Consider the following 124,054-nt stretch of genomic DNA (forward strand, 5'->3'; position numbering starts at 1 on the left):
CAGGGAGTTTCAGGAGTACAGATATGATGAAGGAAATCAAAATTTTATACTGGTATTTTTTTGTAGTACTCAATCATTATATATTTGATATGTGGAGGATTTGAAATGCTTATGAGAACTTGGCATACTAATGTTTAACGGGAACTGTATGATTCTAATTTAAAATTGAATTTAAGCAAGTGATTTTAGGTTGAAATCTTACTAAACTTAAAAATAGTATTAGGATATCTAAGAGAACTTGAGAGTCAACATATTACAAGTTTAATTTATTAGATTTATAAGATATATTTAAGTACTTGGAAGGTTTGTCAGATAAATGATATTCTTAAAAAGGAAATCAAATGTGTTAAATTTGTAAACATAGCTTAACATGTTTCAGAAAATTTAATTATATTGTATGTAAAAAGACTTTAAAGATTATTGTCAAAATTTGCCAGAGTTATAAAAAGAAAAATTAGATTTATAAAGTGAACTTGAAAGCTTGAGGAAAAACAAAGTTTTTCAAATTTGTAAACTTCACAAGTTAAAACAAAGTTTTAAAGTATCATTCCAAATAAACTTTGCAATGCACAAAAGTTGTCTCAGGGCCCACCAGAAAGCTGACATTCCACAGGGTGGGTGTTCCATTTGTGTCCCAAAGGGTTGTGCTAGCATACCCTCCTACCAGCAATACCAGGAGGTAATTTTTGAAAGTGCTATTCAGTGGTCCAGTACTATTATTACTATTATTATGGATGAGGAAACCATGGCCGCTGAGATTCACTGAGGCCATGCTGTAAATGAGTCAGGTGGGCCTCAAGCCCCCAGCTCCCCACCTCAGGTCTGCTCCTTCCACCTTGGACAGCTGCCTCTCTGCCTGCTGTCCCGTGTCCCCTTAATGAATCTGGGGCTGGTGACAGGCCTGTAGAGGATCAGTAATAGTAACTAACAACTGGCCCTGGTAAAGGGGCTTTATGCTTTTCCTCGCAACCCCTCTGTGAGGTTGTTATTGTGCCCATTACAGATGTGGAAACTGAGGCACATGCTACCCCAGGTCTCTCAATTAGTAGGAGGTGTAGCCTGGATCCAGCCTAAACATCCGATCCTGGCTCTGTGCCCCTCGCTGTGTCTGAGCAACTGTTCTCACGTCTGCTTCTTTAGGGATATTTGGCCTCTCCAGGAGCTTCCTGGGGCCTTAGTGGCCTGAGGTTAAGGTCACGGTGTCCACAGAGGAGCCATACCTGCCACCAGAAATGTCCTCCCTCCATGTCTATGTCTGTCTGTCTGAGTCTCTCCCTGAGTATGGTGTGTGTCTCTGAGTAAGGATGTGTCTTGTTCCTGTCACCCCAGTGAACAAGGTTACAGGGGGACCTCCGGCTGGCATCCCAAGGAAGGCAGCCCTTCCGACGAGGACAGGCCTTGCTATAGAGACCTGGATGTGACACTCGCAAGGTCAGTCCACAAAGGACCAGCCCTGTGTGAGCGCTGTCCTGGGAACACTGCTCAGATCACGGTAGGAGATGCAAAAATTAGTTTGACGACAAATTCATAGTCTGAGAATCCTGGCAGGTGTTCAGATGTCCCATGCAGCAGGGGTGACACCTGGAGAGCACAGGGAGAAAAGGGTCACTTGTGGCTGGAGTGGCTCGGGCTACACGGGGAGATGACCCATGAGATAGGCAGGCCTTAGAAGGAAGCACAGCTCAAGTTTAAACCCAGAGCTCCCGAGCCAATGTGTCCAATAGGACGCTTGTTTTTTAAAGGTTTACACCCCTCAGCAGAAAAGCTCCAGTCCTGTCCCCCAACACCTCCTTGTTGAGGGGTAGGGCAGATGTCTCTACACATGACCCTAAGATGCATCTTTTAGAAGACATTGATTTTTCGTCACAAGGTGGCATTTTAGAGTGGGTGAGCCTGTTGATTTCAAAGACAGCCTGCCTGCTCTAAGCCAATCCTGATTAATAATACTTTACTAACCTCCCAGAGAACAAGCTATTCTACATACGCATAAATAACGTGTTCGGTTAAGTGCCCTCTGTATGCCAAGTTTTTCATTTTAACTATTCTGTTAAATTTTAACAACTGGGAAACTTTGAAAATAATTTTACACACTTCCTTGCCCTCTTAAGAAAAAGGGCACAGAATGTTTCATCATGCTTTAGGGTTATCACTGCAGAGGCCTCTTGATTTGTGTGTTGTGATGTGGGGATGACCTCAGGCTACGGGCGGGTGTGGGAGGGATTCTTTGCCCCACACTCTAGAGCCTGGATCATGGGACTGTTGGATTCTTTACTTCTAATTTTGTTCTGTTTGTTTATTCATCCACACTCTCCCTGCTTCCTGTTCTCAGTCAGCATTTCTGCCCTGGCCTCCCTGTGTCCACTTCTAAATCTGCTGAGTGATGGGGGATCAGAGCACAGAGCTCATTGCAGGTATGGTCAGTTATCCCTCCATCAATGGCAGATGAGCGACGGGAGTGCACATTTTTCTTTGTTTGCCAATCTGGTTTGGAAACTACACACACACACACACACACACACACACACACACACGGTGCCAAAGAAATGTATACACATTTTAAGAAAGGAAAAAACTATATTAAAATTACGCTGATGGTAACCACTTTGAGCATCTCTTGTAATCGTAGAAGTCAAATGTGATTTGTACTCATTTTTTGTTATCAGTATATATTATTACAATTTTAGTAGTTTTTTCCTTTCTTAAAATGTGCATACATTTTTTGGCACCCTCTGTGTGTATATATACATATATATGTATGTGTATATATACATATATACACACTTATTACATGTTATATACACATTACATGTAATACATAACATGCATGTATATATAATTGCTGTTTTCATTTTCTTGATAAGCACATTAACGTGTGTTGACCTTTTGCATTTAATGTGTGTCATACTCTTCTGTGACTTGTTCATATGCCCATTTTTCTGTTCTGCACAAATTGTAAAGCTCTTTTGGAAAGTAATTTGTCAGTTTCTAGCAATGCTTCATAAGTATATATTCTTTGACCCAGAATTTGCTTCTAGAAACTTGTCTTACAGAAATGTTTACACATGTGCACAAAGATATCTGTACTAAGATATTTATTGCAGCTATTTAGAATGGGAGAAAACAAGGAATGAGACAAAAGTCCATCAGTAGTGGAATTGGTGGGTTATTTATGATGCGTTCCTACTGTACAATCACTAAAAACTGAAGGTCATCAATGTACACTGACTCCTGCAAACAAACAAAAAATCGCAGAGAAAACATAAGCCAAAGTATCTGAAAAGAAACTGTATGTCTGCCTGAAGCCCCGGATGTTAGCTGCGTCTCCCTCTGGGAGGACCACGCTCTGGAGGGGGCACTGGTAAATGGGAGGAGGTAAACTTGCATGGTTCACTCCGTGCATTTCTGTTAGTTTCAGTCTGCTACGAGAGGAATTACTTGTGAACTACTCGTGTCCTAAAATTTTTATCTCAAGTAAAAATTGTTCTGTCTAAAGTCTTGTACGTCAAGTGTGGTCCAGGGAGCAGCAGCAGCAGCAGCATCTGCTGGGAGCGGGTTAGAAACGCAGAGTCTCAGGAAGCACCAGTCAAGGAGTCGCAAGCCTGGCTGCACAGAATCACCTAGACAGTTTTACACCAATGCTGAGGCCCAGGTCCACCAAAGAGGTTCTGGTGTAGAAGGTCTGGAGGCCCGCGTGCACAGCAGGGCTGAACCTCTGCTCTAAGACGTCGATAAATGCAGGGACGGCAGTGTGAATGTGGGTCGGGGCACTGTCCCACCGTGGGGGCCAGGACAGGCCCTCCAGGCTTCTCTGCAGGTCTTTTTCTTTTTCCCTTTCTGTTGGGCTCTCTGTTGCATGGGATATTTCAAGTGCTAGATCAGGGAGCCCATTTAAGCTAAGAAGTCTTATATACTGAAAAAAACTACATGTTTACACAGGATCAATTAAGAGGTTGATTAATTGCACTTAAAAAAAACCTCACCTAAGCAGTTTGACATTTCTTTCAATAGCAATCTCCCCAGGATATTATTTCTCAGCGTGAGATCATACCTACCATTTCAGCACCTCCACTGGGAATGGGGCAGTTCACCTGGATCCAGTCTGGCCAGGTGGTGCTGCAATATTGGGGTGTAGTTGGTGTTTTTCCTAATCCCAGAAATAGCCAAGCTTGGGTCTCAGGATCTGAAGAAGATGCAATAAACATTTTAGGGCCGGCCCGGTGGCTCAGGCGGTTAGAGCTCCATGCTCCTAACTCTGAAGGCTGCTGGTTCTATTCCCACATGGGCCAGTGGGCTCTCAACCACAAGGTTGCTGGCTCAACTCCTGGAGTCCCGCAAGGGATGGCGGGCTCCGTCCCCTGCAACTAAAATTGAACACAGCACCTTGAGCTGAGCTGCCTCCTGGATGGCTCAGTTGGTTGGAGCACGGGCTCTCAACCACAAGGTTGCCAGTTCGATTCCTCGAGTCCTGCAAGGGATGGTGGGCAGCGCCCCCTGCAACTAAAATTGAACACGGCACCTTGAACTGAGCTGCCGCTAAGCTCCCGGTTGGCTCAGTTGGTTGGAGCGCGTCCTCTCAACCACAGGGTTGCCTGTTCGACTCCCGCAAGGGATGGTGGGCTATGCCCCCTGCAACTAGCAACGGCAACTGGACCTGGAGCTGAGCTGCGCCCTCCACAGCTAAGACTGAAAGGACAACTTGAAGCTGAACGGCACCCTCCACAACTAAGATTGAAAGGACAACAACTTGACTTGGAAAAAAAGGACTGGAAGTACACACTATTCCCCAATAAAGTCCTGTTTCCCTTCCCCAATAAAAAAAAAACCACACACAAAAAAAACATTTTAAACAAAGCTTAGTCCCAGCATGCCCACTCATGCGCACACACACCACATTCTTTGGGAAGCCTCCAGGTTGTCAATTCCAAGAAGGTTATATCTCACAGACAGAAATGTTTTTCTCATATCTGAGGCTGTTGGTTTCAGGGTGTAACTTTGAAAGTCCTCCCTACCCTGTGAGATTCCACCAAGACTGCCGCTTATTATGCTCCAGGACATATCCTATGGGCACTAATGTACGCGCAGGCTGTGGGGTGAGGACGTGGGGGGACACGGAAGAAACGAGTGGTGTACAGTGTGAGTAAGTACGGCATTAAAAGAGCGGGGTATGACATCTAGGGAGCAGATGCTTGAAAGTGAAGCATTCCATGGGCAGGGGAGAATCAGAGATGGCCACAGACACAGGTGGTAATTGAGCTATGTCTCCATCCATCCATCCATCCATCCATTCATCCATCCATTTTTATTCAACAAGTGTTTACTTAGTGAACAGGACAAGAGTCTCAGTCCTATCAGAGTGTGAGATATGGACAAGGAAGGGCTTCAGCACTGCAGGTACTAAAATAGGAGCAATCCCAGGCTGTGGGTAGGGGGAAGAGGGACTCCGAACCCAGATTTGGAGGGAAAGCATCAGGGACAGTTCTTGGAGGGCCTGATAACTGAGCGGGAGCTATTCTCCTGAAGGGAGCCAAGAGATGGGGTGGCCCTGGGTTCCAGGAAAGGGTGCAGTCCATGCAAACATCTGGAGGGGTCTGATTGACCAGTGAAAGCCCACAGGGCTAAATTCATACCAGGTGGAGCAGCTGGACTAAACAAAGGGACAGTACCATGAAAAGGTACAGTTTGGGGACCGGCGGAGACTCCACAAAGCTGAAACAAGGGGTGCCCAGAAGCAGGAAGGGCAGTTGAGGAGGTGGAGAGGAGGCCGGGCACTTCTGCAAGTGCCAGGAATCTAGTCCTAAATCTCAAGCTGAGGAAGGGACCAGGATGATTAGGAAAATGGCATGCAGCAAAAGGGGAAGGAACATCCCCACTCGCTTGGAGGGCGGGAGTTCCAAATCCGGTCTTTAATCAGGGGTACAGGCTCTCATAACACCCCCGCCCCCGCCCCCCCCCACCAACCTATAGAGGAGATGGAGGTGGGCGGGTCCCAAGCAAGCATTGTCCTGGAGGTCCCCACTTTGGACAGCCCCTGGTCAAATACCACCTCTCTCCCACCACCCGCAAATATTTACATCCTGTTTATGCCGAGGCCTCCCAGGGCCTCAGTTTTCATGAATAAAATATGAGTTTTTAGGCCGAGCCAAGAAGGGAAGAAACACAGCCAGCTGCTAGGGACTAGAAGCAGTTTAGTGTTTTGGTTGCTGTCGCCGCCCGCGTGGTATTTGGAAGACATTTCAATTGGCTGGTCAAGGTGACCAGAGCGGGAGAATTGGCGTTTTCTACACTACCGGAGGGGGGGGGGGGGGGGGTTGTCCCTGGAACTAAATTGCTTGCAGCATACATTCACATTCCTTGGGCTGTTTCCTGAGAAACTCAGACTTTCACTCGTTTATCCTTCCAAAATGTTGTTGCAGTAAAGTCAGGGTACCTCATAGCCAGAGGAGGATGTTCAAGCCCAATGCCTCACTTTAAAGATGAGAAAACAAGGTCAGAGGGTAAGGGGCTTGCCCAGGGCCACTCAGCTAATCAGTGATTTTCTGTCAGGGTTCCCATCACCTCGTCCCAAGTTCTTTCCACCCTATCACACTTCCTGCAAGTACACAATTTTTAAATTAATAGACTGTATTTTTCAGAACAGTTTTAGATTTATAGAAAATCAAGCAGATAGCACAGAGAGGTCCTGTATACCCCTTGTCAAGCACACAGTTTCCCCTATTATTATATTCTTGCATTAACGTGGTACATTTATTACAATTAATGAACAGTGACACATTATTATTATTAATTAAAACTCAGAGTTTACATGAAGGTTGTCTGTTTATGTTCATCAATTTTATGGGTTTTCACAGATGTATAATATCAAGTATCTACAATTACAGTATCATACAGAATAGTTTCACCACCCTAAAAATCACCCCTGCTCCACCGATTCAATCCTCCCTACCACCTCTCCCAGCCTCTGGTAACCACTGATCTTTATACTGTCTTCATAGTTCAGCCTTTTCCAGAATGTCACGTACCTGGAATCATACAGTATATGGTCTTTTCAGACTGGCTCCTCTCACTTGGCAATATGCATTACATACATATATTTAAAGTGCCCATAGAAACTTCTTCATGAGTAATGGAGACCTTATGGGTTGGTTGAATACCTGACATTCTTTGTCCAAGTTGTGCTCTTTCCAAAGATGTGGAAATTCTTGGAAAATGACACAAAATTCTTCCTTAATTATAATTGGAGAAGGATTCAGGTTTGTGCCTTGACTTACTTCTTTGAGTTTCAGAGTTTTTTCTCCCTTGTCTCACTGATGCCTTCTTTTAAATTTTTTTTTCAACATAAATTTCTTCTCATGATTTTTTACCTCTCCCTTCGTCTTGTTCTCTGTTCCAACCACCCTATAAAACCTCGATTGGGAGTAAGTTAGGGAGAAGTTTTGTTTCCTTGGACATGGAGTGTTTTTCCCATACCAAGCTCTGTGCTAGAAGCCATTTACTGTGACATTTTATCTAATGTCTACAAGTCTACAGTGAAGAAATTCTGCAGGTACAGGAGAGAACTGATTGAGGCCCTGAGCAATTTGTCCAAAGCCAGGCAGCCAAGTGCCTCAGGGGGGTTTGAACCCAGGCCACCAGGCCAAACCACGGCTTTAAACCTCCACTGTTTCCTTGGGCAGTCCTGCATTTTAATTTTAATCCAAATAAAAAGTGTCCCAAATTTCCTTTGTCTTCAGAGTGAGGCGTCAGTAACCTAAAGAAATATTTTCTATGGGAAAGTTCTGGTTGGGAACTGCTGGTGGAAAACAAAACAGGAAGTCAAGCATTCCAGCTTAAATGGATCATCTGGGAATCACTGGATTAGTCCTGCCATAGGCTAGGACTTCACCTTGGGCTCAGGGGAGAGAGGAGACGGGCTAGAGTCTGCAAAGATCCCTGGGCTGGATCTGCCTTCCTGGGGAGGGGGGGGTCAAAGCTGGGGGCATGAGAGAGAAGAAAGGAAGGCAGGAGCACAGGATGCCACCTCCTAATGGGACGCAGTGTGTGTGGAGGGGGGACAGACACAGGGCTGGCTGGGGTGGATGGATCAATCTCAGGGCATTTGGAGAGTCTGTCTCTCTGTCTGGGCCTGGGAAGGCCCTTCCAATGCGCTGGAGTCATTCTCTCCCAGGGACCCCTGCCCCTGTGTTTCCCTAGTCTCTGGTGCAAACCCTCGCAATCCCTGCTCGGTGAGTGTGTAATCATTTGCTCCCACAGAGTACTTACAGCATACCAGGTGCTGTGTGAAGAGCCCTACAGAAAATGCTGTCTCAGAGAGGGAAACTGAGGCACAGAGCAGTGAAGTTTGTCCTGCAAGGTCACACAGACAGTACGTGACAGGACCAGACTTCTAACGGGGGTGGGGTGGGGGGGGGGTGGAGGCTGATGGTCCCAGAGGATGCATTACCTAGCCCTATAGCCTCTGTGTTTGCAAAGACACCCTCGACCTCCTGTGTTTTCCCAGAAAGTACACCAGGACCTGGGTCTGAGGTGTCATCTCATCTCCTACCTGAGGCAAGAAGGAGGGAACAGGGTTAAGGGGTTCCAGATGTCTGTGGCCTCAGTCTGGTTGGTTGGTGGGAAGGAGCAGGAAGGGGTGTTCCAGAGAACCAGCTGCAACCATGAGAGGGGGTCCTCCTAGGGAAACAGGATTCATGGATCCCATCCCTGGGATCCTTGGGCTGGGGTCTCCAGGCTGAAAAGCTGGGAGGGTCCACGGGGCAGTACCCTCCCCACCCCAGTCCACACCTGGCTGCTGACACCTGGAAGCTGAGCCATCCAACTGGAAGACAAATGGCCGTATCCACATTGTAACAGACAGCCAGGTGGGAAGAAAGTCTAGGTGGAGTTGGCAGGGACCCTTACCTCCCTGCTAAAGGCGGTGCCACTGCAGGCAGGGCTAAAGAGGTGAGGGAGACCAGACCCAAAGGGCACCTTGGTGACCTGTCATGCCAGGCCCAGTGGCAGGGCCCAGGGTGGGCAGGAGGTCAGACACCCCACAGGGACCAGTCCTTGGATGCAGGTCCCAGGCTGAGGTGGCCGCGACCTGTGCCAGCTCACAATCAGTTTCACGTAGGCCACAGGAGGACAAATCGCCATTTAGGTTTGAGGAGCCCGTGTAAGGGGAGAGAATTCCCTTAGTGCCCCCTCTGCTTCCAGGCAGCTCTTCATCTTCCCGGGGCCCGGCTGTGGGATTCTTGCATCTCAAGAGCTCCAGAAAATGGATCTTAGTCTCCTATTTCATAAAATGAGGAAATTCGGTCAAAATGTTCCAGGATCCCATAACATTCCAAAATACCGTGATTTTGTGTCATTTATACATTTGCTGTTTAAAACTAATACTAAGCTTTACTCAGTTACTTTCCCTGGAAACTTGGATTAAACATATACCTATATTTTAAATGCAGAACCAGAGCTTGTTATAACATTTACCAATGTTCTGAAATTATTTCACAAAGCAAAGAATCATTTTGTAAAGTGAATTAATTACTTTTAACTGAAAAAAAAAAAAAGTGACCAAAGAGGAGAGCACCCTGGAGCCTGGCCTGGTTTGTGATCTGAGCCCTGGGTGACCCTGCGCTGCATTTGCAGAACTTCCATTGATTTCTTCTTCTGCTTTTCTGAGTTTCATTGTTGTAGTTGTTGTTGCAATAAAGATTCAAGTATTTAAACACTGAGCATTACATGTTTACTTTGTTAACTATTGAAAAATGTGTAATGTTAGTCTCCATGGCAGGTAGGTCTTTGATTTATGATAGTTTGTCCAGAAAATTTTCTTTAAGGAAAGAACTGGCCCTGTAAGGGGTGGGCATTCTGTGTGGGGATCCATAGGTGGCTTCTTTTGAACAAAGAGCCGTGTTGCTAAAAAGTTAACTGAAAATCTCTGATTTAAACAAGGTCCCAAAAACTTAAACTGTGAGAAAAAAAAGAAGATGGTAAATTTTACTATATTCGTATTAAAAACTTGCCCTTTCATAGACATACAATAAACAAAGTTATATGGCAAGCCACAAATTCTTCCAAGCAATACAGAAAAGTTGTCTAGGATATATAAGTAATCCTACAAATAGTTAAGAAAAAAGGTAAACTACCCAAAAGAAAATGGACAAATGCACAGACAACTATTTCACAGAAGAGGAGACTCGTATGACCTACGAACTTTTGAAAGATGCTCGGCTCCATTTGTAATCAGGTTTTGTTGGTTTGTTTTGCTTTTTCTGTTTTTTACAACAATCAGACCAACAAAAATGAAAAGGTCTGATTATACATAATGTCATCATGGATATTGGACAAAAAGAACTTACATGCTGCTGTGAAAATGTAAATTGGTCCAACTACGTGGAAAAACAATTCGACGTTACCGTGTAAAGGTGAAGGCGCACGTTCCCCAAGACTGTCATTTCCCCCCAGCTGTGCACCTGAGAGACACCTGTGCAATGAGCACCGTGAGGCAGGGGCAAACTGCAAACACAGAACAAAACTAAACAAGACCCCAAACTGGAAACAACCTAAAGCTCGGTCAATAGGAGAATGAGTACATTGCGGGATAGCATACAAGGGGACACGCTGTGGCCACCCTCATCGGTGTGGCCGAATCCCAAACACTTTGCAGCACAAGAGAAACTGCAGGGGAATAGCTACAGCATGCTGCCATTTACGCGTAGGCTGAAAGCATGCAAAACGAACACAGCATTGTTTGAGGGGTATATACGTGCGAAGAAAAACAAAGCAAAGGAGGAACCCAAAATTCAAGAAAGCAGGTACCTTTGGCGAGGGGAAGGGATGGAACTGTGCTTGTAGAGGATTCCAAGTTCCTGGGAAAGTTTTATTTCTTAAGCCAGGTGTTCTTAACATAGGCATTCAGTTTATTATCTATAAGTCATGCCTACAAATGTATTTCATATGATTTTATAAGACCAAAAGCAATTTACCATGTACCTCCCCCATTTTTGAACCAAAGACCATGATGTGGGGAGGAGAAACCTGCCCAAAGTGACACAGTGAGTTGGGGGTGGAGCCCAGGATTCCATCCTGATCTAGAGACCCCCCATCCCACCTGGACCCTGACCCACAGACTCCCCCAGTACAGGAAAACTCCCGGTGTGTCTCCTTACTCACACGATGCTTCACTTCTGACAGCAGATGTGTGGATTTCCCACACCAAGCAATTCTCTGCAACACTAGCCGCGTGTCCTACAATTTCATTCAATTCTGACACCATCTATCTGGAGTTAGTGCAGACCGTGTAGATTAAGGGCTCAATCTCACAAGACTGCCCCTGTCCCCAACCTCAGATGCCAGTCACTGTCCAGTTTGTCACCTCTGCTTCTGATCCACTGGCTGTAAAATCAGAGGTTCCCATGACCTCTTTCTTGGGTTCAATCATTTGCTACAATGGCTCACAGGACTCAGGAAAATATTCACTTATGATAACTGGTTTACTAGGTAATAAAGGATATGATAAAAGATACAGATGAACAGCCAGACAAAGAAATGCAAAGGGTGAGCTCCAGAAGCGTCTAGAACACAGGCATTTCTGTTCTTGTGAAGTTGGGGGTACACCATCCCCCTGTCATGTGGATGTGTTCTCTGAACCCCAAACTTTCGGAGTTTTATGGAGGCTCCATCACATAGGCGTGATCAATCATTAACTCATCTCTAGTCCTCCCTTCCTGGAGGATGGGGGTGGGGGGGTTTAGGGGCTCTGCCACGAACCAGGGTCAAAGACCAAGTATGAGAACAAAAGATGCCCCAGTGCTCTTATCACCTAGGAAATTACAAGAGTTTTAGGGGCTCTGTGCCAGGAACTGGGGACAGAGACTAAACGTATGTTTTCTATTATTTCACACCCACCCATCCCCACCCTGATCTAGAGACTACTCCACCCCCCACCTAAAGCTCCCCTGCTCCATTCCTATCCCCAGCCTGACCTATAGGCCCTGCTGTGACTCTGATCTCCGGTTTCAGGAGGCTCCAGTAAGAAGACCAGGGTCAGCATGCTGATTCCAAACCCAGGGCAAAGATGCCAATCGGTCTTTGGCCGGTGAGCTGTCCCCAATGCACCCTTATTTGTGGGGAGCTGTTCAGACACGACAGTGGGGAAAGGTGGCCCAGAGCAACACACTGGCTTTCTTCTCTGGGCCACAGCAGAGATCCTTGTGGACAAGAAACGTGAGAAGACAGCAGCTGCAGGCTAGGTATGGGCAGGCTGGCGCCCTGTGATTTGGGAGACAGGGGTCCTTTGGTAGACAATGTTGAGTGGCCTTTGGTAGATAGCACCCTCTTAATTTGTGCAGTCCCTCTGACTTCCTCCAGGGCTCTGGGGACTTCAGTTGGGACTCAGGGTTGGCTGGGAGGCTGGAGTTGTAGAGAGGAAAAGGAGAGTGTGGGGGGAGGTGTGGGACCTGGGCTCCACGCCAGCTCTTCCCCTCGGCTGCACAGGCCACCAGCCCCAGGACCTCATGGGGAAGACAGGGTGGAGCTGACTGAAAGAGAAGGAGGGTGGTGGCGTGGTGGGGAAACTGAGGCACATGGCAATTACATGTATTCCGTATGGATCCCCTGGAGGGTTCGTGCAGAGGTTGCTTTCAGCTCCCCAGCCTGAGGGAGGAGAAGAACCAGCTCACTGATGACATTTGCAGACACCCTCCCTGCTGCCAAAGGCAAAAAATGTTCCTCTTGGCCCCATCCTCCTCTCACCCTTGGGAAAGCTTTGACCAGAACGGACCATTCTGGACTAACATCTCTGCTTCTGCCTCTCCTTGCCCCAGCAACACAAAGGGACAGGTGTGGCAATGCTTTGTACAGAAATAGCCCGACTGCCATAAGTCTCCTGGCACACGTGCCGTCTTCTTAGCCTCACCATTGAGAATTAGATGTGGCCCCAAGCACCCCAGCCACGCTCCCATCAGAGTGCTTACGGCTTGGACTGAGTCTCTCTGTCCTTGTGTGTGGAGATAGAGCCTGTCATTCCCATTTACCAGACAAGGAGACTGAGGCTGGGACCTGAGTCCCTTGTCCAGGGGTCACGTAGCTGGGGCATCACATGCATTGAACGAAGCTCAAGGTTTGCAGCTTCCCAAGCCTGTGCCTCCTTTTCCACCACGTACCCCTCCCAGCGCTGCTTCTCCAAAGTGAAAGGCACGTTAGCATCATTGTAACCCCAGCTCCAGAGCGATGGGCAGCCAGGTGCTCCCCACACCTGATCAGGACCCCTTGGAATCAGCCCTGTCTGTGGCATGACTTTTCTTTGGATTCAGCCTCTATTCCTGAGGGTCACAGGGAGCTCTGTCCTCAGAGTGGACACAACAGCCCTTCTGGGGCACGTGGAGGAGGCAAACTTTCACGGTAGGGCAGCAGGCTTGCAAAGCAAGTGTGCTCTTGTCCCTGGCCCTGCTTTCTTAAACAGGTGAGGTGCACCCTTCCCCCCAACCATAGGCAGCAAACCTCCCCTCCGCCTCAGAGGCGGCAGGGGCTGGGCTCCTCCTCTCACCTGGAGGAGCTGGGAGCCCGTGTGGAGGTCCCATCCTCTAGGCTTGCTCTTTCTCAGCCCACACCCGCCAGGCGTTGAGGCTGGTGTGGCTGAGCAGCCATGCTCCTCATCTCTGTCCACAGAGCCCCCTCCCTGACTGCCCTGCTCCTCCAATCTGTCACCACACTGCTCCTGCAGAGCCGAGGGAGCCAGGTTCCAGGTCTAATTTGCATGCCCCTCCCCTGCCTGGAGCCCTCCAGGGCTCCCCACCTCCCATAGAGGAAAGCTCCACTCCACAGCCCAGCCTTTGAGGCCGTCCCTGACTGATGCCTGCTGCCCCTCTGCCTTCACCCTAGCCCCATTCCCTCGTGTCCCGGTCGCCTGAGTTCCTCAAGGTTCCTCCCAACATCACCTTCGGGCACTCACTCTGCCTGCCGCACACTTATCCTTTGAGACACATCTAGGCTATGACTGCCAAGTGACACACATTGGCCCCACACACTGAATTAGATGTGGCCCAAAGCACTCTGCCCATAAGTCCATCAGAGTTCTCATCACTTTATACTGTGTATCTGTCTTTTCAAAGTAATTTTGTAGCCACACACTGGGCAGAAATAGGGCTAAAGGATTTAAAAGCAGTAAAAGGGATTTTGTTGTTGGGACACCAGCAGTTTGAATATGAGCTCTAACTTTTATATAGTATACACACATGTACCACATCTGTGGGATGACGCTACAGGGATAAGCTGTAGAGACAGGATGCTGTGGTTTTTAAGAGGGCTGGTGGCTTTCCTAATGGTGCTTAAATCTAATGGTACTTTATCTTTCCTGCTGAAAAGCAACAGGGATTGGACAAATGACCTCCTAGCTTTTCTCCAAACATCTGGCTCACAGACACTGAAGCCACATCCAAGGCTCGGGGGCCACATGCAGAAGGGGTGTGTGTGGGAGGCGGGGGCGGGGGGGGGGCGATGGAAAGGCATATGGATTCGTCAAAGAAGAGCCAGACCAGGCAGTGCAATTAGGACATTGGTTCCCAAACGTTCCAGGAACAGCTGCCAACCTTGACCAAGAGCTCTTCCATCAGCAGCAAAGTGAAAAAGACTTTTCCAGAAAGCCAGATTTACTTAATTTAAAGAGCTGCCCTGTACTCCAAAATGAGGTTCTTTCCTTTATCTGGTGCTAAAACATCCTTTCTTGTAGGACATGATGGCAACAGAACCGTTATTTTTTCCAGTGTTATTTCTGGTAAAATAACAAACTGGTAACATTCTGTTAGTCTCTAATTTTTGTGTTTTTGGTGGGGTGACTGTTGATTCGTGTGACTTCTCAGAAGGATCCAAAAAGACCCAGAAGAGATGTCCCCGTAGGCCTGTGTTGCAGAGAACGTGTAGCCTGGTGAGGGGCAGGCAGCCTTGGAAGGAGCAGAGGTCAGCGGGCAGTGTCCTGGTGAGAAAGACACTGGCAGTGTCCCCAGGCAAAAGGCTCACAGTAACACAAAACAAACCCGCCTCCAGGGTGAGTCACCACCTCAGCTGAGTGATGCAATATACAGATGGGCAAACTTGGGGGATAAATGAGGAATAACCCTGGAAGGAAGGCCTTGGAGGGACTGAGAGAAGCCCTGCGGCCAGCACCTTCTAGAGACTTTCCTTGTCAAAAGCAGACTTTCCTTGTCAAAAGGGTGCCTGCAGACCAGCTCAGGACCCATGGAGGAAGGAACCCAGGGGCAGGGTAGTGGAGGCCCTGGGGACTGAGGCAGATTTCCACCCCAGTGGCAAAGTCCTTAAACGTGTATCCACCTGACCCTTAGTAACTGAGTATTGTCCACGCAAGCAGGGGGTGGCATCCCCCCATTTCCAGGGCCCCAGTTGAAGCCCATTTAGGAGTTACTCCAAAAGAAGCAACCCATCTTATCAGACCTCAGCTGAGCGTTTATACCACCTGAACTACTGCAGGCGCCCACCTGTTGCCCATTCACAGCCACTGCTTCATCTGAGAGGCAGTTCTGGCCCCAGGCAGCCTGGATTCCACATGGCGCCACTCCCTACCTGCTATGTGAACATGGACGAGTTTCAGACCCGCATCTGTAGATGAGGCAGGTAATGGACCCTCCTCATTGGTGTCCTGAGGAGTTTACAGAAACTCAGGTGCTTAGAACCATCCCTGTAATAAGTCAGCTTAGAAATGCCAGCTTTTGTTCAGCAGCCCTTAGGAAATTGGTGGGGCTGCATGGAAAAAGGCCCCCAAGACTTTGGCAAGTCCCAACAGGAAATGCCCATACCACCCCGTAGCTTAGACCTTCTGCTACTGCTGGGCTCCCTCCACCATAGTCTATATTGATTGAATGGATCAACCCTTAGAAGGTGCCCAGAGAAGGCAGAACAGGACTCTGGAAAAGTCCCCAGGTTTGAGAGTGGGGTGTGGCCTGCAGAGTGATGGCCTCAGCTGATGTCTCCATGGTGATGTTGTTCCCAGCCCCAGGCCACTTACAACATCCAAACAATCATTTTTTGTGCTTTCAACAGAAAGGGGCTTGGGTTTACATTTCTTTTGTTTGTTCTAAAAGTAACACATGCTTGTTTAGGAAAATCCAGAAAGGGGGAGGAAATAAATCCCGTGGGTCCCCACCACCCAAAACCCACCACGGTGATCAGTTTTTACCCTGTATAGTTTACAAGGGTGAGATTCTACCGTATCCACAATTTTATGACATGTGTTTCATTTGACATAAATACAGAAGTGTTTTTCCATTTATTACAAATTCCTTCTAAACAGAGATTCAGAGACTATAAAATAGCCCATCAGATGGGTGTTCTTTCAGTCCTAAAAAATGAAATCAAACAACAGTCTATGAGAGAGGCAGCAACCTTCAGGCCAGGCCTTACCTGTGGCTGCCCCACCACAGGCCTCCGGGACCTCTGCCTTGGCACCCAGTTATTTCCCATAAATCTCCCCTCTTGTAGGGCTGCTGGTCATGGCCAGGGTCAGCTAGAAAATGGCCAAATCAGCACTTTTTGTAGAGACAAAAGCCCTGAGTGAGAGGTCTACTGGGAGACAGCCCTCCCCCAGTCCTCTTCAGCCCCCACCCTCCCATCCCCAGGGCTGACACCCTGGGCATCATGCCCAGCTCCACCTTCCATGTCTATACCATTTGTTCAGCTGCAGGAAGCAGAAAACCCAAATCCAAGCTTCAACAAGCTAGAAGTGTATCTTCTCTCACCTAGAACAAGCCCAACAACAGGAAGGGCAACCGATGCTCCTCTCAAGGTGAGTCATGCCTTTGCCGCTCCACCTACCCAGTCCGGTAAGGGGAAGCTACCCAGTCCACCTAAGTATTCTGAGAGAACTGAGGGCTGTCAGTGAGGGAAGGGGCCGGTGGGTTTTCTGCCCACCTCCTGAGGGCAGGAGGGGTTGGTTGAACCTGCTGGGTGGACACAGGTGAGCTCAGGTGCCTCATGGCAGAATCTGTGTGACCTGAAATCCCTGCTTCTCTTTAGACCTCATTTCCCTACCTATGCAACGACCTATGCAATGAGGGGCCGGGACGAAATAATGGTTTAGTTTCTAACTAGGAAACTTCTTAGTCCATCCCTGATGGGCTGATGTCCTGGGAACTTTGGCTACTTTCCTGGTTCCAGAAGCCTCAGATATGAAAGAAGGGAGAGGTGCCCTTAGGACCCACATGCCATTTGGTCTGGGTCAGGAACCCACCCATTTGGGCAAGTCGCTCTCTCTGCTACATCCCACCTGCCCTGTCTTTTCTGAGCTCTCTCTCCTGCCCTAGAACCTGTGTGTACAGACCAGGTGGGGCTACAAGGGGTCTGAGTACTGCCTGAACCTGTCTGCAAAACTCTGTGTGTGTGTGTGTGTGTGTGTGTGTGTGTGTGTGTGTGTGTGTGCGCATATCACATGTTTCTGGAGAGTCTCCATGGATTTCGGTCTCAAAGGGGTGTATGACCCTAAAATCTGACCTGGACTGGCCTCTCCCTGTTTTCTTTACTGCTCCTGCTCCCTTACAGTGTCCCATCCCCCCACCTTTGGCTGGACCCCCACAGCCTTCCAGCTGGTCTCTCAGGGTCTCAGCCTGCCCCCATGAGTTGCCAGGAGAACTTTCGAAATGGTTTCTGATTGGGCCTCACCTGCTTTCTGTCATCAGGACCCTCATGCCTTTGCGGCCAGCCTGGGCTCCCTTCCCTCCACTAATTTCCAGGAGAGCCACCTGAAAAGTACTGTCCTTCACTCTTTGTGCTTCTTCCTCTCCATGGTGAGAGAAGTCCCTGTTAGAAATCTCCCGCTCACAGGAGAAAACCCAAACTCCTAATATGCACTCAAGCCCTTTGACGACCTTGCACTTTGAAAAGAAGTTCACATTTCTTGAATGCTAACTCCCTACTAGGTGCTCATTGTTCTAAGCCCTTCACATAGATTAATGTGTTCAACCTTGACAACAACCCTAGGAGGCAGTCTAATACCAGCTCCATTTCGTAGATGCAGAAACAGAGGCCCAGAGAATTGCCCATCAGCTAGAGGTGATGGAGCTGGATTCTTACCAGTGCACTATGCCTTGGACCACCCGTCCCAACCACGTGGAAAGATTTTCTCCCTGGCTCCTGAACACAGCTCTTTCCACCTCAAATGCCATCCCTTCCCATGGGGTTGACACATTCTCCAGAAGGCTGCTCTCCTGGGGGCTCACTTTGCACCCTCCTCCCCACATGGTCTCATGTCTGGCACTGCTCACCAGTGGGGGCCAACTAGGGCTGGCCAGTGCCCAGCCTCCATTACACGTTTGCTGTGTGAAGCGAAACACCATCCCCAATTTACAGTTGGGGAAACTAAGTTCCAGAAGTTAATTCATTTCTCAAACATGGATACCAGGGCCGTAGAGGGATGGTTGGTGGCAGCTTAGCAAATTTATTCATTCAACAATCGTCATTGAATGTCTGCCCTTGACCAGGCACTGTGCTGGGTGCCTTAGTAGATATAAACAAGACTGTGCCTGGTACCTGCCCTCTGGAGTGAGTCCCACTCTCACTGTACAGACCATAACCTCCCCCAACATAAGCAATTCCCACGCTCAAGGAAATGGAGGTGAATTGGAGCTGGGCTTTGCAGGGGAAGGCTGATCTGTGAAACAGAAAAGGGAGAGAGCACTACTGGTAGAAGAACCAGCAAGATAGAGGCTCGAAGAACCAGCCAGGGGAAAGAGGACAGAAAGGCAGAGGACAACCACAGCCAGGCACCCATGGGTGTTGGGATTTATTTACTTTTCGTCCCTGGGCTGCCACTTAGCCTCTGTCCCACCACTCAGGGGGGTGGCCCAGGCAGCTGTGTCAGCTCCTCTAATATTGCAGTAGAGAGATTCTGTCCCAGGGAGGAGGGTGCAAGTTTCATCTGTGTCTTGGATACCATGTTTTGCAAAGACATGTTGGGAACAAATCACTAAGAAAACCCTGCCATTTATCCGCAACTCCTTGGCTTTGGGACAGCTTAGTAAGACCTGGAGTTCACACCTCGATCACACCATCCCCTCCTCATCTCTTCCTGTCCAGTCCAACGTCACCTCCTCTGTGAAGCCTTCCGGGAACCTCCCCATTCCTCCCCCTGCCTCACGATTTTCCATCACTTCCAAGGTCTGGGACACCCTTGTGAGCGGAGCAAGGCTGGAGGATGCTCTTTCACCAAACACGACTGAAGCGCCAATAGGTGCCCAGCGCCAAGGTGGGTGTAGGCGCACCCCGGACACCCTCAACTGACGAGGTTACGCCGCGTTTTCCTCCCGCCCGCCCACTGGCGGCTGGGAGCCGCGGCCGGACAACCGCGAGGCCGCGCGCGGCGTGCCCGCCCCCGCCGCGCCAGGCCCCGCCCTCGGGCGCCCGCCCCAGCGCCAGCCCCTTTTGTTCCCTCCCGGAGCCGGGGCGCTCGCTCCGCTCCTCTCCTCTCGCTCTGCTCGGCCGCGGGGCGCGCAGGCGGCGGCCGGTCTTCCTCGGTCAGCGCCTCCTGCTTTCCCACCGGCTGCCGGCCGCACACGCGCGGCCCGAGACCCGAGCCCGGAGCGCGAACGCGGAGTCCCGGCGCCAGGAGGTGCTCCATCGGAGGGCTGCGGGGAGCGGCCGCAGCATCCTCTCCCCCCGCGGCGGCCGGGCCGGCAGAGGAGGAGGCCGGCTCCGGGCTGCCGCCGCCGCTCGGCCTGAAGCTGGAGGGGCGAAGGTAGGAGCAGCGGGGCGACCCCGAGAGAGGGGGCTCGCTGGGCAACAAAGGACCGAGGGATGCGGGAGGCGGCGGTGGCCACGGCCTGGGCAGAAGCGGGCCGGCCCGGGGGCATTGTCGCGCGTGGGAGAGGCCCTAGGGTTGGGACTGGCGGGTGGGCGTGAGCACAGACAGTCCTGGGGTGCACCCCAACTTCCCCCAGCCTGCAGGCGCGGAGGGGACGCTGCTGGCGTTGGGGGGCGCTTCTTGGGCTTCATGTCCCGGTGGTGAGGGCATCCCCAGCACCCCCTGTTCCCCTCCCCACAGACAGGGGTTCAGCACATCTGCTGAGGGCCCGCCCGTCCCCTCTCCCAAGGGCAGTGCCTGGCCGCTGGACACGCCACAGGGCTGTGGGCTCACAGGCCGGGCGGGGGCACAGCCTGGTGGGCGAGGCGCCCCAGCTCCCTTCTCCAGACCCGGGATCTGGGAGAACAGGGATCCCCCGCCCGCAGGCTGGAGTCGCCTGGCCTATGCCCTTTGCAAAACTTGGTTGAAGTGCATGGTGGAGAAATTTGGAGGAGACTGGGGCAGGGGTGCCCCCGCAAGCTGGCGCTGGTGGCTGGTGAGGCAGCAGATTTTCTGCCCTCCCCATAGGGAGGGGCCGCGGCCTTGGAGGATGCTTCGCTGGGCCTCCAGGACCCGCCCGTTTGGGCCCTTCAGGCGGGGCCTGCGCAGGGCGGGTGCCCGTGGGCACTGCCACGCAGACCCCGGCCCCACCCGCACTATGGGAGGATGGGCAGAGGGGCACCTTGAGAGCAGTCTCACATCCCCCTGCGCATCCCCCAGTCTCTAAGACCCTACCTCTCCTTTCTGGGTGAGAAATGGGATTCTAAATAAGGGGTGCAGCCCTCACCCTTGTAAGATGCCCAGGGGAGGCTGGTGGGGTGGGGCTGTCCTAGGGCTGCTGGCAGAGGAGGAGGAGGGTGCAGGGAGCACCACGTGGGGGCCGACTCATGTTGTCTGTGTGTGTGTGTGTGTGTGTGTGTGTGTGTGTGTGGCAGACTCCCCACCAGTTGTAATGTAAACAACGAGCCCTTCATTCATCCAGCTGCTGTCACCTGGGCCAGCACTGCCAGGGGCTGGCAGATACACAGGGCGGGGCACTACTGCCCCCAGGGAGCACTGCTGACCCCAGTGCAGTGGTGGGGGAGGAGGGACACCTGGAGGTCGGGGTGGAGAGGAGGCTTGATGGAGCCCTGTGCAGAAATGTGCTGCCAGTATGCCAAAGGGGCTTCAAGCAGGGAAATAGCATGGGCAGGGGGGCCAGGGCTCAGAGAAGGGGACAGGAGGCCTGGTGGCTGTTGGGTTAGAAGAGCAGCGAAGGATTTAGGTGATGGGGCTTGGGATTTAAAGCAGGGAGTTCTGTTGAGGGAAGGGATTGTCCTGTCCTTCCTACTTTCCCACTTGGGGCCCTGCAAACATCCTCCTCCATGAGTTATGAGCCCAGGATGCATTGAGTCTGCAGCACCTGGCCTGCAAGTGATGTTGGGGTGTAGGCTCTGAGACAGGTGGAGGGGGTTGAGATGGAGAGGAGTTTCACAGGAAGAAGAGCCTGGAAGTTTGGGCCTGGGGGGAGCCTCAGGCCCACGAGTGTGCACCTGTAAGCTCCCAAGTGCACCCGGCAGGCTGCGGAGGTGGTGCCTGGACTTCTGCACCCGGAGCCTGACATCCCAAGTGGGGGATTCACCCTTGGACACCAATCCATTTTCAGCATCTCCTGTCCACTTTGGCGACTGAGAGTTCAGATGCGGGACCCTGACAGCCTGGGTTCAAATCCCAGCTTTGCCACCTACTAGCTGTGTGACCTCAGATAAGTCACTACACGTTTCTCTGTCGCGAATTTCCCATCTGTGAAATGAGGATACTTATGATATCTACCTGTTAGGGTTGTTGAGAGAATGAATGAATGTGTTTGAAGCGTGTGCGCTGTGACGGAGGGAAAGCCTAGGGTTTGTTATTGAGGCTGTGCCAGATGGCCCTCCAGCCTACACCACCCCCCCCCCACACACACACACGAGTGGCTCATCCCCTCCCCAGCTGTTTGTCCACTGTTAGACAGTCCTGCCTATTAGGCCCACCCAAGCCCTGCTGGTCTCTCCCTCACGCTGCGTCCTCCCTCGGCTTCCCCCTCTGCTCTGGCTGCGACCTCTGCCATTGATCAGTCGTGTCACCCTGGGCAAGTGGCTGGACCTCTTCATGCCTCAGTTGCCCTTGGTGATGGGAAAGCCACCATCCCCACAGCCTCAGCCATCCCTGCTCCCTCCACTCTGGCCCATGGTGTGGGGGACAGTTGCCTTGTGGCCTCCCCTCCCTGGCCCTGCCACCCTAAGTATTGACCTTGCCCTCTTGATGCCATCTCCATACCTTTGCTTCCCTGCCCAGAGGGGAGCTGCATTCTGGACCCTCCTGGTTCCCTGCCGTCTTAGGCCAGGCTGTTTTAACAAAATACTGCAGACTTATTATCAATAACAGGAATTTATTTCTCACAGTTCTGGAGGCTGGAGCTCTGAGATCAGGGTGTCAGCATGGTCGGGGGAAGGCCCTCTTTCAGGTTGCAGACATCTCCTTGTTCGGTCACATGGCCGACGGGGCTAGGGAGCTCCGTGGGGGGTCTATTATAAGGGCACCAATCCTTTCGTGAGGTCCCCACCCTCATGACCTGAGCAACTCTCCAGGACCCCACCTCCTGATACCATCACACTGGGGATTAGGTTTCAACATATGAATTTGGGGGGACACATTCAGACCATAGCACCTGCCCAGTGGTTCTTGGGGAGAACATCAGCCTTTGTGTAGTTTAAAAACAACAACACATACTGAGTGCTTACGGTATGCCAGGAACTGTTTTTAGCTCTTTAAATGCATGTGTTAGTTCGTGGATGTCTTAATAACATCCCCTATGTTTTGCAGAGGAGGAAATGAAGGCACAGAGAGATTTCCCTGTTTGCCCTGCATGCATTTGTTAAGCGCCTACTGTGTGCCTGGGGGACACGCCCCCTTCCTACATGCCATCTGACTCACGTACCATATTCATTTCCCTAAAGCACCATTTTGGCCGTGCCTCCCTCAGACACCTGCACCCATTTGTTCACGTACAAAGTCCAAATGCTCTCTGGCTCTAAGGGCACCACTGCCTGTGCCTTGCCTTCCCAGCACTGCTCTCCAGTGCCGGCTCTACCCAGACCCGTCTCACCTTATAAACTGAGTAGTGGGCATGGCTTCATGAGCGGGCCTGCCCTTGAGGGGAAGGGGGAAGGGCTCTGACCATGTATCTGGGATAATTTTGTTGCAGGGGACAGGAACTTCCTCCAATTAGGTTAAGTGAAAGGGGAGTTAAGAGGAGGGAAAGGGAACTTGTGCAGCAAACAATTGCAGGCGGCCGGCTCCCCCAGGACAAGGGAAGCTGGCAGGCAGCCCCTCCTCCAGCTTTCCTCTTTGGACTGTGGTTTCATTTTCTCTGCCTGTCCCAGTGCATCTGTCCCTTCTCTTCTCCCTTCAGACTGGCTCTCTCTGGGTTGTTGGCATGGCTGTCCCAAATGGTGGCTTCAGCTTGAGGCCACAGGACCTCCCAGAGGCGCTCCCCTCCCTCTCAGGGTGCCAACAAGACCAGTGGGCCTGGCCTGGGTGAGGGTGCCCACCCCATCCACTCAGCTGGTCTCTGGGGCTGGGGGTGGGAGACAGTGCTGGGCACAGCTTGTACAATGTCGGCTGCATTTATGATGCATGGTATATGCTGGGGGAGGATGGGAGAATGGGGGCATCACCATCCTTGAGAGCTCTCGATCTGCTGGGAGAGGCAGACCCATGGCCAATTTACCATGGTGCCACAGGATACGGAGTGTGGGTCTCCACCATTCAGCAGGATGATTCATTGGGAGAAACTGGTGCACTGATTTGGCCAGTTTAGGGGAAAGACGGCATGGCTGGAGCTGTGCCCCATGGGCCTCCCCTAGCTCTAGCTCAGGAGCCTACTCTGCTCCTGGAGACTGGGTGTCGCACTGCCAGCATGGGACCTACCTTGTCCCACCATTCCCTTTTCTGGCCTGCACTGCCAGTGTGCACAGAAACAGTAATACAAAACTCATGTTTTCCAAAGAAATGCCTCAAAATGATAGTGAAATATTTCCCTTCTGAATAGAAAGCAGAGCAGGTCAGGTGGTTTTGATTGACAAGGGCCTTGTCCACTTACCTACCAGCTTCCGATTTTGCTGAGCAGCCCTTGCTCCGTTCCTGGAATCAGACCTTTGACTCCAGCTGCAGCTGAAAAGACACCCACTCCCCTTCCACTTCCTTATTTGCCCTTTTGGCCTCTATGCCATGAGAGGGTGGAATTTTAGGCTCACGAGGAGTGCCTGGTGTTCCAACCTCCCTTCCCTAAGGAGGCGATCCCGTGGATGTCCAGGGCCGATCTGCTCCTGCTGCACCTAGCCTGGCCCCAGCTCTTCCCTGGGGAGCCCCAGGCCCTGCTGTCCCAACATTTGACGTTGAGGGTGGCAGTGGGTGATGGCTTCAAAGGAGCACAGTGCACTTGAGTTTCGGAATTGCCTTCGAGAAACTTTTACTGAGTTAGGATGACATCAGCCCCCTTCCTGAAAATATAAACAAGAGCAGTACCTTTGAGAAACATTTTAAGGCCAGAGTAGAAGAGATGCCTCAATGCCCAATGGGGTCATTGCCCTGACAAGGGGTGCAAGTCCTTCTAAGTGTCACTCAGGCAGGCAGGGCCCTAGGTGGGTGGGATGGCCTCAGGGGCTTCCTGGAGGACTAGGTCTGGGGCTGCATCTTGAAGGGTGGGTGAACTTGGGGCGGTTAAGGAGGGCCTTCCTGATGGGCTCAAAGGGAGAAAAATGAGGGAGAACTTTGGGCGCAGGAGGAGAGTGGGTGGGTGGGAGCTCAGCATGGAGCTCCCATTCTTCCAAGTGGAGTGTCTGGTTGTGGAACCCAGTGATGAGGGAAGGAAAGACATTTGGCGTCTTTGGATTTGTTGCTACCTTGTGTCCTGATTCTGCTCGGGTCCTTTCTAACATAGACTGTTCCCTTATAAATTTGTTTGTAGGTTCAGTCACTCAGCTCACATTTAGCTTCTTTCAGAGTAGCGGCAGTGCTGGGCTCAGGGGAAGCAGATGAGAGAAGACATCCGAGGGGGCCTTGTGTGTTCTTTGTATGATTCCAGAAAGGACTTGAGGTGATTTGCAAAGATAAACGCAGTAAAATGAGATGAAAAAGACATGGGAAAATTGCGGTGAGAGGAAACCCAGGGTAGAAAAGTCAGATGAAGCTGGTGGGAGTGCTGCAACTCCGGTGGAGGTAATCTGACTCCGAGCTTTCTAGCAGCCGGGTCGAGAGGGAAACAGGAGTTTAGAGTGGCTTTGTATCATCACATTGTCTCGTGTAAGCCCATGCTGTACGCAACGCAACAGCCTAAGTGAGGGACAGACAGCAGCTCCAGGGAGGAGCCGGTCTGTGTGGTCCTGGGGCAAATGGACATCCCGGATGGGGGGCGGGGGCGGCAGACCCTCTTATCCTTCTCATCCTCCTCGCGGAGGGTCCTGGCCAGCAGCTGATGCTTGCAGCCAGCCCCCTCCACAGGTATGTAATGGGCTGTAGGGGTGGGTGAGACCCGGTGAACCAGGAGCCAGGCTGGTCCCCGCCCCGAGAATCCCTGTCCCTCGAGGACGTGTGGGAGACTGGGATTCAGGCTGTGCAGACAGCTCTGGGCATACCTGCTCAGCTCCAGGAGTTGGCTAAGGGGTAGAAGAAGGGGGTAGGCATTCCTGGCAGGACAAGCGACGGGGTAGGTGTCTCCGTGAGCAATGAGAAGTTCAGGGAGGCTGGGATGCAGGGTGCTGCGGGGAAGGGGGCCCAGGAAACAAGGCCGGGACAGGTGAGGACCGGGTCCCTGGGCAGAGGTGCTGTACACTGGCCTGGGCACCGAGGGCTATGGGGTCCCCTCCAAACTCTTACCTAAATCTCTGTCCTTTCCCCCCCAACCTGGTGCCTGGAGGAGAGTTGGTTCTGAGGAAGTAAAGAGAAGTGGGTAGGCACACAGGCTCTGTGGCCGGAGGGCCCGAGTTCCAATGCCACCTCTGCCATTGATCAGTCAAGTCACCCCGGACCTCTCCGGCCTCGTTGCCCCATTAGTAAGGTGGAGCTCATAGTAGCATCTTCTCCACAGGGCTGATGTGAAGATTAAATGAGTTAATATTTATGAAGCGCTTAGACTGCTGCCTGGAGCAGAACAAATGTTACAGATCTGTGGCCCCTTAGGCTGGAGCAGCTCAGCCGAGGGGGGTCTTGTCCCACTCCTCTCACTAAGTATGCCCACACGGGTTCAGAGCGAAGCACAGTGAAGAAGCACAGAGAGGTGTGGACATGGGGTCGCCCTTCCCCCTGCGGTGGGCCAGCCCTGGGGTGGGGGGCACTCAGCAGCTTCCTGTTGATGTTGTTTTTGACAGTAGTAATAGCTGCACAAGCTCCGGAGAGCTTCTCAAGGCAACTGTGTCAACTGAAGCAGAAACCTGCTCTGAGAGCAGGCCTCAGTTTCTGCTTAATCTCCTCTGGTGATGGGGGCTCACTGCCTGCTTTGCTCAGTGGACCCACAGCCAGTGAGCATCCACTGTGTGCGTGGAGCGTGCTTGGTGCTGGGTTTCCACCAGGATGTGAGTCATTCAGAAGCTGAGCTGCTTCTCTCTGTCTTCCCCAGACATTGCCTGAAGCCAGCCGGGTGAGTGCGTTGATGGGGTGTGAGCAAGCTGCTATGGGCCTCCCACTGGGCTTGGGAAGGATGAGGGTGGCTGAGGAGGGCATTTTCATTCATTCATGTGTTTATTAAACATATTTTGAGCTCCTGAGTGTGCTAGGCGCTGTCCTAGGTACCCAGAGCCCAACAGTGAACAAGATGTGCGAAGAACCTGCCCTCTTAAGCTGCTCTCAGTGAGAGCTGAGGGAGTTTGCCAGCAGCCGAGAGGAAGGGCATTCTAGGCAGAGGGAACAGCATGTGTAAAGGCCTGAAGATGTGCCAGTGTGTATGGGTATGGGTGGGTGTCGGCATTCTGCCAGAATTTGGTGGCTGGGGGCCGTGGGGAGTGGGGGTTGCCTTTCTGAAAGCAGTAAAAGAAACTACTGATTTTGAGGTCTTCTTAGTGACGGCCCTACTCCTGGGGCCACCAAATTCCGCCCTCCTCTACCCTCCAGCAGCCCTAAGTTGCCTTTCAGAGGTGTAGATGGTACCCCTGGCCCCCTGGCTGGTGCATCCTTTTTGCAGGCTGCTGCACTGTGGCCCTGCCCCGTGGGCCCTGGGTTGCATCTGCTCCCCTCTGTCTGGGCCTCTCATGCTGGGGGGGGGCCAGGCCTGGACCTCAGTGGGCTTTGCCTCCTACCTGCCCCCTGCAGGGGACGGGTCAAGTGAGAGGAAGCCCCGGAAGAAGGTTGGTGCCCAGGAAGGTTGTTCTGTGAGCACAGTACCACTGTGTGCCAGACCCTGGGCACTTGAACTCCCTGGGGGCTTGGGCCTTCCTGCCTGGAGCTCCCAGAACCAGGGGAAGACAGAACTCCCGTAGGTCCACATGCTTAGGGGCCACCGGCTGAGGCAGTCTGATGGGTGGGAAGGCCTCAGGGCAGCAGGGACCACCCTTGCTTCTTATTTTTAAACTTGTTTTTTGAAGTATAACATCCATTCAGAAAAGTGCTCATGTCATACGTGTACCACTTGGAGAATTTTCTCAGCGTGAAATGCTGTGCACCAGCACCCAAATCCAGACTCAGAAGCCGCAGCTCCCCACAAGTCCCTCCTGTTTTCACTTCCGGTCAGTACCCCCTGACATAAGGGTGACCGCGTCCCTGATTTCTAACACCATCCATAAATAAGTGTTGCCTGCCCTTGAACTGAATTTTAAATGGAAGCATACAATCATACTCCAGCTTTTATATCCGGCTTCTTTCACTCAAGATTATAATTGCAAGGTTCATACACGTTACTTGTAGTTGTAGTTCTTTCATTCTCGTTGCTGTACTTTATTCCATTGTGTGCATCTATTTACACACATGACTAAATGACAACTTATTTAGTCATTCTAATGGTGACGGGTGTGTGGGTTACTTTCAGTTTGGGAGTCATTTCCCCTCTGTGGCGTGCCCCCCTCCCCCACTCTCAGTGGTATCATTTGATGCACAGACGCTCTTAATCTTACTCTTGTCCAATTTATCCATCTTTTTCCTTGTTTTTAGCACTTTCTGTGTCCTGTTTAAGAAATCTTTGCCTACTCTAATGTTATGAAGATATTCCGTGTCTCCTTCTAAAGACTATTGTTTTACCTTTCATGTTTAGACCTGCTATCAGGAATTGATGATGTGTGATGTGAAATAAGTGTATTAGTTTCCGTTTGCTGCTATAACAAATGACCACACACTTAATGGTTTCAAATAACATAAATGTATCATCTTAGGATCCTGGAGGTCAGAAATCTGAAATGGGTCTCACCAGGCTAAAGTCAGGATGTCAGCAGGTCCATGTTCCTTGTAGAGGCTCCGGGGAAGATTCTGTTTCTTTACCTTTCCCAGTTTCTAGAGACTGCCCACATTCTTTGGCTGGTGGCCCCCGCTTCCATCTTCAAAGCCAGCAATGAGTCCTTTGCACACTGCCTTCTCTGATTCTTTCACTCCTGCCTCCCTCTTCCACTTATAAGGACCGTTGTGGTTACATTGGGCCTGCCTGGATAATCCAGGATACTCTTCCCATTTCAAGGTCAGCTCTTTAGCAACCCTAATTCCATCTGTAACCTTAATTCCCCTTTGCCATGTAAACTAACGTGTTCACTAGTTATATGAGGCCATCAATGGGGGGCATTATTCTGCCAATCACCGGAGGGCATGTGGCTATCCAGTTGAGTCAGCACCACTTACTGTAAAGACTGTCCTTTGCTCAGGGGTAATTTTTAGCTGCTTGTGCAGATTCTGACCCTAGGGAGGAGGCCTGACAGGCTGGGCTGGGGAGGAAAGCCCAGGAGATGGGGTGGCTTTCCTGCAGCTGCCTGGCCTAGATGTGTTGGATGGAGCTGCCACAGAAAGCACAAGTGGAGAAGGCAATAGTGAAAGACGACAGGGTCAGTATCGTGGCCTGGGAGGCAGGATGCTGGAGCCGGTCCTTCCTGTGTGTCCTGCTCGCTGGATGACCGCAGCAAGCCCCTCTTCTCCCTGGACACAGACTCTGTCTGGTCTCGGGGACCCTCTTGCCCAGCACAGGTTTTCTTCATTGGAGCACTTGAATCTTAATATCCTGTTCACTTGCTCTGTGACCTCGGGTGAATCACTTCTCTGACTTGGGCCTTCGTTTTCCATTCTTTCATATGAGAATAAAGGTGGGTCAGAGGACAACTTGAGCCGTGTTGTTCCCAAGCCTCTCTCCCCAGGCCTGGTGGGGGACCCTGTCCCGCAGGGCGTCCTGGGCCAGTGAAGGAGGGTTCCAGTTCTCCCATTGGCAGGGCTATGGGGGCCTCACAGCCAGGGGCAGGCTCTGGCGCATGGCTGTGCCCTGGTTCAAAGCATGCCGTGTGTGTGTGTGTGTGTGTGTGTGTGTACGCACACCTGTGCACATGACAGGAAAATATATTGACATTTCTTTCCCTCCCTCAACCTGACAGCCCTGGCCCACTTTGTTCTTTGCTGGAAGACAGGATCCCTCCAAAACTTAGGGAAGATGGCCGGGCCCTGTGTGTCCAGCTCAGGCAGGACTGACAGGCTGGCCACTCCCAGGGCTCTGCAATCAGCCTCGGTTGTTGGCAGGACAGGGAAGATGCTGACTTTACAAGTAGCCCTGAGCTTGGAGGCTGTGAGGACGGTGGGCGTGCGGGGCTGGACCCAGGCTCTGGGCTCAGGCCCTGCTTGTTTCTCGTCTGCAGTTGCCAGAGAAGGGGGGAGCCAGCCGGGGCTCTTGGATTGGTCTGTCCTTCCCTGCCTAGCACCGTGTGCCCCTGCACTCCCGTCCATGCCGCTGGCACACCGTGCCCTGCCCTGCCCTGCCCACCATTCCCAGCTTCATTCCCCTCCCTTTCCTTGAAGCCTCATCAGCTGGTGGAGACCAGGTTCCAGCCACAGCTCTGCTCTGAGGCGTAGGCGGGTCCCTTCCCCACACTGGTTCTGGATGACTACCAGGCCCGTTTGTACTGCCAGGGCAACTTGGAACCCCAAGTAGGGCCCATCACCACCCCATTCTTCTTGAGGCCTCCTGTCTTCTGCCACTGGCTAGCAGGTGTGCTGAGTGTTGGGCTTGCACAGCCAGGGCTGGCTCCAGCTTTCTGTGGGATCTTGCTGACCCAGTGAGAGCAGAGGGTGGGTGTTGGGACAGGCACAGGCAGACAGTGCCATCTCCCCACCGCTCCCAGGCCAGAGGGGTAGCTGATGTGAGGCTCAGAGCTTTGGCTTCTGCCTCAGGCTGGCAAGACTCAAGGGAAGAGCCTGTCCTGGCCGCCCTGCCGTGCTTTGTGCTGTGCCTGGGGATTCTAGCTTCCCCACTGGGTGTGATTCCCTGAGCCTCTGTCAAATGCAGACAGAATGAACCTCCCTTCCAAGCTGGATGGGACAGGCAGTAGGTGCCAGCTGGGAGTAGACTTACGGGGACAATGGTTACATCTGTCACTGGGACCCCTGCGGATCTGGGGGTTGGGGTAACACTGGGTTTCTGGTGCAGGTGTGTCTTGTGGCACCCAGTGGGGCAGGACTAGCGGATCCCATGCCTCACCCACATAATTCGGGGAGCCATGGCCTGGTGGTCAGCACTGTGGGGGTTCACTCTGGGGACTGTTTCCTCTCCCCTCCCCTATGTCTATCTTTACTTTTTTATCGTTGTTTAAAAAGTGATTATGAAATATTTTAGGCACTCAAATAAAGGGATAGAGAGGATACAATGAACACCCGTGTACATCTTTAAGAAACAAATCTTATAAATAGAAGTGAAGCCCCAGTTATCCTGCCCCAGCCCAGTTCCCAGCCCTAAACCGCTTTCCCAGTTATTGCATGGAGAGCTGCGATAAGCACCCTGAGCGGCCTCCCGCCCTCCCTCCCGGGACACGCAGCCAGCTGCAGTTCCTGGCTGGGTCTCCTGCACCTGCAGTGTTCCCCCAGGCTGGGCCCGCCCCACCCCATCAGCCCTTGCTCCTTGGCCTTTCCAGCACTTGGCATCACCTGGCTTTTTGACTTTCCGCCCATCTGATTGGGTGGGAAATGGGAGCTCCCTGTGGCTTGGACCTGTGTTTCCCTGATGACTGGGAGGCCCTGTGGCTCTCCTGCCGGGCTCCTCTCCTCGAAAGCTGCCCCATTCATGCCCTTTTGTTGTTTGGGTGCCCTCTTCTTCCTCCCCAGCGCCTCGTGTTACATACCAGTGGATGCCCCAGGCCTGTGCCCCTCATTCTCCCCAGCTTCTGCTGTCCCCAGCGACTCTCCCAAGGGCCACGACCCAACACTCTGCCTCCTGTCCCCTGCCCCCCCCCGCCCCCAGGGTCCTTCATTCATTTCACACTTGGTATGTCCCAAACTGAGCTGCCCCTTCCAGCCCCTACCTTTTCCTGGGTCTCTCCTGGTAGGTCCCTCCCAGTATGAGAGATTACCGCCTGCTGGAACCCTGGGCGCCCCCATGCCCTTATCATTTGTCAGCTCCTGCTCTGCACCTTTGCCCCCTCTGTTCCCTCTAGCCCTGCCTCCGTCGAAGTGCAGGCCTCCCTGTTGTGTCCCTCGTCTGTCAGCAGCCTGCCTGCCCCCATCCTTCCCATCGTCCTCAGCAGCTCCAAGAGCGGTTTTGCCAGTGTGCACACCTGGTCTGTCACACCCCTGGCTCACATCCCCCGTGGCTCCTCAGCCCTCGGCCCGCTGCTTGGGCACCACTGGGAGACTCTGAATTCCACCCTCCCCCCCACCCCACACACACTTTAGCCACCAAATCCTCAGCTGTTTGGTTGACTTGGCAGAGTGTGGTCTGTGCCTCGTCGTAGTTTCCCCCACATTGCCCCCAGCCCCCCACCTCCTGTTCTGTTACAGAGCCTATTCCCCATCCCCTCCCCACCCCCCAGTGCCTCCGTCTCACCACCTGTAAAGTGGGGTAAAAGTGTTGCTGCCTCGTGGGGAGCATGGCCAAGTGAGTCAGAGGACACAGCCCACAGGAGTTGTGGGAAGGGCAGCTGCTGCTCCTGTCCGGCGTCTGTTATGATCTCCGAGGGCCCACGGTGCCCACGCCGCTCCCCCACCACCGCCCCCAGGGACTCGGGCCCAAATGAGGGCTTTTGGCGAGTGGGCAGGGGCCATACTGTAAGTTCATCTCTGGGTATCATGTGGACCTACATTCTGGTTTCAGGCTCAGGAGAGGAGTGGGGAGCTCAGGTACCCTGGCTGCCAGGACCCCTGGATGGGGAGGAGGAGGAGAGGCCACTGTGAGGGGGAACAAGTGTCCACGAGGTCTGGGCCATGTGAGGTCCACCACGTGGCCTCAGCCAGCAGCAGTGTCCTGCCACAGCGCTGCCCTCCTCACAGGAGGCCCAGGGGGTGAGGATGGCTGGGTCCCCCAGCAGAGTCTGGCCCGGGAGCCCCCTTCCTGGTGCCACCTCCCTCGCCCTCTAGACATGCTGGCACTCAGAGATGGGTTTTCCACTGCCCTATTTGGCACTGGCTGCCCTTCCGTCGGGGCCGCACCCTGGGCTGCCGATTGGCAGAAAGTTCTTGGTCCTCATCTCCACTGAAACTGTGGCGCGCCACCCCCGGGCAGCTGAAATGGAAACCCTGAAATGCAGCCTGGGTTTGTCTTCAGTAAATGGCAACTGAGGGCAGCACAAAGGGGGCCTGTTAGTCTGAATGCCACCCGCTCTGCCCCGCCTCCCACACCCGCCTCGTCTGGGCCCTAGTCCCTGGGGGGGTATGGGGGGGCGACGTGGGCACTGCAGGCCCTTGGAGATCATAATAGACGTCGGACAGTAGCAACAGCTGCCCTTCTCACAGCTCCTGTGGGCTGTGTCCTTTGACTCGCTTGTCCGTACTCCCCACGAGGCAGCAACACTTTTACCCCACTTTACAGGTGGTGAGACGGAGGCACTGGGCCAAGTTCCATAGCCACTGGTGGAGGGTCTGGGCTTTAGATCTCCACGAGATCTCCACTCCTTCCCCTGTCTCCCGGGCCTCCCCCATCAGCCGCAGTGTGGCCAGAGGCCAATTTATCACCATGTCCCAGCTTTTTCCAAGAAACCCCTTCTCTTCCTCTACCCCATGAGCAGGGCTGAGTCACAAAGGCCAGTTGCCCGAGGCCTCCTCCCCCTTTTCCTGTTCACTGTTTTTCTCTGTCTCCCCTTCCCTATGCTCCAGCTTTGGAGGCCCACGGGGTGGCTGCTATCCTCTTCTCCCAGCTCTTCTTGCACCCTCAGCAGTGGTGGATGGACCTAAGTCAATGCCGCCCTGGTTCTCTCCTGCCAGCAACTCTGGTCTCCTGTGTAAGCAAGAAATGTGGACGCTGTCCTCAGAGGCAGGGGTCTCACAAATGTCATTCCAGGCCTGGGCCAGGCAATGGGGGGAGGTGGACCAGAGGCTAGTCCCAGCTGCTGAGTTGTGTGTGACGTCGGGCGAGGCCCTGAACTTTTCTGAACTTCAGGTGCTCCCCTGTGAGATGGCCACTGCCCTATCAGGGCTTGTTATGGCTAATGAGTCCACATTCCTGCAAGGCCTGGCACACAATAGGTTCTTCGTACTGGAGGCTTCTGGGATCATCGGGGTTAGGGGAGTCGAGAGGGTAACTGTGGGAGCCTCCGGAAGCCTCTCCTGGGAGGAGTGTCTGTGGGGATTTGTGCCCTTGAAGGCTTTTGTCCTCTGGCCATCGCAGGTGTGCTCGCTGCAGTTTCTGGATCACGGGCTCTGGGCCAGGAACCACTCTAGAGCTGAGTTCTCAGGGAGAAGAGACTATGGCTCCACCCGGGGTTGCCCGTGAGCTCTCAGAAGGCAAGATGAAGGTAAACGAGAACAAGGTCCTCCCTCCTGGCTCAGGGTGTGATCCTGAGGTCTCTGTGGGCCAAAATCCTGGCAGACTTCCTGGAGGAGGAAGAGGAAGCACCGGGCTAGGAGTTCCGTAGGTGGTTGGAATAGGTGAAATAAAGCAGGTGGGAGAAAAGGCTCAGGCATAGTCCGGGAGGTGGGAAAGTGTCAGGTAAATCGTGAGGAAACGCAGGGTCAGCAGCAGCAAGGCTGGTGGGGAGCCTCCAGTGCAGGGACATGGTTATGACCCCGGGTCCCTGACTCAAAGGACACATTGACTACATGAAAAGCCATGGCGTTAGACAGCCATCTGGGCTGGTCACCACAAGCCACTCAGTCCTGAGTGCTGGGCCCTGCAGAGGTGAGGGGGTCCTTCTGGGCCTCTTACCCCATGGGCCAGCATCATTCATTCGTTCAACAGTGATTTATTGAGCTCCTGTAGGCACCAGACACCCTTGTCAGGACTAAGGATACCACAGTAAACAAAATAGACCCTAGTCCCTGTCCTCGTACAGTGGAGGACTGGGTAGGGGTTGTAATCTTAGAAGGGCTCACTGGAGCGGATACTTAAAGGAGATAGCGGTACATATGGATATTTGAGGGAAAAGCATTTTAAGCAGAGGGAACAGCATGTGCAAAGGCCCTGAGGCTGGAGTGTGCTTAGTGCTGGAGGCCAGTGTGGCTCGAGTGGAGTTGGTGAGGGGGAGTCGTAGTGGTGAAGTGAGAGATGAGGTGAGGAGGCCCTTGAAGGCGAAGGCTATCGCACTGCTACACCAGCTTCACTAACTTCTATAGGGAGCCTTCAAGGATATTTTTAAAGTTGAGGCTTAATTTACACAACATTAAATTCATCCATTTTAAGTGTTATGATTTGATGACTTTTATTTTATAAATTTTATTGGGGTGTAACAGTGTGTTTCTCCAGAGCCCATCAGCTCCAAGTCGTTGTCCTTCAGTCTAGTTGTGGAGGGTACAGCTCAGCTCCAAGACCAGTCGCCATTTTCAATCTTTAGTTGCAGGGGGTGCAGCCCACCATCCTTTGCGGGAATTGAACCGGCAACCTAATTGTTGAGCATTCATGTGCTAGCTCCTGCGGCAGCTCAGCAGCAGCTCTTGTTTTCAGTCTGGTTGTGGAGGGCGCAGCCCACTGGCCTATGTGGGAATTGAACCGGCAACCCTGTTCAGAGCTCGCGCTCCAACCAACTGAGCCATCCGACCACCCCCGGATTTGATGACTTTTAGTATCCACGTGTGTTGTGCAGCCCTCACCACCATCCAGCTTTAGAACATTTCTACCCTGCCTGAAATGTAGAGAGAAGTTCTCTCACGCCTGTTTTCAGTTCATCCCTGCTCCTACCCTCAGGCAACCACTGACCTGCTGTCTGTGTCTATAGTTTTGAAATTTTATATAACTAAAATCACACAGTATGTAGTCTTTTGTGTTTGTGTCTTTCACTTAGCATAATGTATTTCGAGGTTCGTCCACGTTGTTGCATATGTCAGTAGTTCCTGTTACTGCCGAGGGCTACACTGTGGTGTAGGTGTGCTGTTGTATGTTCCCCAGGTGATGGGCATTGGGGTTGTTACCGTTTGGGGGATATTATGAATAAAGTTGCTATGAACATTTTTTTATAAATCTTTGTATGGATATACATTTTTATTTCTCTTGGGCAGTTGGGTCATATGGTAGGTATGTATTTAACTTTTTAAGAAACTGACAAACTGGCTTCCAAAGCGGTTGTACTGTTTTTCACTTCCACCAACAGTAAGCGTATTCCAGTTGCTCTGCCTCCTCACCGGTACTTGATGTTGTCGGGGTTCCTGTTTTGAGCCCTTCCAGGTGGTGTGAAGTGGTTTCTCCCTGAGGTTTTGATCCTCGTTTCCGAATGACTAGTGAGCTTTTCCTCGGCTTATTTATTGCTGTTTGCATTATCTTCCTTGGTTGTGAAATGGTATTCAAATCTTTTGTTCGTTTTTCGTCAGGTTGTCTTCTCATTAGTGAGTTGTAGGAGTTATTTATATGTTCTGAATACAAGTCCTTTATATATGTATATATGTGATTTGCGGCTTTTTTTTCCCCCCGGGAGGATCTTGGGCAGGGAAGGGGCCATGGGTATGGGGAAGGCTCATTGCACCTCGCTTCAGTCCCAGCAGTCCACTCTCCTCTGCCTCCGTCGTGTGGGGCTCTGAGTGCAGATTTCCCGGGTCAGTCTCTAGGCTAAGCCACAGGAGCAGGAAGCCTGTTTGGCCACCCACAGAGTAGTCACCCATCTGCTGTCACCAGAGACCACTCTCACATGCCTGTTGGCTCAGTGAGTCCCTTTCAGGCTTGGGGATGCCGACACAGCCTAACCAGGCTCACAGAGAGAGACGTCTACGAACCACAGGGCACTTCCCCGGTGAACGAGCTTCCTGGAGTGCTGGGTTCTGGGAGCAGGGGACCAGCCTCGTACCCCAGCCTGACCAATGACCTGGGGTATCAGTCGGGATCGTAGTGTTCAATTTGGCAGGCTCTGGGTGCCAGCTCAGGGTTGGCAGGCTGCCCCATTCTCCTGTTGGCTCACCTGGGCTGGTAGGTGTCACCACTATGTGCCATGGGAAAGCTTATTTTTCTCTGCTATTGTGGCTGACAGCCCCACCTGAGGAGCTGGTCCTTCCGGCTGTACCAGGACAGGTAATAGTGTTGCCAGCTCATCTTGCTGGCTTGAGAGCCATTCTGAGGACACTTTGCATAGTCCTGCTGTGAGCATTGTGGGTTGGCTTCTGGATGAGTCAGAACTTTTTTGGTTTCAAACAACAGTGTTCCTCAAATAGGTTTTGGGCAAAAAGATAAAACAATGCACGTGTGTGTGAGGATTTATTGGCTGATGTAAGTGAGGGGCTCAAGTGACCAGCTGCAGGCTCAGCTGGATCCAGGCCCTCCAAACCCAGTGACTCAGCTCTGCTTTCTCTGTGTTGCCATCATTCCTGGCAGGCTCTCCCATGTGGTAACTGGAATGGCCCTGTAGCTCCCGGCATCCAGCCCACATCCAGGCAGCCCCAGAGCAAAGAGAGAAACTCTTCCTAAAGATTCCAGTGGGTCCAGGCCCTGATGCTTTTTGGGTCACGTGATCTTCCCTCAGCCAATCACAGGGGCTCTGACCAGGCCTGGGTCATGTGTCTACTCCAGGTGTGCATGTGGGGTCAACCCACACAAGTCCTATGTATCAAGAGTGGAGGGTTCTCTAAAAGGGAATAACATTCCATGACAGAGGGTGGCTTAAGGATATGGCAGGATGGGCTGAGGCTGGGCCACCCCTGACTGCATCAGAGTAGAGTGCCCAGAGGGCATTGATATCCCCGGTTCTCAAGGTCCTGAGGCCGTGATGCTTTCGCCCAGAATCCTCCATTCGTCCTGTGGTGCTCTGCGTTTCCTCTCCCCAGGACAGTGTGCTTCTTGAGGCAGAGGCCTGTGGCTCTGGGGCAGGACACGGCCTGGCCCGTGGGGCGCCCTCCACAGACATTGCACAAGGGAGGCAGGGCAGCGGGGAGGAGGCCAAGGGGTGGGAGGCCTGTCCTTTGTGCCTCTCCGCCAGTCCCCTACAGCCAGCCCCATCCTCCTTGCATCTGGTGCCCTTAACGGATCACCTAGGAAACCGGAGGCTTCCCTTCTCAGGAGTCCCCTTTATCAAATGCTAGTGCCCCGTATGTCGTATGCATCACACCCTTCTCTGTTGAGTCCTAAAGTCAGGGAGCTATAATGGTGGAAGGGCAAGCAGCGGGCACGTGAGTCCATCCTGGCACAGGACTGAGGCAGGTGCAGGCCTCTCTGCGTATATGTCCCCACACTGGGTGGAGTGGACAGGTACTAGGATGGTGATCCCTAGAGTTGGAGTGTGGTCTTGGCAAGACAGAGCAATGAGCTGGTTGATGAAACTGGGTGTTGCTTTGTCTGGCCCATATCAGGAGGGATGTGAGTTACTGGCTGGTCCTAGAGAGCCCAGGGACCGATGGAGAGTAACCCAACAGGTTGCCATGTTTGTTAGAATCCACACTAGCCTGTGCTCTGGTGAGAGCCACACACAGCTGTGTGCTGACACTCGTGGTCCTGATAAGGGGCTGCTGCGGCTCAGACGGCACTGCGGCAGACCCCCAGCCAGTTTGCTCCTGATTCTCCCCTGCTGGGCCCAGGAGGCAGACAGAGAGTGCCTGCCCTCTGAGTCCAGTAGACCAGGACACTCGTTCTGGCAACAGCAGCGCCACATGGGGCCCACACTTGCTGCCACTGCTCTGCTCTGTACCTCAGTTTCCCTATATTGAAAAAGGGGGTGGTGATGGTCCCTACTTCACAGGGTTGGCACTGCCGGAATTCCGTTGTGTTGATATCGGGGTGATGTTATGATGTGATCGCTCCTGTTCTCTGTCCACAGGTGAGTGACGATGGCTGAGAGAACGTGACCTGCCCGGGCCCTTCTCTACCCACTGAGTGGCACCACCATGCAGAAGCCCAGCGGCCTGAAGCCCCCCGGCCGTGGGGGGAAGCACTCGAGCCCCATGGGCCGGACATCTACTGGGTCAGCCTCAGCCTCTGCCACGACGGCGGCCACTGGCTCCAAGGAAGGTGCGTGGGGATAAGGGTTGTGGGTGAGGGGCCGGGCAGGGCAGTGGATTTCCTGGGAGAGCCGCCCTGTGGCCAACCTGGAGGCCAGAGGTACATGGAAGTTCTTTCTGTCTGACTGTGATCCCTTTAGAAATGAACTAGTGACAGTCTCTGATGCATGCTTTATGTTCCTTTTCATGCTCCCCCAACCCGAGAGCAGGTATCACTGTTGGCTCCGCTTAGGGAAGGAGAAATGGAGGCCCAGGGAGGCCTGGAACGTTGCCCAAGGTCTCTCAGCCAGTAAAACAGCTGAGATTCAAACTCCAGCCTTCATCGGCCTCCCCACCCCCACTTGTTTCCCCTCCAATGTCTGAGATTGTCCGAGTGGAGCCAGCCCCATCTCCCCACCAGCCTTCTTGTCTGCTGCCCAGAGCCATGCCCTTTAACCTTTCTTTATCTGACCTCAAGTCTTTCTGCTGGTGGGCAGAGGGCGCCCTGGCTAGAGGCACCAGCTCTGAGGGCAAATGGTAGAGAAGAGCTGTTAGTTACTTGCTTTTTATGATGTTAAAAGTAAGATAGCCCCTGTGGGATATTTGGGAAGTTTGATACAGGGGTAAGATTGCCTGTAATTCCACACCCTGGAGGCATTTATTATTTTGATTTATGTCCTTCCACTTCTTAACTGTTTGTAATCATGTTGCATAAACAACTTGCAAATCTGCTTTTTTCCTTTTAATATGATCAGGTGAATATTTCATGTTATTAAAACTTCACATGTTCATATTTAATGGCTGTAAAATATTCTGTTCACTCAACAAATATAAGTCAAGGGCCTGCTTTGTTGACATGGTCCTAACCCCTAACCACCGGAGCTCTCATTCTGAGCAAAAATGGATGTGGCCCCGGCTCTCAGGGGGGCTACCAGTCTGGTGAGGGAGGCTGAGTGTCATGAGACCCTGTAAGTGGGGCCTGACCTGGGCCTGAGAGGGCAGCAAAGCCTTCCCTGCGGAGGGGACGCGTGAGCTGGATGACGGTTCGCTAGATGAAGAGGGGAGGGTATTCCAGGCAGAAGGAACAGTAGGTGTAAAGACTCAGTGGCGGAAGGGAGCATGGTGAGTACAAGGGAGGGAAAGAAAGTGAGTGAGGCTGGAACACGACCAGTGAAAAACATGCTGGTGAGATGGGGGTAAACCAGGTGAGGGCAGGTGGACGTTTCACTTCCATCCTAGTAGCAGTGGAAGCCACTGGAGGGTTGTAAGTCAAAAAGAATGTGATAGAAGGATTTGGAAATTTTTTCTTAACCAGTTCTTTGCAGTTGAAAATTGTGATTGTTTTTTATTTTTCACTTTGATAAATGATGCTGTGATGGACGTCTTTAGCCACAAATTCTTGATTTGATTATGCTGCAGCCATCAATGGGAAACACTGTCCATCTCCTCTGACTGGTGCAGAAGTTTGGAGAGACAAAAATGGCCAGAGTCCAGACTAGGAAATCTGGGCCCTGGGTGGGGTCAAGGAAAGTTTGAGCCAAAGGTATGGGCAGTTGGCAGAGCCAGGTCGCTGGCAGAGCCAAACAACCAGCATGAGAGGGTGAGGAAGCTGTGTGGTGCAGCCTGTGGGCAGACCTACGCAGGCAGTTCTGCCCAGTACAGCCACGTTTGAAGGTCCAGACTTCCCCCTCGAAGGTGGCAAATCCTCCTTTACTCTTGGGAGGCACTCTTGCGCCATGGGAAGCCAGGTGAGAAAAAACAAGTAGGGAAGGATGTACCAGGTGGAGAGAGCAAGTGATGCAAAGGTCCTGAGCAGGAATGAATTTGGTTTAAGAAACATAAGGAAGGCAAGCCTGGGTAGAGAGGAGTGTGAATGAGATTGGGGAGGGTAGCAGAGGCAGGCTACAAAGGGCAGGGGTTTGGGTTTAAGTGTGATGGGAGCTGTTGGAGGATGTTACCAGAGGAGCAGTGTTCATATCCCTCAGGCCACCATGTGGAGAACGGGCTGTGGGGGTTAAGAGCAAGGACGGGGAGACCAGTGACATGTGGTCACCCAGGTGAGGATGGCTGCACTCACTGCCAGGGCTGTGGGAGGTCGGGGCTGACCACCATGAGTGAGCCATCAGGGAAGGCTTCCTGGGGGAAGCGGGAAAGAGCGTAGCCTTGAGAATGGAGGGCATGTCAGTGGTGGGGAGGCGGAGGGCCTGCAGGAAGTGGAGAAGAGCAAAGGCACCAAGGGGGATGACCTTGTCCAGGGGGGTGAGGGTGGTGGTTGTGTAGCCCACTCTCTGGAGAAGGGCACTTGCCAGGCCTGAGCCCGACCCTCTCTCTACTGGAGAGAGCCCCGCAGCGCCTTCTGGGTTCCTTCCTCATTGCTCCTTCCCTGATCAAGAGAGGCCTGAATGTGGCTCTGATCCAGCTCTAAGGTGCGCTGCCCCTGGAAGAGTTACTTAACCTCTCTGGGCCACTAATGGGGTAATAATAACATTTGTCTGATGGGATCGAGTCAGTTAAGGAATGTGCAGTGCCTGCAGGTACAAAACTCATTATGGAGTAATTTCTTTTCCTTCCACCCTTCCGTAATCTCATTACCGAAAAGCTTGGAAGATATGAAAGAAGAAACACCAGTTACCCCTCCACTGAACCTGATCACAGCCACTCCTGTGATCAATTTCCTGCCATTATTTTTCCTGCTGCATATATTGTTGTACGCGGTTAAATCTTGGGTTGCACCCAGATTTGCATCTTTTCCACGTTCGATTACATTCTGTGGGAAGTGCCTTTGCCGTCCTTTTGAGTGGCTGCGTAGTGATCCCTCAAGGGAATGGGCCTGGAGCAGAGTGAGGCCTGCTCGTTGCTTCCTAGTCATGCTGCACAGCAGTGTGGGAGCCCCTGAGGGTGGGGGATGGGGGCCTGACTTGGCCTGGGCCCCCGCAAGGCTGTTGCAGAGAGAGGAGGTGCCACTCGGAATGCCCGATTGATTGCAGGGCCATGCCCCTGTGCCCAAAGTGCTGGGCTTGGTGGTTCCCCGCCGGCCGGCACCCACTTCCTTTGCAGACGTGCAGGCGGGGGAGGGAGCAGAGAGCTGCGAGCAGTTGGCTGAGGCAATGAAACCCTGAGAAGGGAAGGGAGATTTCTGCCACCCAGAGCTGCTTTTGTCCCTGCACCGGGTCTGTGGAGAGGGGGGCGGGTGGAAGCACCAGGGGGGGACGGTGGCACCGGCGCTCGTGTGACGCCTCAGGCTCCCGTCCCATCCCATGGAACTGCTCACGTGCCCTCTGAGGCGCCACCCCCATCAAAGGCTAGGGCCCCCGTGAGGAGCACCAGGGCAGTGAGGGATGGGTCTGGGGGAGGCTGGAGCCTGGTTGGCAGTAGGCGGTGGTAAGAAGCTTCAGTTTGTGCTGGGAATCAGGGCAGTGGCTGCCTCCCAAAGCATGAGCTCAGCCTCCGGGCAGAGGGTCTGGGCAAAGGCTGGGCCTGGGCTGATTCCCTGGCTCTGCCCCATGAAGGGCCCCACAAGGGTCTGTGTCGATCCCAGAGCTGTGACACAGGGAGCAGCAAGGCCAAGGGCTGTTGCAGGAGGTCCCTCATACCGGGAGGTGGCCCAGAGGAGGAGGAGGAGGCTTGCAGGAAGGCGCTCTGGGACACACCTGTGGGCAAAGGCCTGCGTGGCACAGGAGGTCACGGGCAGCCCAGCCAGGCAGGATGGGCACTGCTGGAAGCTGCCTCAGATCGGCCTTCAGGGAGAGTCTCACCAGGAGGCGACATTGGTGCAGAGTCTGAGTGACAGGAACCAACCCAGCAGAGGTTACAAGAGCATCCAGTCAAAGGAAATAGGGGCTAAAAGGCCCAGAGGCTTCAGAAGACTGAGGAGTGGAGAGCAGCTTGAGGGGGCAAGTGGGAGTGTCGAGAACAGGCCAGGGCAGGCGCCAGGGCCTGAGATGGAAGTTAGCGAGCTGGGACAGGGCTGCTTAGGGGTGTGGAATCTAACCTGGGCCTGAGGGAGAAGGGGGTGCAGGCCTTCAGGCTGGTGGCCCACGACAGCTGCTGGGCTATGGCCCTTACTTTGTGTCAGGAACAGCCTGCAGTGGTCAGGCAGGGTCTGGTATTGCCCTGCAGTCGTGGAAAAGAAGGGGCCGAGGCAGGCTATGAACAGGGGCCCTTAGCCCTTCCATGGGGTGTGCTTCTGAGCCCGCTAGGCCAGGCCATGGGTGTCTCTGGGCCCCAACAAGAAGGTCTGGTTGCAGTGACCTGGGGAGGACTCAGGGCTGCTGAGTGAAGGGACAGAGCACTGTTGAGCTCCCTCCAGCCCTGCCCCTCTGCTGGGGCAGGCAGGTTCTTGAAGGGCCTCTCACATCCCTTGCACTGTGGTCCAGCCCCCGAGATATTCCATCTAGGAGGGATGGCATCTGATGCTTGCTGTGTCACAAGCAGGCTCTGCAGAGAGCATCTTAACAACATTTCTCTCTCATTAACAACCCAGTGAGAAATAACTGCTCTTCTCTCCATTTTAAAGATGAGAAGACTGAGGCTTGGAACTCTCAGCTGAGTTGCCCAGAGTTACAGGGCCAGAACGTGACTGGGCTGGAGTTGAGACTCAAGCTGGGCTGGGTTTAAAACTGGCTCAGGCCACTGGCACCTGCTGTCCCACGCCAGGGGTGGGGTGGCTGGGGCCCCAAGTCAGTCCCAGCTCCACACACTTAGCTTATGCCTCGGGCAGGTGGGCCGGGTAGGAGGAGTGAGCTGTTACCATTAGGTTGGTCACAACTGTCCCCCAGTGTGCTTTTGTCCTTTCCTCATACTGCCGACCCAGGACACAGGAGGTGAAGGCCGAATGCGTGGGATTTCCCCTCAGACAGGGAGCAGGCCACTTGCGGTGGGGCCCACCTCCTATATCTTGATCCCCAACAAAGGTCCCACAGAGGGCTGGTCCCAGAGCTTTCATTCTGGCTTACTGAGCTGGGGCCTGGATGCCCCTGCACCCTGTGGGTGCTCCAGATATGGGAGCCGGCCAGACGTGCCCCACGTGGGGCCCAGCGTGGCAGCTGGCTTCTCGTCTTATTAGACACTGACCTCACCCCACTCCGCCCCCAGAGGATTACGTCTTTCACCCTGGTACCCCTGTTTCCGGGGAGGGCAGGAGGCATCATCCCCATTTTAAGTGACTTGTCGCAGATGCTGTGCAAACCTGGGTGGAAGCAGGGCCACTTCCAGCCCTTGCTCCTGCAGAACCAGCACGGCCCCCAGGCAACCCTCACTCCTGTCAAGGTCACCCTCTCCTGCTCTCCCTAACCACATCCTAAACTTTGTAATGGCATGAGGGTGGGGAAAGCCAAGCCGAGCTTTTTGTGGCTGGGCTGGGAGGCTGGCAGGGGGCAGGGCAGCCTCCCAATGCTCCTGACGTTGCTGGTATTGATCCAGGGGGCGGGGGCTCAGCTGCCAGCACTGCCTGCCTGTGGCCGCAGCAGGGTTTCTCCATGGGGAGCTGGCTCTGCTCTTTTCGGGGTAAGCCACCTACGTCTTTCTCCCCTGGGTCCCTGGCTGATTCTCCTGGGTGGGGGCTTCTGAGTTCCATTTGGCTCAGGAAGGACACAGCAATTCTTTGGACTGGGGCCGTGCCAGAGTGGCTGGTAGTGGGTCTGTTCTCCAGGGACGAATGGCAGGGATGAATGGCAGTGTGGCAGGGTGATGCTGGCCTGTGGTGACCAGAAGCCATGGCCCTGCCTTGGTCAGGGTGGGCTGGGAGGTGTGGACTCAGCCCTCCCTGGAGGCTGTGTCAGTGGGTGCCATCAGAGGGACTGGCCTCGGAGTGGACTGGGCTGGGGAGCTCACTTGGGAAAACTGGCTCCCCAAGGAATGCCATGGAGACCTCATCCCTTCCATTGTAACCTGTGTCTTGAGCACCTGCTGGGGAGGGATGGGGGCTCAGAGCACAAAGCAGCCTCGGGGTTTGTGGGCATTTATATATGTTGCTTTCAGGCCAGCAGGGAGGGGAGTTCAGCGTCATGGCCAAGGCTGCATTTCAGCCTGGTTCCGAGGCTCTGATGATGGAGAGGGGTGTTGGGGTGGGCCCCATCTCGCAGAGCTTGTGTTCTGGGTGGGGTGGCAGGCTGTCTAGAGCAAGGAAGCATGGAGCCCCGTGGGGTGGCTGCCGATGAGGGCAGGCAGGGTTTCCATATTCTGCCTGAGACAGCCCTGTGGTCTTGCCATGATGCTGTATTAATAACACCTCCTTTCTCTCCAAGGTGTCTGGTTGTGGCTGACGAATCCTGTGGTCACCTTATTTATAGCCCCTCCTAAGCAGTCAGTGCTCATTAGCATCAAGGCTCTGAAAAGTCCTGCAGCAAAGGAACCTTAACTTAAAGCTGCTGGTTCTCCAGCCTGTTTGAATTTGGAGATTAAAATTTTTTTTTCATTATACCTAGTAACGCTCTGTGGAACATGTAGGGTTGACTGGCTCCGTGAGGGACCGGTCCTAGCAAAGGTAGGTACTCCTTGTTAGAGGGCCAACTTCACGGCATATGGTCCCTGTGGGTCCCTGTAAGTCCCTGATTGTGTTTTTATTAAATTGATTCCTTTTTATCCTGTTCCCTATATTCCCATTCCCCCAGGCCCGGGCTTTCATGCCTGCATGCTGTTTGGGACACTCTTGAACCCCGTTTTCTCATCAAGTATCACATCAGAACACTTTCCCTTCTAACCTAAAGATTGTTTTTAAAGATTGCGTGATAATCTGAAAGACCTGACCATAATTTATATCACTGCCGGGTCCCCTATTTTGGGGCACTTAGATTCAGGTCTTGTGTTTTGTTTTGTTTGTTTTGTGAATGACAAGACAGTGAGTCAGTTTTTTCTTTTTAAATTATTTCCGTGGGAAGTGGGCCAAAGATTACATTCCCTATTTTAGTTCTTCTTTTTGAAAGCATTGCATTTCATTTTTATTATAAAAGTAACATGGGCTCATTATAAAAGTCAAAGGTTAACATAAAATTGATCCCTATCTAGGGATTTCAAATGGATTGGGGGAGTGATGATGAGATTGGGTTTGCCTTGCGGAGGGCTTGGTCTGACGGCTCTGGAGGAGGAGTGGGAGCAGAGGGCTGACTGGAGGCTGCTAAGCTGGGCAAGATGTGAACTCTCAAGGGCCTGATCTTGGGAGGGGCCTCTGAGACCCTAGAGGGAGGTACAGATTTAGGAGTTATTTTTTCCGTGGAATTGCTGAATCTTGATAAGTAACTGGATTGAGGGGAGGGGTAAGGAGCAATTAGGGTCTGTGGCCTGAGTAAATGAATGGGGGGGGGGTTACTTCAGAGATGGGGAGGACAGAGGAAGAGCTCATGGTGGGGGGCCGTTCAGAATGTGAGATTCTGGGGGACATCCAGGAGGAGGCAACTGCTGGATGCGCAAGTCTGATGTCCAGGGAAGGAATCTGGGCTTGAGGGAGCAATTGGGGCCCAACTTCATTCTGTATCTTCCTGTGTCATCTCCCAGAGAGCCAGGTATTTTACAAGAAGTGTGTATTAGAGTGTTTTAGTGTCTTTTAAAAAGCAGAAGTGTGTCAGCATGCAAGCAGTAGCTAAAACTTTGGGAGAGGGTTGGATCATAGGGGAGCATAGTGTAGACCAGCGTTCCGCCAGCATTGACCAGAGGAGGGCAATGTCTCCTGCCTCTTGCCCCCTCCCGCTCTGCTCTGTGTGTGCAGATGGGTCAGGGACTTGGTGCTTCTCTGTCTCCTCTTCCTGTCTTTCCTTTGTGGGGTCTGTAGAGAACTTGTATGGGTCTCGGATGGGCTGGGCCATGCGTCCAGGGTGTGGGCTGGGCTGGGGCTGGTGCTGTGGTGGCACCAACCCATGCTGGTTCACAAGAACCAATTGTGAAATTTCAGGAATTTTGCAAGCTAGATGTTAAACACTGCCATTATTTTACACTATCAGATTGTATGAACTTAACAATGAAATAAACTCTGTTAGAAACATAGGTAATAAATACTCAAAACACATGCCTTGTAGTAGTACTTCTAGTACTGTTTATACCACAAATACTTCTATTATTTTAGTACTGGTAAAATACTACTATTTACTGCTAGTAAGATTTTGTAGTATCTGTGTTTTTGAGGTTATTTATCCCATGGTGGGCTTACTACATAATCTCTTCCAACTCCATGTTCAGTGACATGCTGGTAGCTTGAAATTGGCCATGATGGGAGAATTTACACCATGGAAATTGGGAAATGCTACAGATGAGGGTTATTTATTTATTTTCCCTCAGAGAGCTAGTTGTTAAGCCTTGATCAACACACAACCAGCCATGACACAGATGGAGAGAGGAGTGGATGGAGACAACCCCGTGGTGGGGTCACCAGGGCGGCAGGGGTGGAGGAGGCAGAGAGGCCCCCAGTCCTGTCACTGGGGCAGGGAGCCTTTGGGGGAGGGTGGCAGCAGAGCCGGGCACCACAAGACAGGCCGGGCCCACTGCCCTGCAGGGAGGAGGCCATGGCAACCACCCACGAGCAGTGTCCACAGCGGGAAGGGGTCAGGAGTGGAGGGTCAGAGAGGGCCTGGGAAGCAGAGTCTCCTCTGCAGATGGAGCCACTTCCTTCTAGACACTGCTGGGTGGAAAAATACCCACCTCAAGGAGTGCAGAGAACCAAGGAGTATCAAACTGTGGCCCCACTTGTGTTTTTAAGTATGCAGTATACACACACACACACACACACACGTATATACACACAGTTATATAGTATGAACAGGCACAGGATAAAGCCTAGAAAAACATGCGTCAAGGTGTTAACTGTATTATGTTTGTATGACAGAACTATAGGTGCTTTAATTTTTTTCAAAATCAGTAACCTGTGTTTTCTAATTTTTCTGCAGTGGACGTGAATGATCTGTGTAGCAAACATTTAAATAGAGGGAGAAAAGCTGGTGTGCTGGGAAGGAGAGTAGGTGACAGCCAGAGGCGGGTACTGTGGGGAAAGCTGCTGTTTTTGTGGGCTGGGGACGTTGATGCCACACAGATGGGCTCTGTCGGAGAGAGGGGAGAGGGGAGGGGACAGGGGGGTGGAGGTTTGCCTCTGAAAGGAGAAGAGGTTCTTAGCTTTCCTCTAGAAACCCGGGGAAAACAGGGAAGTACCTCAGGGAGGTACAAAGGCAGAAGGAGACCAGGCGAAGCAGAAACCTCCTGGAGTGAGCCTCCGTTTGTTTCCTTGATAAACGGCAGGTGAACAACTCCTGCAGCTCAGGATGTGAAGATGCCGTGTACCCAACACAGCCGTTGTGGCTCCTGCTTCTGCAGCGGGACCCCGCTCTGAGCGACAGCGCAGCTGGCATTGTGAGGGCCTGCTGCCTGGCGCCCGGCTGGGAGCTAGAGAGGAAGCAAGGCCCCTTGAGCTTTGGATTAAGTCTGGGAGGCAGACATACATGGGTGAAGATAGGGGACACATCTCTGGGAGAATAAAGGAGTAGAGGATGAAGCTGGCGGGCTGGCTCTTAGATGAAGCAGTCAGGGAAGGCGTGTCTTAGTTGGTGAGGGAGCAAGCTGTGTGACCCGCTGGGGCAGAGGTTCTGGGAGGGGCTCCCAAACCCATCAGCCGTGAGCCTTCTCTCCCCAACCCCAGGCACCTACAGATCTTGGTCCCTTCCTCAGCCAGGCAGGCGGCCAGCCACGTTGTAGCCGTAGTCCTGTCGTCCTCCCCACCCCAGCCCCGCGCTGCGCCTCGTTTGGCCATGCCTGGCACCCCAGCATCTGACACTGGATGCTCAGCAAGTGGGGTCCCTGGCGGCTGAGATTCCACAGGTACGGAAAAGACCTGTGCCCGCTTCCCCAGGAGAGGAGGATGCCGTCTCATCTGGGCCCCCCACCCACTGTTGGACCAGGCCACCAGCTGCTGCCACTCCACACCATGTCCTTCAGCCCTTTTCATCCAAGTTCTACTTTGAACTTGAAACCAGCAATAAATTCCCCCGTGCCTGTGTCTGGGGAAAGGACCAGCTGCTCCTGTGAGGCTGAAGTCTTGTCACTGCCCTTTGCTTTCCTGGGGGTTTTTGAACCACTATTGCTCTGTGTAGGAACTCGGAGGGGGTAAGGCCCAGATCCTGGCTTCAGGGAGCTTCCAGAGCCTCGGAGCTGTGAGGGTGTGGCCCGTCTGAGAGCTGGGTACTCACACCAGCTCCTCGGGGAAAAGAGGTGGCACCCATAGGACATCAGTGCTGGCCCTGGCTATTTCTGACCGAGCTCTTTGTGTCCCATGGGGAAACTGAGGCCCAGGTAAGGGAAGGGGCTTGGTCAAGCCTAGCCAGTGTGTTATAATGGCTCCCTGGAGGGAAGAGGGCTCTGTAGGGGTTTTCGACACCTTCCCAACCTCAGGCGGCTGAAAATTCCCCAGTGTAAGAAGGGAATTTGATGAGGGTTTGTCCCTGGGAGACTGGGGCAGCCGAGGGCACAAAAGAGAAAAAAATGGAGCAAAACACCCAAGTGTGGTTGCCACAGGATTTTAGCAGCTGTCGAAACAACTGGTCCCTGGGCCTGTGGCCCCTGGAGGGGGCGAGGGAACAAAGGAGATTACCTGAGGGTCTGCCTGGGTGGGAACAGCTGGGAAGGAGAACAGCTGAGTAGGCAGATTTTTGCCCAGAATAGGCACATTGGGTCTTTCTCAACCTGGGGCCCTCCTCTGTGCTATAAGCAAAAGGACAGGTAGGGACCAGCTCTTACCTGGGCCACAGCCATTCAGTTAGCAGACATCATCGAGCCCCTCCGCACAGGGAAGCATTCTAGAAACGGATATGGGAAGGGCACCTGCCATGCATGTGTGCCTTCTAGGGGCGCCATCGAGAGAGTGCTCTGAGCCAGAACAGCTGACCTGTCCCCTGCCTGCTGACTTTGGGCATGTTTCATACCCTCTGTTTCCTAATCTGCAAGAGAAGAATGTGACGTATAAAAAGTATCCAGCTGGCACTTCATAAATGGTAGCCACTATTTTAATAACAACAGCATTGACACCTCGCTGGTGACGGGCTTCTTGGGCAGTGTGACGAGGGGCTGGGGGCTGGGCACCATCCAATGTGTGGCTTCTGCTTCTTCTGACTGCTTTCCAGAGCCGCTTGCCTGAGGAAGGTGCTCACCTGATCCGGTGAGCGGGAGAGCCATGCGGGGGGTGGGGGGTGCTCACAGATCCCCGCAGAAGCTCCTTGTGATACTGGATTGTCCTGGATCAGGACTGGAGTCTCCCAGGAACGTGGCCCGGTACAGGGACCAGCAAGATGGGAGGATGGGGTGTGTGTGAGCCAACTTACACTCAATGTTTTATGTCAATTTCAGAGGACTTGGCTGCCCCCCTTACCCCCTGTTTTACTCAGGGGTGCAGCCACTTGCCCAAGGTTACCAAAACCTGCCTGGAAGCCCTTTTGTGGGGTTTTTTTCCAACCAACATCGCAATAGTCAGCCCTGTTGGGCACAGGTATGGGGCATGCACTGTCCTGTCACTGCACAACAGCCCAGGACAGAGGTACAGGTGAGGAGACCCAGGTAGGGCTGAGGGCAGCTGGGTTCGAGCACATGTCTGCGCGGCTCCAGGGCCTGTTTTCTCAGCACTGTGGCCTCTGCCTCATGGGATCTCGGTGGTGAAAAAGAGCCTCGGGGGTCCTCAACTGGAGTCCCACTCGGGGTTCATCTCTAAACAAGAAATGGAAGGAGACGTCCTTAAGTAAGAAGTAAAAGATGAGGTTTTTCCCTGCTTTTAGGGAACTGTAGAGTTTAGCCAGATTCTGTGAAATGGGCCATTCAGAGCAGTCCAAGATTTGGGGTGATTGTAGTTTGGGCATGGTGGTGGTTTGTATACATTTGTTAGATGAATGAAAGTGCCCTGCACAAAGAGCCAGAGCCCTTTGGCCAGAGTTTGGCTCTGCTGCCTGCTGCCTGGGAGCCTAGAGAAAGTACCTGTTATCTTTGAGCCTCAGATTCCTCGCCTGTAAAACTGGGAGGACAAAATCACTTGACAGGATGAACTATGAGGGTCAGATGAGTGGCTGTGTGTCAGCTTCTTAGCACAGAGCATCAGCTAGTGGGTGTGATGACTGGTTGTTAATCAAATTCAGCAGTGACGCTCGTTCGTCTCCCAGGAGCCCAGCTCACAGGTGAGAGGCAGCCCCTTCCCCCCACCCCAGTCAAGAACCCCATCCAGCTGCCCAGGCCCTGGGTGACCACATGCTTTCCTACCACTGCTGCCAGTGCCCAGACGAGAGCCTACCTGCTTGGCCTTGTGTGTTGGGCCTGCCTTGGAATTGTGGCCTCCCGGTTCCCCGGAAGTTCTGTTGTTAAGGGTTGGCTTCCAGTCCTGAGATAGCATCCAGCCAGGCCCGGGGCCCCTTGGCTGAAAGGAGGGTGTGGGTGGGAGCCGCTGCCCGGTGGCACCCCCCACTGGTTGCCCATGGGAAGGGCCAGAAACATAGGCAGTGTGATGGGGGTATGTATGGCAGCATCTACTTGCTTCCTGTCTCCATCTGTGTTTCACAAGCACATCAGCCACTGGAGTAGAGGCGGAGAAGGATGAGACCTTCTCTGCTTGACCCTTGGTCTGTCTGACAGGAAGAGGGGGCAGCCTCCAGACCTTGAGGTGCAAACAGGCGGGCTTTCTGAGTGCCCACCTGCCCCAGAGGCCCTATGTGGGGCCCAGGAGCCAGACACACATGAAGCATGGTGGGGGTCGAGCCCTGCTTTGTCATTTCCTGAGTGAGCTTGAGGAAGTTGCTTCCCTCCCCTTCCTCTTTGAGGTCTGGAGCGCGTCGGAGCCCAGGCCTGGGAGGTAGGCCCCCTCCCAGGGTTTGAGTCCCATTTCTACTGTGTGACTTTGGGCAAGGTCCTGGCCTCTCTGAGCCTCAGCGTCATTCTTCCTATAAGGAGGGGCTGGATCAGGGAACCCCGTTTAGGCCAAAGAGCCTGGCGTTCAGTCCTGGGAATGAGGTTACATACTTGCTTCTGCTCCTGCCCTCTTCCCTCCCAGTTTTCCTGGTCTGTGCAGCCCTGAGGCTTCAGGCTGCAGCTTGGGAATGGGGAGGGAAGGGAAAGGAGGCTTAGGAGTGGAGGAAGAGGGTTTTCCTGGTTCCTTCCTTGAACCAAGATGTTTGTGGCCAGCTATTAAAATAGATTGGGAGCCTTTTGGGGACCTAGAGCTGTCCGAGGAAGAGGGTGGGGGCCACAGAGACCACTCACAAGATCTGAGTCCACGGGGTAGGGAGATGGCAGCTTATAACCCTCAGTAATGGGTTCGTTCCTGTCCCTTGAGTTTGAGTGACCCTGAGCCATGGAAAGTGTTGCTTCTGAGGAGGCACTTTCCTGAGTTTTTAATTCTTAGAACTTTCCAGAGGGGCTGGAAGAGTAGGGAGAAACCTAGGGATGTCCAAGGCCCATGAGTGATGAGACCCGCCCAAGGCCACACTGCCAGCCGTGCCTGCCTCAGTTTCCCCGTCAGCCAGCACCGGCCCCGTCCAGCTATCACTCAGCCCTAACCACTGCCTCTCTCCTCACCCCACAGGCTCCCCGCTGCACAAGCAGGCCTCGGGGGGCTCCTCCACGGCTGTGCCCGCTGCCCCTGAGAAGCCGGGAGCGAAGGCAGCCGAGGTGGGAGATGACTTCGTGGGAGACTTCGAGGTTGGCGAGCGCGTGTGGGTGAACGGCGTGAAGCCCGGCGTGGTGCAGTACCTGGGCGAGACGCAGTTCGCGCCGGGCCAGTGGGCCGGTGTGGTGCTGGACGAGCCGGTGGGCAAGAACGATGGTGCCGTGGGTGGCGTGCGCTACTTCGAGTGCCCGGCCCTGCAGGGCATCTTCACGCGGCCCTCCAAGCTGACCCGGCAGCCCACGGCCGAGGGCTCGGGCAGCGACACCCACTCGGTAGAGTCGTTGACCGCCCAGAACTTGTCGCTGCACTCAGGCACGGCCACACCCCCGCTGACCAGCCGCGTCATCCCGCTGCGCGAGAGCGTCCTCAACAGCTCCGTCAAGACGGGCAACGAGTCAGGCTCCAACCTCTCGGACAGTGGCTCCGTGAAGCGGGGTGACAAGGACCTGCGCCTAGGAGACCGGGTGCTGGTGAGTTCCCCCCCACCTCTGCGCCTCACATGAGGGAGCGGAATCCCAGGGCGGGCAGGGAGGGAACGCAAGGGACTCAGGTGGGGTCCAGGCTGAGGCACCCACTCCTCTTCAGAACCACACACAGGGACCAGGGAGACAGTTTCAGTGGGCTCTGGAGACTGTCAATGTGTGGCCCTGGGCAGGTGTCTGAACCTTTGTGGGCCTTAGTCTTCCCATCTATAAAATGGGAATTTTTATACTACCTGCCTTATAAGTTGAAATACGTTAATATTTGTAATACCTTTAGATGGTGCCTGATACTTAGTGAGTGCCCCATAAATGTTACTACTATTGATATTATCCATTGATCTAGCCCACCAAGGTGGATATGTCAGGCCTAGACTGGAAAAGACCAGGGACTGCAGTGCTCAAGACCCCTGACCCAGGGATGGGTGTTTCCCACACCTAATTATAATGGACGGTGATCACTGTTGCTGTGGAGGAGACAACTGGGCTCCGGCTGAGTCTTCCTGCCAGGGGTCCCTCCTCTCCCATAGTCCCAGCTGTTGGGGCCAGGTTGGAAGCAGGCAGTGGTCCCCAAGTCCTTCTGAGTCTGGATTCATCCTCCTGCTGTCTGAATGCGGCAGTGTGGGCCTGCCCTGGACTGGGGGTTGCAAGGTACCCAGGAGGGGTCATGATACACAGTACCAGAGCCAGTGCTGGGGTGGTCGACGTAGCCCCGAGCTGACTCTGCTCTCCAAGAACCATAGTGTTGAGTAGGTGAGAAGAACACACAGTGTAGTCCCGGGAGGGTGTCTGGCGGGCCTGGGGTCTGAGGAGTCAAGGGGAGGAGGTCAACTGGTGGACGGAGAGGTTCCTGTGCTCAGGTCAGAGAGGCTTCCCAGAGTGAGGGGTTTTCACCTCGAGGTGGGGAACACATGCCCGGAGCTCCAAGGCTGAGTGGGCAAAGGTTTGGGGGGCCCTGGGGTCCCAGAATGGGGACCCCATGAGGGCATCACTGCCTGGGATCCTCCCTCCCCACTCTGGAGACCTCTTGCAGGGCCATGGTTCCTCCTGGAGGCTTCTGGGAAGAGCATTTAGGATGGGGGGGTGGACAAGAGGGAATGTTTATACCCATGGCCCCACTAAATCCTCAAGCCGCTGCTGTGATGTAATTTTATCATCCCCACTTTGTGGATGGAGAAACTGAGGCTCAGAGAAGTTTAATCACTCGTGTGAGATGACAGAGCAGGGCCAAGATGCAAACCAGCCCCCAATGCTCACCTTCCTGCACTAAGCCATGTCTGTCTACCTGGCTAACCTCTATGGGTCTGCCCACCCCCAGGGCCAGTTTGTCAGTCTGGGTCCCTGTGGACAGAACTTCCCCCGGGGTGATGTGGTGGGCATGGTCAGACTTGGTCCCTGCCCTCAGCCACTTATAGTCCATTCGGAGAAAGACCATGATTCGTGTGATCGCAGACATCAGTATTTCCTTATAGACTCTGGTGAGTGCCGCGAAGAAATGATACATGGTGCTTCGAGAGCCAATCATGGAGGGAACTGGTTGGGGAGCTTCCCTGAGGAACAGTGTTAGCGCTGAGATAGGGAATGGCCTGGCGTGGACTGGCCACCGTGGGGCAGGAGCATTGCACCGGCAAAGGCCTGGAGCTAGAGAGACTAAAGAAACAGAAGAACAGGGAGGCCACGCAGGTGGCAAGGGAGCAGAGCAGGACTGTTCCCAGGAGGCTGTGGGCCGACCCTGCAGGGCAGGGCTGGGGGCTGGCATGGCTTTGCTCCAGCACCAAAGGCAGCTGTGGAGGCTCTGCAGCAGCGTGAGCAGAGTCACATTTTAAGCACATCTTGCTTACTTACTGCTTGGTGGAGACAGGATGAGAGGGGCAAGAGTGCAGCAGAGGGTGTCGGGGCTGCTCTGGCAGCGCCGGGGGTGGGGGAGACGACTCTCGGGGCCCCTGTGTCTTCCTATCCAGGAAGCCTGTTTTGATGCAGTCACTCTGCTCTTCCTACTGTAGCTCCCTGGGAGGCCATCTCCAGCCAGCGGGACCCAGGCGAGGCGGCTTGCGGTCTTACTGAGCTGTCCTTGGGGATGCCCAGGTCTAAGAGCACCTGCTGGCCTTGGCCGCTGCAGGGAAATCAGGCCCAGATGTGTGCCCTTTCTGCTCCGTCTCAGCTGGGCGAGTCACTTAACTGAGCCTCATCCTATTCATTCGTTCGTTCATTCATGCATGCATGCATTCATTCATTCATTCATTTTTTTTTCATTCATTCATCATCTGTCCGTTCAGCAAAACAGCCTAGTTAGCACTCATGTGATGCTTTTTAAAAAGTAATTTCTTTTTCAGTTAGCTGACATACACTATTAGTTCAGGTGTACAGCATAGTGATTAGACACTTACATAACTTACGTAATGATCAGCACGATAAGTCGTAATCATCTGGCAGCGTGTGATGCTTTTGCTGGGAGCACAGAGCGAGCCAGTGGATGTGGGAGCGCTTCCCAGTTACGACGAAGGGCTCTGGCTGTGCAACGCCTGGCTGGTGTCATGAGGGCCCTGGGTGGGGTCTCCGACCTCTTTGGGGTGGGAAGTGTTGGCTCTGGGGAGTCTTGACCAGCCCTGATGAGTCTCCAGGTTGGGGAGTAGGGGGATTAATTCCAGGAACGTCCCCTTGCACCTGCCCCCCTTCACAGAGTGGGAGCTGGACGTGCTGGGCAGGGGTCGTTGAAACTGGCACAAGGCGGGCAGTGCTCCAGAAGTGTCCACCTGTCCCTAGCCCTCCAGCAGAGTTGGCAGCAGTAGCAGCAGAATAATAGGGAGGCCAAGCAGATAGCGAGGGAGCCAGAATTGCGAGCCCACGAGCAGGTTGCATCCTCACTGAGACACTGCTTTCTTGGGGGCATACCCCACTCTGGGTACCATGCCTAGCACTTTCTGTACCTGGTTTCTTTGGGTCCTCCCCTCTGCCTTATGAGGTGGGGGTTATCGCCCTCCCTCTGTTTTACAGATGAAGAAACTGGGCTCAGCCCCGGAAAATAGCCTGCCCAGGGTCACACAGCCAGGAGGTGATGGGCCGTTCATTTCTTTATTCCCTCATCAACTCTGCCTGTTCTGATGGCCTTGGATTCTGGGTGGGGGAGAGGAATTTGAATGAGGGATTTGTTTCTACCCTGTGGATCAAGCCACACCTGCCCTCCACCCCACCCTAGTCTGCAGCCCCTTGGATTAGTCCTCCAGCCTAGTCCACTGCACTGCCAGGACCCAGCTGGTATGGCCGACCCCAGAACTTGCTTTTCTCCCCTGAGCGTGCTGTAAACACCTGAGAATATCACCTTCCTGTCTCTACTCCACCCTTAAAAAATTATATCCTGGATGTAGGTGACTCTAGAGGCCTAAGCTTATATAATTTGAGGATGGGGGACTCTAGGAAAAACAATATGAAAAATTATGCTTTTGCAAATTTTATATATCATGCGGTCCATGAATGCATTGTCAGGGCCTCAGAAGAGGCTGGTGCAGGCTAAGGGCCCTGATTCCTAAGCTCTGTTAGCTTCACAAGCCACAAACCTGCTTCTGACCTGGTTGAGGGCCTGACAGTGTTTGTTATTTATGAACATAACCAGCAGTATTTATGTTCATTAAGTTGTGCTGCTCATCAAAGATACCTCTGGATCCTGGTTTCGTTTGGGTCTCAGCACTGCCCCATGAGGTCAATGTACTAGCTAAGTAATCATGGGCAAGTCATTTAGCCCCTCAGTGCCTCAGTTTCTTCACCTGTAAAATGGGGATATTTTGCCTGCCTCGTGTGGCTCCGAGTAAGCTCTGTGAAGTGTTAGCTAGCGTCAGCATTAAGTCTGTGAGGGGTGGGTGTTCTTCTCAGCTGTGGGGTCCCAGGTGCAGTGAGGGGTGCAGAGCTCAGAGCCTCCCCGATGTCACACAGTGGCCCACAAAGACCTGAATGTCCTTGGCTGCCATTGTCGAGTACTTGCTGTGAGCAGAGCCATGTGCCGAGAACTTTACATGCACAGTCCATTTCCACTTCAGCCCTGATGGGCCCTTGTCCCTGGGGGAGCCTCTGGAAGGTGAGAGGGAGACCTGGGGACCACAGGAGAAACATGCCTCACCTTTGTGGAACAGTGTTACTTAAATATTGGGAGTTTTGTCACGCACCTGTCTGAGCCAGATTTTCAGGGGTGCCTTGGAGTTTTGCGCTGGGCTGCATGGATGACCTCTTGTTCTCACAGTCGCCTGTGAAGCATAGGTTCCATTTTACAGACTGAAGTCCGAGACTCAGAGACCTCAGTTCCCCACAGCACCTAGAGTGGACACGGCTGAGCTGGGCCAACAGGCTACCTGTCCTGCCTCTGTCCTTTCCCACCTTCTGCCCCCTCCCTGACCCTAACACACACACACATAACCTTTTTCACTAATGCCTGAAATTCCTCCAGCAATGACCATTCTATTCTGCCCAATTTCCTCTTCGAAAATTCTCCCTCCCTTAGTTCTCTCAAAGCTTGGCCTGCGTGAGCTGGGGTCTTTCTCTGGATGAGCATTCATGGGTCCTGGGTATCTGGGGTGGGGGTTCCTGGCAGAGGTGGAAACAGACAGGTGAAGTGACTTGTCCAAGGTCACACAGCCTTTTAGAACATGCCAGGCAGAGATGAGACAGGACCTGGGCCAGGTGAGACCATGGAACCCCAGGCCACCTTTCCGTTTCCTTCTGCCTGGGGAAGGCCTCCACTGCCCTTGGTCCCAGGCACCTGCCAGGCCCAGGGAGCATGTGGGGGCACTTGGCTGCCTGGCTGGCCTGAGACAAGGGAAACTGCTGTGTGTGTCCCCCTCAGAGCCTACAGGAGCCCCAAGGTATGGTCCTGAAAGTCCATCCCAGGAGGTGGGTTTGTCTGCATGGGTTTTAGGGAAGTTGGTTTTAGAGGCAGCATGGCCTGGTGTGGCAGGCTCAGGACCAGCCAGGCAGCCAGCAGTGCAGGGTTGAGGTCATGGAAGAGAGAAGGCATTCCAGGTTGGAATTACAGAGCAGTAAGAACCAGGAGTGCAGGTTGAGACCTGGTGACAGAAGGGTTTGGGAAGACACCACCTGAGGGTCATTGACCAGTGAGAGCCAATGCAGACTCACAGACAGGCCTGCTGGGGCAGAGACTACCAGGCCCTAACTACTGTATGGGTGGGGATGGTGAGGCTCAGAGAGGGCAATTACTTGCTCAGAGTCACACAGCAGGGCATGGGGAAGGCTGGGATCGAGGCTCTGGGCTTGTACCCACCAGCCAGCCCAGGAGTGTTCCCTGTATCCCCCACCCCCAGTGTGTGCAGCAGTCTGTGTTGGGGGCTGGGAATGTCTTGGTCAGCTACAGTTGACAGTATGGGGTATAATTAGCAAGGAACAGAGAAAGCTGTCTCAGGAAGGAAGAGGCCTAGCTGGCTGCTTGTACCTCCAAGGGGAGCCCCAGGGCCAGAGCCCCAAGGAGACAGATGTCAACGTGGGGTGATGGGAGAGCTCTCTGACCCCCAAAGACGTCAGATGGCAGATAGGTTGCCATGGCAGATCGAGTTCTCCAGAAATAGTTGCTGAGGTGGGTTTGGGGTGAAATATTTATTAGGGGTTTTGATATCTGTGAAGAAACTGGCAGAGGCAGAAGTCAGACTGCAGTGCGGGTTGGACAGAGCCTCGGCCAACCAGGGGTGCTCTGGAGAGAGGTTGTCCGTCACAGGGGCATTGAGCCCGTGCCCGCCCCTCTGCCCCTGCCACACTCAGTTACCAGGTGTGGCTGCCCCAGGAAGGGCGTTAGCTCAGGCAAGGGGGCTCCCTCAGCAGGACAGCAGTCTTCCTTGGAGCATCTCTACTTAGGTGAAGTCTCTGTCCCTTCATGTCCCTTCAAGTAATGGCCACAGAGGCTTCCCAAGAAGGGTGGACCAAGCGACCTTGCCAGAGAACCACCTCTATCTACTATGGGCTCCCTCTCCCAGCACATCTCAAAGCTCAAAGCCAAAGCCAGAGCCAGCCTTGCCTTGCAGATAACCCAGAAGGTACCAGCCCACGAGGAAGTCTGACCGGTCAGCCGACCCTTCCCCACGGGCTGGTCGGTTCTCTGCAGGGCTGTGTCCCACCAGACAGCCCCTTGGCAGCTGGCCTGGTTAGGTGTAAGAGCACTGTCCTGAGAGATTAGGAATGAGGTTCTTTCTCTGCCGGTCGCCCCGCCTCCACACTCCCGGTCAGACACCCAGCAGGGGCCATCCCTGGTGTGGAGGGGGCGAGGTGGTGGGAAAACAGGCTCAGGGGTTATCCAGGCCTGGGTGTGAGCGCGGCTCTGCCCCTCACAACAATGTGACCCTGGGCAGGGGACTGGGACTGAGCTTTAGTTTCCTCACCTTTAAAAAGGGGCTGATAGCGGGTGGCCGGTTAGCTCAGTTGGTTGGAGCGTGGTGCTAATAACACCAAGGTTGCCGGTTTGATCCCCATGGGCCACTGCGAGCTGCGCCTGCCTTAAAATAAATAAATAAATAAATAAATAAATAAATAAATAAATAAATAAATAAATAAAAAAGAGGCTGATCGACTCATTTTGCAGGATTTGTAAAAATCTACTAAGGAAGAGTCGTGGGCCCTGGGGAAATCCTGGTGTTCTTCCTCTGCCCTGGATCCCATTTATTCACCCCAAGTCTGCCTGGCGGAGGGATACATACCTTGAGGCTGGGTGAGACCTAGCTCTAGCTGGGAGGGGCTTGTAGGAGTGGGCTGGGACCTCTCCTGGGGGCTGGTGTGCTTGGGGGCGGGGGCAGAGGGACCTGGCCCCGTTGTAAGGGGAGAGGGATGAGCCGGGGAGGAGACTGCTCACTAACTCACATGGCCGCTGGGCCTCATCTTCCAGCTCCACTGGTGGGGAACAGAGCCGGGGAGGGTGGGGAGAAGGGGAAGAGGACTAGACCTGCCCCGGCCCCCTCTCTGTCACAGGACTTCTCACTGCATGGCCCCAGGCCCTGGGCGCGGGGCAGGAGCTCTGGCCGTTGGTCTTCCCTTTAGCCCTCCCTCTTCCTCCCCAGAGGAGCAGAGGTGGGACCTGTGAGGTCAGGCTAAGAAGGCTCCCTTTCCCCCAGGGTCACAGGGAGGAATTCTAGCATGAGTCTCAGTAGTAACCTATGTCTGGCCCCTCCTCACCTTTTCTTTAAAGTACACACGTACCTGGGTTGACAAATAACCAGTTCCCCCCATGTGCAGGGCTGCAGAGAAGACTGACTCAAGGCCCACAAACCTTGGGGGAGTCAGCTCGGCTACTCCTACCTGCTGCTTTGCCTCAGTTTCCTCTTTAATATTTTTACTCAATTTATTGGGATGACATTGGTTAGTAAAATTACAATTCTACAAAACATCATCTATATATTCCCTCTTCTGTAATATTCGCAGCATCTTCTTTGTCTCTCCAAAAATTCCCAGCACCTGCCCCTCCCCCACATTCTAGCTGGTGATGGTTCTGTGCTTCCTGGGAAGAATAGAGCCGTGGCCTACCCCTACACCTGCCAGCATCTGCACACTCTCCCTTCTCTCCGCCTAGTTCTGTCTGGGGCCCCAACTGCCAGCTGTTGTCCCAGGCCAGCCTCCCCCACCTGCCCCGGCAGACAGTCCCCTTTCTCTGCTGCACATTTCCCCTTCCCAGTCTTTTCATTCACTTGCTCCAGCTTCTCTTAAAAACAACCTTAAAAATAAAATGCTCCCCCGCAGAACTGGCCACCGTCAGTCTCTCCCTGCTTCCTAGAAGCACTTTCTTCTCTTGACTTCTAGGATTCTGCACACTCCCTGCTTTCCTCTTACCTCCCTGGCCACCACTCCCTGCTATTCCTCTTCCTGGCATGAGGTCAGAACACTGACCTGACCTCGACTTGTCTGTCCCTGTGCTGTGCCCTTGATGGAACCATCCAGGCTTGTGACAGTCCAGGCACATGTGAGTGTCACACTGCCTAGGGTTGGATCCCATGTCCTGGCCTCTCTCTTGAACTCGCGTCTCATATGTCAAGCTCTTATGCAGCATCTCCGCTTAACGTGTATTAGTTTCCTGTGGCTGCTGTAACAAGTACCACAAACTGGACTGCTTAAAACAACAGAAATCTGTTCTCAGTGCTAGAGGTTAGAAGTCTGAAATCAAAGATGTCAGAAGGGCCATGCTGTCTCTGAAGGATCAAGGAAAGAGTCTGTTCCATGCCTTTCTCTTGTGTTCTGGTGACAGCAGCAATCCTTGGCTTGCAGCTGCATCCTGCCAATCTCCGCCTTCGTCCTCGCATGGCCTTCTTCCCTCTGTGTGCATATCTGTGACGCTTCTCTTCTTACAAGACCTCCAGTCATATTGGATTAAGGCCCATCCTAATGACCTCATCATAACTTAATCACTTAATCTAAAAATCCCTACTTCCTATTAAAGTCACATTTGCAGTTACTAAGGGTCAGGACTTCAGCATATCTTTTGTGGGGACACAGTCCAATCCATAGCTCATGTGCAAAACAGAACTCAGTTGGTCGTCACCCACCCCCACCCCCAACCTGCTCCTCCTCTTTCCCATTGCAGTAAAAGGCACACCTGTGTGTCCAGCTGACCAGCCAGGAACTTGGGAGTTGGCCTTGCCTCTGTTTCTGTCTCCTCCCCCACACGTGGTTCCTCAGCAGGTCTCTGGTCCTACCTCCAAAATACACCCCAATCCATCCCCATCCCACCACCTCCATTGGCAGCTGCTCTTTCTTAGACAACAGAGCAGCCTTCTCCTGGGTCTCCCTGCCCCCAGTCAGGTCCCTACACCCCAGAGGCTCCCATCTCACTTGGGATAAACCCACCCACCTTCCCATGGCCCCCAGACCATGTGATCTGCCTTCCCTGCCCTTTATCATCTGACTGAGCCCCTGCCCGTCATCCTGGACTCTGTACGCCTGCCATGCGAGCCTTCTTTCCTTTCCTCCAGGGTCTCTACCTGGGACACTGTCCCCCAGGCTTCCCATGGCTCACTGTCCCCCTGTTAGACCTCTGTGCCCCTGTCACTCCTCAGAGACAGAGGCCTCCCACATCGCTGCATGTGTTCCATATGTTATTCACTTCCTCCTTTCCTGTCCGTTTCCCCTCCCCAACCAGGAGCTCCACGAGGAGCGTCTTGTCTGTTTCCTTCCCATGGCTGTGTCCCCAGTGCCTACAACAGCCCGAGAGCGAGCGGGGCTCCACATGCACGTCGGTGCTCCACAGATTAGCTGAGCCCCAGCTACCCCTTGATAGCTGTATTCAGGTCAGCGACTGTGGACGTTGTCAGGGACCGTCACTGACGAGTGCTGCCTGCCTCAGTCCCCTCATTTCCCTGAATGTGGCCCAATGCCACCTGCCCTTCTCACCTGGCCAGCATCCTGCTAGCACTCCTGCCCCTCCCCCACCGCTCTCCAGCAGGGGCTGCCTCAGGCCTGGGACATGAACCCCTCACTGTACCCTCACAGCAGCTCTGGTCCAGCCTCCTGATGACAGAGCTGGGCAGCTCTGATGCCCTGTTCTCTCACTGTGTGGGTGAGACCCTGATCTGAGGCACATTCGGCTATTTTAAGTGACTTCCTCCAGTTTTGACTTCCTCAATGGAAAGCCCCTGAGACATGGATGAATTCAACCTGCCCACCACCATTGCTTTGTGGGACCTGAGATTTAGTTGCTGTTTGGCCCAAGCCAGAAGGGACTCCAGGCCCACAGGTGACCCCCAGGTGGTGGAAAAGGGAGGGATTGGGGCTCATCCCTTGGAAGACGGGGGCCTGGCGTACAGTGGGGGTGGACGTGAGGGGGATATTACCTTAGTGAGCAACAGGAACCCTCATGCATTGCTGGTGGGGATGCAAAATGGTGCGGCCACTTTGGAAGACAGTTTGGCAGTTTCTTATAAAAGTAAACTTACCATACGATTCAGCAGTTGTGCTCCTTGGTATTTATTCAAATGAATTTAAAACTTATATCTACACAAACACCTACACACAAATATTTATAGCAGTTTTATTCGTAATTGCTAAAACTTGGAAGCAACGAAGACGTCTTTCCATAGGTGAATGGCTAGATAAACCGTGGTATATCCAGACAATGGAATGTTATTCAAGGATAGAAAGAAAAGAGTGGTCAACCCATGAAAAGGCATGCAGGAACCTTAAATGTACATTACTCAGTGACAGAAGCCACTCTGAAAAGGCTATATACTGTATGATTCCAACTATATGACATTACATTCTGGAAAAGGCAAGATTTGGGAGACAGTAGAAATATCAGGGGGTAGGAGGGGAGAGAGAGATGAAAATGGGCAGATCACAGGATTTTTACAGCAGTGAAACTATCCTGCGTGATCCTGTAATGGTGGATACATGACATTATACATTTGTCAGAACCCAAGAGCAAACCATATGGTAAACTATGGACTTCAGTTAATACAAATGTTGGCTCATCGTTGTAACAAATGTGCCACACTGATTTCAGGCGTTAAGAGGGGAAGCTGCAGGGGTGGGATGTGAGGGGACATATGGGAATTTTCCGCTTAAATTTTCTGTAAACCTAAAACTGCTCTAAAAAATAAAGTGTATTACTTTTTAAGTTAAAAATGTTAAATAGTATAATAAAAATAAAAACAGAGAAGGGGCAGGCCTCGCCACTGTGGAGGGTGCACATGGAGTGGGGCCCCAGTGAGGAAGCCACTGCAGAATCTCAGGGGCTTCAGGAAGGTAGGTGAGCTGCCCAAGGTTGTGCTGACCTGGGCGGGAGTCAGGCCCATCTCCGCTGGAAAACTTCCCGTTGTTTCTGCTTTGCTCCTATCTCTGAGAGGATGCCTGCCTGTCTCTGTCCCGCTGAGGATGGAGGGAGGGACAGGGAAGGATTTGGAGGCAGCTGAGAACTGAGGCTGCAGCAGCAGCTCCCTGGGGCCGGGAGGGTTTGTTAGTGCTGTTATAGCCAGAGACCCCACCCGAGGGGAGAGGGGACACCGGTGGGTAGGGCCTGCGATTGAGGAGGCAGCAGAGTAAGGCCCAGTGGGCTCTTCTACTCGCTCACTACTCTGAACCTCAGTCTCTTCATCAAGGAATGGGGTATGCTGCCCACCTTATGGAGTTGTGAGGTTCTGAAACCATGTCTTCAATGCCGCCACATAGTTGGTCCTTAAGAAATGGTGGGAGTGGAGCGAGTTTTAATTAGGGAGCTGGTCCCTTTCATGCACACTTGGGGCATACTTAGGGGTGACAGAGAAAGTAACATTTAGAAAGTCATACTTCGGTTCAGATAAACAGGGTAGATGCATTTATTTTCATTCTCTCCTGAACCTACACTAGAATGATGGTGAAGCGGGTTTTTAATTTTTTTTTAATAACTGATATTCAATTTATTAAAAAGGTTGATGTAAGCATCTGCAGTGGTGACTTCAACCTCAACTCCTGAACTCCTGGCTCAGTACTGACAGACGTATAATAATATGCTTAACACTCTCAGGAGGACTGTGCAAGTCACTGAGCTGCTTGTGGGTCCTCATCTGAAAACGATCCCCAGTCTTAGAACCTTCCCCTCAGGGAGTTTCCTTGTAGTGATTCCCAGAGTCTTGGTCAGCGTTCCAGCTGGTCCTTTGCCTTTGAGATTCTTTTCCTTTGCGCCTCTGATCAAGTCAGCACACACTTTCTCCAAGGATTTTACATTTCGTCTGGTTAGAGTAATTCTAATTCAGTGAATCTCACCACCTTGGGTTTCACGGGTGTCTTTCCGGTATCTTCAAAAGCTGCGGTTTCCTGGCTGACTTGTTCCTTGGCGGCGAGAGCTGGGAGGGCGAATGCGGTGAGTCAGGTGCAGGAGCAGATGGAATGTAGCTCTGTTGGAGCTGCAGCCGCATCTTCCTCAAAGAACGAAGGGAGTTTTGTTTTGTTTTCCAAAGGTATCAATCCCTCAAGGACAAAGAGAACAGGGGAGAAGGCGGCAGCAATAACACTGGAAATCCTGTGTTGCCGAGTCCACGTGCAGGAGGAGGGAAGTGGAGAAGCACTTGATGTTTTCTTCAGAAACCCCAGAAGCTAAGGAATCAGCTGCAGGGCGGCCTCTGGGAACGGGAGAATCAGTTGAAAAATCTTCAGCCTCCCGATCCCTGTCGCTCTGCCCCCTCTGCCTGGTGACTGTCCCTTCAGCAGACATCTGGGATGATGCTTGGTCTCCTGAGGAGGCCTTTGGATGAGGGAATCCCAGGCAGGTTGGACTGAAAAAGGATGCGATGAACGTTTCTATCCTGGAGGCTGAACTCCTTTCCCCACCGGCTTCTCCCTCACTCGGCTCCCGGGATGCTACACCTGTGTCCTCCATGCTGGAGAGAGAGCACAAGAAGCTTCTCTGGGACAAACGGCCGATCCTCTGAGAAACAAGAAACTAATGCAGGCATTAAATCCTAACAGAATGCCATTGAATATATGAATATGAATATTCAGTGAACAGAAGAGCTCTGGGAAATGAAAAATCTGATCACAGATAAAAGAAACTCCACAGAAGTATCAGAAGATGAATTGAAGGAAATCTCCCAGAAAGTAGAGCCAAGAGATTTATGCAGAAGAGGAGAGAAGAATGAAACTATCAGAGTTTCAACTTCCAGTAGATCCAACTTCCAAGTGATAGTGGTTACAGAAAGAGAACAGAGGAAAAGGAGGCAGGAAGCCAAATAAGTAATCCAAGAAAATCCCCCAGGACTGACAAGGGTTTCTTGGTTGAAAGCGCCCATGAGAGCCCAGGAAAAGGGAGGGGAAGAGGCCCACACCAGTGCACTCCATCGTGACACTGCACAACCCTGGACAAAGAGAGAACCCTGCAGGTTTCCAGGGGCGGAAGAATGGCTCACATAAAGGATCAGAATTCAGAATGGCCTTGAACTTCTCAACTGCAAAACGGTGCCTAGAACACACAGAGGGAGCCCTTGAAATTCTGAAGGAAGAGACCCAGCCAAACTATCGTTTACGAGTGAGGACACCAAGAGAATTGCAAACAGATGTCCGTACAACTTGGGCATGAATATTCACAGCAGCATTATTATAATAACCAAACAGTGGAAGACACCCTGCGTGTCCATCGCTGGATGAATGGATAAACGAAAGGTGGTATAATCCATACAGTGAAATATTTGGCCATTAAAAGGAATGAAGTGTTGATACTGATAAACATGGATGAACCTGGAAAACACTATGCTAAATGAAAGAAGCCAGACACAGGTCACCTACTGTGTGATTCCATTTATAGGCGACATCCAGAGCAAGCAAATCTGTAGAGACAGAAAGTAGGTTAGTGGATGACAGGAGCTCGGGAGAGGCAGGCAGTGACTGCTCTTGGGTGTGGCGTTTCATGTTGGGGTGATGAAAATGTTCTGGAATTAGATAGCAGTGATGGTTGTGAATGTATTAAAAGCAACTCAATTGCACACTTTAAAATGGTGAATTTTTATGTTATATGAATTTTACCTCAATTTAAAAAAACGAGGCTAGAATAAAAAATACTTTCAGGGGCTAGCCCGGTGGCTCAGGCAGTTGGAGCTCCATGCTCCTAGCTCCGAAGGCTGCTGGTTCGATTCCCACATGGGCAGGTGGGCTCTCAACCACAGGTTGCCAGTTCAATCCCTCAACGCCCGCAAGGGATGGTGGGCTCCGCCCCCTGCAACTAAGATTGAACACGGCATCTTGAGCTGAGCTGCTGCTGAGCTCCCGGATGGCTCAGTTGGTTGGAGCGCATCCTCTCAACCACAAGGTTGCTGGTTCGACTCCCACAAGGGATGGTGGGCTGCGCCCCCTGCAACTAACAACAGCAAGTGGACCTGGAGCTGAGCTACGCCCTCCACAACTAAGATTGAAAGGACAACAACTTGACTTGGAAAAAGTCCTGGAAGTATACACTGTTTCCCAATAAAATCCTGTTCCTCTTCCCCAATAAAAATCTTAAAAAAAAAAAAAATTTAAGACATCACCCTGTAGAAAAGGGTGGAAAGCTGGGAAGAAGGTGTGAAGCAGTGGTAATGCCTTCCTTTCCTTGATAGGAAGTTTCTTAATGGGAAATTGATGGATGACATGCAAAATTGAGAAGGCAAGAAGCAACAATGTAAGCGTGTTGTTTAGAAATGTGGAAGTATATACCAAAGAATTCAGCTTAAAGCATAAAATGTTTGATTCTAGGGAGAGGTGGAGAAACTTCTAGGGCTTTTTAAATCTATAGAAGTATTCGACCCTTTATGTAATAAATAATATTTTTTAATTTAAACTGTTTTTTACAGTAATATTCATACTTATTGCCCTGTCCTGTGAGTTTTTTTAACTGGTAGAATACACATAACGTCAAATTTACCTTCTTAAGCATCTTAAGTGTACAGCTCAGTAATGTTAAGTATATTCACATGGTATGCAACACATCTACAGATCTTTTTCATCTTGCAAAACTGAAACTCCTATTAAACAACTCCTCATTCCCCCCCAAACCCCAGGCCCTGGCAACCACCATTTAAACCATTTTTAAGGATAAAAACTTATTGAGACTAGTATGTGCCAGACACTGCACCTACAGTACTTAATCCTCACAAAAACCCTTTCACAGATGGAGATGCTGAAGCTCAGAGAGGTTAGGTAACTTGCCCAAGATCACACAGCTTGTAAGTGGCAGAGTTTGAATGCAGGTCTATCTGTCTGCCTCCAAAGCTCTTGCATGGGACAGCCCTAGGAAGCACTGGTTATACCTGTGTCCCTCTCAGCTGTCCTTAGGCCTCTCTGCCTCCTCACCCCTGGCTCCTCTCTCCCCTGCATACTGGAAGGGAGGGATTGGATGAGCCTGGGCACGTGGGTGCCTGTGCCATCTCTGTCTGTGCCCATTGCATCTTCTGGACCTGAGTCTCTCCGTGTGCCAACAGGTTGGCGGGACGAAGACTGGCGTGGTACGGTACGTGGGGGAGACGGACTTTGCCAAGGGCGAGTGGTGTGGCGTGGAGCTGGACGAGCCCCTTGGGAAGAACGATGGGGCGGTGGCGGGCACCAGGTACAGCGGGCTTCCCCGGGAGTGTGGGAGGGGACTCCTTTTCATCTGGGATGTGTGCAGGGGATAGGGATGGGGCATCTGAGGAAGCCAGTGTTGTGTCTGATGCCACAGTGTAGATGCTGTCCCTTCCCTTCTGTCACAGCAGCCCACAGGGGCAGGTAGCAGGAATATCATCCCCATTTTACAGATGAGATCAGAGGCCAGAGAGGTCATTGCTCAAGGTCACACAGAGTCAGGGGCAAATGCTAGGAGAGGCAGTGGTCCCTGCCTTTCTGGGGTTCCCCTGTGATACAAGGTGTAATCAAACAATATAGTGAATGTTTAAATAAAAAAATTTATTACAGTAAAAGACACATTGCCATTAACCCCCCTCAAAATACTCCCCCCCTCGCTTTGAATACACATCCCATTGTTCTTGTCACTTTCTGAAGCAGTTCTGGAAGTCCTTTTTCATGAGTGTCTTCAGTTGCACTGTCATGGCTGCCTCGACGTCCTGAATCGATTCAAAACGTTTACCTTTCATGGTCATTTTGACTTTGGGGAAGAGCCAGAAGTCGCACGGTGCCAGATTCAGTGAATAAAGTGGATGAGGACACACCATAATGTTTTTATTTGATAGAAATTGCTGTACCACAAGTGATGTGTGACATGGAGCCTTTCCATTGTGATCACAAAATACGGTGAATAATGCTGCCAAGTGCCATCCAACAGAAAGACAGGGATCTTCAATATGGGAAGTGGTGCATCGAACCTTAGTAACAAGTGTGTGACAAGTTTCAACTTGTTCAGTGCAGTCAGTTGGGTGTGAGCTACTGTTGAGGGAAGGTGTGTTTTAAAGTGTGCCATAAATCATCATCATGACAACGCTCCATGTCACACATTGCTTCAGGACATCAAGGCAGCCATGACAGCGCAACTAAAGACACTCACAAAAGAGGACTTCCATAACTGCTTCAGAAAGTGTCAAGAACGGTGGGATAAGTGTGTTCGAAGTGAGAGGGAGTATTTTGAGGGGGATTAATGGCAGTGTGTCTTTTACTGTAATAAATTCTTTTTATTTAAATATTCAGCATATTGTTTGATCACACCTCGTGTAAGATGTAATCACACAGTGGCTGGTGCTCTACAGCAAAGGGTGGGATCACAAGTGGTTCCAGGTTCTATGTCGTTTCTGATTAAAGGGAATTGACTGCCAGGAATACTGGGTCGAAGGTGTAAGGCTCTGTCTGGGTTGTTGGGGTTGGGGAACATGATGTGATGGGTGAGCAGTGTCAGGGATGGGAGACTAAGTCCAGGTGGCCTTCATTCCTATGATGGCTGTCCCTGGGCTAGAGTCTGTAGCCCAGATACGGCTGTGACAGCTCGGAGAAGGAAGGTGTGCTAGGCTGTGGGGACAGCCTGAGCGAAGACCTGAATGTGGGAAGAGTCAAGATGGGATGACAGTTCCAAGATGAGTCAGAAACTGGACAGGACTAGCTCCCCTGGTCCCATGTGGAGTCCATGACCCGAGAGGTTTTAAGAGAAGAAGACCACTCAGTTTCCATTGCAACACTTTACCTTCCTATTTTTAAGATGGATATTTCTCTTAACTCACTAGCTTTCAGAATTTAGGGGTAGGTTGAGCAGCACCCCCAAGGTGTCTATCTCAGACTTTTGTTTCTCTGTGTGGGGAGCCCCACGGGCAGAAAACCAACTGGGTTTCTTGGGTCTTGGGATGATCCAAGAGCAGCCGTGAGAGTGGGGCTGCAGATATGGCTGGGGGCCTCTGAGTAATGTGTGAGAGCCAAGCATAGTCGGCTTGGGAGCCCAGCAGGCTGGGGATGGAGGATCCAGTACCAGCTTTGCCACTTAACCAGCTGTGTGACTGTGGTCAAGTTACTTAACCTCTCTGAGCCTAAGTCTCCTCATCTGTGAAATGTAGATAACAATAGAGTGGTTGGGGGGTTGAAATGAGCATTCATGAAAAGGGATTGGTACAGAGCGGGTGCTCAGTAATTGTTATTCCCCCCCACACACAAAAATGAAAAATATGCCCAAAGGATATTCATGGCTACAGAGAAACTCAGACCCTACTCACCTCTATCCCCTTTCTGGGAGTCCCATGTATTGGTCTTGGGGTATGGGTGATGGAGTCCCAAGGATGAGCCTCTGTGCTTGGCTCTGAAGAGGTGGAGAGGCAGGGGAAGCTCCAGGCTCTTCAGCTGTGATAGCAGCATGAATATCTCCTGCTTCCCCAGGTACTTCCAGTGCCCACCCAAGTTTGGTCTCTTCGCACCCATCCACAAGGTGATCCGTATTGGCTTCCCATCCACCAGCCCGGCCAAAGCCAAGAAGACCAAGCGTATGGCCATGGGTGTCTCAGCACTGACCCACAGCCCCAGCAGTTCCTCCATCAGCTCTGTCAGCTCTGTGGCCTCCTCTGTGGGGGGCCGGCCAAGCCGCAGCGGCCTGGTGAGTGTGGGGTTGGGGAGGGATACCCAGGTGGGGGTGGGGGTGGGGAAGAAGAGATCCAGGTGTCCCAATCTGCCCCTGACTTGCTCTGGCTACAGGCATCCCTCATTTTGCAGTTTTTGAACAAAGACGAAAGTGCTTACCTTTTAATAGGGAAATTTATCCATTTACATTTATTGTTATTTTTAAATTACTGACTTATCGGTGACCTAAGCCCTTCCTTGGGAATTAAGGAGGCTCATATAGATGCAGGGCGGGTCCTACAGGTACGGGGCAGGGGGTTAAAAAAGACTACCACAGCCACCCTGGGTGAGGGAAGAAGGTGAGGCTGTACTTCTGGGCAGAGAGCCTGCTATCCAGGCTTAGATGGTGGAGCCCACCATGAGGCAGAATCCCAGGAGCTGTGACTTTCCTGGGAGGAGGGAGTTCCCTGAATCTGAAATAATACTCTGCCCCCTGCATAAGTAGGCAAGGGCCAGAGTGCCTACGGCCCTGGGAGTGAGGCAGTTGGGTCCCCCCACCCCCGGGTAGCCATGGGTTATCTGGGTAATGCTCCAGGTTCCTGAATCCTGCCTGCACCCACGCCTTCCCGCAGCTCACGGAGACCTCTTCGCGCTACGCCCGCAAGATCTCAGGCACAACTGCCTTGCAAGAAGCGCTGAAAGAGAAGCAGCAGCATATCGAGCAGCTGCTGGCTGAACGGGACCTGGAGCGGGCCGAGGTGGCCAAGGCCACAAGCCACATCTGCGAGGTGGAGAAGGAGATTGCCCTGCTCAAGGCGCAGCACGAGCAGGTGAATGGGCGGGGGCAGGGGGCAGGGGGCCCCCAGAGGGCACCAGCAGCCCCCTCGGGCCAGGCTTGGAGGCCACTCACGCTCAGAGTGGGGAACTCGGGTGTGCAGAGACTAAGATGCATTACCAACACCCCTCCTGCTCCTCCTGCTGGTGGATTTCCTTCCTGTGGATAGGTGCACGTACTTTCAAAACCCGGATGTAAACTGTATCCTGCTTTTTGCGACTTTCTTAGTGTGAGCATTTTCTAGATCAAGGAAAATTCTTCACCGTTTGAATGGCTGCCCTGCCATCTGTCATGGGCTGTGTGCTTGCTGACATGGCCGATCCCCTATTTGCTTCCAATTTCTCACTTTGTCTCAATAATACTCATGTACACATTTTTTTGTATACAACTTTCCACATTTCAGATCATGCTTTCGAGCAGATTGGGGCTTCAGGGAAGGAAGCTCTTGCTCGAAGCCTTGAGCTGGCTGCTCTGCCATGTCTGCTCTTCCCTGATGTTAATCACCTGCATGGAGTTGGCTCACCTCTTCCTCGGGTGTTAGAATTAATAAGGCCAACCTCACGTGTGCACTCTAGGTCCCTTGTGTGCTGTGTCAGGGGCCCTCACAACACAGGGTTTTAGGCCGTTGGGGGTTGAAGGAGGTGACAGATATTGGGGTGCTAGGTATGGGGGCAGGTGGACCTGAGGTTCCGGTTCCCACTGGGTAGGGCACTCAGCTGAGCCCACCCCCCTCATATTAGGCCTCGGTCCACACCAACGAGGGCTGGCAGGGGAGGAGGGGTGGCTGGGGTTCCAGGCCCGACTCCTTGCACCATCCCTGCTCCCGCCAACCCCTCCCCCACCTGTCCACGGTCCCCCAGAGGAGGCTGACCTTGTCCTGGCCCTTACTCGGGCCCAGTATGTTGCAGAAGCAGAGGAGAAGCTGCATCGGGCCCGGCTCCTGGTGGAGAGCGTGCGGAAGGAGAAGGTAGACCTGTCCAACCAGCTGGAGGAGGAGAGGAGGTACGCACTGCCCCTGCCCTGTCCCGGGAGGACGTGTTCTCAGAGCCTCTTTAAGGCTGACCAGGAAGAGCGCAGGCTCAGGGCCAGCAGGCTCAGGTCCAAATCCTGCCTGCGCCACTTGCAGGCCGTCACCCAGACTAGTGACATGAGCTCTGCAGGCCTCAGTCTTCTCATCTGTAAAACAGCATGGGGATCCCCATCTGTATAGGCTGTGGCAGGACTTACGAGATAATTCCAGTAAAACGCTGACATGGTGCTGAGTATGTGGGGACCCAAACATGTTTGCTGCTTTCCTTTCCAACTGTGTGAGGTTCACTGCTCCTGCCCAGCTCAGCTCGTGCACGCCCGAGGGGAGGGTACTCATGCCTGGTGCCCCTGGGGAGACATGCACCTTGAAGAAGATACAATGTCCCCACCCCTTGAACCAGCTCAGGTCCACAGAGCACTCTCGGCCAGGTCCCGTGCATGGAGATCACAGCTTATGTCTAAAAGCTCTGTTCCCATTTCACATGTCATGAAACTGAGGCTCAGAGAAGCAGCAGCAAAAGGATGCTTAAAATGCCTTGTGCCCAGGTGTCAGCCCCCCACGCTGAGTGCTTTGCTGCATCGTCTCTCAGTCTTACCATTAGCTTGGGGGGCAGGTATTGCCCCCATGTCACAGATGAGAACACTGAGGCTCAGAGCGGGAAGGGATTTGCCCAAGGCCACCAGCCTATTAGTGGTGCTGCTGGTTCTTTCCACCCTAGCACAGTGGCTCATGGGATTTGTAGTTCCCTCCGTGTGGGGACTCTGGCCTGGCTTGTTCCTTGACCTGGTGGGACACAGCTGACAGGGGACGGAGTTTCCCTTGGTCCAAGAGACTTTGTCTCCTGGCTGACACACAGATTTCTTGGGCTCCCTACCCTTCCCCGCACAGTAGACAGCTCTTGGCCCCCCACCCTGGGGTTTGGGGCTTTCAGCAACACATGTGCTGCACCGGCTGTTGCCATCTGACTGGAGACAGGAGGGCTTATTTATATCTGCCTGAGACGCTTACTGGTCAGGGCCCACACATACGGTTCCCATGGCAATGCGTCTATGCCAACAATACAGAAACAGATCTTTAACATATTGTGGGAGTTGTGTTCAGTAAGGGACTGGGTAAAGGTCCCAACATTGCCCTGTACTTGCTGGATGACCTTGGGCAGGTCACTTGTCCTTTCTGAGCCTCAGTTTCCTCATCTGTATGATAGGAACTGTCAGGAGGCCCCAGTAAGAACAGCTTTGTGAGCTGTACTGTGCCTGCGTCTCTCCAGCGCTATCTTAGCATGTGGGTGGGTCAGTGTGTCTCCCTGAGAGTGGCCCCTCCACATCAGGGAGCGGTGGGGATTAGGACTCTGGCCCCTGATTCTGAGGCCTGTGGATGAGAGCAGGCTCAGCAGGGGAAGAAGCCGACCCTCCTTCCCCACAGATTGTTCCATGTGGGTGTCTGTTCCTGCAGAGATGAAAACAGAGTGGTCCCTAGCACCACTCTCCTTCCGTATATGATCATTCCATCATTTATTCCCACAGCCACCCTGGGAGGAAGGATGTTGCATTAAACACTCCCATTTAAGAGAAGCCGGTGGTCTCTGCATGGAGCACAGGGAAGTTGGGAGGGCTGGAGGTTTGCAGGAGGCTCTGCCTCACCAGCCATGGGGCCCTGGGCACATCCCCCTCTGCTGGGACGGCACCTTCTGCGTGGTCTGAGTGTGAACCTGGGCCATCTGTGGCCTTGCCTCTTTGCCATCGCTGACTTGCGGAAGCCACCACTCTGGGTGAAGCAGCTCAGCCCCCTCTCTGCACCCACAGGAAGGTGGAGGACCTACAGTTCCGAGTGGAGGAGGAGTCCATCACCAAGGGAGACCTGGAGGTAACAGTCAGAGGTCCCGCCCCGGCTTGCTTGGTGCCCCAGGCCTAGCCCTTGCAGGGCAAATGGCCCTGAGGACCTGGCAGCAACTCTGGGCCCCCAGGGAGGGGGCTGGGGGATTTCTAGGGAGAAATAAGGAAGAGTGAAAGGTCATGCCTGGGGATAGTGGGAGGGGTTTGGTCATGAGACTCCGAGGTCAGAGGTGGGAGTGGCTCAGCTCCAGGAGCTGAGGGGCTCTCCTTCCTGTATCGGGCCACTTGGAGGGATGGACCAATGGTCCGTGCACATGGCTAGGCCTACAGACATATTGGCTGATCTCTCCTGTCCCTGCTTTGTTGGGTGATAGCCCTAATGGTATCCCTTCGGTCCTTAGTTCATCTTGGATTCCATGTAAAATTTTGGCTGAAATTAGCTTGTTGGTGAATCACAGAACTTGCAGATGGGAAAACAGGCTCAGAAAGACAAAGACCCAGTCATGGAACAAGTCAGCAGTCCACGGGACCAGAGACCATGAGTCCTGACTCCTGAGCCAGCCCGTAAGGAAGGCCAGTTGTAGCACCTCCTTGGTTCTAACACCTGCACAGGTGGACCTTTACTCTCCAATCCCACCCACCCTTACAGAGCTCAGGGATGGGGGTGCTCGCATTAGTCAACAAAGCACTCCACCCGCCAACCCCAGGCCCCCTCACCAATCCATGCAGGGACCGCAGGGCTCACGAGGCCAGTTGGTTGGGCAGGAACACCCCCTGCTGTGGCCGCCCTTCTTCCTGGGAGGTGACGAGGGACAAGACCTCCTGGAGCTGTCGGTCGGGGCCGGGGACAGTGAGCTCAGTCCCTGCCCACAAGCTGACCTGGCCCTAACTGGCTCTGGGCAGCCTCTTCCCTCCCCACGCCTTGGTTTGATCTTCTGTAAAATGAGAAGGTTGAACTAGGTCAGTGATTCTCAAACTTGACAGTTCATCACCTAGACGGCTTGTCGGGTCACAGAGGGCTGGCCCCAGCCCCAGACTGACCGTTTAGTAAGTCTGGGTGGAACCTGAGAATCTGTATTTCTAACAAGTTCCCAGGTGATGCTGGTCTAGGGACCACATTTTGGAAATCACTGCCCTGGAGCATGCTGAGCTCAACTCAGAAACTGCAGCTCCTGATTTTGTAAAAGAGCCACGTTAAGACCCCTATAACTTTCAGGGCACAGCAAAAGTTTGCTTATGGTTGTTCTGTCCCTAGATGACCCTGGCTGGGGGAGGGACATGTGTGATGTGTGTAGGGTCACTGCCAGCTGCCCCTGCGGGAGCAGGTTTTGCTGCCGAGCTAAAGGATGGATGTCAGGGCCCAACCTGGTATAGGAGCCCCAGCCCAGCGTCAGGATGTTCTCGTGGGTGTTTCCCTCTTAGCCAGGGGGGCAGGTCATGTAGTTATGTTTGGCTGGCTTTCCTGCTGGTGGCTGCCTCCTGCAGGGGTTGGGGTGGGCTTCTGGGAAAAGTTCCTGTGGGTGCAAGGAACAGAGACCCCTCCTCCTAACTCCAGTCAATAGAGGGGAAAGGCTACAGGAAAATCTCACAGGCAGTTCAGGGAACTGGAACAAGAAACGACATCAGGATCTAAGCTTGTTCTCTCCCTCTCAGGGTCTTCCCTCTTCTCATGACTCCTGGTCAGGCTGCGTGTGTGCCTGTCTCTCTTAGTATGTTTCCATGTCCCTTGGCACATCTGCCCGCTCTCCCTGCTACCCACCCACCCTCCTGGTCCCACCCAGCCTCTAGCACCCACCATTTACTAGCTGTCTTCTTGAGAGAATCTGATTGGTCCCAGGCTAGCCAATGAGCTGGCCGGCTTTGGATCAGCTGTACATCACATATCCAATTGGCCCTGGCTGGGAGAATCGGGATGGGACAGTGACTGACAACTAATTCAGTTCAAGGGCAGTAGAGACCCGCTGCTGCTGTTTTTATTGTGACCATATTCATTACATCTAGAAGGCAAACTGACTCAAAGTTCCACTCATCCCCACCCACCTTAATAGTAAAGTATACACCCCAGAACACCTCCTTGCACTCTTGGTCCCCCTCCAGCTATCTCGCCCCATCTCTCTGCATGTCCTCCTGGCCTCACTGCCCCACCACACGAGGTGCCCATTCCAGCCTCTCAGCCTCCTTCCTGACCTCTGATGTTGGCCTGTCCGAGGGTTCAGTCCGGGCCCGTTTGCCTGTAAGTCTACACTCTCCCCAAGAGCTTCCAGTTGGTGGCTGCTCCGCGCCTGTATAAGTCCGTGCTTCCCCAGCGCTCTGCACTGGCACACCTGTTGGACATCTCCAGGAGGAGTGAGTGAGTGAGAGGCACCCATAGCACTTACCTGGGGCTGCAGTGAAAAAAGAAACTTACCACAACTCATTGGCTCAAAACAACGCAAATGTATTCTTTCACAATTCTGGAGGCCAGAAGTCTAAAACCAAGGTGTGGTCAGGATCGTTCCCTTTGGAGTCCCTGAGGGAGAATGTTCCATGCCTCTCTGCAAGCTCTGATGGGATTGCTGGCAACCCTTGGTGCCCTCAGCTTGTAGCTGTGTCACTGCCTCCATCATCACTGCCTTCTTCCCTGTGTGTTCCTATGTCGCTTCGCATGGCCTTATAAGGACACCAGTCGTTGGATTTCCGGCCCTAATCCAGTATGACCTCATCTTAACTAATTACATGTGAAAGACCCTGTTCCAAACAAGGTCGTGTTCTGAGGCTCCAGGTGGGTATGAAATTTGAGGAGTGCCATTCAACCCAGTACAGCATCCCACATGTAACAAGTCCCAAACAAATCTCTCTGTTTGTTCCTGTTTCCCCCTAACACCCCACCCCCACCCCGTCGTTCCCATCCCAGCAGTTGGCCCTACAATCCACACAGTTGCTCAGGCCCCACAGCTAAAATTCATCTTGATCCTTCTCTTTTCCTTATCCCTCCATCAGAAATCCTTGCCTCCAAAATTATCTTCACCCCATGACCACCTGCGTGGGCCAGGCCACAGCACTTTTGCTTGCACAACTGCACAGCCTCTACTTAGCTCCTCTGTTTCTGGTCTTGTTCCTCAACTGTCCATTGTTCACACTGAAGCCAGATAGACTTTTTATATGTAAGTAGAGAGGATGGCGTCATGAACCCCCATTATATGTCACCCAGCTTCGATGATTTTCAACTCATGGCCACTCTTGTTTCAGCTACCCCCCGCCTTCAGCCCCCTCTCATGTTATTGTGAAGCAAACCACAGATGACATATGACCAAATCTTTTAAAAATGTAAATCAGATCCATTCCCCTTTCCACTCACACAGCTCATGCCACCACCCAAGATAAAACCCAGGCTCTGTAGGGCGGCCCAGGGAAGACCCTTGAGACCCAGCCTGGCTGTACTCCTCTGCTCCAGGCCTGTGGTGCTCCTCTCTGCTTCTGGAACACCCCAGGCTCTGTCTGCCTCTGAGCCTCTGATTCCTCTGCCTGGCTCGCTTCTCCTCCACCCCCTTTCTGGGTCGGCTGGTTCCTGCTTCTCCTTCAGCTCTCACCTTAAACTGTATTTCTTAGAGGCCTTTGCTGCCTCCTCGTTTTACCCCCATCCCACTTGCCCACCTCCTGGTGCTCTGTTCCAGCCTGAATCTCAACCTGAAGTTATCTGCACTAGTCATTTATGATTTGTGTCCCTTCCCAGAATGGAAGTCCCCTGGAGGTGGGGACCCTGTCTGGCTTGTTCATGGGACTCCAGTGCTCAAACAGGGCAGGAGCATGGTCAGGTGCTTCTCCAGGAGTGGAATCCTGGGTCACAGGCTGGGGCCGTGCTTTGTGGTTCTCAAATTGGTATGGTTGCCATGTTGCATCATGAAAATGTGTGCCACTCCCTGCTACCACCTGGGGGCATCCATAGCCTTAGACTTGGGGGTAGTATTGTTTAATCATCCAGGCGGTTAGTGTTATGATTTTATTAATTAAGTAGCATCTCAGGGTTATTTTTCATTTGCATGGAAATACCCATTGTAACAGAAAGAGCCAGTTTTATGAACTCAGAATCAGCTGTTTGTTGAGAAGGCTTTGGTGCCAGGCCTGAAGGGACATCAGAGAAGTGACATGTACCCATCACGTTCAGGAGCCCCTTGAGCATTTGAGGAAACTCCTCCCCCAACTAATGAGTAATCGTTAATAATTAAAGCATAATAGTGCCCTAAGGCACGGCTGTGTGCTTTCAAGGGGGGTCGACACCCCACTCCACGTGTGTGAGGAGAAGGAAAAGAGCTGTAGGTCAAGGGCTCAGGCAGGGCTGGACTGAGCTTCCAGAATTTTAATGGGGGCAGAGAAACGGGGAGTCCCCCACTTGCAAAGCTCTGTGTGACACCCCTCTGCAGAGTCAGGCTGGTTAGGGAAAGAAAGGCACTGGTTCTGGGACCCAGAGGTCTGAGTACGGGCCTCGCGCTGCCCAAAGCCGCTGCATGATCCTGAGGCTTTCTCTCTCTGGAGTGGCATCTCTCCTGTGAGATGGGAAGACTGCCTTAACAGTGTTTCATGAACATGAACTCCAGGGGACCTGAGAGGGCCTGACACAGGAGTGTGGTGGCCCCCACTCCTTACCCCCCGGGCAGAGTCCCTGGTACAGAAGGGAAGGCCAAATCGTCCACCCCACCTCAAATCTAGCTTCTAGGGCTGTTTCCCCCCAAGCTCCTATGTTGATTTTATCTTAAGTAAGCACAGAAGCAACTCCACTGGGATCCCCTGTGCCCCCGTGCAGACCCCAGTTCTGAAAGTGATGAGAAAGAGTCCTTTTGGGGGGCATCCAATGAGGTTGCCCTTGAAATTGTGAAACGGGCTTTTTCTTGCCCGGGGGGCCACCAGTATGGCACTTATGGTCATGCTCCATCTAGCATGGGTCCCTGGGCAGAGCTGCTGTGCCCACCATGGGGGGGGCAGGACACGGCCCCTACGAGGCCTGCATTGAGGTGCCATGGTCAGCCTGTAATTTTCTGAAAGAGACTGAGCTTGGCTACTTGTTAGCAGTGCAGCATGCTGCCCCCAGAGACAGAGGGAGGGAGGGAACTGTTCAGTTGTCCCTTTAGGAAAAGTCTCAGAAATAAGGTCATAGGTCAGAGGGCATGAACATCTCTGTAGCTCTTGATGAACTGGAAGAGTATTGCTGGGACAGGTGGTACCAGTTTCCAGTGTCGTCACCACCTCCCTTGCGAGTGAGTGTCGGGTGTGTTCTTGTTTTCACACTTGTATGCCATATTGCTAAGCCCTGCCCCTTCAGAACTGCCACACAGATTCAGTTCACCTTGTCTCTCCTGGATGATGAGGGGACAAGCAGGAGGATGAGGGGCCCCTCTCCCTTCTCTCTATGATGGTCCTGGTCTCCAGACTTCTCTGGGTGCTCGCAGATCTGTCAGGGAAACCCAAATGCCAGTCTGGACACCCAGAGAATGTCGGGCTTTGTTAGCATGTAAAGTGGTGGTTTGTGAAGCTGGGACAAAAGTGCCCTTGTGCTTCTGGGAGACCAGGCGTCCTCTGCAGGACCCTGGGGGGTGGGCACTGACAGGGCCAGGCTGGGGCTAGGTGGTGGGAGGCACAGCTGGCCTCCGCCAGGGGGGCCAGGCCGGGGGAGTCATGCTGGTGTGAGTATATATTTTTAAACCTTCCATTCATTTGGTTCATCCCCCTTCAGCTCAGGCCTGAAGGCCAGGAATTTGGGGTCATTTATTCCTTCGTCCATCCTGTGTGCAGGATCCTGTGCCTGAAATGAAAACCAGCCCTCAGGCTCCCAGTGTGGCATGGGAGCAGGCTGGGGCTTCTCCCCAGGAGCTGCACGGGGAAGGGCCACCTGTGGGTGACAGAAGGGCCCAGGGTGCCCATTGCCACCTCCACCATGGGCCAACTTGGGCAGGGTTGCTGCAGCCCGTCCTGTGCCCTTAAACCCGTGCAGCCCACTGAGGGGCGGGAAGCAGGCCCCCTTGTCGCACGCACCCACACCTCCTCTCTTTCCCCGAGCCACCTCCTCTCCTTGGCCTGCTCTGTCTTGTTCACGGTAGATGACGCCGCCTCTCTCTCTTTCTCTCTTCCTCCGGCTTCCTTTCCCTGTGCCCTCTCCCCTGACCCCACCTCCCCACCCGCCCCGGGTGGACCAGACCCAGACGCAGCTGGAGCACGCGCGCATTGGGGAGCTGGAGCAGAGCCTGCTACTGGAGAAGGCGCAGGCCGAGCGGCTGCTCCAAGAATTAGCCGACAACAGGGTAACGCGCCCGCCCGCCGCCTCCAGCCCGCCCGCCTGGCCCGTTGGCGCCCGTGGGGCTCCTCTGTTTTATTATTTTCTCTGTCCTTGACTGCTGTCCTCATTTTGTTTCACTTTTGCGCCCTTTCTAGGAGGGAAGTAGAGGTTCAGGAACGTGCATACACTGCACTGCCAGCTCCACTGCCACGTGATGCTTATTGGGGACGAGGGGGCATGGCTGTCTATGACTTTGCTCCCCAGCTGGTCCCATTGACTGGCAGTGTCCTGTGAGACCGCCCCCTTTCCTCCCTCCCCATGCAGTGCTGTGACAAGGCTTTGTCACGTTCAGAAGTCCAGAGCCTCTTGAGAATGTTCTCCCGCTTCTGTGGGCAGGCACGGAGATGACCTATCATGCCTCCCTTCTCCCAGCTGGAGAAGGCTGGACGTCGGGGACTGTAGATCCAGGTGTTTCTAACCTGGGGGTCGTAAAGCCAGCCTGAAGGGCGTGAGCTGGGGGAGGGAGGGTGTCCCCGGGACATGGGTTTTTGTGTTAGCCCTGGGGTCTGGCTGTTGTGATATGATAGGTCAGGGATAGGTCCTAAGTGGTTCCTAGGCTAGGGAAAGCTGTTTGGGGGTAAGGTCCCCCTGAGCCCCGGGACCTGCTTCTGAGTCCAGGCTCCAGGCCCAGCTGGCCCCTCCATAGCCACCATGCATATCTAAGGGCTGGCCCCTTGTGCAGACGCATATATCAAACAGCTGGCTGGCCTAGCCCCGTGGACAGCCCAGCAGGACTTCTCCCGGTAGCCGAGCTAAACAGCCAGCGAGCAGTGAGTGGGACGTAAATAGTGTGTGTGGGGGGTGTGAGTGGCAGCCAGCTTCTGCACTTCAGCCTCAGCACACGCGGGGGGGTGTGTGCATGCGTGTGGGCATCTGGAGACCCACGGAGGTTCCTTTGCAGACCCTGACTGTTACCCAGTGACCATGTGTGCTCATGTAGTACACAACACGTGTGGACAGAGGCTACTTGCAGAAACTGACCGTGTCACAGTTGACAGGGTGGAGCCCCCACAACGAGGACAAGGACGAGGCATCTTGATCTAGGGTTCAACTTGATTGAAAAAACAAAAGCAGGTTTATTGAACTAAAGGTCAGCTTCAGAAACAAAATCTTTTAAGCTTGTAAAAGATTTAAAACTTTTATATATATTGTTTCCAAATCTATAACCACCGACGTGATCAAGGTATAGGTTTTTGGAGGGTGGAGTCTCTGATCTCAGAGTTCTCCATCAGAAGGCGGGTCTGGTAGCTTTAATTTTGTTCTGCTTTGAAGCATCCAACCGACCCCTCTTCAGCCATTCCCTCCAGACAGCCCTTCTGAATCAGCCCATTCTGGCTGGGCACCTTTCTAGAGCAGGATAATGCAAAATTGTCTCTGCCCTTTAAAAATGACACGAATTGAAAGGAAGCCATAACCTAAAATATGGTTTTAACCACCAATCTGTCCCAAGCCTAGGGCAGCAGGGACAGCTGAGTCCCCAAATTACTGGGGTACAAGCCAGGGGTGTCTTGCTGGGAGCTGCAGTGGGCAGGGCGGCTGAGAAAAACCGGCATTCAGGTAGGGGTGGACGCCCATGACCTTCCCCCACTGGGGCTGGGGCCCTTGAGTGGTGAGACACTCCCCCCCCACCCCCGTGCCCCTGTTGTGTTCCTCGCTCTCCAGCCGGCCCGCTGACCGCTCCCTCCCTCTCTCCCCGGTAGCTGACCACGGTGGCTGAGAAGTCGCGGGTGCTACAGCTGGAGGAGGAGCTGACCCTGCGACGTGGGGAGATCGAGGAGCTGCAGCAGTGCCTGCTGCACTCGGGCCCGCCGCCCGCTCACAACCCCGAGGCCGCCGAGACCCTGCGGCTGCGGGAGCGGCTGCTGTCGGCCAGCAAGGAGCACCAGCGGGAGAGTGGCGTGCTGCGGGACAAGTACGAGAAGGCCCTGAGGGCCTACCAGGCGGAGGTGGAGAAGCTCCGGGCCGCCAACGAAAAGTACGCGCAGGAGGTGGTGGACCTCAAGGCCAAGGTACAGCAGGCCACCAGCGAGAACATGGGGCTCATGGACAACTGGAAGTCCAAGCTGGACTCCCTGGCCTCAGACCACCAGAAGTCCCTGGAGGACCTCAAGGCCACCCTGAACTCGGGCCCCGGCGCCCAGCAGAAGGAGATCGGGGAGCTGAAGGCTGTGATGGAGGGCATCAAGATGGAGCACCAGCTGGAGCTGGGCAACCTGCGGGCCAAGCACGACATCGAGACCGCCATGCACGTGAAGGAGAAGGAGGGCCTGCGGCAGAAGCTGCAGGAGGCCCAGGAGGAGCTGGCCGGGCTGCAGCAGCACTGGCGGGCCCAGCTGGAGGTGCAGGCCAGCCAGCTCCGGCTCGAGCTGCAGGAGGCCCAGGACCAGCGCCGTGACTCTGAGCTGCGGGTCCACGAGCTGGAGAAGCTGGACGCCGAGTACCGGGGCCAGGCGCAAGCCATCGAGTTCCTCAAGGAGCAGATCTCCCTGGCCGAGAAGAAGATGCTGGACTACGAGCTGCTGCAGCGGTCGGAGGCCCAGAGCAAGCAGGAGGCCGAGAGGCTGCGGGAGAAGCTGCTGGTCGCCGAAAACAGACTCCAAGCTGTCGAGTCCCTGTGCTCGTCCCAGCACACCAACGTAGGCGGCCACCCTTCCTGCCGGGCGGTGTGGGGGGCCCGTGGGCTCCAGGACCTGGCTGGGGAGGGCCTAGCTGCTTCCTGACCTCTTTTTTCCATCCCAGGGAAGCATCCTCCGTGCCCCCAGGTACATGCCCTTGCAGGACTGGGGGGCTCCGGCTCAGAGGAGGAGCCCCTCGTCTCTAAGGGCAGCTGGCCTGGGTGACCATGAGGACCCGAGGTGGTCTGAGCTGACCCGGCTGGGTCCCCCGACCAGGCCTGGGAGAAACATACCTCAGAGCCCGGAATCGGCTTCCTCCTAGGCCCCAAGGCCTGGTGCACCCAGACTGTGCAGGCTCCCTGAGGCTGGCAGGGACGTGAGGTCAAGCCTGCCCACCCCCGGGTCTCCCATCTCCAACTTGATCATTGACCTAGGAGATCTCAGGGTGGCCTCCTTCCTGCCAGTCCTAATGAGACTGAGCAATAGTTTAGGAGGTCCCCAGAGTGGGGTCTGGAAGGCTGGAAGTGGGTGGCTTTGGAGAGGCTGCTGCCACTAATAGCAGTGTTTTTCCAAATCTAGAGATCCCGCTAAGGACACTGGTAGCATGGGCTGTGTCCACTCCAGTGGGCTCAGGAAGGGCCTTTGAGTGGCTCCAGGCACCACACTTGTTGCCAGGCTCTGTGTTGACCCACCTCCCCTTCACTCCCTCTAGGACAGTACTGGCTCCATTACATAGTAGGTGAGCCGACCAAGAGCCCGAGACAGAGTAACTTCCCAGGGTTTCTGCCCACCAGTGGCAGAGGTCGTGCCCAATCCTGCTGCCAAAGGGCTGACAGAGGGTACCTAGGTTGACAAAAGTCAAATCTTACATGAAGAGACAGCTAGCAGCACGATCATTGCCTTTTCACAGACACCACGGGTTCTTGAGCTTCCAGGTCCCCTTGTAGTTTTAAACTAGTATTTAGCGTTCAAGTAGTAAGTCTTCAGGAGTTCTGAGTACAGGGTGCCTTTTGGTAAAGGCCTGTGTCATGCCTTGAGGTCCCACTGCAGCAGCCTTCCCGCCTCCTTCTCCCAAAAAGTGACCGTTTTTAGCAAGTGCTCTCCCAGGATCCTGGGCAGAGCGAAAAGGAGGCGTTCTCGGTAGCTTGTGTGCACATGGCCTGACTGGTTCCTCGGGGCAGTGGGGCCAGGCCTGGGACCCCAGGATCTGGATTCCCTTAGTGGGGGAGGTTTGAGGCTGTTGTAGTTCCACAGAGCGTGGGGGGGACAGAGGCCTGAGGGTGACCCCTGCACCTCCGTCACAGACCTCGGGCTGAGGAGTGGGTGGTGACCTCAGGAAGACTTCTTGATTTCCACACACAGGGCCTCCATCTGGACCCACATGCCTTCCAGATTCAGAGGTTTAAGTCCAGGGACGACTAGATTTTTGATCTTATATAATAAGATAGGAGTTTTTAAAAAATGTTTTAGTGTGTACCCCATTTTCCCTGCCATGTATGTAAGTAAATATCTAGAGGGCTTAATCACAGCCAGCTGAGACTAAAACGGGACTTGGGGTGTATGGGAAGAAGTATGAGGGGCTGGTTGACGGAGGTGGCTGCCTGCTCACCTCTGTGTTGCCCTAAGCCACTGTGTTAGCTGGCAAACTGCAAGCTCAGAAGGCAGCCAGCATGGGCAGGATGCCAGAAACTTCTGCAGCAAGAAGAAGTGAGAAGCCAGTTGATGTTTGCCATACAGATGTTTTTTCTTAATCAATTTTTCGGCCTCTGGGTTTATTATTTAAAAGACGCATTGGAGAGAAAGGAAGTAGTCCAGTCCCTTCGGGAGGCGGCCTTGGGCATGCTTTGCACACGCTGTTCCATGGCAGTCTGTACTTGTTTCATGGATGGGAAACCGAGGCTGGAATGTTGATGAAAGCAGATTCTCGGGATCCACCTTTGTAGGCATCCCAGGGGAGACAGCTGTTTAATACAACAGACATTTGTATTAAGACATTTTCAGCAGAGTAAGGGGGAGGTGGTGTTCACGTGGGAGCTGCACAAGCAGCCTTGAGGGCCCTGGGAAGGCGGCGTCCTCTGTGGTTGGGGGCCAGACTAAGGACACCTGAGCTCTCTCCCAGACAAGTCCCTGAAAGTCACCGTGTGTGGGGTGGAGTGTGCTTGCCGGGCTGGCTGGGCTGGGGGCGGGGAGGGGAGGCGAGCGTCCTCCTTACAGGCCTCTTCTTTCAGATGATTGAGTCAAACGACATTTCAGGGGAGAAGATCAGGATGAAGGAGACAGTGGAGGGTGAGTGGCCGCTGGGCAGGGGGGACACAGGGCTTTGGGAAGAGGCTGGTTGGTTCTGCCTTCGAGCTGAGTCCCACTTAGTTTTGCATCATCTGCCGTTTGGTGAGAGGGGCCTACGGCGTGCACAGCAACTCGCTCTCCATTGAGTGTCAGGCATTGTGTGAATATCTTGTTATTTGTTTGGTTTTACTTTATTTTTAAAATAGGTGTAAAGTACAAATGGTTCAAGGGGCATAAGGTAAAGGGTCCCTTATTCCCTGTTTCCCTTTCCAAAGGCCAGCTTCTGTCCCCACGTAAAGATAGTCATACAGGTAACAGATGGCGCCATACCTCCTTCTCTGGCCCCTTACTTTTTTCCACTTAATAATGTATCTTGGAGCCTCTTCCTTATCATTACACTGTTTCCCATGGTGCAGAATATTCTATTGTGTGGAGCCACCATCGTGTATTTGGCCAATTTCCTATTGATGGGTTGTAGGTTGTTTTCAGTCTTTGCTTATTACAAACCCTATTATTTTCTTCTCTGTTGGGCTCAACCAATTTTAACTCCCACCCGCTGTGGTTGAAAGTGTGTTTCCCCACAAGCCTTTGATGAAATAATGTTTCATCAGACTTTGTGATTGATCCTCGCCAGTCTGAATGGTAAAAGATAAAAGATGTTCCCTGATGTAATTCCAACTCACCATCATCTCACTGAATGAAGCTGCATTTCCATTTCTACTTGCATCCTTTGCCCATTTCCCCCCCTATTTGGTTATTGATCTTTGTGTTCATTTTTAGAAACTCTTTATATATGACATTGCAAACATTTCCCCCCGTTTGTGGTTTGTCTTTTGACTTTTATGGTGGTGTTTGCTGTGCAGATTTTTTTAAATCAATTTTGTTTGGGGTCGGGGCTTTTGGGTTTATTATTTTTAAAATGTATCCCATGGTTTCTCCTAGTACATTTTAGTTCCATATTCTATGCTTAAATTTCTGATCCATCTAAACTTCATCCTTCTATAAGGTGTGAGGTAAGGATCGATTTTTATTTTTTTCCTAAAAGAGTACCCACTTGTCCCAACACCATGTTTGAAAAACTCGTCTTCCTCTCTCTACTGATTTGAATTGCCAACCTGATCATCTTTAAATTCCCTTATGTAACTGACTCTATTTCTAGACTTTCTATTCCTTTCCAGTGACCTTTCTGTGTTCATTAATGTTTTATTTATTCAAGCTTTGTTTGTTCTTTAATTACTGGCAAGCCTGAGTCTTTTACTCTGCTTTTTCAAATTTCTCTTGGCCATTCTTTTTTTTCTCTTGAGGCAAAATTAACATAATATTAACCAGTTTAAGGCAAATATTCGGTGGCATTTAGTACATTCACAGTGTTTCTGCAACCACCACCTCTGTCTGGGTCCAAAATGTTTTCATCACTTTAAAAGGAAACTTCACACTCGTTACCAGCCACTCTCCACTCTCCCCTCCCTGCAGACACTGACAACCACTAATCTGCTGTCTGTTTCTATGGATTTGCCTGTTCAGAATATTTCATATAAATAGAGTCATATGATTTGTGGCCTTTTATGTCTGGCTTATTTCACGTAACAATATACTCAAGGGTCATCCGTGTTGTAGCAGGAGTCAGTACGTCATTCCTCTTTATGGCTGAGTGACATGTCACCATATGCATAGACCACATTTTGTTTATCCGCCCACCTGTTGATGGACATTTGGACTGTTTCTACCTTTTGGCCATTGTGAATAATGCTGCTATAAACATGCTTGTATAGGTACTTGTTGAGTACCTTTTTTGGGGGGTATGCACCTAGAGTGAAATTGCTGGGTCATATGGTAATTCTGTGTGAAACTTTTAAGAAGTTATTGCCAAACTCTCTTGGCTATTCATGCTTACTTTTCCGAGATTTTCGAATCAGCATATCTAGTTCTACAAACATTAAAATCTTGTTGTTATTTTTATTGGTGTTATATTAAATTTATAAATTCATTTATGGAACGTTAGTATGTTCCCAGCACTTTCCGTGCATTATCTTTTCTATGACTGTCTGAGGCCACCCAGTTCTCAGTGCACATGACCAGTGATATGGGCACCGTTATTATGATCTCCATTTTTCACTCGAGGAAACGGAGTTAAGTTGCCTGAGACCACAGGGAATCAGAGCCTCTGATTCAGAGTGGGGCGGTGATCACTGGACCACAAGTGTTGAACCTGGAGGATTGATGGCCCCCATCTCTCCCTCCTCCCCTAGGCCTGCAAGACAAGCTGAACAAAAGGGACAAAGAGGTGACAGCCTTGACGTCGCAGACTGAGATGCTCAGGGCCCAAGTAAGTGGTAAGTTTCCCTCACGCAGGGCAGATGTGGGGATGTCACAGGCCAGTGGCGCATGGAGTGTGTTGGCACTCAGCCTGGAGAAGAAGGTGGCCTGGGCCAGGTCTCTTACACTGGACTGCCACTGGGCAGCAGCGAGTGGGAGAATAGTAGCCCACCCGTGGTCTGTAATACAATTGGGAGCCCCAGCCAGCTTCTCTTGCCAGAGGCTGTTCCATGCTCTGAAATTCCATCAGAACTTTTTGGTTTCTCATCGGCCACTTTGATATAGCATATCTGCCCCCAAGCCCTAAAGGAAATATGAGGATTTTAGAATCGGGGCCTGGGGGCGGGGGGAGGATGCCAGCCACAGCATAGGGCAAGGCACAGGGGAAGTGAGGACAGAGGGGGACCTGGGGAGAGGCAGGGGGTCTGGAATTTGTCATTTGGTGACAAACTGGCCCTACTTCCTGTCCGCCAGAGTGCCAGTGGTGGTGTGTATGAGACGGCCCCCATCCTGGGGACTGGTTCCCACCCCTCCTTCTCTCCAGTATCCATTACGTTCACGTGGCGTAGTTGGTCCAGACAAAGGTCAGTTGACCTCACATTCCTCCATGGCTTAGGTGGAGCTTGAGCTTTCCCTTGTCCAGGCAGCATTGTAACGCCAGGCCCTGTCTTGGGTGGACTGCTTCCCGCCACCACAGGGCCTGGGCTGCTGTGTTGGGTGCCCTGGTCTGCTTTTTGTGGCTGTTCTCTCAGCCCAAAGCTGCCTGGCTCTGCAAGATGAGAAAGACAGTAGATGTGTCACTGTGACCGCCCCCGGGAAAACCAGCTTCCTGCCCGGGCCTTGGCCCTCAGGTGGGACACGTTCCCACTCTCTAGATCCTGACCCTCTCTATCTTTCCTGCCGGCTGACCCTCAGCACTGGAGAGCAAGTGCAAGTCGGGAGAGAAGAAGGTGGAGGCCCTCCAGAAGGAGAAGCGGCACCTGGAGTCGGAGCTGGAGGCCGTGTCCCGGAAGACCCACGACGCCTCAGGCCAGCTGGTGGTCATCAGCCAGGAGCTGCTCAGGAAGGAGCGGTGAGTCAGCCGTGGGCTGTGTGGTCAGACCTGCCCTGCCCTGCCACCCAGCTTTCCTCCCTCTGGCCCTGACCCTCACTCCACCTAACATTAGCCAGTCTTCTCCAGAGGTGGGCACGGATGTACTGCATGGGTGGCTGGCATCACCAATGATCACCATCCTCTCCTCTGATATGCTCAGATGAAGCCTCAGAATCCTTCTTAACACAGTTCTCCAAACAGAGCTTATAAGAAAGATTAGTGGTTCCCAAACTTCTTGTTCTCAGGGACCCCTTTAAAACTCTTAAAAATTATTGAGGATTGGGGCTGGCCTGGTGGCTCAGGCAGTTAGAGCTCCATGCTCCTAACTCCGAAGGCTGCCAGTTCGATTTCCACATGGGCCAGTGGGCTCTCAGCCACAAGGTTGCCGGTTCAATTCCTCGACTCCCACAAGAGATGGTGGGCAGTGCCCCCTGCAACTAAGATTGAACACAGCACCTTGAGCTGAGCTGCCTTCGGATGGCTCAGTTGGTTGGAGCGCGGGCTCTCAACCACAAGGTTGCCAGTTCGATTCCTTGACTCCTGCAAGGGATGGTAGGCAGCGCCCCCTGCAACTAAAGGTGCCCTTGAGCTAAGCTGCCACTGAGCTCCCGGATGGCTCATTTGGTTGGAATGCGTGCTGTCAACCACAAGGTTGCCGGTTCGACTCCCGCAAGGGATGGTGGGCTGTGCCCCCTGCAACTAGCAAAACGGCAACTGGACCTGGAGCTGAGCTGTGCCTTCCACAACTAAGACTGAAAGGACAACAACTTGACTTGGAAAAAAAGGCCTGGAAGTAACACTGTTCCCCAATAAAGTCCTGTTCCCCTTCCCCAATAAAAAAAAATCTTTAAAAAAAAAAAGAGAAAAAAAAAGTTATTGAGTATTCCTAAAGAGCTTTTGTTGATTTATTCTGTATTTACCATATTAGAAATAAAAACTGGGGAATTAAAAAATATTTACTAATCCATTTAAAAATAATAAACCAATTGCATGTAACATAAATAACAGGCTGTTGATGAAAAGTGTTTTCCAAAACAAAAAATATCTAGTGAGAAGAGTAGCACTGTTTAACATTTTGCAAATGTCTTCATTGTTGGGCTTAGTAGAAGACAGCTGGATTCTCATATCTTCTTGTGCATTCAGTCTTTGCAATTTGTTGTTTTGGTTGAAGTATATTACGAAAATCTGGCTTTACAGAGATATATAGTTGGAGAAGAGCATATTTTAATATATTTTTCAGATAATTAATATGCCACGTGGCCCCAAGAAAAATATCCATTGTATGCTCGTGAGAAATGACAGTGAAAATATTTTTATCATCACTGTGAAAATAGTTTTGACCCTTGGGCCCCCTCAAAGGGTCTTGGGGACCCCTGAAGTTCCCCTGTACCATGCTTTGAGAACCGCTGAGTTCCAGTCAATAGACATGATTTGTGGGAGCTGTATGTTGCTTTAAAAAAAAGATTACCATCAAAAATCAGAAGATTTCACATAAAATAGAGATTTCTCTTAAAAAATTGGAAGTTCTGCCAACACTAGACTGACATCCAGCGTGGCAACGACCAGCCATTGCTGGGGAGCACCTGCGCCTTTCAACGAGTGGGGCCCTCTTGGTCTCCCACGTCCCCCACCCCCTTCTTTATTTTACGTACACCCACTTCATGGACATGGTTCACAGCCCCTGAGTTAAAGGAGTCTTGTTGGAGTACAAGCATCGTGTTATAAAGGAAATGCTGTCTCCCTTCCTCCCCTCCTGTACATCTGATATACAAATTGGGAGTTTCTATGCTAGATTTGTGTCAACCTAGCAGCTTTCTAGAAAATATGGCCCTGCCCAGGAGGGAGATAAACGGGTTCACCCGGGGAACATTCCTTCCCAGCATGAACTAATGACCAGCCAGGCCCTCCATCGTCTCCACTGCTCTCCTGCTCCCCTGCTCCCCATGCCCTCGCCCGTCCAAATCGGGTGTTTTGTTCTCGGTGTTTAGCCCAGTTTCGCCTCCTCTGAGGAGTCTGTTGTCCTGCTGTCAACCGACTCATTCCTCCCTTCATCTCTCGTCACTTATGCAATTCTTACCTTCTTCTTTCTGGACATTTCACGAAGTCCAGTCCATTCTTCAAGGCTTAGCTTATGGCCCATCTCTTCCCTGAAGACTTTCTTGATTGAAAGAGACCACTTTGGGTTCCTCAATGCTCCTATGGTGCTGAGGATGGGAGTGGGAGATCAGCTAGGAATGTGTTGGCAGATTGAGCGAGTAGAGATTTGTTTTTCTCACATAACAGGAAATCTGGGAGTAGTTATGGCTGACATTTGGTGCAGTGTCTCAAAGTAGCAGTGCTAACACCTTTGTGGTTCTCTTGGACTCTGCCTCATGGTTGTAAGGTGGCTGCTGAAGCTCCAGTCATCACATACATAGCAGGAAGGACGAGAAAAGGGAAAGGGGCAGGGCCAGCAGACTTCCATTTTGTTCTCAACTACCCATTGCCACCAAGTAAGGGAGTTTTCCCCTCCCCTATAGTAGGTGCAGGCAAGGAAAAGGCTTAAAAGGAGTGTGCTCTAATCTCTTATACTGTGCCTGTGGCAGACATTGCTAAGTGACCACCACACTCTTTTCTGCAGAGCCTAAATGAGTGGCCTCAGAATCATTCTCATCCCAGTCCTCCAGGCAGCTACTGCTGGTTGATTAAATAGTAGACATGGGAAACAAGACTCATTTGGTATCAGCTATTTAAAATGCCTGGCTATATAAGCTCTCTTGGATGAATATTTTTTTCGCTTTGCTTAATTTTTTAGTTAAACAAATACTCTCTTAAAAAAAAACAAAAAACACTTTAGAAACATTCTAGGAAAGGCCAGGTCCTCTTGACTGTCCTGTCTCTAAATCCTGGCCCCTCTTGGGTTGTGATCAAATGGTTTCATGCCTCATGTTTCCACTCTGGCCCCTCCTGGTGCAGATGATATATATATTTTAAAAAATATTTTATTAGTTTCAGGTGCACAAGACAAAGCAATACTTAGACGTTTATCATTTATATCCCGCACATTGTGTGATCCCCCCCATCCACTATCGCTCTGACATCGCACAGAGCCATTACATTTCCACTGTCTCTATTCCTAATGCTATACTTCGCTTCCTGTAACCATATACATACAAATATATACACATACATATATATATATATATATATTCATGTAAAATTATAGTTGGCATTCAGTATTGTTCAGCTTCAGGTGTACAGTGCAGAGATCAGGCATCTACATCACCCCTGAGGTGGTCTCCCTAATGGGACACATGTCCATCGGATACCCTACAAAATCTTTACATTATTGATTACGTTCCCCAAATAAATTTTCAAAATCCCGTGGCCATCTTGTGGTTACCGACTATTTTCTAAACCTCTCACCTTCCCCTTATCCCCACCCCCCCGCCCCTCTAGCAACCCTCAGTTTTTCCTACATGTTTCCAAAACTGTCTCTTATTAGTTCATTCACTTATTCTTTTCTTTAGATTCCGCATATAAGTGAGATCATATGGTATTTCTCTTTCTCTGTCTGACTTATTTCACTTAACATAATGTTCTCTAGGTCCATCCATGTTGTTGCAAATGGTAAGATTTCTTTCTTTATGGCTGCGTAATACTCCATTGTATAAATGTACCACAGTTTCTTAATCCAGTCATCTACCGATGGGCATTTCGGTTGTTTCCAGGTCTTGGCTATTGTGTATAGTGCTGCAATAAACATAGGAGTGCATAAAAATTTTTGAATTGGAGTTTTGGATTTCTCCGGATAGATACCTAGGAGTGGGATTGCTGGATCATAACGTAGTTCCATTTTCATATTTTTGAGAACTTCCATACTGTTTTCCATAGTGGCTGCACCAATCTGCAATCCCACCAACAGTGCACCAGCATTCCCTTTTCTCCACATCCACGCCAGCACTTGTTGTTTGTTGATTTATTGATGATAGCCATTTTGACTGGGGTGAGGTGGTATCTCATGTGGTTTTTATTTGCATTTCTCTGATGGTTAGTGAGGTTGAGCATTTCTTCATATGTCTGTTTGCCATCTGTATGTCCTTTTTAGAAAAATGTCTCTTCATGTCCTCTGCCCATTTTTTAATTGGGTTGTTTGTTTTTTTTGGAGTTGAGTTGAGTGAGTTTTTTAAAAACTTGTGATATTAACCCTTATCAGATATATCATTGGCAAATATCTTTTCCCATTCAGTAGGATCCCTTTTTGTTTTATTGATGATTTCCTTTGCTGTGAAAAAGCTTTTTAGTTTGATGTAATCCCACATGTTTATTTTTTCTCTTACTTCCCTCGTGCGAGGGGATATATCAGTAAAAATCTTACTCCGGGTAATGTCTGTGAAGTTTCTTCCTATATTTTCTTCTAGGAATTTTATGGTTTCAGATCTTACATTTAAGTCTTTAAGCCATTTTGAATTTATTTTTGTATATGGTGTAAGGAGGTGGTCCAGCTTCATTTTTTTGCATGTGTCTGTCCAGGTTTCCCAGCACCATTTATTGAATAGACTGTCTTTACCCCACCGTACATTCTTGCTTCCATTGTCGTAGATTAAATGGCCATATAGGCATGGATTTATTTCTGGACTCTCTATTCTGTTCCATTGATCTATGTGTCTGTTTTTATGCCAGTACCATGCTGTTTTGATTACTGTAGCCTTGTAGTATAATTTGATGTCAGGTATTGTTATACCTCCCACTTTGTTCTTATTTCTCAAGATTGCTGAGGCTATCCAGGGTCTTTTATGGTCCCATATAAATTTTAGTATTATATGTTCTATTTCTGTGAAACACGTCGTTTGTAGTTTGATAGGAATTGCGTTGAATATGTATATTGCCTTAGGCAGTATGGACATTTTAACTATATTAATTCTTCCTATCCATGAACATGGTATGTGTTTCCATCTATTTGTATATTCTTTCATTTCTCTCTTCAGTGTCTTATAATTTTCTGAGTACAGATCTTTCACTTCTTTGGTTAAATTTATTCCCAGGTATTTTATAGTCTTTGGAGCAATTGTAAATGGGATTGCTTTTTAATTTCTCCTTCTGATGTTTTATTATTGACATATACAAATGCAACTGATTTCTGAATATTAATTTTGTATCCTGCTACTTTACTAAATTCATCTATCAGCTCTAATAGTTTCTTGGTGGAGTCTTTAGGGTTCTCTAAATATAGTATCATATCATCTGCATATAATGACAATTTTACTTCCTCCTTACCGATTTGGATGCCTTTTATTTCTTTTTCTTGTCTGATTGCTGTGGCTAGAACTTCCAGCACTATGTTGAATAGAAGTGGAGAAAGTGGGCAACCTTGCCTTGTTCCTGATCTTAAGGGGAATGGTTTTAGCTTTTCCCCATTGAGTATGATGTTAGCTGTGGGTTTATCATATATGGCCTTTATTATGTTGAGATATGATCCCTCTATTCCCACTTTCTTAAGGGTTTTTATCATAAATGGCTGCTGGATTTTATCAAATGCCTTTTCTGCGTCTATTGATATGATCATGTGATTTTTATTTTTCATTTTATTAATGTGGTGTTGCAGATGATATTTTAATAGCCAGTGTCCCCCTCAAACGGCCAGTCTCTAGGCACTTGGGATGTGGCTGGAATGTGGGAGCAGAGGGACCAAGGCTGACTGTAGCTGTTCTGTAATCCCCACCCCCCTACCCTCTCCAGGAGCCTGAACGAATTGAGGGTATTGTTGCTGGAGGCCAATCGCCACTCCCCAGGGCCTGAACGGGACCTGAGCCGCGAGGTCCACAAGGCTGAGTGGCGGATCAAGGAGCAGAAACTCAAGGATGACATCCGGGGCCTGCGTGAAAAGCTGACTGGACTGGTATGTGGGGAAGGATGGTCTGGGGGCAGGGGAATACCAAGGTGGGGCTGCGGCTGCCATGCTATCAGGTCATAGAGTGGTGACCTCCTAGAGCTACCCCAGGAACAGCCAGGCCACAGAGAAAGTTCAGAATCCCCCAGAACCACAGGGTCAGTGACATAGCTGGTGGAGGGGCCATGGATGGCTGCTGTTGCAGACGTATGGCTGGCTGTGTGACAGTCTGGATAATGCATTGCAAAGGGAGACTTCCTAAGAATCTGACTAATTCAGAGGTAGGATGGGCTACTGCTGGGTGGTGAGCTCCCCATTCAGGGAAGTAATCAACCAGAAAGCACTCCTCGTTTAGGGTCCTGCATTGGGGACTGACACACGACTGTCAGGAAGGAGGGGGCATGTTTGTGTGGCAATGAGGCAGGTGTGTCTCGGCCCCATGGTGGATGGGGCAGCTGTGTCCTGCTGCGTGGAAGAGGAGGGGTAAAGGGGCCACTATGGCAAGGGGTGAGATGGCTGGAGGTTAAGAAGTTATGAGGCTGACGGTCTGGGGGTGAAGATGAGGGACCCACATAAGACAGTATGGAGGGAATAGGGGGGAATTAAGAAGGAAAGAAGGGAGGAACCTGGATTTGGGGACTTGGAGGATGTGAAGTACCTGACAGAGCCTGGGAATTCAGGGCCAGGACAGGGAAAATGCTTCTGTGGGGACCCTCAGGTGAAGGAGGGAGGCCTGGGGGGCGTCCCGGTGATGTTCAGGCCTGGCTCAGAGATGAGGTGGGGCCAGAAGTTTCCCATCTAGTGGAGAGGCCGCCCTCCTGCGACACACACGTGCACACACAGACGCACACACACCCCGACACTCACTCCCTCCCTCCTTCACTTGCGCTCTGGCTGCTTCCAGGACAAGGAGAAGGCCCTGTCGGAGCAGCGGCGCTACTCCCTCATTGACCCGTCCTCAGCACCTGAGCTCCTGCGGCTGCAGCACCAGCTGATGAGCACAGAGGATGCCCTGCGGGACGCGCTGGACCAGGCCCAGCAGGTGGAGAAGCTCATGGAGGCCATGAGGGGCTGTCCCGACAAGTCCCTGGTGAGCCATGGGCCAGGGTGGGCTGACCAGGAGGCAAGCCAGGGGCTATGTCCTGGGAACCCTAGTCTGAAAAGGGAGGCAACCCTGTCTGTTCTGGGAACCCTGTTCTGAGAGGAGAGACACAGGCACGCCCTCTGGGAGTCCCTTAGCATGAGGGTATCTCAGCCTAAGAGGGGAGACGCAGCTGTGCCCTGAGAGCCTTGGTTTCCCAGCGTCCTGGGACCTGCATTCTGAAGGGCTCTGGTCAGTTTGGAGTCTGAGATGATCCGGTCAGGAAGACCTCTCCACCTAGTGGACGGACCAGGAACTGCTGCCTGGTGAACCTCACTCAGCCTCTGCCCGTGCTTGACTCTTACAGGCTATCGGCAACTCCGGTTCTGCAAATGGTATCCACCAGCAAGACAAGGCCCACAAACAAGAGGTAAGGGGCACCCTGGCCCCTGGGAGACACACTGGCACTCCCATGGCCCTCCTGTACAGGCAGAAAAAAGCCTGAAAAGTCACCAAAAATACAAAGATGCTTCAATCTTGATTCAATATCCATCCTGCTTTTTTAGCCTTGTTTCCCTTTTAAACAAAAAAGAAAAGAAAATAAACTTTTATTATAAAGTATTAATGCCTCTTGGGAAACTTTTGGGAGAAAAAAACCCAAAAATATATAAAGAAGAAAATACCAGTAGTCCTGTGACCCAGAGATGACTTCATGTTTTTAAGTGATATCTTTCCTGAACTTTCCTAAGCATGTGTGTATGTGCATATATGTGTACATCTACAGTCAGTTCTCATTATTCACAGATTCCATATTTTCAGACTTGCCTACTCACTAAAATTTATTTGTAACCCCAAAATCAATATGTGCAGCAATATTGTGGTCATTCTTGGACATGTGCAGAGCAGAGCAAAACTTGAGTCACCAGACCTGCATATTCCCGCTGAGGGGTGACAAGACCGTTCTCTGCCTTCTTGCTTCAGCTCATACTTCAAATGTGTCCGTTTTGCAGTCTATTCAGTGCCACATTGTTCACATTTTTGTGTGTTTTTTTCTTGGTAATGTCTGCTGTTTAAAATGACTCCACAGTGCAGTGCTGAAGTGCTGTCTGGTAAGAAGACAGCTGTGTGCCTTATGAAGAAAATCCATGTGTGAAATAAGCCTCTTTCAGGCATGAGTTAAACAGTAAGCTCTCACTTAATGTCATTAATAGGTTCTTGGAAACTGACTTTAAACCCAGTGACATAACGAAACCAGTTTTACCATTGGCTAATTGATATAAGCAAGAGTTAAGTTCCTACAGCATATTCCTGGTCACAAAAACATCACCAAACTTCTAAATAAAGACCCAACACACGTCTAATATTAAACATTGAAATAAGTGTGAACTATACATACATTTAAGAAGATGAATGAAAACAAGTAAGCTGATTATTTTCCGAGCTGCTTATTTCAGTGCAGGGTTGAGAGCGGCCCGAGCCTCTCCCAGCAGCTCAGGTTCAAGGCTGGACCCACCCTGGACAGGGTGCCCTTTCATCGCAGGGCCACTCACACCCACAGTCACTCAGGCGAGGACAATTTAGACACGCCAATTCTCCTAGTGTGCACATCTCTGGGATGTGGAATGAAACCAGAATACCCAGAGAAAACCCACACAGACCTGGGGAGATCATTACAAATGCCACGCAGACAGTGGCCCTGGCTGGGATTCAATTTATTGTTGTTCTCATCAACGTTATAATGAAATGATGTTATTCAAGGACCAGCTGTACTATTGGCCTTGAGTTCATTGTTAATAAGTCAGCAGTATACATTAACTAAGGTGTCTTTGCACAGAATCACACAATAAAACATGGCTGTGTATTGACCAATGACAGAAACATTGTGCTTAGAGGTTCACAGGAACCTAACCCGGTATTTCCCCCGGGAGCAATGGCTCAGGGTTCAATAATTCAGCGTTGGTGGTGTCTTTATAGAACAGAAATACTATGAATAATGAGAAGCTATTATATGTGTATGTATATGTATGTATATGTGTATATATATTAGCTTTTATTTGGCAATAATTTCAAAATTACAAAAACGTTGCAGGAATGGAAATAGTACCCAGAATGTGATATACCCTTTCCTCCATAACTTTGTAAACATTATGCCCCATCTGCTTTATCTTTTGCTCTCTATATGAAGATGTGTGTGTAATACCTGTAATTTTTTTCTAAACCATTTTGAGTATAATTGCATGTGTCGTGGCGCTTAACACTTAAGTCTGTATTTCCTGAGGAAAAGGACATGATTTTACATAACCACAGTTACCTATCTCAGCAAATGTAACGTTGATACTAGGTTTATATCCAGTCTGCTCGCCATACTCTCGGAGCGTCTTCCATCTTTATCCCCTCAGTGTAAGATTCAGTCAAAGGTTGAGTTAACTTATTGCATTTAATTATGTCTTTCTAGTCTTCTTTAATCTGGAACATTTTTTCAAATTTTCTTTGATTTTTATGACACTGACATTTTGCTGTATAGTCCCCACGCCCTTTCTTGATGGGAGAGTCCTCATTTAGGGCTTGTCTGATGGGTCCCTGTGATCAGCACCGGCTTCTACATCTCCGGCTGGAGCACTTTGTCAGTGTCGGGCCTTCTCCGGGCATCCGACCTGGGGACATGACGTCTGTCTGCCCTTCCCTCCTGATGTGAATTTTGATCACCTAGCCAGGGAGGTGTCTGATTTCTCCACTGTGTAGTTATTGGTGTTTCCTAATGAGCAGCCTGTGGAGAGAGACTGTACAACCATGTGAATACCCTGCTCTACACCAACCCTTCCCGCCACACACACCAGTTCAGCGTGACGACTCTTGCCTGAGCCAGTCTTTACTATGATGGTTGCAAAGCATCACATACATCATTTTAATAGATGTACACATACTCTGTATTCAGTTGTACCGCCTGTTTTTTTTCCACTGAATATTTTAAGCATAGGTATTTTCTCTCTTCCTTAAGCAATCCCTATAAATTCTACATTTTATAAAAGTATGGGTGTAAAATTAGTTTTCTAGAACTTCATGGGCCTGAAGGGAGCCTGTGACTCCCATGATTGTCATGTTTGTGCTGGACTGTTACGTTTTAAGTGTGTTTCCCCCACACCCCACCCCACAGTTAACCCCGGGCCTTCACCCACAGTCTTATAGGCACCCACCTGGTGGTGCCAGCCTGGTTAGGTGGGAGGAGCCCAGCCCTGGCTCTGTCCCTGGCTTGCTGAGTAACCCTGGGCTAGTGGGGGAAGCAACTCATCCCTCCAACCCCGACAGGAGAACCCCGGGCCACAGGTGCTCACCTAGAGACACGAGAACCTTGGCCACAGACGCTGCCAAGGGCCAGGCCTGTGGGTGAGGGGCAGTGGGGAAAGGAGGGCACCCACCCTGCATCGGACCTGTGAGCAAGGTGCAGGCGTGGAGATGTAGGGGGAAGTGGCAGGGTTGTGTCTGCCGCCTGTGCCAGCAACCCTGGGAGCTGACATCCATACCTTGTGTGGCTTTGTCCTCCCAGCAGCCCTGTGAGGCATGTGGGGTCATCCCAATTTACAAACATGAAAACCTCCAATTTTCATTTTCTTGGTTCCTGCCGCCACACAGGCACTCAGGGCTCTTTGTAAACCCATCCGCTCTTGCCTCTTCCCCTCACCTTTCCCTAAACAGCTCCCACCCTATCTCCTGTCTCACCATGCCTCAAACACGCGGCAAAGCGACTTTTCCTGCCTCAGGCTCTTAGCCCATACTGTTTCCTCTACTTGACACAGGGAGGCTCTCTCCCCCAGCCCACCCTCCCTTTCCTGTCCCCCCCACCCTCCCACCATTCCTGGAGACACTTGATGATCAAGCCCTTGCTCTCTCCAGGACAAGCACTGACCCTGAGGGACACCTTGGAGCAGCCCAGTTGGCACCAGAGCCCCTCCGTTCTACCCCAGCGGCACCTCCTCCAGGCAGGGGCCAGGACTGTCACTTTGGAGGCAAGAACAGTGTTTGTAACAATAACGTACCCACTGCTGTGGACAATCCCCCACCCAGACCCCCTGCCGGACCAGGAGGCTTCCTCAAGCACGACCTTCTCCAGAAAGCGGTACAGCCCTGGCCCCGGACCTCCAGCCTGGACACCCAGGACAACCTGGCAGCATCTGGAGTTTGGAGGCTGAGCAATCTGGCCAGGCCCTTCTCCCCGGAATGAGATGACCTGAGCACCATCTTGGTGCCCTAGGCATGTCCCTGCCCTCCCTTTCTTCCCCTCCTTCTTCTGGGTCCCCGTCAGACCCCAGAGAGCCACTGTCCCAGGAAAGGGTCAGAGGAGGTCCTCTCCTTGCAGGCACGTGGAGGGAATCCAGTCCTCAGAAGCCGGGGGACCCCCTTTTCTGTAGCCACTTCCAGACAAAGGCAGTGCCCAGGGCTGTTTGTCCCCACATCCTGAGCCTCCTTCAAGCACTGGCACAAGTTCCCCGTGGCCCATCTGCCCAGTGAAATCCCAGGTTCAAGGTGTTGGGGAGCAAGGCTCTTCATCCCTCCAACACCAACACACACTTACACACAGCTCCAAGCTGCTGGCCAGAGGGTGGTCACCAAGGCCAGGAGCCACAGTATTAGGAAAGTTTGGAAGCCCCTCTCCTCAACCCCCTGCCAGTGACCTGGCTTGAAGCTGGAGCAAGGCGGCCCCTGGGGAGCCCACAACAGCTCCAGGCATGTTTTGACTGGTCAGTAATACGGTGCCCTGTGGGCTGATGTTCCAAAACTGGGCTTCTCTCCTGAAGGTGCGCCCGTGCAGGCCCTGGCATATGCACCCACTGACCCTTGGCACACACACACTCAGAGGGGTCACATGCACACGTGGGCATGCAGGTGGGGTGTTTGTAGTCAGCCATGCTCAGGCCACACAGACGCACACACTTGGGTTCCAGGACTGAGCCTCAGGCCTGGCAGAGCTGTGCCCGCACACACCACAAGCATTCCTGCAGCTTGGCTGTGCACATGTGGGTAATGTTCAGGGGTGTGCGTGCCAAGCACATGCCTCAGAGTGCACAGGTACCAGCATCCCCCTTTCAGTCTTACCAGGCACCCGCCCAGCGCTTCTTAAGTCCTGTTCTCCAGGAAAAGAACCTAAGGGATGTTGTTGGCAAGAAAAGTCTAACCGTCTCTCCCTCTTCCTCTCAAGCCCTGCTGAGCTTCTCCAGGCCTGTGCGTGGCGGGGAAAGCCAGCCTTTGCCCTGCAGCTCCCACCTCCATAGCGAGAGGGCCCACAGGTTATGCCTTGTGCCGCAGCAGCACCACCGCAGAGGGCCTGACCTGCCTCCCCAGCTCAGGGAGAGTTTTCACTTGGGGTCCCACCCCAGCGGGGCTCCAGGGGGCGCCTGGCATCCCATCATGGCGTTCCCAAGGTGTGCTAGGGTAGGTATGCAGTCTGTTCCTGGAGCAGCCCCGGTAGCCTCAGTGCTCCTGGGTACAGGTGGGTGGTGCCCATCCTAGGGCAGCCGGTTAATCCCATCGGCCCCCTCCACTCTCCCCATTGGCTTTTGGTAGCTCTCGCATGCCGTTTTATTAACAACAGTCTAGAAATGATGCTTTAGTGGCCTAACAGAGTCAAATACTATTTCCAGCAAAATCAGGCAGCTCGTCTACCCACAGGAGGCCTGATTAGTCTACTAACAGCCAAAGGCCCTCACCCGGAGGAGCTGAGCCCCCGCGGGCTTGCAGGAGGCAGGGGTCAAAGAAGCGGCTTCCCTGTGAGGATCTGCGCCTGCCCACTGTGGACTCAGCCATGCCCTTCCCCAGGTCCTCCCCGCACCCCTCCCCTCCCAAAGTGGAATTGTTGAAGTGTGGCGAGTCCGTGCTCGAGACAATAAAGCTTGTGACTGAGGTCCAGGACGCCTGCTGTTGTCTGCTCCTCTCTGTTGGTGCCCTGGGTTCCCCTATCGTCTCCCAAATTGTGGGCACCCTGGTGCCAGGAGTTGGTCTTGATACTGTTCCTGGTGGGCTGTGTGACTCAGGTGTGAATGCCTGATGAGGGCCTGGCATAGAAGAAGTCCGGAGCTGAGCTGCTTTGTTTGGATTTGAATCTGTTCGAGTTATAAGTGGGCCTTAAGAGAAAAATAAAAAACCGCCCCGTTAGGCAAAATAGCGATAGATCGGCTGACAGTTTGTTGAGTTAGGTGAGAACACTTACAACATCGGTGAACTAATTCTATCACCAGCAGCAAGCTGGTGTCAACATTGGCAAGCTTTGTGGGCGTTTGACAGGCTTTGCAGGTGAGGGTGCCTCCCTGGGAGACTGAACAAGGCTCTGGAAGCTAACAGCTGAATGTCGGAAGCTTCATGCCCTTTCTCAGGAGCCGGACCGGCCAGTCCTGGAGGAGGAAGTGGGGCCGTGCAGGGAACAGGAGCTGAAGGAAAGGGCTGAGTGCACAGGTGTGGACAGGGCTAAGCGAGCCCACAAAGGACTGAGGAGCCATTGCTACCCTGAAGGGGCAAAGCAAAGGGGCTGTGACTGAAACTGGGCAAAAGCTGCTGCTGTGGAGACGACCCCAGCAGGTGGTGTGGCCCCAGTAGGGAAGGAGCAGGAGAAGTAAATAGCCCTGCCTCTCCTGCCCTCCTCCTGCCACCCCTCCCCTTAGCTGAAACCAACCCAAAGTCAAGGCAAGGGGACCTGTTGGAGGGTGAGACTCCTGAGGGCGGAGGTGGCCATGATAGACTGCTACCCAGAATGGCCCTCAGGGGCTCCCAGCCTCGAGAGCAGGAAGGCAGGAAGCCCTGGACATGCACATGCAGTGTCGGGGGGGCCTCAGGGAAGGGTGTGCAAGGACATGCGGTGTCGGGGGTCCTCAGGGAAGGGTGTGCAAGGACATGAGTGGGGGGGCCTCAGGGAGGGGTGTGCAAAGCCCAAGGCCTGGAGGGCAGCCTTGGTCCTTCAGAACTGTGACCCTGTGGGGAGTCATCCAACACAACACGGACCAGCCTGGAAAGAGCTCAGACACTGGACACCATAGGGTTTAGCCCAGCCCACAACCTTCTGGCTGTGCAGGCCAGGTCCATTGCTCTACTTCCTGTGCCTCAGTTTCCTCATCTGTAAAATGGAGAAAATAAAACCAATCTCGTGCATGGTGGTGTCTAAAGGAGACCCCAGAGAAGGCCTTAGACTAAAAGCTCCGCCCATTTCTTTCACTCTCCCAGCCCAGGGGGAAGTTGCCCCTCTCCTGCAGGAGAGCGCCTGTGAGGCCCAGGGAGCCCCAGCCTCAGCTTGCTGGGCCCCTCGATGGCCCAGGTTAGGGTCAGCAGATCGCTGACATGATGTGAAGCAGCCCGGAGAGCTCAGCGCAGCTCCTCACCCCTGCCACAGCATCCCGGCCTTGACACCCCAGGAGCCAGTGGGCAAGCGGCCCCCAGGGTCCGGTCTGGTCTATGGGGGACGGGCCTGGGGCCCGGCTGCTCTGGACAGAGGGCATCCACACAACACCCCTGCATTGACTTTTCTAACTTTTAAATTTTCAGGTAATTCCAGTCTTTAAAGAACTGTAAAAATAGTAGCGTTCCCATACACCCTTCACCAAGTTCCCCTCATGTTACCCTCTTGCACAACCACAGTGCAATGATCCAAACTAGAAAGCTGACATCGGTAGGATACTATGGACGAGAGTACAGACTTTATTTGGGTCTCACTAGTGTTTCCTCTAATGGCCCTTTTCTGTTCCAGGTTCCCACCGAGAACCCCACAAGGGCACACAGACATCACGTCTCCTTACCCTCCAGTTGGAAACGGTTTTGCAGACTTTCCTGGTCTTTCATGACCTTGACACATTTGAAGAGCACTGACCAGTTACTTTGTTGAACGCCCCTCAGTTTGGCTTGTTTGGTGTTTTTTCGTGATTAGACAGAGCGTGGAGGTGATGTACCCCCTCAGTGCACATGGCAGGGGTACCGGATTTTGATGTCTTAGTACCGGTGACCATCACCTGATATATGCCAGGGTTCCCCACTGTCAATTACTCTTTTTTCCTTAATAATTCATAACTATTTGGGAGGAGATACTCTGAGATTATACAAACATCCATTTTCTCCTTAAACTTTCACCACTGATTTGTGGATCTTGCCTGAGGCAATTGTTACTGTGATATTCTAATAGTGATTTTCTAGTTTCCTCATTCTGTCTCCATTTTTGAACTGGAATTCTTCTGTAAGGAAGAGTTGTCTCTTCTCTCGTTTATTTATTTATCCAGTTATTTATTTATATCACTAAGGATATATGGCTATTTATTTTATACTTTGGGTTATTACCCAATACTACCATTTTATTTCCTTTGTTGTTCAAGTTGTGCTAGCTTTGGCCATGGAGAGCCCTTTTGGTTGGCTTCCCTGTGTCTTTGACATGCCCTATCCTTTTGTTTTTTAAGCACTTCCTTGTTTTCTGTACTGCAATATTCTCCAAACTTAACTTGTATTGTCCCTGCCACAGCCCTGGACTCAGTCACTGCGAGAGGAACCCAAAGCACAAGCAACCCAAAGAAAAAAAAAACAGACTAATTGGACTTCAGCAAAATTTAAAACTTTTTTGTGCCAAAGGGTACTTACCAACTGTGAGAAAATGTTTGCCAATCATGTGTCTGATAAAGGCCTAGCATCCAGAATATACAAGGAACTCTTTCAACGTAACAATGAAAAGACAAATAACCCAATTAAAAAATAAGCAAAAGATCTGCACACACCTCTTTCCAGAGCAGATATACCGATGTCCAAAGCACAGGAAAGATGCATGGCCTCATTAGTCATCAGGAAATGGAAATCAAAACCTCACTGAGATAACACTTCACAACCACTAGGATGGCTAAAAAGAAAAGATAGACACTGACGGGTTGGCAAAAATGTGGAGAAATTAGAACTCTCACACACTGCTGGTGGGAATGTAAAATGGTACAGCCACTCTGGAAAATAGTTTGGCAGTTCCTCGAAATGTTAAACAGAGAGTTACCATATGTCCCAGAAATTTTACTCCTAGGTACATACCCAAAATAAATTAAAACATGTCCACACAAAAACTTGTACATAAATGTTTATAGCAGCATTATTTATAATAGCCAAAGAGTGGAAACAACACAAATGTCCATCAACTGATGAATGCATAAACACAATGTAACATATTCATACAATGGAATATTATTCAGCCATAGAAAGGAGTGAAGTACCGATCCATGCTACGACAGGAAGAAAACTCCGAAACGTTATGCTAAATGAAAGAAGCCAGACACAAAAGGTCACGTACGTATGGTTCTGTTTGTAGGGAATGTCCAGAATAGATAACCGCATAGAGACAGAGCAGGGTCTGAGGGGACTGGGGACGTGGGGCGCGACTGCTCAATGGACGAGAGACTTACTTTGGAGTGATGAACATGTTTAGGAATTAGATAAAGAGGGTGGTTTCACAACTTTGGGAATGTGCGGAAGGCCACTGAGTGCCTCTTTAAAATGATTAATTTTATGTTATGTAATTTTCACCTCAGTAAGTTATTTTTTTAAAAGAAAAGAAACTTTACATTATAATAACTGCCATGTTTCCACATATGTACCAGTAAGATTGTGGAAAGAGTGTGATTTGTTAATATTAACACCAACCTGTATTAGGAATTTTTGTTAAATAATATGTGAATATGCTTATTTGTTCATATAATTTCTGGGAAAAAATAAGTTGGTGCAATTTATCATTTTAACAGAAAAAAAGAGGGAAAAGTATCAAGAACCATTTCAGCAACTGCAATCAACTTGGGGTGAGGGGATAGCTGGGCAGGGGTGAATGAAACACTTTTCTTTTTTAATTGTGGTAAAAATCACAAAACATAGAATTTAACATCTTAACCATTTTAAAGTGTACAATGCAGTAGTGTTAACTATGTCCACGTTGCTTTTCAACAGATCTCTAGAGCTTTTCATCTTGCAAAACTGAAACTCTATTCCCCACCCCACAGTGGCAACCACCATTCTACCTTCTGTGTCCATAAGTTTGACTACTGTAGTTATCTCATATAAGTAGAATCATACTGAATTTGTCTTTTTGTGACTGGTTTCCTTCACTTAGCATAATGTCCTCAAGGTCCATCCATGCTGTCACAAGTGGCAGGATTTCCTTTCTTTTTAAGGCTGAATAATATTCCATTATATGTATATATAGCTTTTTTCTTTTTCCATTTGCCACTACCTATCATTTTGGTTTTTCCAGCTCTATTGAGGTATAATTTACAAATAAAAGACCATATATATATATATATATATATATACACACACACATGTATATGTAAGGTGTACGACATGATGTTTTCATATATGTATACATTTTGAAATGGTTACCACAATCAAGCTAATTAAACACAGCATAGTTACCACCATTTTTTGGTGTGATGAGAACACTTAAGACTACTCTCTTAGCAGATTTCAGGCATGCAATACAGTGCTATTAACCATAGTCCTCATGATGTACAGTAGATCCCCCAAGTAAATCCGTTTGACGTCACTTGATTTAAAAGTTATAAGAGATGGTAATCATTTTGCAATATGTACATATATGAAATCATCCCGCTGTATACCTTAAACTTACACAATATTATGTGTCAATTATAGCTCAATAAATCTGGGGGGGAAATGAAGACAATGATCCTTCTGGAAAAACATTTTAGTAAAAAATATTTAAAAAAGTTATGAGCGAGTCGAATGCAGAACTAGGGAGCAGTGGGGGCTCGTGCTCAGCTGACTTGGCCTGGCTTTGTGCTGGTGACTGTGGTCCCTCCATGTGCCCTGGCCATCCATGGGCAGCAGAGAGGGCCACCCTGCCAGATTCTGGCGAGGAGCAGCACCGTGAGCTGGAGGCTCTGGGGTCCACCACCCGCCTCCATCTAGCTCCAGGCCTGCTCTAGTTCTCTCTGTCAGGCTGTAAGAATGTGAGCAAGACCAGTGAAGACAGCTTCCAGTGTCATCTGGAATTACCAGGAAATCCCCCCCCCGACACACACACACACACACACACACACACACACACACACACACTTCACTGTTACTCTGAGGCTGGAGAAAATGACAAAGCTGCCCAAAACACATTCAAGTTGACATGCTGTGAAAAACACCCAGATGAATTCCTCCTTCGTGCAATATTCTCTAGAAAAGAATCTAGAAAACAAGAATGTCTCAGACATTTTAATATTAGCACCGTGGGCAGACGAAACCCTTGGCTTGGTGACGATTTTTACTGTAGTGTTGGCTATTCAAGAAAAATTAAATGAAAGAATAAATGAAATAAAAACCAGAAGAAGAAAAAAGACGGTTCAGAACAGAAACGAAGCAGGAGCCGAAAAGCAGTTATTTCGTGGTCGTCCGTTACAGTCGGCAGCTCCTGAAGCTGAAAGGCCAGGTTTGATGCAGGACTCTTGGAAATTAAAAAGAAATGAGTGAGAGAAGAACAAGGGAAAAATGAACTAAGTGGGAAACAGCAATTTGAAACAGATCGTGACCTCTCACTTACATGTGAACTCTAAAGAACAAAATAAACGAACAAAACAAAACAGAAACAGACTCATAGATGCAGAGAATAAACTGATGGTTGCCAGACGGGAGGGAGGTTGGGCAGCTGGGTGAAAAAGGACAAGGGATTAAGAAGTGAAGGCTAGTAGTTACAAAACAGTCATGGGGATGTAAATTATAGCACAAAGAATATAGTCCATAATGTTGCAACAACTGTGTATAGTGCCAGCTGTGTACTAGACTAGTCAGGGGGATCACTGCATAAATTATATAACTGTCTAACCACTATACTGTACACCTGAAACTAATATAAAATAATAGTGAGTGTCAACTGTAACTGAAAAAAATAAACAGAAACAGATTGTGATCTTCATGCGCTGACACCCAGTTGCAGGAGGTGGCAGCAAACACGTAAGGGGGGGGGGGGGCGGAGGCTTCGTGCCTGGAAATGAACGGCTGGCTCGGAGCAAGAGGACCAGGAGGGTGGTCCAGGCTATAATCCTGCTGACCAGAGAGTGACCAATCGCCTGTTCCCATCTGCAGGCTCAGCATCTGAGGCTACCCTGAAAGTGTTTAGATTTTCTATGTTTTCATTCTAAGAAAAAACAATTTTCAGGAGAATATTCTTCTGATAACTTTCATCATCAAACTTAATAAACTGACCTTAAAATTTCAAATGGAAGAAAGAAGTAAGGACTTTGGGGTTCTGGTGGAAAGCCCACAATACAGCCTCTGTCAACTCTCCAATATAATAACCACAAAAAGACAGATGATACACAGCGCTTTCAGGTTAGAGGTTTCCTAGGATGGGATGGAGTGGGAGACGAACCATCTACATCTAAGACTTCAGTGGGTATCACTGAATTGGGGTCGTTATTTTTAAAGTGTTCTGTAAAGTGATGGTCCTTTATAATTATTTGGATGTTTGGAATATTTCCTAATGAGTCTTAGGTTTTGTTTTTTTTACTGAGAATGAATTTACATGCAGTAAAGTCCAAAAGTCTTAGGTGTCCAGATTAATTAACAATTACATAAGTATACACCTGTGTAATCACTATGCAAATCAAAAGCTAGGACATGTCCAACTCCAAGCAGGCACCTTGTGCCCCTTCCCAGCTACGCTCATCCCCGCCCCCCACTAAGAAACAACCAATATTTCTACCTCTGTCATCATAGATGACTTTTGCTTATGTAATTCGAGGTCTGGGTGTTTTCTTTTAGCTCACATTACGCCTGTGAAATTAATCCCTTTCTTGTGTGTAGCAATAATCCCTTCTTTTCTTACTGCTGTGTGGTATTCCCTTGTATGAGTGTACCGTAATTTATGCATCCATTCTCTTCTCTGTTTTCGTATTCATTTTTTATTGAGGTGTAATTGACCTATGTATTAGTTTCAGGTGTACATGATTCGATAGGTATATGTACTGTGGCCTGATCACCACAGTAAGTCTAGTTAACACCCATCACCCGCGTGCTCACAATTTCTTTCTTGTGATGGGAACTTTTAAGATCTACTCTCGTACATTTGATACCTATGTAATTTTACTAACCATTGTGACCCCAATAAATTTAATTTTTAAAAAAGATCAACTCCCTTAGCACCTTTCAAATATACAGTACAGTGTTATTAACTATAGTCACCACGACTTGTTTATTTTGTAACTGAGAGTTTGTACCTTCTGACCCCCTTTACTCGTTTTGCCCACCTTCTACCTCCCTGCCTCTGGCAACCACCAATCTGTTCTTTGTATTTATAGTTTGGGTGTTGTTTTGTTTTGTTTAGACTCCACGTGTAAGTGAGATCATACAGTATTTGTCTTTATCCATTCTCCTCTTGATGCACAACTGGGTTAGAAATATCATATGCTGTACCCATGAAGATATAGGAAAAGATGAAGGTCCATAATAACACCATACAATGAGGTGGACAGACAAACTGACGCCAGTATCTGGGAAATCTGATGACATTAATCCAGCCTCTGAGTCCCCTGACCCAGACTTCAGGGAGCTACACGTGTGCTGGGAGTGGGGCCAACACCAAGGCAGCCCCACAGGAGGTACCGGATGGGAGGCCCAGCAGAGGCACACAGAGAAGGGGCTCCCACCCGCACTCCACCTGGAACACGGGACCCAGGAGTGAGCAAATTCAGGAGAGAGGGGGAAATACTCAGCAGTAAGACCTGTAAAAACCCTGCAGAACCAAAGAAAGGGAACGGCACTTGGGAGACTAGGAGCTTAAGAACAAACCTCTGAAAACCATCTCCCACAGAATCCAGAACAATTACAAATGTGTGCCTGAAGACACAGTGACATTTCTGTTGCTGACAACACATAGCAGACTACGCTTCATTTAAAAAATTCCTCTTGATATGATTTCTCCTGATGTAATTTGCCAGATAAAATACAACAGGCAGGCTTTTAAGCATATGCTGAGCTTGTAGGAAAGTACAGGAAATCCCTAACGACCGAAAACCAAGATCTGGAAACCAGAATGGTAAGCTGATGCGTGAGCTGCAGCTGCCTCAGGCATTTGCCATGTCGGAAACCCAAAGGCTGGGGATTTCATGGCCACAGGGGGCTCAGAGGACAAGGCTTTGCAAGGTGGAAAACTGGAACCAAGATGCCTGCCCAAAGTCAACAACTACAGAGCTACCACCTCCTTAGAAGTATGGACTAGAAAAACTTTGGCCTGGCAAAGGAAGGTGACAAGGAAACTTGTGTGTCTTGGCCTAGACTCTGGGTAGGGGAAAAAAAAAAATCACAGGAGACTTTCTAACAACCCATGCCTCATAAGAGATTGGAGTTTGAATTTATGCCACTGGAGTGATTCAAGAAATACTAAGCCAGAGGGGTGGCCGGATGGCTTAGTCGGTTAGAGCGCAAGCTCTGAACAACAAACAGGGTCACCGGTTCAATTCCCACATGGGCCAGTGAACTGCGCCTTCCACAACTAGATTGAAGACAACACTGCTGAGCTGCTGGAGGGGTGGCCGGATGGCTCAGTTGGTTAGAGTGAGATTGCCGGTTCAATTCCCACATGGGATGGTGGTTTACACCCCCTTGCAACTAAAGATTGAAAATGGCGGGCCAGCCTGGTGGCTCAGGCAGTTAGAGCTCCATGCTCCTAAGGCGGCTGGTTCGATTCCCACATGGGCCAGTGGGCTCTCAACCACAAAGTTGCCAGTTCAATTCCTCGAGTCCCGCAAGGGATGGTGGGCAGTGCCCCCTGCAACTAAGATTGAACACAGCACCTTAAGCTGAGCTGCCGTTGAGCTCCTGGATGGCTCAGTTGGTTGGAGCGCATCCTCTCAACCACAGGGTTGCCGGTTTGACTCCTGCAAGGGATGGTGGGCTGCACCCCCTGCAACTAACAACAGCAACTGGACCTGGAGCTGAGCTGCGCCCTCCACAACTAAGACTGAAAGGACAACAACTTGAAGCTGAACGGCACCCTCCACAACTAAGATTGAAAGGACAACAATTTGACTTGGAAAAAAGGCCTGAAAGTACACACTGTTCCCCAATAAAGTCCTGTTCCCCTTCTCCAATAAAATCTTTTTTAAAAAAAAAAAAAGATTGAAAATGGTGACTGGGCTTGGAGCTGAGTTGCACCCTCCACAACTGGATTGAAGGACAATGACTTGGAGCTGATGGGTCCTGGAGAAATACACTGTCCCCCAATAAGAAAGAAAGAAGGAAGGAAGGAAGGAAGGAAGGAAGGAAGGAAGGAAGGAAGGAAGGAAAAAAGAAAGAAGGAAAGAAAGAAACAACAAATCTCTCTTGTTGATTGGCCATAAAAGCTGTAGTGGCAACAAAGATTTAAAAAAAAAAAGAAAAAGAAAAAGAAATACTACTAAGCCAGCAAATGACTTTAAAGTGTTCTTGGTACAGAGCAGAAGCCAGTGTGTCCCCCTTCTGACGGAATGTGCTGTCATCTGAGGTCCCCGGATTTCGCGGGACATAAGCTCACAATCCAAAATGTAACAATACACAAAGCAAAAGCCAACAAAGGAACTTCAGGTACTGCGATTGTTGGATACGAAATATGAAATGCTTATCTTTAAGGTTTAAAGAAATAAGATTGAATTCAAAACAGGAGCAAGAAACATGATACTATCAAGGAAAAAAAAAAAGACCAGACTAATTTGAAAAGATCTAATTAAAACTTCTAAAATGAAAAATTTCATCACTAAAAGTAAAATTCAATAGATATTTAAAACAAAAGATTAAAGAAAGCTGACGGGGACCTGGAAAATTAGAAGGTAGATCTGAAGAGATTACCCAGAGATGGAAAATGCACAAGAGAGTTTACCTGGGTCAAATGTCTACGATTGTGTCTGACAGTGTGCTCAGAAAATATTGGCTGAATAAGTAAAAGACAAAGAGAATAAAAGAAAGGCTAATACGTGTCTCATTGGGTTCCAAAAGAAAATAGAGAGAATTGAAGAGAGACATTATTTAAAGAGGAAACAGCTGAGAAACTTCCAAATTGACAAAAGATATAAATGTGAAATACAAAGAATCACAAGCATTATAAGTAAAAAAAGTCCACACTTAGGCACATTTTATTAAATTTGAAGAATGCCAAAGACAAAGATCCAAACAGGACTCACAGGATATAATCATAACAGCAAATTTATTTTGATTCCCAATTTGTTATGAAACCTGTTCAAATGGGGGATCTCCTGCCCTTGACCCTGCACGAGACCTGGGGAGGCCCCTCCACCTCAGCAGGCACTCAAAGTCACTTTCATTGTAAGCATAGTCTCAATTCACGACTCAAATGTTGGGCACCCATCTGCTGTGTCCCCCAACTTCAAGGAAGGCACAACAAGCTCTTCAAGGGGTCTTCCTAAAGCCCCTCCTGTGAGGCTACAGTTAGGAGGTAGCAACCCCACCTTCACCGGCCAGGTGGGACTCACCGCACAGCTCTCTCCAACCCAGTGGTTCTCAACCCAACATGCATTTCCCCCTAAGGGACATTTGGCGACATCTTGAGACTCTCTGGTAGGATGCTACTGGCATCTGGTGGGCAGAGGCCAGGGATGCTGCTAAGTACCCTGCAATGTACAGGACAGCCCCCAGAACAAAGAACCATCCAGCCCAGAAATGTCAGTAGTGCTATGGTTGAGAGGTGCTGCTCTAAAGCAGTCCTCTGTTCTTTCCCGTTTTCCATGACTGGGGCCCTCTTTTGCACTCCCGCTGGGGTGAAGCACCTCATCGCTCACAGAGTCCTACATTCGTCATCAAGAGGCAGCGCCGTGCAGTGGTTGAGACCCAGCTTCCATCTCTGACTCGCTTACCCATGTGGCCCTGGACGAAGCCTCAGTTTCCTCTTCTGTAAAATGGGGACCATGATCCCCAGGTATTGGGGTCACAGAGGGAAATGTTGGGAATCACGAGTTGGCTGGGGTTCGGAGGAGCGTCCTTCTCTGGGTCACTCCTCCTGGGATAGAGTCAGACGGCTCCCACCTTTCGAAGATTAAGTACAACCTGGAGCAGCAGCGTTCGGGTGTGGGACTGATCCACTGTGGGTGGGCTGCAGCAAGCAGCAAGGTGTCCTTGTGACGCCTCTGCCCCATGCACACAGCACTGGCCCCTTGGGACATGAAAGGAACCTGAACGAGCTTAGGTTGAGACCATCTGGGCTTGAATTCCAGCTCAGTCACTTACCTGGCTTATGACCTTCACCAGACCCCTAAACCTCCCTGAGCCCATTTCCTCATCTCCAGTCTGGTTGGGACAATGAAATACATTGCATGTTGCTGTTGTGATGATCAGATGCGACATTCCCTCACCCCAGCACAGGGTCTGTCACATGGGTGTGTCAGTGGTCTCAGGAACTGGAACTTCTCTTATCCCACTTCCCCTCTTTGCTCTGCCTGTTCTGAAGGACATCGGTCGGACCATCTGAGGTCAATTGGGAGGCCTTGGCCTTCTCCTCCTGAGGAAACTAGGGGTGAAGCTGGAAGGTGGAACACGCACCCACCCCTGGCTCCTTGGTGAACCATCAGCCAAGCCTCGCCTGTCATGCTTCCCATTTACCACCAGGTGTCACCCTCAGCCCTTTCACCACTGCGCATCACGCCACCATTGATGGATGCAGGGGGAGACAGGCTCACAGCGCAGAAGGCACGTGGCCACGTTCCCAAGCCAGAGCTAGATGGGCACCCAGAAGTCCCAGCTCTTAGCCCTAGAGCTCTCTGCTCCTGTGGCCTCCCGGACTTGGTTCCGGCCCCTACACAAGAGTATCCATCTGAGACAGAGGCCAACTAGCAGGTGGGTGTTGATTCCATCTCCAGGACCCCACAGACCAGGACGTGATCCACTCTTCCTCCTCCCATCACCGTGGCCTCCGCACCCTGTAGGACCTCGCGTCTTGATGTGCGCCTCCTGACTCCAGGCTCTGCTCCTCTCCATGGAGCTGGTTCCAGCGCCTGGATCTCTGTCCTAAACTCTCTCATCACCTCCCCCTTGCCAACCCCAACTCTAGGCACTTACCCTGCTGCCTCTCTTACTTCCCAGGAGTGACTGGAAAATGTCTTAAGACTAAAATTTGGACTCCAGTGTAAATTCAGGAGGCAACGTTGGATAGGGCAAATAACCAGGAGACTTAGCTCTGGAACCTTGGGCACAGCTTTCTGCTCTTTCCCTCAAGCATACCAGCGGAGGGAAGAACCTGCTTCCCCAGGGCTGCCCCAATGTCTATCTAGATGCCCTCACAGCCTCCATCTCCCAGCTGCAGTGGCCACCCTCCCCTCTGACTCCACGGACAACTTGGGGTCTGCTTTCCCAGAATCCTGGAGCCTGAAATTTACCAGGAGCGTCTTCATTTTCCCCTTGCGAGGTGCACATCCCTGGAATTCATTACGTTCATCACTTCTGTCCTTTATCCCCCCTCCTTCCTAGACCTTCCTGGGGTACCCCTACCGCCTTCTCTTAGCTCAGCCCCCAGATCCTGGCTCAAACCCCGTACCTCCAGAGAAGCCTTTCCATGTGAACACACACACACACACACACACACACACACACACTCCCCTAAATCTTTCATCTTCCCCTCCTCTTTGTCATCTTCCCTGAGCTCCAAACATTCCCAGATTTGCCCTCCATTCTGAAAAATGTTCCTTCTCCTGAAGCCATTTACAAGTCATTTCATTGTTCTCATTTTTATTGTGTGAAATCTGAGTTTATTTGACCATCTGCATCTGTAATCTTCAAGCTTTTTGTTATTGTTTCCTTTAAAATAAGTTTTCGCTTAGTCATCTTTAAAGTTTACTTCTTGTTTAGAAGATAAACATTACTGGCTTCATTCTTAACGTCAGTTCTTCACCCGCGGTCCTGTCCACATGGGTGGTCGTCTGCGTCTTCTTAAACTCTTACATCTTTAACTTTCATATGTGTAATCTTTTAATCTCAGACTTTAGGCTTTGATCTTCTAACTTAAATCACATTCATTTTGTCACTTTATTTTATCATTATTTTAAACCTGCTAACTTTTATCTCTTGTTAAGTGTAAGTTTTAAGCCCAACTTCCTGGTTTTTCATTTTAATTTTGTATTTGCTGATTTTAACTTTGCATTATATTTTAGCTCTCTGCACATTTATATTTCAAAGCTGCCATCTCATTGGTCCTACTCTTTTCTTTCTTTCATCTTGAAATTTTTTCATTATTTAAAAAAAAAATTCTTCATTTGAACTTTTTGCTGGCTTTTGATTTCCTCAGTTTAAAATCCTTATTTATCTCAGTGATTACTTTTTAATCTTCCAGGCATTCAGTCCTCACACATGCAATCAGTGTTCTATGATTGTCATCAACCCTGTTTTGCCGATGAGCAAAGGAGACCCACGGAGGTTAAGCACTTACTCCAGGTCAAGGTGGCTAGTCAGTGGTGGGAGGGATGGCAAACCGGCCAAGCCACCAAGTCTGGGTTCTCTTTCTCTCTGCTTCTGGTCTCCTGGTTCCCGCCTCCCCTTCACCCTAGGAGCCCACAGTGCCCTCCAGGAAGGCCAGGGGCCTCACTCTGGCTGCCCCTGGGTCTCCCTGACCTTTCACAAGTGCTTTTCCCAAAAACCTCCTTCCAAGCCTGAGTAGCCCCTTTGTGCAAACATCACTCTTGATTTACTGAAGCATGTGGTTGCCTTGAATCTCATGCCACCCAAGCTTCCTCTAAGGACCTGCATGTTTTAGAATCTGTGATCTCTGACCCCCACGGCCATTGGAGCAGAGGGGATTATGCCAGGAGGACGCCAGGAACCTAGAGGGGGCACTGGGCATGAGGTCCCACCCTGTCCCCCACCCTCTGGTGGGACCCTGGCCTGACCTGATGCTGGAGTCCTGAGAGCTGGCAGGAGGGAGGACAGGAGAGGTCCAGGCTACTGGCCCAGCTTCATGTCACGCTGCCCTAATACACCGATTTCCTGGATGGCCTGGTCCTGTCCCCCCACAGGCTGTGTGACAACGAAGCAACCATGCTGCACAACTCCAGGAGGTGCTGTTCACATAGCGCCATACGGAGATACGGTGTGAGGGTTCTCCTGAGGGGCTGAGGATAAGGAGCAGTTGGCTCTTGCAAGGTTTACCCCAAACAGGGATCATCTTTGGGGTCACCTATGATTGGTTCACACATGGGCTCCTGACTCAGGCCAGACCAGTTAGATACTCCATCCCATCCCAGCCCTTTCTCGCCAGGACCCACACTGGTCACCAGGACCCCATAGCATGTCCATCTGTCAGGTTTGTTTCACCTCTTTCCCACCCCTCTCCCCCAGCTATAAAGAAGAGAAAAGTAGTAGACAGTTGAAAGATGCCAGACAAAGCGGTACACACTGTAGGATTCCATGTGTATAAGGAATAAAACAGACAATGGTAATCTATGCTCTTGGAAGTCCAGGTACTTTTTCTCCAGGGTGATAATTAGCAGGAGGAGGTTTGAGGGGACTTCTAGGGGCCAGGACCATTTGATTTCCTGATCTGGGTGCTGGTTCTAGGGAGCTGCTCAGTTTATGAAACCCAACAAAAAAGGAAGCATTTTCCTGCAGACAAGAAATACGGCTTTCCCAGGGCCTGGACCAGGTCTGACCTGCCCTCTAATTATCTGTGTCAGAGGGCTCAGACCCACCATCCCAGATTACAACTAGGAAATGCTCAGATTTTACAGACTTTCAGGTGATGACCCATTTCAGCAAGTTGCCCTCTTGTGTTCTCCAGGCCTGACTTAGAGCCCGTTTACCCTGAATGGCCTGCCAGGAAGCCACATGCTCACCCCACGTCTCTGGTCCCTGCCTATGTGTTCTTCTTTGTGCCTCTTTAATTTTTCTTATTAGTTTCAGGTGTACAAAACAACGTAATAGTTATACGTTTACACCCCTCACAAAGTGATCACCCTCCCTCAATCTACTACCCCTCTGATATCGTATATAATTATTATTATACATTTCCATGGACTGTATTCCCTATGCTGTACTCCACGTCCCATGACTATATATACAGAGGGTGTCAAAAACAAGTAGACACATTTTAAGAAAGGAAAACTGTATTAAAATTGTAATACTCAATATATGCTAATAACAAAAGATGAATACAAGTCACGTTTGACTTCTGCAATTACAAGAGGTGCTCAAAGTGGTTACTATCAGCGTCCAGACACTTCTGATCACGGCGAACTACTGCTTGAGCAACGCTGACCTGTGTCCACTTGTGTACATTTTTTTGGCACCCTTGGTATATATATATTTAATTATAGTTGGCTCTCCTTTTATTTTTTTTAACAGCTTTCTTGAGATGTAACTCACATACCATATAATTCACCCATTTAAAGTGCATAATTCAAAGGTTTTTCGTGTAGTCACAGAGTTGTACAAACACCATCACAATCAATTTTAGGGCATTTTCATCACCCTGAAAAGAAACTCTGCCCTATAGCCATCACCCACCACCTGCCCCCCTACCCTCCACCCCATCCCTCCACTGACCCCAAGAACTGTTCTGTTTATCTGATAATGGTGTGCTTTTATCTATTACATAAAAACTGATCATGTTTCCCTCTGTGTATCAGTTGCCGAGAATTTCAGAGGAAAATGTGTGGCCCACCTCTGACAACTATGTGTGCCCTCACCTACGATTTCATCTTATTTTCTTGCCCTTATTTTTCCTAATTTCCTAACTCGTTTTCTTTTTGTTTTATTTTATCTTTGCATATATAATTTGAAAACCCCACAACAGGATTTGATTGGAGTGTCATTGAATTTACAGATTGATTTAAGGGAGAGTTATCTTCCCATCTGTGAGCATGGTATATCTTTGTGTTTAGCTAAGTGTTTTAAATTTTTCCATCTCTAAGTTAATTTCATGATGTTATCTATAAAGGTCTTGAATAGCTTTTACTAAATGTATTCCAAAATACCTTCTGTTTTGTTTTGGACTATTCAATAAACGATGGCTAGGACAATTAGCTGTCCATATGGAAAAAGGATAAAATTAGATTCCCACCTCCCACATAAGCAAAAATCAATTCCAGATGAATTAAAGAACTACATGGGAAAAGCAAAGTTGTGAAACTTTTAAAAGAGAATGTACACATAGGATAGGGACATGTATTACATTGGAAAAACCCAAAGCCATTATGGCTTAAGTAAGCTCTTTTATTTATGATCATTTCTGTCTCCGGTGTAATCACTCTAGAAGTAGGCAACAAAACCAAACCAAAACAAAACTACTATGACTGACTCACAGTCATATCATGCAATAGGCTTTTGACTTTGTGGCCTGCCATACTCAGCATGTTGCTTCCAAACTGATATCACCTCCAAGTCTAAGATGACTGCTGGAGCTCCAACCATCACGTTTACCTTCCAGATGGCATAATGAGGAACGTAAAGGAGGGAAATGTCTTAGAAGTTCCACAAAACATTTTCATTCACATTTCATTGGCCAGATGTCAGTCTAATGGCCACACTCAGCTGGAAAGGAGACTGGGACACGTAGTCTTGTAACTGGGTGCTATTATGTCCACCTAAAAACTGGAATTTTGTTACTAAGGAAGAACAGAATGGATATTAGACATCACCAACAGAATCGGTCATAGAAAGTTTTTCTGAAACAAGATGCAAAAAGCACAAATCTTTAAGAAAAATATTGACAAATGTTACTAAATTAAAATATAAAATTCCTGATAAATAAATTATGTGAATTCTCTTACTAACTAAATATTGGAAACAAAATGAAAGATAAACATTAGTTTGGGAAAAGATTTGCCGTGCATATAACTGACAAAGGATTGGGATCTAGCATATATAAAGAATTCCTACAAATCAATTTTAAAAAGATAAAAACCCAGTACGTGAAACTTACCTGCATGCACCCAACAGAGACCAGAAAGGTTTGGTCTGGGCAGGTGTGCCAGACAAACCAGTCATATTAACACTGGGCTTCAGCGTGCACAACGGGAGACTGAAGCGGTGACCTGAAAGACCAAGCCCCTGCAACGAAACGATGTCACTTCATAATGCACAGGGTGACCCCCACTGACATGAGTGTTGTATGTACATGGTTAAAAGTGGCTTTAAGTCCCTCTGAAACGAGGTGCAATTCAGATAACAGAACAAATGAAAGGATAAAGGTGCCACTGTTTCCCACAGACCCTTACATTCCGGGCGTCTCAACCTCTACAGCTGCAAACAATTCCCTTCCCCATGGCTCCTGCAGCTCTGCCCTCTTGGTGGCTCCCCCCATCTTGTCTGCAATACCTCTTCCCCTTCTTGACCAGAGAAATGGGAAATCCTGGCTGTCTTCTCTTGGATTCCCCAACGATTTAGGTGCAAGTGATTGGGAGGTGACACTCGGATGCCAGTGAAGAATGTGTTAGCGAGCAGGTAACCTCTAGGGCTCCATGTTGCTATGGACCCTCTGAGAGCTGGGGACAACATGCCTCAGGATCGTCCCACTGAGTGAGGGCTGCTGGGGGGGGGGTCAGTCACCAGCTCCTGCCCCTCAATGGTTGAGGGTCCCCCAGGGTGTTCACACACTCACCTGGGGCCAGACATTGCCCTCAGAGAGAGTTATGGGAAGCTGTTGGCAGGAGACTCCAGATTGGCCAAGGGCATATGGGAAGGATACCAACAGTCTCAGCCAGGTGGGTAAAAGTGCCATGCCCCCTCCAACATTACAAGTGAGGTCCCCCCAACTCCAAGAGCGCTATCTCTTCCCTTTCCTGCCTTCTCTCCCACATTCAGGTCGAGCTGGACAGCTCATTATTCTTGATCTTTCCTGCGCTGTCACCTGTCTCCTCGGTTGTGCTCAGGCTTTTGCCTCCTCCTGGCCTGGCCTCAGCTTCGTAGGTGCGGGTCAGACACTCAGACACTGGTGTCTCTCCCACCATGGCCTGCTACTTACTCTGCTCAGAGCATCCATCTAACTAACTGGTATTTATTCCTAGATGTGTCTGTTTCCCCAACTAAATTTAAGTTCTGAGAGGATGAGGTTGGTCCCATCTGCCTCCTCTGTGGATCCCAGGGTTTATCACTGTGCCCTGCACACAGCGACACTCCATAAAAACCTCATTCTCCAGACGAGGAGACACGGACCTGAGAAGCAAAGTGACCTAAATCCCCAAATGCTTTACTGAGTCCCAACAGTAAACTTAGCCCTACGGGTAGGACTTGTTGGCCAAAAAGAGGAGATAATTTGGGCCCTGCCTTTGGCGTACATTCAGTCCAGCTGAGGAAAGGGGGACCCTTGTGGGCACCATTCACACATCCAGCGCACGTGGAGTGTCCTGCCAATTGTTGGAAATGCAGGCAGCCAGGGACTGCCAGCCCTGTTTGCTAAGCCACATATGGGTCTAGGAGGCAAGAAAACTAGGAATGAAGGGGATTCCATCCCTGTCCTCAGAGAAGCCCTGTCCAGCAAGGAGACCAGAGCACCCTGGGAGAAGAGGACCACCTGAGGGGATCAGGTGATGGTGCGCAACATGGACAGTAAGGGACAAAGTAGCTCAGAGAAGCGAGTGATCTGGGAAGACTTCATGAGGGAGGCAAATTGGGGCTGAAACCGGAGGAACAAAACAGGGTTTCCTGGCTGCCCCAGCCCTCAGGGACTGTGCCTCTGGCTTGCCTCACTTTTCCTTTCATCATTTTGCAGTGGAGGTTTGGTCTCTCCAAATACCCTGGGAGTTCATAGAGCTCAGGAGACCCTACTGGGTGAGATGAAAGGACTTGGTCGAATTCCAACACCAAAGCCCTGAGTGACCTCGGGCAAATCCCTCTGTTTCTCTGGGTCTCAGTTTCTTCATCTGTTAAATGGGTTCATCCTCACAAGTTTGCCAGGGGAAAAGGAGACCATGCATGGTTTCTGAGCCAGGAGTGGGCAGAGCCCCTTAGAGATCATGCCACCAGCCCCTTCATTTCACAAATGGGGAAACTGAGGCACAGAGAGGCCAAGGGCCTGCCCAAGCACACTTAGTCAAGCTCAACAAGTCCTTGTCTGGGACTTGGCTTTCAGGACGAGGGTAGTATGTTCCTCTCCTGAGAAGCCGAGTCCCTCCAGAGTGACGGGGTCCCTACTTGGGGGTGTGTGCTGTCTTAATTGGCATCTTGAAAATGTTAATTGAGGCAAATTATGCAAAGGAGCCCAGACTGGAGATGCTCATTTGAATCTCAACAAGATGCTACATTAAAAATAGCAGGAGGAAGGAGGTAAGTTTAAGAGTAGAGGGAGGCTGCCAGGCCAGATGCCCTGAGAAGGTCCAGGTTCCTGGGCCTCTGGTGGGGAGACCAGGCCTCAGAGCCTGGTCGTCAACTGTGGCTTTAATAACCAGGCATCCCCGCTGCAGTTCTACTCCCACCAGTGCCTGCCACACACTGGACAGCCAAGCAGTGACTAACAACCAGGCATGACCATGTCACTCTTCTGTATGCAACCTGCCGAGGTTGCCCGTTGCCATCAGGACAAAGCTAAACTCTTAGTCCTGTGCTCAGGCCTGTCCTGCCTGGACCCTCAGCCTCCTGTCCCACCATGTCCCCAGCACTCCCCATTTCTCTAGCCAAGGGAGCGCCCATTCTCATCACGCCATCCTCACCCCGTCTCTGAGCCTTTGCACAGGCCACTCCTAGAACAGCACCGTCTTCTTTCCCACCAGGAGAGCTACGTCAGATTTCAGGCATCAGCTCAAAGGCACCTTCCCAGCTCCTTCAGGCCAAGCTGGCTGTTTCCAGCTCTGCTCTTCCAGAGACTTCTGTAGCACCTGCTCTTGGGATCAATGTGTCTGTGGGTCTGGCCACCCTGGGCTTCATGCTCCCCGAGGTCGGAGGCCACATCTGGGTATCCCCTGGGCTCTGCCCGACCCAGAACTGGCTCCCTGTCCTGCACAGGGAAGGTTTGGGGTGTATGTCGGGAAATGACCAAGGGCCGCCTCCCTGTGCCCTGCCTTGCACCCCTCCCTCCAGATGTAGCTGAACAGGCCTGGGCGACTCTGGGCCCCCACCCCAGCCTGTCCTCAAGGACAGAAGGGGGAGGGAGGGGAGTGAGGAGGCCTGGTTATTAATTAAAAAGCAAGTCATGTGCAGGTCCTGCTTCATTCCAATAAAAACCGTCAAGGGTATTAATTACCAGATCTGGTGATAGACATGGGGTAGGTTTACTCAGCCTGGGTACGGAGCCTGGTGGTCAGAATGTCAATGAGCACCCAGCCTCTGAGGCTCAGTCTCGGCTGAACAGGGGCTGAGAGGTGAGGGCACCTGGCGTGATGACCGATAATAAATAGAACACCACCACCCGTTACCTCCTGCCCAGCAGTGACAGAGTACTAGGCAGGGGCCACGTGACCACCTTTTTCACGTGACTTCTGTCATCTCACTCCCAATATCCTCTTGAGACTGGTCCTATTTTTATCCCCATTTTGCAGCTGGGGACATTTGGGAGCAGAGAGGTTTTATCACTTGGCAAGGTCACACGGCTAGCAAGTAGCAGCCTGTGCTCTGATATCGTATATAATTATTATTATACATTTCCATGGACTGTATTCCCTATGCTGTACTCCACGTCCCATGACTATATATACAGAGGGTGTCAAAAACAAGTAGACACATTTTAAGAAAGGAAAACTGTATTAAAATTGTAATACTCAATATATGCTAATAACAAAAGATGAATACAAGTCACGTTTGACTTCTGCAATTACAAGAGGTGCTCAAAGTGGTTACTATCAGCGTCCAGACACTTCTGATCACGGCGAACTACTGCTTGAGCAACGCTGACCTGTGTCCACTTGTGTACATTTTTTTGGCACCCTTGGTATATATATATTTAATTATAGTTGGCTCTCCTTTTATTTTTTTTAACAGCTTTCTTGAGATGTAACTCACATACCATATAATTCACCCATTTAAAGTGCATAATTCAAAGGTTTTTCGTGTAGTCACAGAGTTGTACAAACACCATCACAATCAATTTTAGGGCATTTTCATCACCCTGAAAAGAAACTCTGCCCTATAGCCATCACCCACCACCTGCCCCCCTACCCTCCACCCCATCCCTCCACTGACCCCAAGAACTGTTCTGTTTATCTGATAATGGTGTGCTTTTATCTATTACATAAAAACTGATCATGTTTCCCTCTGTGTATCAGTTGCCGAGAATTTCAGAGGAAAATGTGTGGCCCATCTCTGACAACTATGTGTGCCCTCACCTACGATTTCATCTTATTTTCTTGCCCTTATTTTTCCTAATTTCCTAACTCGTTTTCTTTTTGTTTTATTTTATCTTTGCATATATAATTTGAAAACCCCACAACAGGATTTGATTGGAGTGTCATTGAATTTACAGATTGATTTAAGGGAGAGTTATCTTCCCATCTGTGAGCATGGTATATCTTTGTGTTTAGCTAAGTGTTTTAAATTTTTCCATCTCTAAGTTAATTTCATGATGTTATCTATAAAGGTCTTGAATAGCTTTTACTAAATGTATTCCAAAATACCTTCTGTTTTGTTTTGGACTATTCAATAAACGATGGCTAGGACAATTAGCTGTCCATATGGAAAAAGGATAAAATTAGATTCCCACCTCCCACATAAGCAAAAATCAATTCCAGATGAATTAAAGAACTACATGGGAAAAGCAAAGTTGTGAAACTTTTAAAAGAGAATGTACACATAGGATAGGGACATGTATTACATTGGAAAAACCCAAAGCCATTATGGCTTAAGTAAGCTCTTTTATTTATGATCATTTCTGTCTCCGGTGTAATCACTCTAGAAGTAGGCAACAAAACCAAACCAAAACAAAACTACTATGACTGACTCACAGTCATATCATGCAATAGGCTTTTGACTTTGTGGCCTGCCATACTCAGCATGTTGCTTCCAAACTGATATCACCTCCAAGTCTAAGATGACTGCTGGAGCTCCAACCATCACGTTTACCTTCCAGATGGCATAATGAGGAACGTAAAGGAGGGAAATGTCTTAGAAGTTCCACAAAACATTTTCATTCACATTTCATTGGCCAGATGTCAGTCTAATGGCCACACTCAGCTGGAAAGGAGACTGGGACACGTAGTCTTGTAACTGGGTGCTATTATGTCCACCTAAAAACTGGAATTTTGTTACTAAGGAAGAACAGAATGGATATTAGACATCACCAACAGAATCGGTCATAGAAAGTTTTTCTGAAACAAGATGCAAAAAGCACAAATCTTTAAGAAAAATATTGACAAATGTTACTAAATTAAAATATAAAATTCCTGATAAATAAATTATGTGAATTCTCTTACTAACTAAATATTGGAAACAAAATGAAAGATAAACATTAGTTTGGGAAAAGATTTGCCGTGCATATAACTGACAAAGGATTGGGATCTAGCATATATAAAGAATTCCTACAAATCAATTTTAAAAAGATAAAAACCCAGTACGTGAAACTTACCTGCATGCACCCAACAGAGACCAGAAAGGTTTGGTCTGGGCAGGTGTGCCAGACAAACCAGTCATATTAACACTGGGCTTCAGCGTGCACAACGGGAGACTGAAGCGGTGACCTGAAAGACCAAGCCCCTGCAACGAAACGATGTCACTTCATAATGCACAGGGTGACCCCCCACTGACATGAGTGTTGTATGTACATGGTTAAAAGTGGCTTTAAGTCCCTCTGAAACGAGGTGCAATTCAGATAACAGAACAAATGAAAGGATAAAGGTGCCACTGTTTCCCACAGACCCTTACATTCCGGGCGTCTCAACCTCTACAGCTGCAAACAATTCCCTTCCCCATGGCTCCTGCAGCTCTGCCCTCTTGGTGGCTCCCCCCATCTTGTCTGCAATACCTCTTCCCCTTCTTGACCAGAGAAATGGGAAATCCTGGCTGTCTTCTCTTGGATTCCCCAACGATTTAGGTGCAAGTGATTGGGAGGTGACACTCGGATG

The 124,054-nt window shown here is 51.0% G+C and overlaps 1 protein-coding gene, 1 long non-coding RNA gene and 1 pseudogene across 4 annotated transcripts; 1 reads left to right on the forward strand and 2 right to left on the reverse strand.

The window, feature by feature from the left end:
• Positions 1 to 19,097: 19,097 nt before the first annotated feature.
• Positions 19,098 to 101,012, forward strand: CLIP2 (CAP-Gly domain containing linker protein 2). 3 transcript variants are annotated; one of them, XM_019754979.2, is made up of 17 exons: positions 19,098 to 19,228; positions 38,164 to 38,354; positions 51,852 to 52,405; positions 67,306 to 67,430; positions 69,668 to 69,881; positions 70,477 to 70,674; positions 71,578 to 71,681; positions 73,512 to 73,572; positions 79,709 to 79,813; positions 81,549 to 82,484; positions 84,692 to 84,749; positions 86,999 to 87,082; positions 87,981 to 88,137; positions 93,877 to 94,036; positions 94,932 to 95,117; positions 95,476 to 95,538; positions 99,000 to 101,012. In XM_019754979.2, exons 2-17 carry the CDS (start codon positions 38,231 to 38,233, stop codon positions 99,009 to 99,011), a joined length of 3,141 nt encoding a protein of 1,046 aa, XP_019610538.2. In that variant the 5' UTR covers positions 19,098 to 19,228; positions 38,164 to 38,230; the 3' UTR covers positions 99,012 to 101,012. The 3 variants fall into 3 exon arrangements, with proteins under 3 accessions (XP_019610538.2, XP_019610537.2, XP_019610539.2); XM_019754978.2 differs by lacking the exon at positions 19,098 to 19,228 and adding an exon at positions 19,428 to 19,717; XM_019754980.2 differs by lacking the exons at positions 19,098 to 19,228; positions 79,709 to 79,813 and adding an exon at positions 19,579 to 19,717 and having other exon boundaries at positions 99,000 to 99,162.
• Positions 63,759 to 64,736, reverse strand: LOC109459972 (small ribosomal subunit protein uS10; annotated as a pseudogene).
• A 16,151-nt stretch (positions 101,013 to 117,163) lies between the features above and the next one.
• On the reverse strand, positions 117,164 to 121,562 carry LOC141570387 (uncharacterized). Its single transcript, XR_012494389.1, has 3 exons — positions 120,716 to 121,562; positions 117,991 to 118,118; positions 117,164 to 117,673 (listed from the first exon to the last, which is right to left on the reverse strand). It is a non-coding gene; the product is annotated as an uncharacterized LOC141570387 (long non-coding RNA).
• Positions 121,563 to 124,054: the final 2,492 nt, after the last annotated feature.

This window comes from Rhinolophus sinicus, linkage group LG03, assembly GCF_036562045.2.
Source record: "Rhinolophus sinicus isolate RSC01 linkage group LG03, ASM3656204v1, whole genome shotgun sequence".
NCBI lineage: Eukaryota > Metazoa > Chordata > Mammalia > Chiroptera > Rhinolophidae > Rhinolophus > Rhinolophus sinicus.

Coding starts and splice junctions, on each gene's coding strand:
- CLIP2 (XM_019754979.2), top strand. CDS start 38,231: ATGCAGAAGCCCAGCGGCCTGAAGCCCCCCGGCCGTGGGGGGAAGCAC. Junction 71,682..73,511: donor CAGCTGGAGGAGGAGAGGAG/GTACGCACTGCC, acceptor CTGCACCCACAG/GAAGGTGGAGGACCTACAGT. Junction 84,750..86,998: donor GATGAAGGAGACAGTGGAGG/GTGAGTGGCCGC, acceptor CTCCTCCCCTAG/GCCTGCAAGACAAGCTGAAC.